This window comes from Manis pentadactyla, chromosome 5 (genome assembly GCF_030020395.1).
Source record: "Manis pentadactyla isolate mManPen7 chromosome 5, mManPen7.hap1, whole genome shotgun sequence".
In the NCBI taxonomy this organism is placed as follows: Eukaryota; Metazoa; Chordata; class Mammalia; order Pholidota; family Manidae; genus Manis; species Manis pentadactyla.
This window is the reverse complement of record NC_080023.1, coordinates 83925153-84029729: the sequence shown is the minus strand read 5'-3', so window position 1 is coordinate 84029729 and position 104577 is coordinate 83925153. Positions and strand designations below refer to the sequence as shown.

The following is a 104577-nucleotide window of genomic DNA, read 5'->3' as shown; positions in this document are numbered from 1 at the left end:
GTAAGTATGTTGGCAAAGTTTTTAGAGGTTTGCAACAATTTGAAAAATTTTTTTCTTTTCTGTAGCTTACTTTAGTGTAAGAATACAGTATGTAATACATATAACATACAAAATATGTGTTAATCGACTCTTTAGGTTATTGTTAAGTCTTCCAGTCAACAGTAGGCTACTTGTAGTTTAATTTTTAGGGAGTCTAAAGCTATACATACACCAATTTTCAACTGTGTGGGCAGGGAGTTGGTGCCCCTAAATTTTGTGTTGTTCAGAGATCAACTGTAATTATAATTATGATGAATGCTACAAAAAGTTACAAGGTGCAATTGGAGCATATATCTAGAAGACATAACCTACTCTGGGAAGGTCAGGGAGGATTTCTCTGAGAAAGTGAGCTTAAGTGAAACTCAGACCATGAGCTAAGTAGGAGTGAGGCAAAGGCTAGAGAAATATTTCAGGCAGGGTGTGCTAGGTTGATAAAGTCATAGAAACTTCACAGAAGTGAAAACAAACTTGTATGATTATGGCATAAGGAACCCAAGGTAAGTTAAAGAATTAAGATAGGGGCCAGATCCCATATTTACACCATGGTGATGATAGTTGGACTTTATCCTTAGTCAATAGAAAATCTTTCAGACTATTTAAGGAGTTACATGATTATATTTAGGTTTTTTAAATACCATTTTAGTTGCTGTGTGGAGAAGACTGGAAGGCAAAAATAAATGTAGGAAGGATAGAAAGTTATATTCAAAGAAATGATAATGGCTTGGACCAGAGTAGGAATAGATAAGTGAATGATTTCGAGAGATATTGAGGCAAAATTGAGAATTATTTGATTGATTTGGCTTGAGATAAACGGAGGCAGCAATAAAAAACTTTACAAAAATTTGACTATGGAAGGTTGTAGAGAAAAGGAATGGTAGCTGGAAAAGGATGTGGTTACTAAAGAAGGCTTGATTTTTCAATTATTTATTACGAGACCTTACTATTTATGTCATGAGAAGCCTTACTAATTTTTTTATTCTGATGGAAAGAGATGAGCAGAAAGTGAAAGAGCAAAGGTAGAGAAAAAGGGAGATAATAACATTAAGTACTTTACATGTCCAGAGGATATAGGATCCATAGCCAAGTTGGAATAATCACATTAGTAAGAGACACCACCAGCATTCTCTCAGAATGGAATGCACAGAGGATTGGTGCAAATGCAGGTAGATTTGTAGTGCTGGCAGCAAGATGTTAGGGCTTGCATTTTCTTGTTGAAATAGGTGGTTTATCTGTGTAAAGTTGGGGGTGGTGGAGAATGGTGGCAGAGGCTTAGAAAGACAATTTGAAGGAATCGTTTTCACTGAGTTAGCTGACTAAAGAAAAAGTAGGATTTCTGTGGATCCTAGGTTGGTAAAAGTATTTATAATCTACTTATTTGTGTGTATTTTCTCAAGCCTACCCAAAGAGTCTAGGCATCATGGAGACTACCGTGCATGTAACTCATCCAAATTTGGGGTTCTGTCAGGCAGGAATAACTGTAGGGGAGTTTAAGATGTTGAGAGAATGATTCCACTGATTGGTGATGGGATATAAACCAGAGGTTGGGGGAAGTAGTAGTTTCTGAGGGGACTGCCTAAGTCCAGAGTGTGGTGACAATGGGTAGGGAGTATAGAAGAGAAAGTTACTGCATTTGACCTTGTACAAGCAGACCTTGGAGATACTGCAGGTTCAGGTCCAGACCACTATAATAAAGTGAATATTGCAATAAAGCAGATCAAATAATTTTTCAGTTTCCCAGTGCATATAAAATAGCATTGTCTACAATGATGTACATACCTTAATTTAAAAAATGTATTGTTAAAAATGTTAACCATCATCTGAGCTTTCAGAGAGTCACTCTTTTTGCTGGTGGAGGGCTGCTGACTGATCAGGGTGGTGGTTGCAGAAGGTTGGGGAGGCTGTAGCAATTTCTTAAAATTAGACAGCAGTGAAGTTTGCCACATCAATTGACTCCTTCTTTCATGAACGATTTCTCTGTAGCATATAGTACTATTTGATAGCATTGTACCCACAGGAGAACTTCTTTAAAAATTGGGAGTCAGTCCTCTCAAACTGTGCCACTTGCTTTATCAACTAAGTTTATGTCATATTCTAAATCCTTTGTTTTATTTCAACAATCTTCATAGCATCTTCACCAGGAGTAAGTTCCATCCCGAGAAACTACTTTTTTGCTTATTTATAAGAAGCAACATAAAATGAGAAAGTTTGAAATAGTGTGAGAATTACCAAAGTGTAACACAGAGACACAAAGTGAGCAAAAGCTGTTGGGAAAATGATGCTGATAGACTTGATTGTATGCAGGGTTACCACAAACCTTTGATTTGTGAAAAGCACAATATCCACAAAGTGCAATAAAGGGATGTACAATAAAATAGGATATGCCTGTAATTGTACTCTCAGTGGGCCAAATCCCAAATCATAGCCAGAACCAAAATTAGCAAGACACTCCAATTTGGCCAGTTTAAGTGATAAATCTTTCATTTTTGTAAGTTACAAGACTCTCCTCCCCATATGCATTTGAATACCAACTAGAATTTTCACACATACAGTGTAACTAGCCTAAACCCAAATGATTGATTTTTTTAATAGAAAAGAATTCTTTAAAACTTGAGAGATCGCTGCTATATACAACAGCTAAGAAAAATTTAAGCTAAAGAGAAGCAGAAACAAAGGCTTTTGATACAACCAATAAAGTTAGAATTTTAACATATGCACATTTAACTGTGATATATTAGTATGGTGTATACTAGAAAACTTGAAGGATGAGATAAAATTTTGAGTATGTGTACAATTTCTACTAGTTTCTTCCTGAACTTCAGGGATCATCTGGCACACCCTGTTTTGGAGAACTGGTGTATAGTGCTGATAATCTTTTAGGCCAATAAATATTTCCCCTAGTCCTATACCAGCAGCAGTGGTATTAACTAGTAGATGCAAAAAAATCAATCTGAGTACATAAGGAACTCTTCCATGGACATACCATGGTTCAGAAACTACCACTTTTAGAAGCAGAGATCTTAGTTTTTTCAACATCAGGACATAGTGGTGGTTGGAGAGCTTGGAAAGCTATGCTTTCCCTTTTTGCCATTCCAGAAGAAAAAATCAATATTTTTCAATGGTTAACTACTGTTTTTTGAGGTGATTAAGATGGAGAATTTTGTTAAAATGAAAAGTAGCACTTCTAGAAATTCATATTTTTATTTGCCTCTAAACTTGGGGGCAAATGGTGAAGTGAGGGATTAAGAAGTTTTAGGGCCAGAATTAATGGTTTCTTTTAATCTTGTTGCATAAGCAAGAAACTTAGGCATTGTAAGAAACTGGGAAAAATCTAAAAGATGACCCAGCCTTCTAATCTTATGGCCTTGTTGGGGAAACAAACCAAAACTATGACACATAATTTGGTATAAATAACTAAAACATCATTTTTGGTAATAAATAGTAGCATTCAAGAGAATGTGATGGGTGAGAAGATGTTATAGGGAAACAAGATTTAAAGAAGTAGAGAGTGACGGGTTTCAGAGAAAGGCACTCTAAAATATGCCACTGTGGCATATATTTTGTGCTGAAGGCACTAAGAAACATAGATGAAGGACTCTCTGACTTCTTCCTGTTTATCTAGAGTAGGTCCTAAAATTTTCTGTGAGAAAGGTGTCCATCCTCTACCAGGAAGAAAACATTACAAGAGATGAGACTGATGCCCAAATAGGCTTGTACAAATAAACTACTAAAATAGCCCTTATATTCCTTTAATTTCCCCCATATATTTCATAGTTACTGTCCCACAATGTACTGCCCCTAGCCCCAAGCCCCTTTGTCTTGACAAATCTCCACAATCAATCATTCTTTGTGCGAAAAGATATATAAGCTTTTGAGCCTAATGCCTTCTTTGGATCTTCATTTTTGTTCTGAAGACTCCTATGTACATGTAAAAGCATTAAATAAATTTGTATGTTTTTCTGCTGTTAATCTTATGTCAGTTTAATTCTTAGACCCAGCCACAGAACCTAGGAGAGAAGGATGTAGTTCTTCCTCACCTATAAAAGAAATAAGCTTTTCAGATTAGAGGAGCCTCCAGAACCAGTGTAGGAAAATAAAAGGTTGTTGGAAAGTGAGATAGTTTATTTGGCTTGAGTATAGGATTCACATTAGAGTGCATTTAGAAATAAAATAGAATGATATGTTAGTGCCAGATTAAAGACTGTCAACTTTATCATTGTCCACAGTGGTACACCACTACAGGTGTTTTGAGCAGCAGTAATGTGCGTTGTTTTAGGAAGGTTTATCTGGCCATTATTAATGGGGCTTTTTATGTAGTCTTGCTGAATAGAATCATAGTTTGGAAATAGAAAAATACAGATGCAAAAAAAACATTATTAGGGAAGAAAAGACGACATTAGGAAGGGAAAGAGAGCAGTCAAACACAATGTCTGACTGGTAGAATCATGGAACCAGTGCAAATATACATCAGGAGAAACAAGTTTTATTGGAGAAGTTTATAAGAGCTTTTGAGTTCGTTTTTGTTCCGACAGTAAGACTATGAAGAAATATCCAACATCCAACAAACAGCTGAAAATGTGAACCTAGAACTCAGATGAAAGATGCAGATTTAGGACATGCATTCTCAGGATAGTGTGGAAAGAGAAAAATAGCCAAGAAACCAAAGACAAACTTTAAATGCCATCATCTAAAGAGGTAGGAGGCTAGAATGGGTTAGGACCTAAAATAAGTAGTGCAGTGTCCCAGAAAATAAAAAAGGGTTTATTAAGTAAGGAAAACCAAGTGATCTTCAGTGATATCAGTTGCTATGAACTGCCAAGTTCGCTTATAATGATCAGGTCAAATATAACATTTGGCAGTTTTGTAGTTCTTTTCATCCCCTCAAGGATGACTAGGAAATAAAATCCAACTCTTCACCACGTCTATGGCTTAATTAGAATTAATTCCTACTTTTAGTGATTGGAATTGAAGATCAGTCGTAAACAAGTTCCCATAGACTTCGTTTTCCTACCACGTACTGGAGGTTTTTATTAAATGTGCCAACAGCAAGGAACCAAATAATATGGTAAGTCCTAGCCTTATAAGAACCAGTGAAAGAAGGTTGTCCAGAATCAGCGTATGTTAAGGTGGTGTGAGAACTCCAGAAACCGATGGCTCCCCAATCCGATCTAAACAAGGACTTGAGTAAGAGCAAGGGGGTGGCACGCATGGAAAAGCCAAAAGAGACAAGGAAATTGGTGAGAAAGACCTGACTTCTAATTAATGGGAATCTGGTGCTTGTAACACCATCCCTTCAAAGTTTTTTATCTATAACACAAGGTTTTAAGATAACGGGCCCTGAAAAACTAATTAAATTTATGCACTCTGTCAAAAAAATGAAGACAAAAATGTTTTCTTGCATGTATTTTCTTGGGGATTTATGGGCCTGGCAGGTCCTACGCGTCCTCTCTCCAGCAGCACTGAGAGCCGACGTTTGCGCAGGCGCATGAGCAGCCCGCGGAGGGGCGGGGCTAGGCGGGGAGGAACACACCGTGAGACCGCGCCCTTCGTTTCCGCCGCGCCTCCCCGGAAATCTCGGGTCACCAGGCAGCCCGGGAGTGGGAAATGCTTCCTGGAGCGCAGAGGAGGACACGAGTCATGTGACGACGGCGTTGGAGGAACCTACCTGCGAAGCTGTGACTGAAGTGGCAGCCAAGAGAACCGGGCAGCCCAGAAACCCAAGTAACTGCCGCCACTCTGCCGGGCGGTCGGGGCTGGGCCTGGAGGTGGACGAGGAGGGACGCCTCTTCCCCTCGCCTTCGGGCCTAGGTCTTGGGGGTGGAGGGTGAGGTGGGCTGAGGGAAGGGCCCCCGGCTGCCCTCCGGGTATCTGCGAACTCCCATCCCCTGGGCTCCCGAGCCGCGGATTTGCCTGCCCTTGGGGAGAGCGGACCCTGTGATTGGGTGGGGGCGGGAGGGTGGGGCGGCCTTGAGGGGGGATCACCCGGTGTGTCTCTTCCAGGAGTGCAGACCCACCCTGCCGGAGAAAGGGCTCATCATGGCGGATGTGAGTCAACACCCCCCACTGGAGGAAGGAGAGGGTGGGGAGTTTCGAAGAGGGCACTGGACGGGAGAGGAAGTGCTTCCCAAGGAAAATTTGTTTCGTTTTGGGCACTCCCACCCCTGTTAATAATTTTCTGTGGGATCTGGAGTGAGTGACTAATACGAGTAGATTTGCAGGGGCCTGCGTTTCTGCCTGGAATCGGGGTGGAGGCAACTAAGGTTTCTTAAGTTGAAAATACTGTCTTCATACTCCCCAGACCTGCGGTCGTAAGAGCCTCCGAATATTTACTATTTGAATTTCTAAATAATGGTTTGCTGCTCCAAATCTTTTTTTCCAGTAAGTGGTCATGATGTCTCTCTATGTTCATTGTTGCAATATGAGATTAACTGATAACCTCTTTAGCGCAGCAGTTAAAAAAAAAAAACCAAATTCTAATTTAGGGAATTTAATTGTACTAGTTACTAGAAACAGCAAGGAATTAATACCGCTGCTAATGTTTGTTTTTTACATTTTGCTATTTTGTTTCCATACATGCCAGGTATTCTAAACATTGAGCACATAGTCATTTAATTCTTAAAACAACTTTAATGAGGGTAGGCACTGTTACTACCCTGTGTAATAGATGAGGTTCAGGCACAGAAAGATTAAATAACTTTTTCAGGTTACTCAGTAAATTGTGGAGTTAAAATACCAGCCCAGGCAGTCTGACTCCAAAGTGGATGCTCTTAACCACTACACTAAAAATGGACACACCACATTGGTGTGAATCCAGTTTTCCTTTTTAGGTTGCAAGATTATGTATTTCAACATTGAGCAACTTTTTATGCCTTTATCACTCCATTTTTGAGACATTGTTCTTTAGGCATAATCAAAACTACCTATTGAGCATCTGCCTTGCAAAGGTTGCTGTAATAAGGGCTGTGGGTGAAATATGATTAAGGTATAATTCCTCTCCTTAAGGGTTTTGAAAGTTAAAAAAAAAAGTTTAGTAGGCAAGTAATCATACAAATGTGATTATTATGTGAAAATCCAAAAGAGAGGGATTAGATCTGGTTTGTATTTTTTAAGAAAGCCTATTTGGAATACTTGGTGTCTTGAGATTAGCTCTAAATGATGAGTAGAAATTTTTTTAAAAGTAAAATTGAGGACAGTATTATTAGTAGGATGACTAGCATAAGCAAAGTTAGATAGGAAAGGCAAAGGTGTGTGTGGAGGAGCTGTGAGTTTAACTGGGGCTGAGGATATGTATGAGAGAGTGGTAGGAAGCAGGACTGTGAAATTAGTATTCTGGAAGGCTCAAATATCTGAAGAGTTTATACATAATTCAGCAAACAGCACAGAGCCATTTGAACCTTGGTTCTCAACCTTGGCTACACAGGGAATTATCTGGGGAGCACCTCCAACCCAGGCATCAGTGTTACTTCTACACTCCCCAAGTGTTTTCCATAACTAGTGTTGAGAACCACTGCAATTATGACTTCAGAGAGGAAGAAGAAGATTGTTATTGGCGCTGTGTAGAACCGTGCAGGATAGAAATGGGAGACCAGCATACCATTTGGGAGGCTAATGTAAGTCATAAATAATAAAATGGACATAAACTGTAATGTCAGTTGAAAAAATAGTTTAAAAACATTTGACCTGACAAGTGATGTAAAAATGACACCTGTGAGGTTAGGGATAAATATTACTTTGCTTTTCAAACCTGAATAACAGGATTGGTAGTGCCATTAGTGGAAACAAGAAGAGAGAGGAAGTTTGGATTTCTGATGAAGCATGAGTTGAGTTTTTTGTGTGTGTGTTTAAGATAAGAGCAAAGGTAAGCTGGTAGGGATAACATGACAACATGACATAAAATGAGCTTTCAGGTTTGGAGTATAGTAGAGATTCAAAAGAACAGTTATCTGGCTTACCTATGTGGGGCTCATAATTGATACCCGGATTGTTGGTGAAATTCCCCAGATGACAGAGTGGACAAAGTAAAGACAGTCTTTTATTTCTTTAGTCCTAATTATGTTCCATACTAATCGTTTGACACATTGTCACTTAATTTTTAGTCATATGAGGAAACTGAGTTTCAGATAAGTTAATTACCCATGATCATTAAAGTCACGTAAAAAGAAAGTCTGTCTTTGGGCATAGAAAGATGTTCATAATATATCCTCAAGTGAACAGAACAGTAGCAACAAGATGTGAAATAGTATGAAAAATACTTAATTTTGTAACATGTATTTATTTGCATGTCCCATTTCTGGATATGCTAATCACTTTGTATGCATTTTCTCTAACTTTAACAATTTTATGATGTACGTTCTATGATCGTTTATCAACAAGCAATGAAACAGGCTTAGAGAAAAGGTTAGTTAACTTTCTGCAAGTCACACAACTGCTAAGTATCAAAATCAGAGAAAGATAAAACACAAACAGGGAAGGTTATGAATGATGACTTGAGGTACTTGAAATGTACAAAGGACAGTATCTAGAGAATCAGTATAAGGCATGTTACTATAATAATTTTTTATAATCTCTTTCAGGACCTAAAGCGATTCCTGTATAAGAAATTACCAAGGTAAAAAATTACTGATTTGTTTTTCAGTAAACTCTGCATAACATATGCTAATTTTATGTAGTATTTTGTTTTCGTTTATTGTAGCCTAATACTATGTGTTTATAATACTATTAATTATCACTTTCAAATCCCTAACATAACCCTAGGTAGCACAAGAGATGCCCTCTGACTTTTCAGATAAGTAACATGAGGCCTGGAGAACAGCTAGTTAATGACAGAAAGCTAGAACTCAGATTTCTTGACACTTTAAAGTTCTTTCAAATACACTGTCATAGCACTTCACTGGATTATACTTTGTAGTAGTTAGAGTAACTTCAAAGGAAAAACTTAAGAACTTACCTTTATTTTCAGTGTTGCTTTTAAGAACTTCTTGCTGAGTCTGTATAATCCAAAAATGCTCGACTTCCACAGTTCATACTTAGAAAAATCACAAGGCTTTGTTTTGTCTGCACACAAGTCCATTTGATGCACTATTTTATAAATTAGGCTCTTGTGTTGAAGACAGCAGACTTTTAAATATTTTACTGATTCAGAGGACTTTGTCACTGTAGTTGAATTAATATTCACATTTAGTTTAATATAAAATGATAACTTAGAGTTAAGGTCATGAGAGAGGGAGGAATGTAACTTGAGACATCCATTTTCACATTCCAGAATAATTGAATAATTTTTAAGGTAATATAGGAGAATATGTGGTGAGATCCTTTTTTTATTTCTTCTTCTCCAAAGTTGTTTGAAGTTAAAGCAATTTTAGAGATTAGTTTATTTCTGTAGGGGTAGGCCAGAAAAACTTGTTTGGGTTTTTGCCTGAATTACTTAGTGTCGTTTGCTTATTGGCTTGTGCCTTTACTCTGATTATAGACCCCTAGAAATTAATGATGCTATCTTCTGGCTTTGCTTTCTCTGTATTTTTCTTCTATACTCAGAAAGAAAACATGATTAAAGAATAACTGTTACCATTAGTTTCATGTTAATGCTGTACTTAAATTCATTTTTACTCTCTTCAGTACTGACAGATTCTGGTCTCAACCTAATGATTAGCAATGAGGGCAGTCCTAGCTTTGCACAATAGTGTGAGGACAAAACCATGACCATACAAGCTAAAATTGTCCAAAGCAATTTTGATAATCCATGGGAAAAGTGACTGGTTTTTATGATCTTTCAAAACATTAAATCCTCTCTTACTGTTATATTTAGGGGAATGGAAACATACTAAAATTAATGTTTGTTTACTACCCTACAATTTAGAACAGTAGAAGCATTGAGAAATTAGAGTGCTTATTTCTTTGTAAAAATCTTGTCAAGAGTAGTTTGAACAGTGTTTGCCTATTTCCTTTCATATACCTTAAGATGTATGAAAGGTATCTCCTTGAAGTAAGGCGCACGCATCTTTGTGCCTTGGCAAATTGGCATACTCCTTTGTAAGTTTGAATCAGCTTCCAACATTTGTCCTTTGTACTTACGATGTTTTGAAATGTCTTTGAGAGTTCCTTTAATGTGAAGTTTTTTGCTAGTATCACTTCCTCTGGAATATCTTCATCCTTTTCATCATACTCACTTTCCTCATCTGTGTCAGTAAGTTCGTCTTCGCTAAGTTCCTCTGACTGCACATCTTGTGCACAACAGTGGTAGTCTCAGAATTCCCTCAACCAATCTTCTTTAACTCCTTTTTATGATTTGAATTTCTATTTGAATTTCACTTACAGCATTATTACATTTCATTTCTTTGCTATATTTCTTTGCTTTATTGGCCAGTTCACTATTTCAGTTATCTTTTTTTTTTTTAATGTCACATAGTTTGTCGCTGGAAGTCAAGGAAATAACAAAACTACATGCTTTGCTATCTCTGCATAAACTGAGTGACAGATGATCAGGGACCAACCACGAGCACACTGAAAGAGGGGTGTGACTGCTTACTGATCACAGAGTGCCTGTTATTTACATGGTAATTTGGAAACTGAAGAGTTGGAGAAGTTTGTTCTTTATGCAGTTATTCAGTTAATATACCATACTTAGTAGAATTTGACCTATGCTGGCATGGAGAGTTGTGCTGTTAGCTAAACTGTATCCATACTGGAACCATACCAAATAAAGGCTTTCTGTATTTATGTGTTTACCTTGTTGAAGATGTAGCACATTGAAAGGTGCTAAAATTGACCCAGAGTGATGAGAGTGGGGAGTGGAATACCACACTGGTGACAAAATCTAGGAGCAGAAACATAATTGATCTCTGTTAAAAAAAGGTTTATTTGGAAAAGCATAATGGAAGTCTTTACATAATGGAAGGGAAGGGATTAGTACCTTGTGGGGTTTTTTTTTCCTATAATGACCAAGCCCTTTCTGATTCTTAGTCATAATCATTTTTTAAAGTAGGCTTATTGCATCCCAAAACCTAGAAGAATGAAGAAGTAATAATACTGAACACTTAAAAAGAAAAGTAATAGATTATACACTTTGATTTGTTGCTAGATTTATGTAGAGTTAAGGAAGTTGCTAACTGTCCTTCTGTGCCTCTCAGCAGCCAGGTCAGACAGCTGCAGGTATTAGTGGAGTGTGTTTTTGTTCATTTTCTAATTCTCTGTTACAGTAAGTTCTTGGATTGGTATTTTAAAATCTAGTTGTGACCCAAAGCAGTCTCAGACTTTAAAACACACAACTTTATGTGTTTAAAATAACAAATGCCCCATTATATGAATAAAACTAAGTATAATGTCTTTGTTTACTAATGTAACATTTTTTGGAATAAAAATGTTTTAGTAAGCTTAGTGTTTACATGTCTGCAGAATATTTCATAAAATTGTATACTTTCTAAAAGTACAGTACTTATTAAAGCATCGTAGTTATTTTCAATTACTAGTAAATCTGTCCATTTTATTGTTTTTCAGTATGTGTAGAATTAAAAACACCTTATTATCTGTGACCTGGTTTCTCTAAATCGGCACTTTATGTGACTAATTTTTCTAGTGGATATTTATCTCTGTGAACTTGAAATCTATTAAAGCCTTTTTCCTTCTACTTATTCTTGTTGTATTAGTTGGCATTTTAATTAATTACCATGAAAGTAAGAAAAAAGAAACTACCTATGGTGACACAGATATTTCTAAGCATTTTTCTATTACTCTTCACCTCTTTTAATTTGCTTGTTTTTTGAGTAGGCAACACTTTCATAAAGCTCAAGATTCAAAAGTTAACTGAAGGTTATAGAGTAAGAAGCTTCCCATCCTGCCCTCCAGCCACACAATTCCCCTGTCAGAGGCACCTATTGTTACCTTCCGAGATATTTTATGCACCTGTAAGCAAACACATACGTAAGCACACATATTTATACATACACACGTATTTTTGAGTCAGTTCATCTGCTGTAACAAAGTATCATAGACTGGATTTCTTATGAACAACCAAAATTTATTTCTCACAGTTCTGGAGGCTGGCTGGAAGTTCAAGATCATGGTGCCACTGTTTTAGTGAAGGCCCTCTTCTGAGTTGCAGATTGTAGACTTCTCATATCCCCACATGGTGGTAGGAGGGCTAGCCAGCTCTCTAGCCTTTTGGCAGGGCTTATAATTCACTTATCTCTCTCGTTCATTAGTGTTAATTGCTTCCCAAAGATTCCATCTCCAGATAACATCACACTGGGATTAGGGTTTTAATTTATGTATTTCTGGGGGAGATGAAAGCATTTATTTAGTCCATTGCAACATATACTCACTCATACCTGCATATGTTATGTAAGTTGTTTTTTCTTACATATGCTGTTCAAAACTGTTTTTTCACTTAGTAATAAAGCTTGTAGATAAGACCTCAGTTTAAAAAGCACTACTTTATTTTTAATAGCTGCAGAATGTACTGTTATATATGTGTGTGTGTGTGTGTATGTATATATATGCATCTTAATTTATTTGACTTGTTCTTTGTGAACAGGTAGGTGTCCCGTCTTTTCCTATTTTAGGTGATGTTACTGGTAACTGACCAGAACAATCTGTAGGTATGCAAGTATCTGTAGGGTATATTTTTATATAACCTGGTTTTAACTTAGAAGAATATACTTGTTTTATGCATAAATCTTATGAAGCATGTTTTAATCCATAGATAATTTCAGGATTGAATGATACTGGAAAATAATACCAATAAATATGCATAGTTATTTCATCATTCTTAACATGAGGCAGATAAATGGTCTTGTTTGTATCATTTTCTCCTCAGATTTTAATAATATTTCTTGAAAGTGGGACTCTAAAAATTTAATTTCAGCATTCTAAGTTAACATGACTATTCTTCTTTCCTAAGTTAAAACATTAAGTTTAGCACAATAAGGAATGGGTAATTCTGGGTTATAGTAGGTACACGTTTCTGAGTTGTAATCTACAGTATTACAAGACAGTTACAAGGCTATACGAGTTCTTTAAATGTTGACAGTTTGAGAATGTTTCCCTATTAGACTTTTAATGATTTACTTTTGTACTTTAGGGATTCTCATTAATAATTTAGTGCTTAAACTGCAGTGTCATTGTTAGTGTGCCCAGATGACACCTGATGTTAATAACAATTAAAATTTTTGAATGTTATCACAATTGTCAGCCTTTAAATGCATTATTCTATTAAGTTTCACAGTAGGCAGATAAGCATAATTATCCCCATTTTCAGATTGTTAGGTGAGGCTTAAAGAGGTTTCATAATTGGCCGAAGGTAGCATAAGTAGCCAGTAGGAGGCTCTGAACTGGAACCCAGGTCTTTCTAACTTCAGAACTATAGTCTTGAACTGCTTACTGCTGCTTACATACACAGGACTGAAAGGATTTCTGCATGGCCTTCGTTCTTTCTTTCCTATCTGGTCAGCCTAGCCTGATCTTTCCATCACCTTCTCTTCATCAGTGCCATAACATTGAGCTGAGCTCTCACTTCCTCAGGGAAGCCTTCCCTGACCCATCTGTCTGAATAACCTCCTTCCTTTTATAGGCTCTCATGTCCCCATGGACCTCTTGATGGTACTTGCCACAATTGTAGTTACACATTTGTTTGTGTGAGATTTTTTATTGTTGCCCTCCTTTTAGATCCTAAGGTTTGTGAAGGGAATGATTGTATGTATTTGTGCTTATCATGACATCATATATCTTGTCACAAATACTGGGTACTTGATAGTGGAATGAAAGAGCGGAAAAAGGCTTTTGTCCCTATAACCATTGCTGATAACCTGTCACTTTTATAAGCCATGGAATAATTAAAATTTTAACGGAGAATCTATGTTTTAGCTCATCATCAATACACTACATAAATTTGTTAAGATTATAATTAGTAATAAACATTCATCCAACTTCGGGAAGGGTTTTGGCAAACATAAGAGTCTTCCATGTCAAAATTGAGTTTCCATGGTTTTTTAGAAATATGTATGAATATTACCATTGTGACTTTGAGATAACGTATTTTAGGAAAATGAAATGTTTTACAATATTTTAACTTTTTTTTTCTTTCTAGTGTTGAAGGGCTTCATGCTATTGTTGTGTCAGATAGAGATGGAGTACCTGTTATTAAAGGTAAAACTGAGTATTTACGTGCCAGTGTCATGTTTGCTTTTGAATAAAAAGGTATTTATATCTAAGCAACATAGAAAGCAAGCATATAAAACCCATTTCTATATATAAATTCAAGAGATGGTCTTAGTTTGGGAGGGAATATTTGCTTTTGTATGTTGAAGCAAAATTTATACTAAGACATGTAAATGTATCATGTTACCATCCAGTTTAAGCATGGATTTATCAAAGGCTTAATTTCCCATTAAAGACTTTTTATGGTATAATGTAAACCATTAGCAAATCTAAGTGATGAGAGTGGGCATGTATACAGCTACATATATTATCCTCACAGACTCCCCCCAATATACATTTTTTATCAATATTGCTAGTAGTTTTAGGAAAAACATCCATGTATTTTTGTTAACATGTATTACTTATGTTCAATCTTTCTAGTTTTTCTGCTGCTTTACTGGAAATAAATTTTTAACTTTAAACTTCATAATTATTTTAGTTAACCAGAATCTAGAAAAAATTTTTCTGTATAAAGAAGAGCTTGTTAACCTTAAAAAAAGGAATTTTTCACCTGCTTTTCAGGTTTTTTTTTTTTAAGTATGTGTGGTATAGAGTCATGTTAGTTTTTACCTCTGCCTTATGGTACCATCAGAATGGATGTTCATAGTCATATGGGTACACTAATTTTATCAAGGAATGATCAAATAATATTCTGTGCATTTTGTTTATAATTTTATTTTCCACATGTGGTCATATATGTCAGATAATTATAAGACTTTAAAGTTGATAAGACCTGGTTAATGATGTGATTTAAGATTGTGAAGCATAACCCTGTGCTCAGTATTTTTATAGATTTATATTAAAAACCAGAAAGGCACTGTAAATCATCTCCCTACCACATATGCATTGCATAATTTTTCTTTAAACTATTTGTATTTCCAGTGGCCAATGATAATGCTCCAGAGCATGCTTTGAGACCTGGTTTCTTATCTACATTTGCCCTTGCAACAGACCAAGGGAGCAAACTTGGACTTTCCAAAAATAAAAGCATCATCTGTTATTATAACACCTACCAGGTACATTCATAACTGCCAGATGGTTTGCTGATTGCAACTGTTCTTGTCATGTCTTCCATATAAAAAAGCTTGTGTTATAATTCTAAATTTTAGTTTTAAGGATGATGAAATTTTAAAATACTAGCTTTCTAATTGGTCATGTTAAACGTAGTAATTTTTTTATACCAGGAATTAGTTAATATGGAAAAGTAGTTTAAAAGATTTAATTCTAAAGTACATACTATGCTAAAAAGGGTAAGTCAGGTCACTGTTACCTCCAGTAGATGGTGCCCTTAGTTTAACTGTGTTTTCTCAAATGATAGAACTTTTTTGTTGTGACAGATAAAAAAATTTCCCTTGAAAGTCAAATGATAAGTTATTTAAATTTGTTATTGCTACTAATTCCCTCATTTGGGTTGTAAAAAAGAAATTATATATATATGAATGAATAAATAGATAAATAAATATGAGTTTATTTTTTATGGGAAAGAAATTAGTTAACTATATGCCTCTTAATCTTCAGCTGCAGTTTCTTCTTCAGAATAGATTTTAATAGCTTCTGTGTTAGAGCAGTGTTTCCCAGAGTATGATTCATGGATACTACTGCTGATACACAAGTGACATTTCATATTTTTAAAAGTTATGTATTTTAATGTATATTAGGCAAAAGAAAACCAAACCATAATTTCATCAGTAAGAATTAGATTGGAGTTAAGTTTTTTAAAAAGGCATTTGATTTAAAGTTAAATTACAGTGGTACACAGGAGGCAGAAAAATCATGAAGATACATCTACTTGAATGACTGAGAAATACCGACTAGCCATTTAATTACCAAATTTTATTGAGCCTCTACTATGTAACTGACACTCTGCTGGGCTTTTAGAGATACAGAGATGAAAAAATACATAGTCCCACCTTAAAAACTTTCCTGGCTAAGTGGTGTTAATGTGTCTAAGAGATAATCAATAGGTCTGTTTTATGGAAATACTCATTTTTAGTTCTTCATGATGTGATACCATGTGATAATAACCATCTGGTATCTTACACATTGACCATTTAAAATGTTTTTAAAGATTAAGATACTTCATTTGAATTATGCTACCTTTTCACAATGTGACCTATTAGATCTTACTTTCTTTTTAGGTGGTTCAATTCAATCGTTTACCTTTGGTGGTGAGTTTCATAGCCAGCAGTAATGCCAATACAGGTGTGTTTTAATTACCTTAAATACAGCTTCTAATTCTTTATAATACCGTATCTGAGCAGTCTAGTATGATAGGCATAGTAGATTTAGAGTCAGAATACCTGAGTCTGGCCTAGCTCTGCCTATTCCTTGGTATCCAGAAAAGTAACTTCTCTGAATTCTGTTTTTCATATCTGTATAGTGGAGCTCGTATCTGCTTTTTCCATCTTATGAGGTTATTTTCCAGTTCAAATGAGTGTATGGGCAAGTGATGCTTAGAGAAAGGGAAATTAAATGCAAGCCTCATCTCTTGATTGCTACATCTTGCTCACATTAAAACCGCTTAAGAAAATAAAGGGGAACCAGAGAAAATAACCGAACAAAACACATAAATCATCAAAGATGAGTTTAATACCATAATCTGTTAGAATCTTAAAAATCTTGAATAATAATGGGCAAGATAAGATGACTGTGATTGCTAAATTTAGGAGCATGAATAGGATGAACATATTTGTGTTCTTCCTAAGAGTTAAAGAATTCGAGAACAAACACTAGGAAGCTGTACTTTCTATAGAAAATAGTAAGATCCCATTATATCCAGTACCCTTCACTGTATATTCATGTGTAAAATAATGACTATTCAGTTGAACTGTTAATTTTTTTACTCCCTTTTGGATTAAGTGGGATTTTTTTTAAGGTCTGTCTCCTTCAGCTTTGACTCCTGTTCAGAACTGTTACACATTCTTTCTGTTTCTTTCTAAGCTGTTTGAGCAAGTTCTATTCCCAACTATCTTTACATTCTTCATCTTTAAAATGAAGGCCTTACATTTGATTATTATGGCTCTTCCATTTCTAAATGTTCTGAAGTTGTAAAATACTATATATAAAAACACTTTGTATATTATGTAGGATAGTAGTGCTATCAATATTTTAAGCATATGAAACCTCAATTGTGATAAATCACCATCACATTCTAAGTCATTAATTGTTACAAATTATGGTAATATACGGAATTATATTTTAGTACTTAGAAAATTTCCTTGAGAATCCCAGATGCTTTTAATATTTTGTGAGTCAGAGGAAAATCTTAATTTGTTTGAGCTTACAGTAAGCATCTAAGATACATATCCTTTCACTCTGGTAAACTAAGGAGAACCTAGATACGCTAATTTCTATACTGTTGTCTCCCGTATTCATTATTGAACTTCTATTTAAAAATGGAAGTGTATGTTTTATACTCCTATAGTTCATGTTTAAAATTATTTTTTTTCATTTAAAATACCCATTTATGCCTTAGCTTTTTTGAATTTATGAAGTAAATTTCTGATTATTCCTTTGGTCAAGATTGAAGCAGCCTATCTACCTGTCTTTTGATAAAGTCTATTAAAATTTGCTTAGGAAAAATGTATACCTTTTTTAGTAAAACTGTGTATTATTTCTGAATCAGTGCATATTTTGAAACTATAAGGTATAAAGTTTTCCTTTGAAAACTAATAAAATTATAGCACATGTAGTTCATTTTATATTTTCTTATACATATTTTTCCTTTATTTACTTTAACAATAGATGATGAACAAACTTTATAATAGATATGGGTTATTTGGTTACTTTATTTAGAATTATAATACTTTGGTTTAGTTGTGGAGAATAAACTATTGTCTAATTTATTTTATAGAAACTAAATTTTGACAAATTTTTCAGAAACATTTCTCTAATGTTCTAACTTTTAATCTTTTGGTTTTAGGACTAATTGTCAGCCTAGAAAAGGAACTTGCTCCATTATTTGAAGAATTGAGACAAGTTGTGGAAGTTTCTTAATCTGACAGTGGTTTCTATATATATCTTATATTCATTATAACAAACACAATACAGAGTATCAATCCAGAAATCTGTAGATCACAACAATACTTATATCAATGTATACATGAAAGGAGCCCCTTTCCACCTTATACTAAAGAAAGAGCCTATAGATATAACTAACGGATTTGATTGTCATCTTTTTTTGCGTAAGGTCTTTACTTAGTGATATCTGGAAATGCCACAAATATAGTTCAGTCTATCACAGCTCCCATGGAGTTAGTCCAGTCACCAAATATGCATGAGATTCTGTGTGGTGGGTCAGAATCAAAATGGTACTTTGAACCACTTGAGCCGTTAAGTGTTCCCTATTGTACAGTATGCCCAGGCCTTCAGAATGAAGCAGGCCTTTTTTTATTGTGAATAATAATAAGGACGTATTTTTTCTTCATACTGTTTTACTTCTTTGCATTGAGTGTGAGAAAGATAAAATGGCTTAGTAAAAGTAATAAAACCAATACAATCACTAACTTTCCTATGTATATATTATTTTGCAGTATAGATGAATATTATTAATTGACTTGATTCTTCTCAGAGGGTGCTGCTTTTTAATGAAAATGAAAATGATAGCTAATGGGTTTTTCTGCTTTATATAACCCATCAGTGTTTTAGTGTTGGTGTGTTCTTCATAAAATTAGATATGATTTGTTATCAAACTTTTGAATGTAAGTATGTATGTAAACGATAGTACAACCATTTTTTTCATACATGAGTATAAATAAAATAGTATTTTTAAAAGTATAGTTTGAGAACTAAAAAGGGTTTTTTCCCCGGACTTCTTTCAAAAGTTTAAGGACTATAATTAACTGAGTTATTTCATGAATAAGCAGAGGTTTCTTGTAGATACTGGTTTGGTGACTGTTCTACCAGCAGAAAGTGCCAGTAGGAAAGTAAACCTCATCCATGAGCCTGATTCAGTCCGCATGAAAGAAGCATCTCAGCTGTCCAGGCTGCCCTTTACATTGAAGAATGCAGCCCGTCGTCACTCCAGGTGTTTCCTCCTAGGTTCTCTGCAGTCATTTTGTCACTGGTATGGTGCAGTACTGTGCACCAAGCACTTGTGTGTACTGGTTATGGGTGGCCACATGGCAGAGTTCTAAGGAGTACAGTTCATGTTGTACTTCTGTGCTCCAGGGGTGCGTGTGCCTCTCACATGGAATGTGTGTGGATGCTCTCCCTAGGGGTGTGCAGTGAGGCAGGCAGCAGGTTCGCTCCCTCCCTCCTGTCTTCCTGTACAAATATGGGACTGAACTGGTACTTCCCTTTACAAAAGTTAAAGCTTGGTGAATAGCAGCACATGGGAAATGCTGTGATAAAGCTGTGCATAGGATGCTGTACAAACAATAGGAGCATTTAAATTGGGCAGGAACAACAGCCTTTACACAGAAATAGAGGCAAGAGAGTATGTTTTACCTGCAGGGAGCTATAAGTAGTTGTTAAAATCTAATAAAGCATTTAACATACTCAATAAAATGTAGAATTTTAATTCTTTGGATTATTGTTTATAGTGTCTAGGCAATTGTTACTAAGGTGGTGATGCATTAAAAAGATCTTTTATGAATGTGACCAAAATTTCATTTGCAGATAGTAATAATGTATTTAAAAATCCCAGGAAACTATAATAAATGGAGTTTTGCATGGCAAATACTGCTACTATTAAAATTTCTTTAAAGGGGTATATACATAAATTGCTCTACAGTTCATCTGGAAAAATAGGTGAAAATTGCTAAGGAATTTTGAAAAGAACATACAACTAGTATTTTTTTTTTTTTTGTAGATAATTATTTTTTATTGAAGGGTAGTTGACACACAGTATTACATTGCATTATACAACTAGTATTTTTAAAAGGCAACATAAACTAGTTTGAATGCACAGCTAGTCAGATCAGTGGGACAGATTAACCCAGAAGTAGACTTTAGTATATTATGTATGAAGACTTAAAACATAAAGATGTTATCATAATCAGTGGGAAAAGGATTATTCAATAAGTAGGGGAGGCATTTTTTGTGTCTTGCTGGTAGAAGTATAAATTGTTAATTTGGACAATTTGGCTATCTTTATCAAACTCAAATGCCCATAACCTTTGGCCCAACGTATTAGGATTCTCCAGAGAAACAGACCAATAGGAGATACATAGCTATTACATGTAAACATACATAGTCCATTTCATGTAAAAAAGATTTGTTATGAGGAATTGACTCACATTACTATGGATACTGAGAAGTACCCTAGTCTGCAAGCTGGAGAACCAGGGGAGCCAGTTGGTGTAAGTCTCACTGAGGGCAGAAGAGAAGATGTCCCTGTTCAACAACGATGCAGAAAAGGGATAGCACGTGCAACTTTATCATAAAGCGTATATCCTCTCCAAGTGAAGATGGTAACCAAGCCATATTTCAATATGATCCACTATGCTGCCTACAACTGTGCACGTTAACCCTCCCCCAGAAGAGGAAACAGACCTCTTGGGCGACGTTGCTCCCTGCAAGCATCGTTACTCGTCATGGCTGTACTCTGTGGGGTTACCCAGACCTTCATTACTGAGGAATCTGAGCCATTAGTTGTCCTTCCTGGATCCAGTGTTGTACATTTCCATTGACTTTATAGTCACCAGGCTGTAGTGCTGAGATCCCCTTGATCTGTATTTTGGATGTATTCTTCCATACCTCCATTGTGCAGTAGCAGCCCAACTTCCCATCAGGGTCAATCACCCCAGCCAGTACATCAATTCCCTTTGTTCAGAAATGTGAGGAACCCAGTGTAGCCTGGTAGCAGTCTTAATGTCCAGTTTAATAGAATCTTTTATGTCCTCTGGTGGAGGCATTCTTCCCTTGGAGCAAAAGTTGTGCCAGTAGGTTGCTAGAGATAATAGTGATGTCATGCACATTTCCACCCCTTGATTCCTGGACGCGTGAATCCTGGTTATGGAGAAATAGGACCATATATTGAATGCAGATTTGGAGTAGAGATAGCCTGGAGATCAGCGTTCCAGCCCTGTAAGGAATATTGCAACCTCGCTTGGGCTTTAACTGTTCAAAACGCCATTCACCATTCTGTTGGGTTAGCTGCTTCAAGATGATGGGGAATACGGTAAGACCAATAAATTCCATGAGCAATATGAGAACTATATTGCCTCCAGAATCCAAAGAGGCCCACTACTCTGCCTCACTTTTCGGTTGTGGGAGGTGCCAGCTATAGTAAGTTATCCTCTACCTTATGAAAGATATCTTTACACACACCTCTGGACCGCTATAATTTCGGTGAAGAGGAAGACCCTTGATTTTTTTGCTCGATTTCCCATGCTTGGGCAAATAAATGTCTTAACAATAAGTCTAGAGTAGTTCCTACTTTTTGTTAATTAAGGCCAAGTAGCATAATGTCAGCAATGCAATAGACCAGTGTGATGTCTTGTGGAAGGGAAATGTGATGAAGAAAAAAATATTCCAGGTCAATAGCTGCAAACCACGTATGAGGGAATGTTAATTTGCTCAAGCAGTAGAATCACATCCAGAGCAGTGGCTGCAGCTGGAGTCACCACATGGCTAAGTTTCTGATAATTGTCGTTCTCCAAGATCCATCTTTTTTCTGCACAGGCCGGTAGGTGATCCAAATGGGGATGTGGTCGGATCACCAACCCTGCATTCTTCAAGTCCTTGATGGCGGCACGAACCTGAAGTCCTTCCAGACATGTGGTATTTCTTTTGGTTTAGTATTTCCCTAGGCAGAGGCAGTTCCAATAGCTCACTTTTTTTTTTGTCTTTTCCCACCATCATAGCCCCTCACTCCATGGGTAAGAAAACCAATGTGAGTATTTTGCCAGGTGCCAGGTCTATACCAATTACACACTCGAGCTGGGACAGTAACCATAGGTTTAGGAATTTGCCGGACCCACTTCTGTAGTTCCATGTTTGCTTTTTTTTGTGAAAGATCCAGTCCCTCTGCAAATGCCTGCCAGCTTTTCTGGGAGTCCCCATTGAGCCCTTTATATGTACTCCTGAAACCAGTTTTTGCAGACACCACATGGTACCTGCCAATTAAATGTGCTGCCGATTAACATTCCTGTTCTCTGGGATGAGCTCTGCCCCCCAAGCTCAGGCTGCTGCTGCTGACTGCGTAGCTGGCATCTAGAGAAGGCTGAAAGGCTGAATAGTCCCAGCATCTGTCCCCTTGAGACCCTAGTGAAACAGCTCCTTTAGATTTTGCTGAGGGGTTGCTAACAGACAAGAATGTGCTCAGAATCACCCTCTCCGTATAGCAGATGTCCATAATCCATCAATAAAACATTTGCACTTCAGCCCTCTCTACCCTCCCTTCAGGTGAATTCTCTCTCAAGAAGGCTCTAGGTTCCTTTTACCTGCCAATCTGCTGGACCAGGATCACTTACAATGTGGTCCCAAAACTGCCTGCTCTCTCTGTTGGGAGTTCATGGCAAGATATGTACAGAAATGGAGAGTGTTTTTTAAAAAAAGCAACTAGACATACTAACTTTACCTATGTTTGATAATAAAAAATTGGGATATTTGCAGTTTTATTTCATTTTTCTAATAACTTATCTTTATTGGATTTTACAGAATCCCAGTCTGTGCTAGATCAGAAATTTCAAAAACAGAAAATCTGGTTCTTCGCTACAGATGAGTTAAGAAGTTCTGTCATGGCCAGGTGGCCTGAATCCGCAGTAAGCAGTGTGGGGTCAAGCCTGGAACTCAGCTAGATAGCTTATTTGCTTGGAAGAGTTTGGCAAAGATACAGGTTTGCTGCAGCCAACCTGCAAGAGTGGAGGGGAGGGGATTAATGTTCATTTTACATTAGCTCTTTTGCTCTCTGCCTGAAACAGGGCACTCTCTCCTGCATGTCCAGTGCAGGCTCTGGGGCACTGAGTGTTTTTCCAGCAGCTGTGGAATAGGGGCAGGTGGCCCTCAGAGGCAGTGATAGCCTTCCCCCTCAGGGGGCCTCCCCTGGTCCAGAGAGAGCAGTGCTTCTGTGGGGCAAATTTTCCTGGGGGCAGTTCTGAGAATAATTGCTAATACTTTAGCTGTGTCTTAAAAGGTACTGCTTCCTTTACGGTAAGCATATACCTGTTAGCAGACAGGTCCTGACACAGGCACCCCACTGCCTGTTCTCTCAGACAGCTCCACTCCCATATGCCACGAGCATGAAACATCCTCCCTCGTCTTGCACTTGGAGAAATAGTCAAGGGCCCTTCACAAGGCTCCTTTCCCAGGGTGAAATCATGACGACTTTTCTGGGCTGTTGAGAGCAGGTAAAGCATCTAGCACCGTCCTAGTTACATAGTGGGTTTGTGTTAACTCATATCGTCACTTCAAAATGCTCCGAAAAATGGCTTTGTCCCTGCTGATGCACACTCCCATCACATAGCTTGGGTACCTTACTTAACAGAATTGAACCTGCTTGCTTCTATACATTATCATAAATGTATTTCCTATCTTTTCCATATTCAACTAAGAACTTGAGGACTGGGACTATTTATTTATTCAGCCCTGAATTCTTTGTAGAACATAGTCTAACCAAAGTGGATTTTTCATTGCTACTTACGATATTATTCAGTTGTATTTCTTCTAAATTACAGATACTAAAAATATTTTTTAATTGCAAAATATTACAGGCACAGCGTTCTTTTATAATAAACATAACCAGAGTATAAATAAACATGACATATTTTACAAAAAGCAAAAACAATATTACCTACACAAGGAAACACCCAAGGTTCTAAGAAAACAAAACATAAAAACCGTACATCTCGGTGAAGATTCATTTGTGACTCTTTACTTTGCAGACTTGACATAATATACATTTTAACTTGACCTTTGCTTTATCCCATATGATACAAAATACATGAAAAATCTTGTTGAAATATACAAAAACAATGTAATTTCCAAGTCCTAGATGTTTAAATAACAGAAGAAACTTAATTTAACAAGTATGCCTTTGAACTGCAAGAGCAGTGTTACAGCTTTGCACCATCCTCTTTTTGTTTTGGGGTTCTTCCACTTTTATTCCCTTCCAACTTCTATCTTAAAAAGTAGTATTTTAAAATAAAGCTAATAGGAAGGGTTAGCATCTATTTATGATTTCTGGATGCATTTTCTCATCCCCCTAGTCTAGTTTGAAAATGCTGTGTAGCCCATCAGTATACATTTCATACGGTTTTAGTGTTGAGCCTTCAACTGGCAACAGAAGTTGCTCTTGAATAAGGTGCAGGGTGCTCAGCCTTCGCAGTGCATGCTCATTCTTACTTCTCTTGGGCCAACACCCACAGCTCTCTCTAGGGAAGGGAGAGGTATGACACTCCACATGAGAAGTCTTTTTCAGTCTGGAAAAATGTTGGATGAAGATAACTTAGTGCTCACAAGTGCTCTATTATTATTACAGTTGTAATAATAAAGACTACTACTATTGTTATTATTAAACTATAGGTTATCTACTACTCTGTTACTCTTCAATTTATATTTTCTCACTTTTTAAAACATCTCCCCCACAATGACTCAAGGAGATGTTTCTTAGATTGTACATTCCTTTATCTTTGTCATCCCACCTGGTCAAGCATAGGACATTTAGTTCTCATAGGTGTATCATTAGAAGGGAAGGAAGGACCCACCAGTTTTATGAGCCTTTTACAAACAGAAAACAAATACTGCAAACAATTCCCATTTTAGTTTTGGAAATTGTTCTGTTTTTCGTATTAAGAGGAGAAAAGCCTAGCAACCCTGCCCCCTGCCCCAAATCTTGGATGTCTGCATGCTTTCTGAGGAAGCAGTCTAAGCCCCAAAGTACATAGCTGCTTCCTTCCTGGTTCAGAGCACAACCTGCATGCCAGAGGAGCTGACTGTGACACAGAGCACAACTCTGGGCAGCTAACGTCAGCCAGCGAGGGGAAACAAAATCCCTTTATCATACATTGCATTCTCTAAGAGTGAGCACACCAGGGGGTGGTGTTGCCCTCTTGTCTCCCCCAGAACAATGAGGCGATGAGGCTTTGGTATTCTCAAGGACGTGCCAACATCTTGAAGGGTAGAAGTTTTCCATGAGTCAGCAAATGTGTGTCCTGAAAGGTCCAAATTTGCACCTGCTTTTGACTTGTTTCTAAAGAAAAATCCTTATCAGCTTTCATTGGCAGCCTGCTATGGATCACAGCATCAGGGATCATACAACCTAGCTCCTGGGTTGGGGCATCCCTTGCCAGGAAGGTCTATTTAAAGATGAACGACTGAGATCGGATTGTGCCTTCCCCTTGGTCAAGCTGTTTTCTTATTTGAGACTGTAAGAAAGCACATACACATGTATTCATTATTTATTATTTAGCATGACTTTTAACAAATATTAAAATATGCTGATTAGTAAGACAAACATGCAAGTATAAACTAACCATGTGCCACACTCAAGTTTTAATCTGTTTTTCTGCATTTTTCTCAGTAGAAATATTGTAAAGTGGTTACTAAAACATATAAGTTGGGAATTGTCCTAATACTTATAATAATCCATAAAATGCAATACTATTAGTCAATGAATCAAAATGAAGATACAGATCTAAATTTATTGACATGGAAAGTTGTTCTAATGTTAAGTGAAGTAAGCAGGCAAACAACACTAGAGAATGATTAGATTTTGTTTGTAAATATTTGCACAGGGATAAGACTGAAAGTATGTGTGCATCTCATGTATTTTTAACTTTATTTTTCTATAATTATGTGTTGCATAAATACAAAATAGAATAAAAATTTGATTCACATCTAAGCAAAGGTTTCATGTGGCAAAGTGTTTTCCTATTGAATGTCAAATACATTGGAACTTTTTCAAAATGAGTGTCACATTTATTTGCATTTCAAACTGAAAAGATACCCAAAAGCAAAAGTCTCAGTATATACTAAGGGTTATATAACAAGATGCTATATGTCAGCTAATTTCACTTAAAAAGAAATCAGGAAAAATCGTTTACAGTTGAAAATATCAAAGGTTTCAAGACAGAATTTAGAGAAAATGTTAAAAACTTGGACAAATTCTTGGCAAACAACTCACTAACTTGCCAACCCATCCAAAAAACTGTATGAGACTGGTAAGTTGTTATAAGCACTCTTGCTCCATCTCCCCCCTGGTAGGTACACAGAAAGCAGATAAAATAAACTACCTTTTGTAGACCTGCACAAAGTAACACATTGGAACCTGAGTTCCTCTGCAAGCTTCCCTCTCTGATGATTGAAGAGTACTGTCTTCTATGGAAGCATGTCCTCTGTCTGACCTTGTGGTCCCACATATCCTCCTCCAGGTAAAACTGGACTGGGCTGCACACTTAACAGAACACTGAAAGCCTCCAGGGTGTGAGGATGAGGCTCTGGCACTGAGGCCCCGGGCAGCTCCGCCCTTTCTCTTTTGCCCGTCCCCATCCCTTCCACGTTCTAGAAGGAATAGACTATTCCCAAAGCCTGCAAGCAGACATCCCATTGATTCTCAGGGATAGCCTGACTTTTTCAATAGAACTATATTTGAAATGATCAACATGCTGTTTCTGAGCATGAGGTTTTCCAGGAGGCTTGTGTAACTCACCAATTTCCAGCGTAATATCTTGATCCACTCATCAGCTTCTACTCCTGTCTTTGCACAGAGATAAAATGTCCTGAATGGAAATACTAAGCTGATAAAAGAAAGAATGTAAGACATCTGCAAGTGGTTGGTAGAATATATGTATTGTTTGAACACCAATTAGAGCATTCCAGGAGAAAACTGAAGTGACGGGGGTGTGGGTAAGCAACTTGAAGAATTGATAAATTTAGAGCTATACTTGCCAGCAAACCACAGAAATGTTGAAACAGTTGTAGTTTCATAATTTTTTTACAGAGAATTTTTTAATAAGAATTCAAAGGGAAAAACATGTCCAGGACAGCCCAGATGCTTTTGTTGTTCATGTTTTAGACTGAATACATGTGTGTTTATTCAGCTGATTTGTTAAATGACTCAGAACCTGTGCGACGAGTAAGCAAGACAATCCTAATATAAGTTGGTCACGAGGATGGTAGGGCAGCATGGAGAATATAACCGATGGTTCTGTACCGTCTTCCTGTGCTGGCAGCTGGTAACTGCACTAGTGGGGGTGAGGATTTAAGGATATGGGTAACTCTCGAACCACTCTGTTGTATACTTGAAACTAATATAAGACTGCATATCAATGATAATTCAATTAAAAAAAAAGGAATAAGCAAGACAGGTAAAAGAGTTTGCTGAAGGAGCTTATTTGTGTTAGCCTGCTTCAGAGGACAGTGCTTGCCCTCTGGGGATGAAGGCAGTTTTAACTCTGTGGAACAGGAAAAAGAGACAGTCAATCTCCCCAACTATTTATTTTGCCCACTTAATTTCAAGTAAATTTCTGCTGGAGGGAAAATAAGCTTTCCTACTGGAATGAGAAACTTATTCTAGGAATATGTAACTCTTCATTTGACTGTCGCTTGCATAAATACAAAATAGAACAAAAAATTGATTCCCATCTAAGCAAAGGTTTCTTATGGCAAAGTACATGGTCAAATTCATTTGACTGGTAAGGTCAGCCCTAACTTGTATCTTGCCCACACTTCCTGTCCTTACATTTGAGGTGCAAAACTAAAATATTTTCTTCCCTCTCAGAAAAAAAAAAAGCCTACACTGAAATTCAGAAGGATTTCTCTATTCTAAAGTCAAAACAGCATACCTTGTTTATACCAGTAATTAATGTTGATAGACAAGACATAAGTCCCTACGTATACCTTGATGTGAGATGTTGTTGGGTGATTAGTAGGTGGGAAGGAGTGATATTATGCACCCGCTGTACACAAACTGGTTTCTGGAATTGTCATTTGGTACTTACTGTGGGAGACATTATCAATTGCTTTTTAATACAGATAATTTTTCCTTTCTTCTTGCTAACAGAACCCCAGGCATAAATTACAATTAGTTGAAGCCAATTATGATCCTATTAGTCCCCTTTTCTAGTTTTCTCTGCTTCTAGTGATGACCGTGGGACCCAGTCTTGGCCAGTGAGATGAGGGGAAATCTGATTGCAGAGCTTTGGGGGAAATTGTCTGCTTTCCTGATAAAAGGGGATGGACATGACTGATGCCATACCCACATCTTTCTGCATGACTTACATAAAAACATGATGCCTGCAGTTGGAGTAGCTATTTTGAAACTTAAAGTAGCTAGGATGAGGCAAAGCCAAGAGAACTGTAGAGACAACGGGCCTGACCTTGTTGAGGTAGCTGCCTGCCTCCCAATTTTTTGTTATAAAAAATATAAACCCCTGCTAGCTCACATGGTAACCTGATAAATTTTAAAAAGATATCCATTAAAAAGATATCCAGGTGGGATTAATGTTAATTTTCTTAGGTGTGATAATGGCATTATAGTTCTGTAGGTGCTATTTTTTTTCTCAAGTATTTTTACTCAAGTATTTAGGAGTAAGCCATGATGTCTGCAACTTGGTTCAGGAAAAAAAATGAATAGATAGAGATAAAGCAAATATGGGAAAATATTCACAACTGATGCATCAAGGTGAAAGATATTTGGGTATCTTCTGTATGTTTGGAAAACTTTAAATAAAAAATTTAACACTCCTAAAAAAGACACTCCTAAACACATTTTACTTCTTCCAGATAGGAAATTGGCATGATATAATGCTTATGTTAGAATAAAAACACTTCTATGCCATCTGCAGGAATTGTCATAATAATACAAATCTTCCATCATTGAAGTCAACATTTATAATTAAAATTGAGTAAAAATTCCAAAGGAATAAAGCTGTCTAAGACATACATGGCTTCCTGTAATTTGTATCATACTTGTGCAGTGTACAACCTAAACAATCATATCCAGCAGACTTGCTTATTTATTTAAGCCACTTTAAATGAGGTTTTTATGTCACACTCAGCTGAAACTACTCCTAACATATATGCCCTATATGATGGTTAAATCTACATTTCTCAAATCAAAACATTTGTACACATAAAGACACACAGTTTTTTATTCTTCAACTAAAATCAGCATCTGGCAAGAAGACTTTTAAAAACATATTCTTTATGAAAAAAACTTACCAAAAACAGTTTACTCTTTCCTGTGAATAATCAAATTGTACCGCTGAACATTCTGTTAAGTCTAGGATCCGAATTGGCTCTGGTGACTTAAAAAGAAAAAAGCAATCTATATCATAATAAAAAGTCACACAAATCTGCTCATCACTTATTCAATCCCAGTAAAACTTACATTATGTGCAACTGTCAATTTTACTTTCACTAAGAGGCTAATCATAGAAAACCTCACTAAGGGAAGTCACACACCCTTGTTTGGGGATTGGCTTTTTGTGAAACTGTGCATGAGGAAGAGCTTGTCTTTATCAATTTTAATTTGATGGAGATGGATTTTAATACATAGAAGGGAGCCCTATTTTTCTTTCATGCTTTTAAACTTCTACTTTCTGGGAAATTTTGTGTAGGTAAAGTGAGAAGAAATTTTAAGATGGTTTAATGAAATGGGCATGAGAAATGGACATACTTTTAATAAAGGGGGAAATAGCTGCAAGAGGCAGTTAATTCACCGTGGCAAGAGAACAACTGCATTACCCTACACCAGGGAACGATATGCCCCGGGAGCTGGTTCATGCAGCCCAGGAGAGTGGTTCCTGGAGTACAAGCCTCGTCTTTGCAAAAGAACTCTCCTCACACCAGGAATCAAGAACTCACATCTCCAATCATTTATTGGATGTTTTAGGCACTCCTAAAGAAAATTTCAGGGATTTTATAGGTAGATGTTTCTTTCATCTAGAGAGCTGATTTTTTTTTTAGATAATTATTTTTTATTGAAGGGTAGTTGACACACAGTATTACATTAGTTTCAGGTGTACAACACAGTGATTCAACATTTATATACATGATAATTCTAGGTACCAGCTATCACCATACTAAGTTGTTACAATATTTTGACTATATTCCTTATGCTATACATTACATCCCGGTTACTTATTTATTTTACAATTGGAAGTGTGTGTATATATATATATATATATTTTTTGTGTGAGGGCATCTCTCATATTTATTGATCAAATGATTGTTAACAACAATAAAATTCTGTATAGGGGGGTCAATGCTCAATGCACAATCATTAATCCACCCCAAGCCTAATTTTCGTCAGTCTCCAATCATCTGAAGCATAACAAACAAGTTCTTACATGGAGAACAAATTCTTACATAGTGAATAAGTTACATGGTGAACATTACAAGGGCAGTCATCACAGAAGCTTTCGGTTTTGCTTATGCATTATGAACTATAAACAGTTCAAATATGAATACTCATTTGATTTTTATACTTGATTTATATGTGGATACCACATTTCTAGAGAGCTGATTTTTAAAAGGAAAATGTATTATCACATTTCTCACCATCTGGTCTTTGAAGTATTTCAGTTCATTCCTGTGCAAAGTGAACCATCTTGTTTTCCAGGTCTGAGAAAGAAAATAATTATCACATGTAGGTTTTGAAAATAGGAATGCAATATTTGAACCGATTTCCTTTATTTGAAAAGTATTTAAAAGCTTAGCTTCAAGAAAATATTCTTGTGGTATGTATCATTTCTGAGAGAAAATTTTCAAAATATACACAAAAATTAAAATGATTCTATGCATTAAGCTCATAATGAAGGTAGAGATATTAACATTTAAATAAAACAAAATACACTATCATAAATATTCAAGGTGATTTATAACAAACCCCTAATGTCTAGTTATAATAAGAAAAGAACTCATTTTTGAGCATCTACTATGAGCTACATATTATCCTAAGAGGTTTATATCAATTATAGCAAATCCTTATACAATGCCAAATATTGTTATTATTTTTGTTTCACAAATAAGCAAACTGAAGTTCAGGAATCTCAAGCTGCATGATATTCTAAACCTTGCCTAAGAATTCCATGGCATCAGTGGCAAAAACTTTTTCCCCAGGTTTCCTTCTCATATACTAATAGACCCCTAATGGTACCTGGGTGGCAGTGTGGGGATACACAAATAAATATTCCATGAATATAAATACCACCTGTGCTTGGGGAGCATTCCATGGAGAGTGTAGTAGGGATACAAGTAACTAAATATTTAGGTAGAGTTCAAGTAGGTCAGTATCCATGAGAGTTTAAGTGCCCTGACTTTTAAGATTGGAAGGAGTAGACATATTTCATGGAGGTCTTCTTAGCACATTAAAATAAAATAGAGTAACTTTAAAGGTACAGTAACATAAATGGAGGATTACTGGATACTCCAGCCTAGTTAAAGTTCTAAATTGTGTTTTCTTTGGGATTTTATAACAAATTACATTAATGCCAGTGATGTTTATGGCCTACTTCTAGGTAAATATTTTAGACAATTTTGATTTCTTCTGTGTTAAAAAAAAATGTTTTAGAAAAGAAATGTTCTAGAGTTAACTTGCTACTTTGATCCTCAATCGTTCCATTGAAAGATCATTTATGTTTTCCTGGGTGATAACGGTAGGCTACTCTCATACACTCAGCTTTGCAAAGAGAAGTCGAGTGAGTTTCCAGGATTTTGACTAATATTAGCTACAGAGATGAACTCTTGGAACAGGTAAATTTGTAACTGGGTCAAAATGAGTAGGCAATTATGCTTTTAAAAAATATCAAAATGAGAATTGAATCAACATGGTGTGTTCTCTTCCTTTGTGATAGGCACTAGCGAAAACATGCTTCTTACCTTGACCAGTCCCCCTTGTTTGGTGAGGTATCCTTCTTTGGTGCCCAGCTGAAAAAAAAGGGCACTGGGTGAAGCCCAGAACTATCACAACATGAAACCCAGATGCTTACAGTATTGTGGGGGTATAATGCACTCAAACACGGTCACACACACACAGACGTTGCATTTGGGAAACTCCGTATTAAGCAAAGTAGATGGATATCTTTCTTCCCAGAGTCTGTCTGTATTAAGCTAATATGCTTTATGAATTTTCAAGAGGGAAGATTATTTTACTTATTTTATTTTATCACCTAATCCTTCAAGAACCCTGCTTCTTTTCCACAGACCATCTCTTGGGACCTATATTCCATGGAGCAGGTTTTCAGGAGTGTAGATTTATTCACACTTCATTTATCCAAAAGGGATTTGAAGTGAGAATGAGTCACTTCTTAATTCACACAAATCAGTGATAACACTCTTAGCACCCATAAAATGCAAGGAACGGTGGGGAACTATGTAAATAAAATTAGCGTAAAACAAGGACCCTAAGATGAAGAAACATAATATCATAAATTTCTGAAGAAATTGAATTCCAGCTAAGATATTTTTGTTTAATACAATGTCATAATATACCTTATATTATTAAAAAATGAGTAAAAACTGGGAAATAACTTGGTTGCTGTCAAGGGGATTTTTTTTATGGGAGTTCCCAAGGTATTTTTTCCTGAGGTAAATTTTCCCTACCAAATAGAAAGAGGAACATCCACCACCACAGAAAAGTGAAAACAAGAATAATAAATGATCACTTCTTTTAAATTCTTACAACCTTAAAGTAAGGGTAAACTTCTCAGGTGTGCATTTAAATGATGTTAAACAATATTAATGAATTTGATATGACATGTGTTTGACTTACTTTGACATTAAAAGAAATTGAACTGACTGAACTGAGCTTAGGCATTACATTATGGAAATGGAAAAGATTGACATTTTAGGTTGTTACAGGTTAACATCTATAGAGGCAAAATAATTAAGGGCAAATTGTTATATAGAGACCCGGATAGGATTATTCATTGAAATCAAGCTAAAGGAATTATGTTACTGTGTCCATCTTACCTCCATCCAAACAATAGTCTAGTGGTTTGCTAAGGTTTTGATAGGTAACTGGAAGTCTGCAGAAGAAAACTGAGGACACGAGTTTTATTCATGGTCTCAGGAGGTGAGAAAGGAAATAATTATGTAACTAATTTACCTTTAAAAAGATATTTGTGATCTGTAATAAGAAGGATGTTTCTAAGAGCCCTAAATTGGAAACAACGTAAATATTTTTTAAAAAAATAAGGGATTAGCCTTCCAATTGTCCTTTCTGCCTGCTGCTTGACTGCCTTAAATTTAGTCAGAAACCATGGAATGGAGAGAAGCAAGGTATCAGATGAGTGTGTGCAGGGCATTCATGCACCTTAAAACAGCGTGGGTGCATAAGTGGAGAACAGAGAGCATCTGTGCAGGTGACAGCGGTGACAGCAGTTTGGTGCAAGGCACTGAGGCCCAGCAGGGTGAGGGGGCTTCAGCCCGGAGGTGTAGAGGTGGCAGGCAGGGTGCAGTGTCAGGGCAAGGTGGGCATCTGTGGTGGGGGTGGAAGTGGCAGTGGCCAGGCAGTGGTGTTCCTGGCAATTGGAAATCGCTTCATGTGATGGATCAACAAATAAATAAGTGTCCTGAAAATAGTGGCATCCATGTTCCTCACAAATAAGAAAAGTGAAAAAACTGGAATGTGCCTTGTTGTATTGGATTATGATTGGAAGAATCAGTGTGGACCCATGGATGAATGAGGTAGATAGATAGGTACAGAGATGAATGTAGACCTCAGTATACGAATGTGCACATGTGCATATACATACACATTTTCCCTAGCTCTGCTAGTGGGCTCTCCCAGTGGGCCGGGAGATACATTCTGATAACAATAAGCATGCAGCACCCAGATCTTCATTTCTAAGGTACCACTTTCCAGAAAAATGAACAGAATTTCTTGGAGAAACAGCTGATTCTAGGTCTGGATGCCAGAAAAGCCCCCAAAAAACCTGGGACATTTTGTTATACTAGAAAGTAAGAAAATTCTCAAAGGATCATCAGGCTATAGGGACACAGAAGTCACCTTGAACAGGCTCTAACTGGCCAAATCTAGAAACGTCTGAAGAATCTAAATAAATAACGATAGTCATGATTATAGCCCATTGATATAAAAATAAAAGATTGGATAAATTCAGAGAATTAAGAGCTTTTCGTCACAGTAGAATGACAACCAATAAATGTGAAAGGAATAATATACTCACAGAATCACCATCTGACAATCATGTAATAATTAAAACAATCAAGAAATATCAATAGATGCTAAAATTGGATAAAAATATATTGAGGAACAGGATATTTACTTAGTCTCAAAAATGTCCCCCCAAATATTTATTAATAACAAAGAGAATAAAGTGACTTCAGAGGGAAGAAACCTGGCAGACACCGATTAATCAAGTAATTAAACACAGCATACGGAGACAAATTGAAATCGTGTTCCTCCTGAAAGGATGCAGTGAGAAGCACAAAGCATCGTTTTGGTGCTATTTCTACCAAAATGCAAAATCTGAATCCAACCACAGTGCAATGTCAGGTAAACCAAGCTTGAGATCACAAAATAATTAGCCTTTAATTTTCAGAAGCAATCAAAGTCATGGAAACAAGGAAAAACTAAGGTAGTGTTCCAGAATAAAGAATACTCAGCAGATGGGACAAAAAGTGCAAGTTGGATTTATTAAATCCAAGGATTAGCTAAATAAATTATGATATATCCAAATACTAGCATATTAAGGAATTCATTTTAGTGATGTTTTAGACTATGTAATGAAATAGTTCATAAAATATAATTAATTAAACATTGTAATTCTATTTACAACAAAGAGCTCATTTTATATATATATGTATTTATTCAAGAAAGACTAGAAGAATACACACCAAATTTAACTTTTAGAGCTTCAAGGACAGAATAGTGGAAAAGGCCAACATATAAGGGAGGTGCCCAAGAAGAGGAACTACAAAATGTATTAAAGAAATAACAGAATAAAGAGAGAACCATGTTGCAGAAGCAGAGAGAACAGAAGTTTTAGCGGGCGGGAGGTGTTAAACATGTCAAATTCCACAAAAGGGAAGCTAAGGAAGCTAACGTTTTAGGTGGACCTATTCTGTGCCCGGCACTTGAAATGTATTATCTCAATCTCTACTAAAAGGACTCATTGTATTTCACATTTCTCAGGGCCAGAACAGACTCCGCTTGGCCGTGGCCCAAGCCCGTCCCTCTTGCTCTCTCAGCCACCTTAGAGGAGGGCAGGAGCACTCCCCCTGCAGCTCTGGCCTTCACATGCCACATTCACTCCGTTGGTAGGTCTTGTCTCTTCCACCTTCAGAACGCATCCTGAAGCTCTGAAGCTCACCGGTTCCTATGCCTCCCTCTTGTTCCAACGAGCAGTTCTCACCCCTCTCTCCAGTTTTACCATCTCTTAGCTGGACACTGTAACAGCCTCCTACCTGGTCTCCTTGCCCCCAATTTTGCCCCCACTCCATTTTCCACTTAGTAATGAGAATAATTTTTTTTAATTTAAAATCTTAAACCAATCTCCTCAAAACTCTCCTAACTTCTCATCAACATCTAGAACGAAATAAGTCCTTTACCTTGTCCTACAAGGCCTTGCTTGTTGTGTAAAGGAGGTATGCCTGACAGGACACCTCTTCTCTATGTGTCATAGCATTTTTAGCCACCATGAGTCCTGCCCATTGCTGGAAAATAATTCTCCAGGGTCTCTCCTGTTTCTGTAAGTCTCATGAGCAAGACACTAACAGCCCTTTGCTCCAGACCAATTTTTAAAGCATGTTTGTATAGCAAACAACCATAGAAGACAGAGTGTCGCCCTTCAGAGGAAAAGGCAGACAACCAGAATTTTTGTGTCATCTGTCAGCACCTGTGAAACCATGGCAGAAGTCAGCTCATAAGTGGGGTAACACCTCAGACTCTTCATGGTTCTTGACCCCCACTAATGCTGGCCATGCCCCAGAGCATTGTCAATCTCCAAACGCTGCCCTTTGAGAACTCCAGTGTTTTACATGACCAGACCTCCTACCACTTTTCCTCTAACTCCCTTCGTGCCTCTCTTGATCTTGCTGGTTTTTACAACACCTCAGTTTAGTTCCTACCTCAGGCGCTGGCTCTGTTCTCTCTGCCAGCAACACTCACATCCTGACGCGTGTGGTCCTGCCCTTCAGTGAAGTGTCTGCTTAAATGTCACCAACCCAGAAAGACCTCCCCTGCTCCCCTTTTCTCCCCTTACCTGGCCTTTTATTTTTATGATGTATTACTGTCTAGTTTCATAGCATCATACTGATTATGGTCTGCAGCACCCCACTGAAACATAAGCTCAAGGTGGGCAAAATCTTTGCCTAACTACCCAGCTTAACACAGTCCTGGGTATATTGTAGGCACTTAAAAAGACGTTTGCTAAATAAATGAACTCAACCCTATGTTGTTAAAATATATAAATACTAATTCCCCAAATGCAGTTGCCAAAGTATGGTAAACAGTTTCACACCAGCATCTTCATTTCTGAGCAATAGCACTTTTATTTTCATTTTTGCTTCAAGTAAGAAGTTGTTTCTCCTGTAAGTAGGCCTTAATTCTCTTCCTCCTCTGCCAGAGCTTGTATGAGAACTACACCCCAAGCAGAGAAGGCAAAAGCCTGGGAGCCCTCAGAGCTCTCAGGTTGGGGAGTACAGGGTCTGGTGGGCGAGGGGTCACCTGTGGAGGCTGAGGGCTTTTGTGCTCAGTAAGAGACAAGAGCACTCCAAGCGGATCAGCATCACTTCCCCGCTGGCTGATCTAGGTGACAGTCACTCCTTGGAGAGGCGAAATGAGACACCTGAGAATCCACTAGGAAACCTTTTTGGTTTTCTGTCTCTATCAATGCACAGCAAATTTTATGGACCTCACATTACATGGTCTGAGTGCAGCCATTCTCAACCAGTTGCTCCCCACTGTTCTAAAACCTCCATTGTACAGAACCTTCTGTGCACAGATATGTATAGATACTTAGTCAGGTGACTCCATCCCACTTACAAGCTGACTTCTGCCATGGTTTCACGGGTGTTGACAGACAACACAAGACTTCTTGTTGTCTGCCTTTTCCTCTGAACATAGACACTCTTTCTATCTTTTACAGTTGTTTGCTATACAAACATGCTTTAAAAATTGGTCTGGGAAAAAGGGTTGTTAGTGTCTTGCTCATGAGACATACAGAAGCAGGAGAGACCCTGGAGAATTGTTTTCGAGCAATGGGCAGTAAGTAATAAGGCTTGCAGAATTTGGTTTAAAGAGGTCTATTCCTACCTGCGTCTGCTAATTTCATGCTCACACCAACTCTGCAAATTAGGTCTTACCTGCATTTCACTGTTGATAAAGGACACACAGTAGAATAGGGTATGACTGACCTTGAGGGGAGAGTTCTGGGGAAGTGTAATAGAGTAGAATGCGAAGTGCAATTGAAAGGACAATTTAAGCAATGTAGAAGTGACCAGTGGTGGGGTCAGGATGGGCAAAGAAGAAAGACAGGAAGAAGCAGATAGACCAAAAAATGAAGATGTGGTAAGAAGGCAGGTCTTGGTTTATGTTTGGTCTGTCCTGGTCTGGGACTGGCTATTATCTTGCTTGCCCGAATTCCTCTAGTTCTGAGGACAGGTACTTCCTCCTCCAACTCTAACAAAACTAAAATATCTTCTCAACCAGTTTCCAGGATTTGTATTTTTGAGTAGATGAGGCATAAGAACAAAAATGGGCTATCCACCCTGTGAACCAGGCTGACTATAAAGCCACAAGACAACTACGATTCACGCCCTGAGGAGTGTCAGGCTGGCAGAGATCAGACGCCTAAGCAGGTCACCAGTATATGGTACCAGGATAAAGGCAAGCAGGGGTGCATGGAGCACAGAAGAGAGGCGTTTAAAGGAAGCTGGGAGGGGCCCAGGAAGGCTTCGTGGGAGACACTGATTCTTGAAGCAAGTCTTGGAAGATGAGGGAATAGAAGTGGCACTGGCAGCATTTCAGATGCCGGGAGGGAAGGAGCACATTCACAGAAATGCCTGTGTGAGTGAGGGAGTGGATAAGCTGAGGCCAGAGAGGCAAGCAGGGTCCAGGTGGGCTGAGAAGATGTGGGCAACCCCCTTGGGTTAAGGGAGGTCATGTGGTGAATTTGCCTGTTAAGAAAGCAGGGTATTAAAAGTACTACAGAGAGGGAAAGGGCAGGCATATTTTAATACCACATGTAGCTGAATATTTTCAAATGTAATGGCTGCTTTCTAGAATTAGAACTTAATACTTCATCTGTGTGTTGTTCCCTTTATCATCTGCACAAATCCAGACATCTTCTCCAGGAGTTAACTCAACAAATGAGGAGGAGAAAAAGAACAGGACAGCCTTGAACAGCATGAAGGCAAGGGGTCACAGTTCACAGAACAAACAGATATGGACTCAGATGAGCAATGATCCCAATGCACTGAAGCTGAGCATTGCTCACATTGAAAAGTGCAGACATTCTGGTCTGTACCCCTTGTGAAGGAAAAAAAGGATAGGAAAAATTAACCATCCAAAGTTTTATAGGAAGGAGAAAATTTCTCCCCCACAGACAGTTGGATAGCAAAAGAAATTTTTCTTCTTAATTTAAGAAACTTGAGGAAGCATAACACTTTAACCAACAAGGTGACATAAACATCTCTCACCCATTCTACCAAGAACTTGTCTGGCTTTAAGTAAGGACAGGGTTTTAAGTACCCATTTTAGAAGTATTTAAAATCCCATCATTATTGCATTGTATTTTTTACCATTTATCTTGGACCAGATGAACTGAATCATAAGCTACAGATTTTATGTTCCTTTCCAGGTTTTATATCCCCAGTTAGAATTTTTATGTGAACAAAAATATTTTAAAAACTATAACTCTTGCCAAAGGAACCTGGTTCAAAGTAAAATCAATATAACTCCTGAGAAAGATAACATGCACCTCATGACTTTTCCTGAAAGGGAGTCAAAATAAAAATCATTAACATGCTTATGGAGGTACAGAAAGATATTCAAGAAGTCAGGAATGAATTCCGGGCAGAGATCCAATCATTGAAGAGCACAATGGAGGGTATTAAAAGCAGACTACACGTGGTGGAGGAGATGGTAAATGGAATACAAACTACAGAAGAGTAATACAAAGAAGCTGAGGCACAGAAAGAAAAAAGGATATCTAAGAATGAAAGAATATTGAGAGAATTGTATGACCAATCCAAATGGAACAATATTCACATTATAGGGGTACCAGAAGAAGAAGAGAGAGAAATAAATAGAAAGTGTTTTTGAGGAGGTAATTGCTGAAAACTTCCCCAATTTGGGGAAGGAGATAGTCTCTCAGGCCACGGAGATGCACAGATCTCCCAACACAAGGGACCCAATGAAGACAACACCAAGACATACAGTAATTAAAATGGCAAAGATCAAGGATAAGGGAAGACTTTTAAAGCAGCTAGAGACAGAAAAAAGATCATATACAAAGGAAAACCCATCAGGTTATCATCAGACTTCACAGCAGAAACCTTACAGGCCAGAAGGGAGTGGCATGATGTATTTAATGCCATGAAGCAGAAGGACCTCCAATCAAGATTACTTTATCTGGCAAGATTATCATTTAAATTTGAAGGAGGGATTAAACAATTTCCAGATAAGCAAAAGCTGAGAGAATTTACCTCCAACAAACCATCTCTACACTGTATTTTGGAGGGACTGCTACAGATGGAAGTGTTCCTAAGGTTTAATAGGTGACACCAGAGGTAATAAAACCACAGTAAAGAAACTTGAACAGTTAATTACTAGGCAAATGCAAAATTAAATTAACTATCCCCAAAGGCAATCAAGGGATAGACAACAAGTATAGAATATGACACCTAATATAGAAAGAATGGAGGAGGAGGGAAAAGGTGGAGAAAATAAAAAAGAACCTTTAGATTGTCTTTGTAAAAGCATATTATGTGAGTTAAGTTAGACTCTTAGATAGTAAGGAACTTAACCTTGAACCTTTGGTAATGATGAATCTAAAGGCTGCAATGGCAATAAGAACATACCTATCGATAATCATCCTAAATGTAAATGGACGGAATACACCAATCAAAACATGTACAGTCACTGAATGGATAAAAAATAAGACCCATCTATATGCTGCCTACAACAGACTCACTTTAAACCCAAAGACATACACAGACTAAAAGTGAAGGGATGGAAAAAGATATTTCATGCAACTAATAGGGAGAAAAAAGCAGGAGCTGCAGTACTTGTATCAGACAAAACAAACTTCAAAACAAAGAAAGTCACAAGAGACAAGGAAGGACATTACATAATGATAAAAGGGTCAATCCAACAAGAAGACATAACCATTATAAATATCTGTGCACCCAACACAGGAGCACCTACATATGTGAAACAAATACTAACTGAATTGAAAGGGGAAATATAATGCAATGCATTCATTCTAGGAGACTTCACCACTCCACTCACTCTGAAGGACAGATCAACCACACAGAAAATAAGTAAGGACACTGAGACACTGAACAACACATTAGAACACATGGACCTAAGAGACATCTACAGAACTCTACAACCAAAAGCAGCAGAATACACATTCTTCTCAAGTGCACATGGAACATTTTCAAGAATAGATCATATACTAAGACACAAAAAGAGCCTCAGTAAATTAAAAAAGATTGAAATTGTGCCAACCAGTTTCTCAGACCACAAACGTATGAAACTAGAAATAAATTAAGCAAAGAAAGTGAAAAATACCACAAACACATGGAGGCTTCACAACATGCTCCTAAATAACCAATGTATCAATGACCAAATAAAAAAAAGATCAAGCAATATATGGAGACAAATGACAACAGTAATTCAACACCACATAAATCTATGGGACACAGCCAAGGCCATGCTAAGAGGAAAGTATATTGCAATACAGGTCTACCTCAGGAAAGAAGAACAATCCCATATAAGCAGTCTAAATTCACAATTAATGAAACTAGAAAAAGATGAACAAATGAGACCCAAAGTTAGTAGAAGGAGGGACATAATACAGATTAGAGCAGAAATAAATAAAATCAAGAAGAATAAAACAACAGAAAGAATCAATGAAAGCAAGAGCTGCTTCTTCAAGAAAATATACAAAATAGATAAACCCCTAGCCAGACTTATCAATAAAAAAAGAAAGTCTACACACATAAACAGAATCAGAAATGAGAAAGGAAAAATCACTATGGACACCACAGAAATACAAAAATTATTAGAGAATACTATGAAAAATTATTTACTAACAAACTGGATAACCTAGAAGAAATGGACAACTTTCTGGAAAAATACAACCTTCCAAGGCTGACTCAGGAAGAAACAGAAAATCTGACAAAACCCCTGTACCAGATGGCTTCACCACTGAATTTTATCAAACCTTTAGTCAAGACATAGTACTCATCCTTCTTAAAGTTTTCCAAAGAGTAGAAGAAGAGGAAATACTTCCAAACTCATTCTATGAGGCCAGTATCACTCTAAAACCCAAACCAGGCAAAGATACCACAAAGAAAGAAAATTAAACACCAATATCCCTCATGAATATAGATGCAAAAATATTCAACAAAATATTAGCAAACCGAATTCAAAAATACATCAAAAAGTTCATCCATCATGATCAAGTAGGATTTATTCCAGAGATGCAGGGATGGTACAACATTCAAAAATCCATCAACATCATCCACCACATCAACAAAAAGAAGGACAAAAACCACATGATCATCTCCATAGATGCTGAAAAAGAATTTGACAGAATTCAACATCAATTCATGATAAAAACTCTCAATAAAATGGATATAGAGAGCAAGTACCTCAACATAATAAAGGCCATATATGACAAACCCATAGCCAACACCATACTTAACAGCGAGAAGCTGAAAGCTTTTCCTTTAAGATCAGGAACAAGACAAGGATGCCCACCATCCCCACTGTTATTCACCATAGTACTGGAGGTCCTAGCCACAGCAATCAGACAACACAAAGAAATACAAGGCATTCAGATTGGTAAAGAAGAAGTTAAACTGTCCCTGTTTGCAGATGACATGATATTGTACATAAAAAAACCCTAAAGAATCCACTTCTAAACTACTAGATCTAATATCTGAATTCAGCAAAGTTGCAGGATACAAAATCAATACACAGAAATCAGTGGCATTCCTATACACTAACAATGAACTAGCAGAAAGAGAAATCAGGAAAACAATTCCATTCACAATTGAATCAAAAAAAAAAATACCTAGGAATAAACCTAACCAAGGAAGTGAAAGGCCTGTACTCTGAAAACTACAAGACACTCATGAGAGAAATTAAAGAAGATACCAATAAATGGAAACACATTCCATGCTCATGGATAGGAAGAATTAATATTGTCAAAATGGCTATCCTGCCTAAAGCAATATACAGATTCAATGCAATTCTTATCAAAATACCAACAGCATTTTTCAATGAACTAGAGAAAATCGTTCTAAAATTCATTTGGAACCACAAAAGACCCCGAATAGCCAAAGCAATTCTGAGAAGGAAGAATAAAGCTGGGGGGATTATGCTCCCCAACTTCAAGCTCTACTACAAAGCCACAGTAATCAAGACAATTTGGTACTGGCACAAGAACAGAGCCATAGACCAATGGAACAGACTAGAGAGCCCTGATATAAGCCACCATATATGGTTAATTATTAATATATGATAAGGGAGCCATGGACATACAATGGGGAAATGACAGCCTCTTCAACAACTGGTGTTGGCAAACTGGACAGCTACATGCAAGAGAATGAAACTGGATAATTGTTTAAACCCATACACAAAAGTAAATTTGAAATGGATCAAAGACTTGAATGTAAGTCATGAAACCGTAAAACTCTTAGAAGAAAACATAGGCAAAAATCTCCTGAATATAAGCATGAGCAACTTCTTCCTGAACGCATCTCTTCGAGCAAGGGAAACAAAAGCAAAAATGAACTCATGTGATTACGTCTAACTAAAAAGTTTCTGTACGGCAAAGGACACCATCAACAGAACAAAAAGGCATCCTACAGTATGGGAGAATATATTTGTAAATGACATGTCCGACAAGGGGTTAACATCCAAAATATATAAAGAACTTACACACATCAACACCCAAAAAGCAAATAACCTGATTAACAAATGGGCAGAGGATATGAAGAGACAGTTCCCCAAAGAAGAAATTCAGATGGCCAACAGACACATGAAAAGACGCTCCACATCACTAATCATCAGGGAAATGCAAATTAAAACCACACTGAGATATCACCTCACACCAGTTAGGATGGCCAGAATCGAAAAGACTAAGAACAACAAATGCTGGCAAGGATGCGGAGAAAGGGGAACCCTCCTACACTTCTGGTGGGAATGTAAGTTAGTTCAACCATTGTGGAAAGCAATATGGAGGTTCCTCAAAAAACTAAAAATAAAAATACCATTTGACCCTGGAATCCCACTCCTTGGAATTTACCCAAGGAATACAACTTCTCAGATTCAAAAAGACATATGCACCCATATGTTTATCGCAGCACTTTTTACAATAGCCAAGAAATGGAAGCAACCTAAGTGTCCATCAGTAGATGAATGAATAAAGAAGATGTGGTACATATACACAATGGAATACTATTCAGCCATAAGAAAGAAACAAATCCTACTATTTACAACAACATGAATGGAGCTGGAGGACATCATGCTTAGTGAAATAAGCCAGGCAGAGAAAGACAAGTGCCAAATGATATCCCTCATTTGTGGAGTGTAACAATGAAACAAAACTGAAGGAACAAAATAGCAGCAGACTCAGAGACTGCAAGAATGGACTAGTGATTACCAAAGGGGAGGGGTGTGGGAGGGCAGGTGGGGAGGGAGAGAGAAGGGGATTGAGGGGTATTATGTTTAGTACACATGGTGTGGGGGATCACGGGGAGAACAGTGTAGCACAGAGAAGGCACATAGTGGATATGTGGCATCTTGCTACACTGATGGATAGTGACTGCATTAGGGTATGAGTGGGGAGTTGATAATATGGGTAAATGTAGTAACCACATTGTTTTTTCATGTGAAACCTTCATAAGAGTGTATATCAATAATATCTTAATAAAAATTTTTTTAAAAAGTATAACTCTTATTGCATATTAAGCTTTTCAACAGTGAGAGGTGTGGTCAATGGATTGCCACTTACAGAAGGCGCAGTGGGAACCAGGTCATCTTCTGTTTTTCCTGTCTGCATTGCTGTATGAACCCGAACGGATTCATAAATAGAGGGTTCTTCCACTTTTCTTGGGTAGGGATGTTTCAGAACAATCAGAGTGCCTACATGAAGACAAAGAAGCATAATCAAACAGCATCCCCAGAAAGAAGGACCAAATGCTAACAATCAGATAACCGTGGCTGGACTCTGCAGTCTCTTGTTTTTTCATGTATTCATTTATTCATTTTCCCAACACTTACCAAGCACCAACTATGTGCTTAAGCTGGGCAGTGGAGAGATAAAGCACAATGAGATGATTCTCGGCCTTCCAGTGCTCAGAAAGAAGTAACAGTAGACATCGTTTAACAAGTAGTCACCAAATGAACAGGGTAGTGAGACCACTATCATGGATGTGAGCGGTGTGGGGGCCCCTCTGACAGCACACTGTAGGAAAGCTTTCGTGGAGGAGGTGACATTGATCTAGACGTTAAGCAATAACTGGAAGTTTACCAGGCAGACTTGGTAAAGTCCAGGAAAACAAAACCCACCAAATGCCCCAGAGTAGAGAATTTGTTCCATTTCCCATGTTTCTTTCTAGTCTCAGAACAAATATGTAACCAATCAGTAGATCTCAACAAAGTGGACTCACAGCTTTCTCCCTGCTGCCTCCCATCACCTAATTAACAAAATAAACTAAATGAAGCCTTTGCTTTCTTAAGTGAAGATGACATGTATAGGCTCGTTTGGCTGCCTTCACTGCCATCTAGACGAGGGGGTCCAGGCAGTAAAAGGGCTCCCCCCAGGGGCCAAGCTTTGGGGCTTGGGCACGTGGTTCAGAAGGCTGACAGCAGTTCTGACTCAACACTCCAACATCTCCCCATTCTGCATCTTTCCCTTCCCCCTTAGTTAGTCAATCAGAAACTAGATTCTTTGACTACAAAGAGTAAGTTTTAAAAATTTAAAAAAGAAGAAGTTAAGGTTTTTTTTCCACCCTTGCAATGGCTTTTTGCTCTTTATTTCACTAGGGTCTTTCATAGGCAGGCATGAGGTTGTACCAGACACTGGTGGAGGTGTCAAAAATTCGGTAGTTCATTCGACCGATAGTTACTGAGCTCTATTTACTATGTGCCAGGTACTCGTCCAGGGAGAATACAATCGCAAACCAAGGCAATCAGCAGCTGCTTTCATGGTGCAGGATCAGCAAACGAGACTGATAAAAGGTATGGTACTCTGCCAGGGGAGAGGGGTTACGAAAGCCCCGATAGGGGGAGGGCAAGGCTGGTGGGGCACAGGCCGCTGGGAGCCAGGCTGCTACAGGGTGGTTGGAAAGATGTGTTTGAAAGGGTAATTTGAAAGATGATAGAAAGTATGGACCTCGTATTGGAGTAAGGAAGAGACAAGGAGGTAAGAAAAACACTTCATCTGCAGTATTTTCAAATAAACCTACATACACAGCAAAACCATCCTACGGTGTTTGAATCTGTGCAGTATTCTGGCTGCAAAGATGGACTGTGGCTTCTGACACTGGGCCCACAGAGCGCGCCACTGCGAAGTGAAAAGGAGCAGTGAGAAAAACCAGGGATGGTCTCTGATCTTGGCCCCAGGGAAGAATGAGACTGCAGCCTCCTCCTCCTCCTCCTGCGTGCAGTTCAGGTCGGTAGCATGGAGATCACAATGAGAAATGGCTTTCACAGTATCAGCAGCCCCCGTCCTGCTCTTGCACTTCCTCTGTGCCTGCTTTTGTCAGTGCAAACCTTTCATGAGAGCAGAGCCAGTCCTATAAGGACCAGGGCCCCGTGAAGCTTTTCAGTCATAATGAAAGTGACACCTAAATCCAGCCAACCTAAATTCTGCAGGCTCAGGGGCAGTGGGGGCCCAGAAGGCACATGGTGGATGTGTGGCAAATTCGGGGCTGGCTCCTAGTGACCCACCCCAGAGATGCACCTCCAGGCCTGGAGCAGCATCTGTTGACCTTGGATGACCATTCTAGCTTCTGTTTCCTCCCCCTCATGAAAATAATTAGCCTTTCTTCGCAAGGCTGTTTTGGGCACCAAATAAAAGGATTATAAAAATATTACATGTTATTATGCTTTGATACAGAGTATTTTTAAACCCTTAAGTATAAGTCCAGTGACCACATCTTTGGGAACATGAATTTTTTTAATGTTTACTTAAAGAAGAACTCTGTGCAACACCCTGCTAAGAACGAAAATGGCAGTAGTCTAGTAGTCACTGACTACGGCTCCAAGATGCACTGATGTCTCCTAAATGCTTCCATCTGACAGTGGAGAAGAGGGGCCTGCAGCCCAGGGCTCAAAGAAGCTCTCAGATCAGAAAAAAATGTGAAATTTTGTGCTTTATCTTCAAAGTTCATGCCAAATTTTCATCCTATTCTATATACTTAATATGAAAAAAAAATTTTTAATGATGTTTTAGAGAGATGCACCTAGTTAATCCTCTTTTTGCATATAACCAGGGGTGACTGTGAGTCCCTTCAGAGCACATACAGTGCCAAATTTATCTTTATATCTCCACCTCCTGACAGAGTTTCTGACATACTGAAGGCTTGATAGGTGAGTGAATGAATGAATGGATGCCAGTCAAACAGTAATTCAGGTTTAAGTTGTGGAAGAGCCTGGGATGAACCAGCCTCCCATCCATAATTACCCTGGACTTGGGCAAGGGCAGGATAGCTTCAAGGGTGGCTGTCCAAATCTCCATTGGGGGAACCCAAGCTCTATTTCATAAGCCTCCTCTGAAGTTTAACGAACAAACGTTAAACTGAGGGAAATTATATCAAGTCAACAGGTAAGTAGAACTGACTATAGTTTGATTTTTCACTAGTAAGACCACAAATGAGGCTAGACTGAGTGATGGAATGAAGGAAATGATAAACTACCTAGAAAATGATAACTTCCACTTAAAAAATCTAACCTCCAAAAAGACAGGTCTCCTTAGCTGACCGTTCTGCCCAAAGAATCATGGCACGGCTGCGACGCTTACAGCGAGGTCCCCTTCTGTGGCAACTCTCATCCTCGTCCACAGGGGCAGATCCCGCCCATCCGGGCCCTCCCCAACCCCTCAGCTGGGCCACGCTCATGGACCCACGTCCCTGGATATACGTAGGTCCTTCTCTGGAAAGAAGGTCCGCTAGCTTCAGTTTCTGAACTGCATTAAAGAGACTGTTGTTTCCTGCCTTTGACATGAAACCTGGTTTCAGGAACAATGCAGGTCCTTTCTGAGGCGATCAGAGCAGGAGTGAAGCAGGCTTCTGAATTTGCTGAGAGCTTCAGTGTTGTGGTGACCATGAGACTGCTTCCTCATGACTGCTTGTTGCTCAGCTTGCCCTTACGTTCTGGGAGGGAATACTAATATTCTTCCCCCAAAATTCTACCTCTCTCCTTGTTCCCCTCTTTTTTAAAAAATTCAACTAACCATGGGTGATTTCCATCATTTGCGATGAAAAGAAACTTATGTAATGTGGCACCTCAGACTCATTATATTTCCACCCAAGGTGCAAGAGTGTGCCTGGGCTCCCTGGGAGAGGAGCTCTGGGTTAGTAACACTCGGGCCAAATTAATTCCAGGGCTTGGTTGGGAGATGCAGATAGAAGGCAACAGGAGGCAGGGGCTGGCAGAGGGAGAAAAAAGGAAGAAGATCTGCAAGTACAGGTCTTGGAAACCTGGCTGCATGTTTCACTTCAGGTTCTAAATTACATGAAGGAGACTGTTGTTTCTGCCTTTGACATGAAACCTGGTTTCATAAATGCCTGGTGGAGGTGCCTCTTGGAGGTGATCAGTGCAGGACTGAGGCAGGCTTTCAACTTGCTTTGGCTGAACTGTAACTTACAGGACACTCACACTCTGTGTGCAACACTATGAGAGTGTGTCAGAGCATTCCTGAGCTGGCATTCCAGCAGGCGGTCAGGGATAGAGTGAGAACAGTCTCAAGCCTGTTGATGGCTGTCTGAAACAGAGTGGAGTGTAAGAGCACACATAGCTCCTGAGAGGGAAGCTTTTGTCTAGAATATTTCTTCTATGTGCTAAAGCCAGTGCCCTTCCATCTGTTCCCCAACTAGACTGTAAGATGTTTGAGGGTGAAGATGATCGGATTCATCACTACATTTTCAGTGGCTAACAGTGCCCAGCTCATAGTTGGCACTCAATACATATTTGTTAAAGTAAAATATGATCATGTCCATCCATGTTTCATTATCGCCTCAGGTTCAGGAAACAGGCTTTGCAGGTGGCTTATGCATGGCGGTTCCTCTGTCTCCTCCTGCCAATGGGAAGTGGCTTTCTAGTGGGGTTTACAGGAATATTCCAGAGCTTTTGCCTTTCTTCCTTGCAACCTGCTCTGCAAACGGACTTCAACCCATCATAAAATGGTGCTAGTAAAACCATGTGCCTTACATAAGAAGGGGCTTTAACATTCCATTTCCAGTCTCACAGGGAGAAATACAGTGAGGTAGGAGAAGCAGGCCAGTTAGTAAGTGCAAGAGAAGCTTCTGTTAAAATATCCAAGTCAAGTCACGTCACTGTTTTTGAGAAGATATTTGATTCTACCTTTCATATGAATCCACTATGAAACCAGCTTAAAATTGGAAGAAGACATCATATACATTTGATAAATACAAATTTAATTGTCCCTAAGTAACTCTTCATGATATACCAAAAGATGTATAGTTCTCATGTATAATATGATGGAATGAATCACCACAAAAGGGCTTCCTTAAATAACAATGATAATGATTGAATATTTATGTCATTCTAAGAAGGATTCTAAATGTCATGCATGCCTAATCTCATTAAATCTTCATAGCAAGTCACGAAGTATTAAAATATGAACTATTAGACAATCAGCACACTTTGATAATGATGAAATTGAAGCTCAGGGAGGTTATGTAGCTTGCCTGAGGAGACACACAGCTGCTGCATGGCAGAAACTGGAGTTGAACTGGGAGGAATCCATATGTTTACTCATTACACCAAATATTATTCTCAGCCTTGGTGTGGCCACCTCGTGGAAAATATCTACAGCATATGAAATGTTGTATCTATCATGGGCAAAAGAGCATATGTATGAATCAAAATTTCAAGAAACAGATAGGAGGAAGCCTGAGGAAAGATGTGAGTTTGTGTCTCAACATTTCTCACCAGGCCTTAGTTTCCTCATTTTAAAGGAGAAATTACATGATCTCTGAGCCCCCTTCCCATTCTAACATTCTGTAAGTCTAGTTGAACACACAGGCCCTAACGAGGTGCAAGAAACATTAGGACACTTTGTAACCAAATGTGTGTCCTGTCTCTGGTAAATGTACAATATTCATTTGAAATAGTTTACTCCTGATGTCATTTTATCTTTGCCTCTCATTTTCCTTTTCCTCCACACATTTTATGTTTTAAGATTCCCTCTAGTTTAATTTCTCAAGTGGCAATTCATGAAAATAAAATGAGAATAGCAATAAACAAAAAGATAACTCCTTAGATTGATTCACGTTCTTCAGAACAATGCCTTTACCTCATATACCAAAAATATTATTATAGACTTTACAGAAGTGACTGAGGGATGGGACAGAAACACGGGCTGTAGCCCTGCCACACCCTGCACTCACACGCTCTTATCTCCTCGGGGCAGGAGTTCTGTGAGGCAGTGGTGAGAATGGACTTCAGAGTCACTGAGGCCAGTTCCAGGGGTCAGCAAGGTGAATGGAAGTGCCTGTACTTTAGACCCAGGTTGGCCTGGATTCCAGTCAGCCCCTGGGCAAATAATGTAGAATCTCTGAGTTCTAATTTCTTCATCTGAAAGTGGAACCACCTTGTGCATTACTGGGGGTGGTTCAGAAGATTGAATGAGTTGATATAGGTGAAAACACCTAATAGAATGCTCGGAGCGTAGTAAGCACGCCACAGATTTTGGTTTCATTCCCTTCCTTGCCTGCTTTTCCCTTTTGTAAACACACCTCATTACAAACTAAGAAAATGTCTACTTTTGACAACCATAAACAAAAGAAGTGATGCCTGGTTGTAGTGTGGCACAATTCCAAGTTGTCACCAATTACTGTTAACAATATCACACAATGCTCAAATTATAATTCATTTTAACTTAATTATTTAAAAATACTACCTGGATAAAATGGCTGATGTCACAAAATTAAATAATAATAACTTTAGCAGTTATCAAGAGGTTGGGAATCCCCACAACAACAACAAAAAAAGAGAAGTGGAACTTTGACATTTAAGAAAGAACCAGATACTATCTTCAAAACTGAGAACCAGTTACGATAAAGGATAAATACAAACACAGGGAGGGGCGGAAGATGGCGGCGTGAGTAGAGCAGCGGAAATCTCCTCCCAAAACCACATATATCTATGAAAATATAACAAAGACAACCCTTCCTAGAATAAAGACCAGAGGACACAGGACAATATCCAGACCACATCCGCACCTGAGAGAACCCAGCGCCTCACGAAGGGGGTAAGATACAAGCCCCGGCCCCGCGGGAGCCGAGCGCCCATCCCCCCAGCTCCCGGAGGGAGAAGAATAGGCAGAGCGGGAGGGAGACGGAGCCCAGGACTGCCGAACACCCAGCCCCAGCCATCCGGGCCAGAGTGCAGGGCGCTCGATACTAGGAAAACAGGGCAGCAAGAACAGTGAGCGGGCACTGGAGGCCGGGCGCCGGAGGAATAAGAAAAGCATGCGCCCAATTTTTTTTTTTTCTGCTTTGTTTTGGCGAGCGCTTTTTGAAAGTCTTAAAGGGATAGGGACCCCAATACTAGGGAAACAGGGAAGCAAGAACAGTGAGCGGGCACCGGTGGCCTGGCGCTGGAGGACACCAGAAAAGCAAGCGTCCATTTTTTTTTTTTTTTGCTGTTTTGTTTTGGTGAGCGCTTTTTGGAACTCTTAAAGGGATAGGGACCCCAATACTAGGGAAACAGGGCAGGAAGACCGGTGAGCAGAGGCTAGAGGCAGGCGCCGGAGAATAAAGAAAAACAAGCGGCCACTTTTTTTTTTTTTTTTTTAATAAAAAATTTTTTTTTTTTGGTGGTCGTTTTGTTTTGGTGGGTGCTTTTTGGAAGTCTTAAAGGGGCAGGGTGGGACACTTAATCCACAGGTAGGGAATCCGGGGATCTCTGGGCACCCTAACCCCTGGGCTGCAGGGTGCAGGGAGGCCCCTTGCAGAGATAAATAGCCTCCCAGCCGCTCCCGCTCCAATGCGACTCCACCACTTTGGAGTAGCTGCCCGAGCCAGGCCACGCCCACAGCAACAGCGGAGATTAACTCCATAGCAGCCGGGCAGGAGGCAGAAACCCTGTCTGAGCGCAGCTGCACAGCACAAGCCACTAGAGGTCGCTGTTCTCCCAGGAGAGGAGGGCCACAAACCATCAAGAATGGAAGTCCTTCCAGCCGTCACTCGTCCCAGCTCTGCAAACTATTCCTATCACCATGAAAAGGCAAAGCTACAGGCAGACAAAGATCACAGAGACAACACCAGGGAAGGAGACAGACCTAACCAGTCTTCCTGAAAAAGAATTCAAAATAAGAATCATAAACATGCTGACAGAGATGCAGAGAAATACGCAAGAGAAATGGGATGAAGTCCGGAGGGAGATCACAGATGCCAGAAAGGAGATCACAGAAATGAAAAAAACTCTGGAAGGGTTTATAAGCAGAATGGATAGGATGCAAGAGGCCATTGATGGAATTGAAATCAGAGAACAGGAACGCATAGAAGCTGACATAGAGAGAGACAAAAGGATCTCCAGGAATGAAACAATATTAAGAGAACTGTGTGACCAATTCCAAAGGAACAATATCTGTATTATAGGGGTTCCAGAAGAAGAAGAGAGAGGAAAAGATGGAAAGTATGTTACAAGAAATAATTGCTGAAAACTTCCCCAAACTGGGGGAGGAAATAATCGAACAGACCACGGAAATACACAGAACACCCAACAGAAAGGATCCAAGGAGGACAACACCAAGACACATAATAATTAAAATGGCAAAGATCAAGGACAAGGAAAGAGTTTTAAAGGCAGCTAGAGAGAAAAAGGTCACCTATAAAGGAAAACCCATCAGGCTAACATCAGACTTCTCAGCAGAAACCCTACAGGCCAGAAGAGAATGGCATGATATATTTAATACAATGAAACAGAAGGGCCTTGAACCAAGGATACTGTATCCAGCACGACTATCATTCAAATATGATGGCGGGATTAAACAATTCACGGACAAACAAAAGCTGAGGGAATTTGCTTCACACAAACAACCTCTACAGAACATCTTACAGGAACTGCTCTAGATGGGAGCACTCCTAGAAAGAGCACAGCACAAAACACCCAACATATGAAGAATCGAGGAGGAGGAATAAGAAGGGAGAGAAGAAAAGAATCTCCAGACACTGTTATAACAGCTCAATAAGCGAGCTAAGTTAGGCAGTAAGATACTAAAGAGGCTAACCTTGAACCTTTGGTAACCACGAATTTAAAGCCTGCAATGGCAATAAGTACATATCTTTCAATAGTCACCCTAAATGTTAATGGGCTGAATGCGCCAATCAAAAGACACAGGGTAATAGAATGGATAAAAAAGCAAGACCCATCCATATGCTGCTTACAAGAAACTCACCTCAAACCCAAAGACATGTACAGACTAAAAGTCAAGGGATGGAAAAACATTTCAAGCAAACAACAGCGAGAAGAAAGCAGGGGTTACAGTACTAATATCAGACAAAATAGATTTCAAAACAAAGAAAGTAACAAGAGATAAAGAAGGACACTACATAATGATAAAGGGCTCAGTCAAACAAGAGGATATAACCATTCTAAATATATATGCACCCAACACAGGAGCACCAGCGTATGTGAAACAAATACTAACAGAACTAAAGGGGGATATAGATTGCAATGCATTCATTCTAGGGGACTTCAACACACCACTCACCCCAAAGGATAGATCCACCGGGCAGAAAATAAGTAAGGACACGGAAGCACTGAAAAACACAGTAGAGCAGATGGACCTAATAGACATCTATAGAACTCTACATCCAAAAGCAACAGGATATACATTCTTCTCAAGTGCACATGGAACATTCTCCAGAATAGACCACATACTAGACCACAGAAAGAGCCTCAGAAAATTCCAAAAGATTGAAATCCTACCAACCAACTTTTCAGAGCACAAAGGCATAAAACTAGAAATAAACTGTACAAAGAAAGCAAAGAGGCTCACAAACACATGGAGGCTTAACAACACGCTCCTAAATAATCAATGGATCAATGACCAAATCAAAATGGAGATCCAGCAATATATGGAAACAAATGACAACAACAACACTAAGCCCCAACTTCTGTGGGACACAGCAAAAGCAGTCTTAAGAGGAAAGTATATAGCAATCCAAGCATATTTAAAAAAGGAAGAGCAATCCCAAATGAATGGTCCAATGTCACAATTATCGAAATTGGAAACAGAAGAAAAGATGAGGCCTAAGGTCAGCAGAATGAGGGACATAATAAAGATCAGAGAAGAAATAAATAAAATTGAGAAGAATAAAACAATAGCAAAAATCAATGAAACCAAGAGCTGGTTCTTGGAGAAAATAAACAAAATAGATAAGCCTCTAGCCAGATATATTAACAGGAAAAGAGAGTCAACACAAATCAACATATCAGAAACGAGAAAGGAAAAATCATGACGGACCCCACAGAAATACAAAGAATTATTAGAGAATACTATGAAAACCTATATGCTAACAAGCTGGGAAACCTAGGAGAAATGGACAACTTCCTAGAAAAATACAACCTTCCAAGACTGACCCAGAAAGAAACAGAAAATCTAAACAGACCAATTACCAGCAACGAAATTGAAGCAGTAATCAAAAAACTACCAAAGAACAAAACCCCCGGGCCAGATGGATTTACCTCGGAATTTTATCAGACATACAGGGAAGACATAATACCCATTCTCCTTAAAGTTTTCCAAAATATAGAGGTGGAGTGGATACTCCCAAACTCATTGTATGAAGCTAACATCACCCTAATACCAAAACCAGGCAAAGACCCCACCAAAAAAGAAAACTACAGACCAATATCCCTGATGAACGTAGATGCAAAAATACTCAACAAAATATTAGCAAACCGAATTCAAAAATACATCAAAAGGATCATACACCATGACCAAGTGGGATTCATCCCAGGGATGCAAGGATGGTACAACATTCGAAAGTCCATCAACATCATCCACCACATCAACAAAAAGAAAGACAAAAACCACATGCTCATCTCCATAGATGCTGAAAAAGCATTTGACAAAGTTCAACATCCATTCATGATAAAAACTCTCAGCAAAATGGGAATAGAGGGCAAGTACCTCAACATAATAAAGGCCATCTATGAGAAACCCACAGCCAACATTATATTGAACAGCGAGAAGCTGAAAGCATTTCCTCTGAGATCGGGAACTAGACAGGGATGCCCACTCTCTCCACTGTTATTTAACATAGTACTGGAGGTCCTAGCCACGGTAGTCATACAAAACAAAAACATACAAGGAATCCAGATTGGTAAAGAAGAAGTTAAACTGTCACTATTTGCAGATGACATGATACTGTACATAAAAAACCCTAAAGACTCCACCCCAAAACTACTAGAACTGATATCGGAATACAGCAAAGTTGCAGGATACAAAATCAATACGCAGAAATCTGTGGCTTTCCTATACACTAACAATGAACCAACAGAAAGAGAAATCAGGAAAACAACTCCATTCACAATTGCATCAAAAAAAAAAAATACCTAGGAATAAACCTAACCAAAGAAGTGAAAGGCTTATACCCTGAAAACTACAAGTCACTCTTAAGAGAAATTAAAGGGAAACTAACAGATGGAAACTCATCCCATGCTCGTGGCTAGGAAGAATTAATATCGTCAAAATGGCCATCCTGCCCAAAGCAATATACAGATTTGATGCAATCCCTATGAAACTACCAGCAACATTCTTCAATGAACTGGAACAAATAATTCAAAAATTCATATGGAACCACCAAAGACCCCGAATAGCCAAAGCAATCCTGAGAAAGAAGAATAAAGTAGGGGGGATCTCACTCCCCAACTTCAAGCTCTACTATAAAGCCATAGTAATCAAGACAATTTGGTACTGGCACAAGAGCAGAGCCACAGACCAATGGAACAGACTAGAGAATCCAGACATTAACCCAAACATATATGGTCAATTAATATTTGATAAAGGAGTCATGGACATACAATGGCAAAATGACAGTCTCTTCAACAGATGGTGCTGGCAAAACTGGACAGCTACATGTAGGAGAATGAAACTGGACCATTGTCTAACCCCATATACAAAAGTAAACTCAAAATGGATCAAAGACCTGAATGTAAGTCATGAAACCATTAAACTCTTGGAAGAAAACATAGGCAAAAACCTCTTAGACATAAACATGAGTGACCTCTTCTTGAATATATCTCCCCAGGCAAGGAAAACAACAGCAAAAATGAGTAATTGGGACTATATTAAGCTGAAAAGCTTCTGTACAGCAAAAGACACCATCAATAGAACAAAAAGGATCCCTACAGTATGGGAGAATATATTTGAAAATGACACATCCGATAAAGTCTTTACGTCCAGAATATATAAAGAGCTCACAAGCCTCAACAAACAAAAAACAAATAACCCAATTAAAAAATGGGCAGACGAACTGAACAGACAGTTCTCCAAAAAAGAAATACAGATGGCCAACAGACACATGAAAAGATGCTCCACATCGCTAATTATCAGAGAAATGCAAATTAAAACTACAATGAAGTATCACCTCACACCAGTAAGGATGGCTGCCATCCAAAAGACAAACAACAACAAATGTTGGCGAGGCTGTGGAGAAAGGGGAACCCTCCTACACTGCTGGTGGGAATGTAAGTTAGTTCAACCATTGTGGAAAGCAGTATGTAGGTACATCAAAATGCTCAAAACAGACTTACCATTTGACCCAGGAATTGCACTCCTAGGAATTTACCCTAAGAATGCAGCAATCAAGTATGAGAAAGATCAGTGCACCCCTATGTTTATCGCAGCACTATTTACAATAGCCAAGAATTGGAAGCAACCTAAATGTCCATCGATAGATGAATGGATAAAGAAGATGTGGTACATATACACAATGGAATACTACTCAGCCATAAGAAAAGGGCAAATCCAACCATTTGCAGCAACATGGATGGAGCTGGAGGGTATTATGCTCAGTGAAACAAGCCAAGCGGAGAAAGAGAAATACCAAATGATTTCACTTATCTGTGGAATATAAGAACAAAGGAAAAACTGAAGGAACAAAACAGCAGCAGAAGCACAGAACTCAATAATGGACAACAGGTACCAAAGGGAAAGGGACTGGGTAGGATGGATGGGTAGGGAGGGATAAGTGGTGGGGGAGAACTAGGGGGGTATTAAGATTAACATGCATGGGGGGGTAGGAGAAAAGGGAGGGCTGTACAACACAGAGAAGGCAAGAAGTGATTCTACAACATTTTGTTATGCTGATGGACAGTGACTGTAAAGGGGTTTATAGGGGAGACCTGGTATAGGGGAAAGCCTAGTAAACATAATATGGGTCATGTAAGTGTAGATTAGTGATACCAAAAACAAACAAACAAACAAACAAAAAACCAACAACAACAACAACAACAAAAAAAGGGCAGTTCCTGTGTGGTAACCTCCAATGAGTTCTACACAAGGGTATAAAGGGCATATAAAAGTGTAGGCAAAGGGTCTGTTTGTGTTTATACAGAGGATCAAAGCCTAATTGGGCTACCCCGAAAATGAACTAAGATACGATATGAAAAAGAACTTCCAACATCAGCACTCTCTGGAAGACTCATGCCAGAAGATGATCATCAAAAAACCCAACAAAGATCCACACACTGCTACAGCTGTAGATGCCCTCATCCCACCAACTCCTGGACTTGCCATGCGAATGAAGGAGATATCTAAGCTGGCCTGTGCATACCATGAAACAACAAATTTGAATGGATCTATACTGTTGGAACTCAACCAAGAAGTAGGAGAAGTGCAAATTGTAGCGCTCCAAAATCTTACAACTACAGACTATTTACTGTTAAAAGAACATAAGGGATGTGAACATTCCCCAGGAATGGGTTGTTTTAATTTGTCTGATTTCTCTCAGACTGTTCAAGTTCAGTTGGACAATATCCACCATATCATAGATAAGTTTTCACAAATGCCTAAGGTGCCTAACTGCTTTTCTTGGTTTCACTGGAGATGGCTGGTAATTACAGATATGCTTTGATTATGTAACTATACTCCTATTATGTTAATGTGTGTGCACAATTTACGTAGTAGCTTAAAACCTATACATGCTGAAGTTACTCTACAAGAAGATATGTCAAAGAAATAATCAATGTTCCCATGTTTTCTTCCGCCTGCTACTTCTATAGCTTTTCTTCTTCCTTCCTCATTAGAACCCTTAAATAGAATTCGTGCCTCATATCAAATTTACCGAGTATCATAATTCTTCCAAGTGGTAACGATACCTCAAGACAAATGCTGGGCATAGAAGCTACAGGGCATAAATATGCAAAGAAATAAAAAGCTAACCATTTCAAACAATAAGGCTTCTCTCTCACTTACCAACTTTACATTTCCCTGTATGGCCCCGGAAGATGACTGGTTAGCCAGAGACGGGTAAGATTCCTCAAGGGAGGAACACCCTAAGACAGGCACAGTCGCAGGGGGGCCACCAGGAGAGAAATTGGGGACCAACAGAGGGGAGGCTTAGAACCTCACCCCCCCTGTTCTGAGAGAAATCTGCATCCATGGATGTTTTATTGCCCTTGTCTAGCTTGGATTAACACATAATCTACAGGGACACACCTGATCATCTACATTTGCTCCCTTACAACACTAAGCTATGTTTTCTACCTTTATCTTGTATCTACCTACCACTTCAGCATTTTATTAAAAATAATAATAATAAAGAGAGAAATGTGTTATCCACATATAAATCAAGTATAAAAATCAAATGAGTATTCATATTTGAACTGACTGTTTATAGTTCATAATGCATGAGCAAAACGAAAAGTTTCTGTGATGACTGCCCATGTACTGTTCACTATGTAACTTATTCACCATGTATGAACTTGTTTGTTATGCCTCAGAAGATTGGAGACTGACGAAAATTAGGCTTGGGGTGGATTAATGATTGTGCATTGAGCATTGACTCCCCTATACAGAATTTTATTGTTGTTAACAACCATTTCATCAATAAATATGAGAGATGCCCTCACACACACACACAAAAAAAGTACACACTTCCAATGGAAAAATAAATAAGTAACCGGGATGTAATGTATAACATAAGGAATATAGTCAAGATATTGTAACAGCTTGGTAGGGTGATAGCTGGTACCTAGAATTGTCATGTATATAAATGTTGAATCACTATGTTGTACACCTGAAACTAATGTAATGTAATACTGTGTGTCAACTTCCCTTCAATAAAAAATAATTATCTAAAAAAAAAAAATACAAACACAGCACTTGCCTTATCATTTTTCATGCTGGTTCAGTGATTAAGGTCACAATACAGTAATTCCTATAATAAATTGTATAGGACAGTTTCACATACAAAAGTATTATAGTATAAATGAAAGGTAATGGGACAAGTAATTTTTGTTCTAATAATAGTTGGACAGTTCATCATAAAGATAAATGCCATCTCTATTTTCAAGACTACATATATGAATCTTAGCTAATTCTAAAAGGACACAGTAAAAATTAATAATGGACTAAAGATATCCAAAATAATTTTTAAAAGTCTCAAATTTCCAAATCTATTTAAGTTGAACTAGGAAGACATATACAAATAGGAAGAGAAATTTTATGTAACATCTTATTGTTAGAGATGAAAGGAAAATTCTGAATTTAATCATTACTGAGCCTACATACAACACAAAACATCACTTCAACTTACGCTTTCTATAAACTTTGGAAGTAAAAATTAATTGTCAGAAGTTGGTAATGGGACACCCAACATGAAATGTTATGGATAATTATCAGCATTTATTCTTTTCAGGTACTAGGGCATGGTACAACTATGGCAAAAATCCCTCTTCTCATAGAGTTTAAATATTAGTGCAAAGATTTATTTTTAAGTGAATTATATAATATGTTAGAAGATAAAAGGACCATTGAGGAAAGTAAAGCAAGAGAGTACATAGCATATCTCTATGATATACTTGGGAAATGATTGGATTTTGAGAATTAGGAATATCTGAAGAGTGTTTTTGGGTATTAATAAGGAGAAATTAGGATGAACAGAAACTTTAATGGAGATTAGAGAGGTTAAATGCAGATTATGGCAGGGGAAAGGGGAAATTACAATAATCGAATCTCAAGGTTGTCCGAAGGCTTAGATTGTGTTTAGGAAATCTTCACTCTTCAGATTAGGACACAGAAATCCTGAGAGTTCAAAGAATATAGAAAAGGAATCAAATAGGAATAAAGATATCTTAAAATAGTATTCATCCCTTTTGATTAACACTTTTACCTATGCTAAGTATAAATATTTTTATGACCTAGAACCAAGTGTCTACTGAAGACAGTGCTTCTGTCAGGAAGAGTGTAAGACTGTTGGCTATGTGGAGGTCTTCCCTGTTGCCATCAGACATAAAGCCATCCCTGCTAGTGGATGAGTGTGAGAAAGTCTCTGTTACACAAACTCACTCTGCATGCACTGCAGCAGGGTCTGGGCTGAGAGGAGTGGCCTGAAATACCAATTCTAGTTCTTCCAATTCTGGCGGTCAGGAGGTGAGTGCCCTGGCAGGGCTTCATCCATTGTGCAGGCAAATGCTTTCCCTGGTGATGTTTAATAGAACAAAAACTTTAAGGAGAATTTGTACTTCATCTGATGGTGAACAGGAATCATCAGCCTAGAGGTCTGACCACTGGGAGCCAACACCAGGAGTCAATTCTTAAATGAACAAGAAGAGACCGTTTTTTAGAAGGTGGCAACCCAGTTTCCATTCACTGTTCTTCATAGGTCACAGTGTGGACTCCGTGGCTTCTAAGGACATTCTGGGCTTAAAAGTCACCATGACTTCAGCATATTACCTAGTTTCCTGAGGCCTATGACTCCTGGAGGAAGAAAACTGAAACACTCATCTGTGATGGGTTCTTCCCCTTGCGCCCACCCTTGGTGCCCTTCCTCTGGCTGGGACAGATAAGAGGACTCTTTCATAGAGTTAGTGGAATCTACCTCAAGGGCTGAAAGCCTCTAAGTCAGGTACATATCCTTCAACACTAGTAACAGGGGTTCAAATAGCAGCAAATTTCCTGTTGGATAATAAGTAGAACAGTAGAGATGCAATATAGCGGGTAAAAATCTTAGTTTCCTGGGTTTTGTTGCAATAAATAAAATAATTATAGTAGTGATAATGATACAGTACACTTTAGCTTCGGAAAAACTAAAATTGACATCAGGATTACAAATTGTTATAATTTCTAATGCATTAATCATAATCCTTTTTTAGTTAGATTAATGTATTTACAGGGAAGCATGATATTGTCCCAAATTTAATGCCAAGGAAACTTTACAGCACCAAAAATGTTCAACCAGAAAGCAGTGCATTCGTTTTGATCGTAAGGTGATTTGACACCTCTCAGCAGGCAGATTTGCTGTTGTGCATTTTCCCTAACTTGGAGAAAGTCCAGAAAGGAACACAGAAAATGATCGAAGGGGTTGGAAACAGAGTCTAGGAGGAGAGTTTAAAAGGTTGCTGACTTTGGTTGGAGAAAGATGAGAAGTCTGGAAGTTAACAATTATAATGGCTGTGAAGGTTACAAAGAGTTCCTACTCATAGTCATCCATCCATTCATTTGTTCATTTATCCGAAGTGCCATGCACTGTACCAGGAACCGGGGAACACAGAGAAGGACAAAAGAAAGGAAGACAAAACAAAGTCCTTGGCTTCAAAATTCCCTTCTTCATTGCCAGTGATTACAAACTGAATAATATTGAGTGTAGGGTTGGACACAAGTCAAGTAGGAAATAAGAATGAAGTGAAGGGATTTGAAAAATTGAAATGCTTGCAAAAGCCAAAGTAGCAATTAAAATAAATACTTACCTGCCATTTATTTTTTAAAATAAGAACTATGGCTGTTCAAATGGTGAAGTACTTTTAATTGCTGGTTGGGAGAATTTCCATCAGAAAAGAAATTATAGCTTCAATTTTGTAGTTTGGAATATTCTATTATAGGCCTTGCATGGTCAGTATAAAGTAAGGCAAATATTTTGTGGTTTCCATTCTGCTTTTCATGTACGCTGTATGATTCATATCAGGTTCTATCCAGGCCACAGAAGTGGCAGAAAAGGAAAAACCAATGGTGGCATCTCTTCCCACCACAGTGAAGTTAACAAAAAACTGACTGGCCATGTTTACCAAGAAAATGAATATGTGCAATTTCACAGTGACCAGCTATGTTAAGTCTTGAGTTCCTCTTACGCCACGGTTTCTTGGAATTGCCCAACTTCCAAGAACTTCCAAAACTGAGAATTATTATCATTTAGGACATATAAAATTGTGATTCTACATCACAGATACAGTGGTTGTTTTTTACTTACTTTATTTAAGTAAAGACAAACTAGTGTCTAGACAAATAATAAGCAAACAAGACTAACAAGCGAGTATAGACAAGATGATCCAAATACCAAGATAATGTATTCGTTCTTTGTTTCAATTGTTGTTTAACTTGAATTTCTCGTTTGGACTCTAACTTAAATTTTCTGATTGGACTCTAACTACTCAGACAGAAAGTTAGAATTTTCCAGCCATACTTAAGTCCAGTTGAAAAAAGTTATAAGAAACCAAGACAAGAGAAACAAAATTTTATGATGAAATGTAAGAATTTCTCAGGAGAGTAATTTCCAGTCAATATTTTCAATATTCAGTGACCTTGGTAGAAATTTAGGTATGAATTTTATTAATACTGAAAATGATCTTTTATGGGTCTCCCCAGTATGCAAACTGCCTATACCTAAAATTATGAGGAATCAAAGGTTGTTCTTACCTTTGTTCTTTACTGTATATATTATAAAATGAGTAGACCATTTTAAAGAAATTGTGTACTTTTAATCAATCCATTAAATAACATTTTGAGAAAACTACTTTGTACAAAGTAAATTGTTTTCTCTTGAATACTGAATTATGTATTTTATTGTTATATATTATATATTTTTATTATATATATAATTTATTAATGTAGCATATGGACAGTAATTAGAAATATTTGTTTCTAGACATATCCAATTGCATATCATAAGCACATAATTCAAGAGAAGTGACAACTATTTAATTGTCCCTCCTCCTTCCTGACTTCTCATAAGTCAAGTACCTATCTATTCATAACTTACCTGTTTCGCTTCCAATCAAAGGCTGATTTGCAAAATGCTTGACAAAATCCTTCAAAGATGAGAATTCATTAAAGCCAAATTTAAATGAATATCCTGTATATTCAACATGGAAGTGTTTGACAGAGTCTTTGGCTCTGAAAGGAAAAAAAAAGTTTAATATTATTTAACAAATGAATATCTGTTTAGAAGGGAAATATAACCCTAGATATTAGCATCACCATTAACCCTTCTAAAAACTGGAAAGTATGACACAGTCATTGAAACCACTGGGATTTCTTAAATACTCATTTCTTTTGGTAGAATGTGCTCTTCCCAATTTTTTACTCTCATGGAAGACAAGCGACAATTCTCTCTGTGCATTGTCTGACTTCCCAAAAGAGTCCTTGAACATAACCCCCTTGAGGGGCATGAGTTTAAGAAGGGCAGGGAATAAGTAGATAATGGAAATGGCAGGTCACACTCATCCCAAATTCTCCTCTGTCCTTGGCCCTCCTTCCTTCCTTGCTGGGACTCAGCGCAAACTCTGCTTAATTGGTTACATGACCCCAGCCTTTACCTCCCATGCCCGTTCCACTGCCTACTGATTAAAATATCAAATTTCCTGTCTTCTCATTTTCCACCTCATTCTTGGAAAGGGGCAGAACATTAAATAAATCATATATATATATATATATATATACATACACACACACACTTATATATACATAAATGTATATATAAACTTTATATGTCTAAATATATATATATTAGATATACAATGTTATGTATATACATGTTTTTAAAATTTGAATCCCACTATTCCTCTCTTCTTTATGCAAGGCAAGAGCTAACTTTAACATGCATCAGAAATCAGAATCATCTGGAAGACTTGTTAAAATCCAGATTTCTCTGGACCCTACCCCCTGAATTCCTGATTCCATAGGTCCAGGGTGTGACCCAAGAATGTGCCTTCCTCACATGTTCTCAGGCACTGCTACTGGCCGGGGGAACACACCGTGGGAACTGCTGCTCTCCTCAAGTCCGACCAGACCTGCAGTTCTCCTAGGTGTTTCCCCTTTGTCCCTCAGCTCATACAGTTCCCTTCACCTGCCACATCTTCCCCTTTGTTTCTGATCAAGTGTTGGTGCAAATACCACCTACTCTGTGAAGTGTTGCATGTTACATACAGCTCGAGTTACTTGTTTTTTCCCTTCTCAGCAGCCCAAGTATTTATCATACTTTCTTTCATATCATTTACTGAACTCTCCTTTGTAGTGAGGTATTTGTATATCTCGTGTTGCCCCTGTGAGGCTATACTTGCTGAAGGCAAGGTCTTGGAATCTTCTGCCCTTATCAAACTGGTTGGCATAGAGTGGATGCTCTTAAGTATTTATTATTAAGGGAATGAATGAATGAATGAATGAATAAAAACAGTCATTCTCTTTAACTGGTGTGTGGTTCCTGTTACCTCTGCTGGTGGTTGTTCTTTTAAAAAGCATTTCCAAGTGCTTGTAATGGAAGTTAATACCTTATATGTAAATTTTTATATAGACATAATATATATATACCATCTATTTGTAAGGAGCTCTGATCTGCTTGTTCAGATGACACACACATAGGCGAAAAGTTAACATTCTTTGATCCAATAATACTATGGGTTTGTTTGAGATTTTGGGAGACCCATGCAATAAAGAATCTACAGCCTAACCACTTGATAAGCCTTTAATATTTGCTGTCAGTCAGAGAAAGCACAATTCCTGCTTCCAGCCAAACAGAATTCCATTTTTTATTAAATTTCTCCAAAATGGAAAAGCAAATGCCAAATGATTTCCCTCATTTGTGGAGTATAACAATGAAGCAAAACTGAAGGAACAAAATGGCAGCAGACTCAGAGACTCCAAGAATGAACTATTGGTTACCAAAAAGGAGGGGTGTGGGAGGGTGGTTGGGGAGGGAGGGAAAAGGGGATTGAGGGGTCTTATGTTTAGAACACATGGTGTGGGGAATCACACAGAGAACAGTGTAGCACAGAGAAGGCACATAGTGGATCTGTGGACAGTGACTGCATTGGAGTATGGGTAGGGACTTGATAATATGGTAAATGTAGTAACCACATTGTTTTTCATGTGAAACCTTCATAAGAGTGTATATCAATCATGCCTTAATAAAAATAAGTAAAAGATAATAATAAATTTCTCCAAAATGTTACTTAGAAAATTTGTAAATAAAATACAGCAGAGTAACATTTGAAAAATGTTAATGAATATTTTTCTTCTCTGTGACCCTCTTATTTACTCCATTTCCTATTCCCTTTAAAGAAGGCCCGTAGGTTTGCACTATCACACTAGCACCACAGACTTGTATAGGAATGGAAGGTGTGGTAAGGAAGCCTTCCAACACAGCCCCGAGATTCTCAGCCCCCGGAGCCTGTACACCTTTTCCCAAATATTCAGAAAAATGCTGATGTAGATGCTGCTGTGAAGTATTTTGCAGGTAATAAAGGCCCCAAATCAGTTTACCTTAAAATAGGGAGAAGACTAGGCTAGGCCTAACCTAATCATGTGAGAGTTTGGGTAAAAGCAGAGCTTTTTCTGGCTGGTGGCAGGAGATCAGAGAGACATGCTCTGGCTGGCTTAGAAGAAAGCAAACCTCCACTTTGTGAACTGTTCTATGGGCGGGGGGCAGAGGGGGACACCCAGTAAGGGACTGCAGGTGGCCCTTAGGAGCTGGGAGTGGTCCCTGGCCAATAGCTATATGGAAAATGGGGAGCTCAGTCCTACACCAGCAAGGAATTGACTGAAAAGGAATGAAAAGGAAAGGAGAGCACGAAGGACAAGGACACAGCCCTCGAGAAGCCACAGCCTTGGCCAGCACCTTTATTTCAGCATGTAGGAGCCCTACCAGAGAATCCAGCCACATCGAGCCTAGACTTCTGACATACGGAAACTGTGAGATAGTCAATTTATGTTGTATTAAGCCACTAAGTTTTGAGGTAATTTTGTTATACAGCAGAGAAAATACAGATGGTCCCCAAGACCAAAGAGAAGATAAGAGAATTTATTAATTCTTGGCTTTTGAGCTCATAGAAGCCTGCCATCAACTGTTTAGGGAAACAATTTTGTAGCCAATTTTTCCCCTTATCAGAGAAAAAGGAGCTTTAAAAACAAAACAACAAAAACCCCTGTTGCTAAGCTGATGGAAAAGAGGATTTAGGGAGATGGGAGTGTAGCTGTTGCAGCTGAGTTAGTGATGAGGAGGCCTGTACCACATGAAGCAGGAAAGAAAAGAGAGAGGTTCTTGTGCCAGGTCATTGCGAAGGACTGCGACTTGAAGGGAACCTGCACCGTCAGAACAGACATAAAACAGTAATGGTTTGAGGTTAATGGGTGGGTGGCCCAGGCAATTTCAGGGAGTCCTCACATTCCAGTCTAAGCCAAGGGTAAGTCCCCAAGAAGCCAAAAAGACTTGCTACATGCCCGCGGAAGCCTGGGTGACAGATGCTGGCCGAGACCCACCAGCTATCCCTGACTTTCATATGGCTGGTCAACTTCTCTGAGAGAGAGGTCAGCCAGGAGGAAGGTGGACAGTCAATGTTCAGAGCTGCGTGTACCTCGTAGGGACTAGATTAATTTTCTTAACATTCAGGGGAAATGGAGCCTTTGGAAAGAACATCAGTCCATTTATATAACAAAATTAAAACTTGTATTATTGTCTGCTTGAGTTTGTGATTATAAAAGTTGCACAGCCACCAATCATTCTGATTTTCCCAAGGAAGCAAGGCATATTAAAAGGGCGCTGGGCTAAGTTTCAGGGGCTTGGACTGTGGCACCGCTTCTATCAGTGATTTATTGCATACAAGAAACTTGACCACTTCAAGTTTCAGTTTCTTCATCAGTCAAGCAAGAGGTTTGGATTAAACAATGCACAAAGTCTCTTTAGGCTCTGACATTGTTTCCTTGCTTGGAAAATGAAGGAGCAACAATGCTTTTTACAGTCTCACCATTCCGAGCTTGGAATCCTTGGACCTGCTGTTCTAACAGGAGTCAAAAGAATTTTATTACCTGGCAATTTGAGTGTGATGATGAAGTAAGTGCCTTTGAAAGTAAGAGATGGGATCATGTTGAATTCAGAGTTCTTAAGCATCTTACCTGACAGAGAGAGAGTACAGCCCGGTCTTTTCATTGCTGTCCCTCAGAAGGTAGCTGCCGTCACATCCATTTGAGAGGAGAAGGGCCTCGGCCGCGTGGCGTGTGAGGTCGCCGTGATACCACCTGGGGAGGAGAGAGCCGCGCTTTCGCTCAGGACAAACCGCAGGGGGGCTCTTCCTTCCCTGGGTTTTCCTCTCAGAGATTACCTCAGCAACAGTCTCCATCATGGATAGCCCAGAGACCAAGCTCTCCGCCAAAACATTAGAACAAGGAAATGGGGGCCATGGCTGGAGGGGACAGCAGAGAGTCTTGGCTAATAGCAGAGTGTTAGGGGTTGAATTGTGTCCTGAAAATTCATGTTGAAGTCCTAACCCCCCGTACCTGAGAATGTGACCTTGTTTGGAGTCACGTTAGCAAGTGATAATGAGGTCATTAGAATGGGCCCTAATCCAATATGACTGGTGTCCTCTTGTAAAACGGGGACCTTTGGAGAGAGATTTGCAAACAGGGAGAACGCCATGTGAAGGTGAAGGCAGACGTCTACAGGTCAGAGAGGGTGGGGAAAAGATCCCCCTACCCCAGCCCCAACCCTGAGAGGAACCAACCCCAAAGACACCTTGATTGCAGGCTTCTGTCCTCCAGGACTGCTGTGTAGCCACTTATTCTGTGGTCCATTGTCAGGGCAGGCCCTAGCGAGCCAGCATGCAATATTACTTTGCAAAGCTTTTAAAACTCCAAGTCAAAAATAACTAGTAAGTATAGACTTTGGCCAAGTGTTTCTTTCTTTTGGTCTCTCTCCTTCTTTCACTGTCTTTTCCAAGTGTGATCTCACCTTTTGCGTGTGGGAAACCCCTGAGTTATTATGCCAGAGCTCATTGCCACGAGTGAAGTGAAGCTGAACACAAGGAGCACAGAGCATCTCACCCTGAGATGCAAGCCCCATAGAATATTGTTTCAGCAGGACAAATATTTGAAGAGCTGGGGAGGTCCCAAGGAGATACAAATTGATCTGTGTGCTGCTAAATAAAGTTTGTTTTAGAAAAGATAACATATATCTGCGGTACAAGAAAAAACATATAAATTGTTCCAAAGAAGTCGCCTCCATAGAAGTGAAAATAAAGCTTTTTCTCACCCTTATTCCTTAGTCCTCCTGTTCCCTTCCCAAGAGAACACCGGTGTTAACCATTTTCCTGTGTTTCCTCCTGAGAGATATCCTACGAATCTAGAGCCATTTGGGTGTGTCTCGCCCTTTCTTAATTCTGAGGAAATAAGACCATTCTAGGCACACTGCTGTTTCCCTTAATGGCAGATTTGTCACATTCTTTTTGGTGACTTGGCAGAGGTACCTCAGGGTGGTCATTCAGACGGAGGTCCCTACAGTCAGTTTGTCTGGGTCCCTGTCCAGGGGCTTTCTCTTACTAGCTGTTCAACCTTGGACAAGTTGCATTACCAACTGGACCCTCAGTTTTCTCAGCTCTAAAATGGGGTTTATAATAGCTGTACCCTGTGGGCCAGTTGTGAGTACCATTCACATTAACACACCTGAAATGATTCAAACAGGCCTGGCAAACAGCAGAACTTAGTACACATTAGTTATTATGAAGCTATTGAGATCCACAAAGCCATACTATGTGATGTTTCTTCTGTGGTCTGATTTTCTTGTTGCTCAAATATAATTTTATATTAGTTTCCATTTATTGCAGATAACAGCTGTATTTCTTTTCAATGAGATCTGAAGTCTGTGTTTAAAGCATTTATAGAATTCTTCTGATAATTATAGTTTGATGGCAGTTTTCACTAGGAACTTTTTATGGTAATCTTTTATAAACTATATTTAATTAACCAATAATGAATGCTTCAGTATAAAGCAAGAAGAACCATACTGTGCTCCAGTTGGAACATCTCAGTCAGTGTTAATTCGAGATGGCAGCTAGGGTGAGTCAACATTGCTCTCTCTTGGGTTTGATGGGGTCCTGGGCCTGGACAAACCTAAGACAGAGCCTGCCAGGCAGCCGGCCACACTTGGTGATGTTTGTGGAACAATAAAGATCCTCATTCCCCAAACAGCTGTACCACAAATACTTGAACTTCCTTTTTTAATTGAGTTAAGCATTTCTTTTCTAGAAAACTTTGGTGAGCATATCTTCCAGAGAAGTAACTGCAGGTCCAAATAACCCAATATAGCCTTTGCAGGAATATGCCCACCTTCATTAAGGATGGTTCAAGATTGTGTTCATAAAGAGCTAATGGTTGAAAATATAGTGAAGTCAGTGATTTTTCCATAATCAACCTTCTTTACTGCTGATCATTCAGCTTCATAAACCTTTATTTATTAAGCTTCAAATCTGCCAGAGCATTGTGTAAGCAGTGTACAAGGCAGGTCAAAGGGAACACACATGGAAAAGCCCCAGGCTGCACTTTCAGAAACCATTCAGGAGAATAAGACAAGTGTTTTGCAAACTATACACAGGAGAGTGAAGTATGCAAACAAGGTTCCAGGAAGAAAGCTCAACACCGCTCCTACAGAGGCCAACACCTAAGGAGGCCTAGAAGGACACGGACATTATATTTAAAGTGTGTTATTTTTTCTGATTCTAAAGCATATATACCGAAAATTAAAGTATATATGCATACAAAAGAGAAAGTTAAAGTCTTTCACATAAGAGGAAACATGTATTTAGTCTCACCACCAATAATATAGTATCACTGCCAATAAGAAAAATGAAAATCAAAACAACAATATGATATGTTCTTTATCCACCAGAATGGCTAATACTGAAGAGTTAAGCAGTATTAAGCATTGGAGAATACAGTTTTTTCATATTTGGGGGCAATAAATATTGTCACCCTCTGTTAATAGGGGTGTACGTTGGAGGGGAATTTAGCACACTTGATGTAACTGAGCATGCACATGTGACCAGCAATTCCACTTCTTGTGTCTGCCTAGTGAAACACACAGAAACAGAAAGAAATGTGAACAAAGGTGTTTACTACAGACTTATTGTGAGGGTAAAAATTTGGAGGCATCCTAAATAGCCACCAATAGAGACATAGTAAATTGAGTGCTCATAGGATGAGATTATGTAAAAACTGGACCAAAAGTATTTGAAAAGGTGTGAGAGCATTCTTAATTCCCTAATGATAAGGACAGGATGTTGGGTGCTACCAGCATTTAAGGAGGGGTGCCAGGAATGCTTAACATCTGACAAGAGGGATGCAATCCTGAACAGCTGAGAACTGCCCGCTCAGTCAATCGCACCCCCACCAAGAAACCCTGAGGATGTTTGTGTACACCACATCAAAGTTGATAGATCCCAAAACAGACTGTTAAGTCGGAGGAACTAGTGGCAGGTACAGCATGATATCACTTAGTTTTAAAAAATGTTGCCCTCCCTCCAAACAGCACACACATTTACATATGAAGCTATGTAAAAGCATAAAATGAAAGTCTGAAAAAAATATAGCCCAAATTCATAAGCATAAGTATGGTTTCCTTAAGGAAAGGAATCAGGATTGAAGGTGTTAAGACTTTAGCTAGATCAGATTTTCCTAATTAGCTTGTTCTTATGAAAAAATAATAGATTCTTATATGAACTGGGTAACTAAAATTTGAAAAATACAAAAGAGCTACTTTCCTCCTTAATGTGCCCTCCAGAGATAACCCTTTCACTTATTTCAAATCTTCTCTTTCACTTATTCAGCTACTGTTTATTGAACACTGCAACTGACCTAGACCTAGCATTGGGTGGACAGAGAGAGACAGAGAGAGATAGACAGGGAGGGAGGAGGCTTTTTCTCTGTTAAGTCTGGTGGGGTTTAGAGGGGCAAGCTTTCAGGGAGGTAGTCCTTGGGAGGGAATGACAGGAGTGAAGGCAGAGAAGCAAGAGAATGGCAGGTGTCTGTAGGGTTAGAGCACTGCACATGGCGTGAGTTATTCAGGGTGACTGGGAGGGTGAAGCTGGGGAAGATCAGGGCTGCGTTTTTTACAGAACTGGATATGACAGTTCCTTGGCTGATGGCTCTTCTTACAGCTTAATGTGCATATGCAGTAGCTCATTACAGAGTCCCAATCACATGGGCCTAAAGGTCCTGTGACTGGAACTGTCTTGTAAAATTTTTTCATTTTGTTACTCTGATTATTAGGAGAAAGTCAGATTTTAAGGGGACCTGCAGCTTGCAAAATTTGGAAGTCTCTTTAAGAAAATTAATATAAACTTACAAAAAGTAAGAAAAGAATAACTATTTAGAATGTGAAATCACAAAAAATTACAAATTGAAAAAGCTAACAGATATCACATCACAAAACTGAGAAAAATATTTTCACTAATTACAGGGTGATCATAAATATTCTGTGGGTTGATGACATTTATTACCTACATGGTGATTATAAAAGACATATGCTTTTATTTTTTTTTAATTAAACAATTATTAATGTTTGACTTAGTAAAAACAAAGCCACATATAATCCCCCAACACAACCATCAGCTTGGTTTAGAATTCTTTAATTTTTTACAGTGGGAGAATGAAGTCTAAACCCGAACAGGACTCCTCTCCACTCTTTGCCTGCATATTGCTAATGACGGGGAACTCACTACTTTGTAGGCGAGCTCATTCCGTACTTCCATGACTGATGGACAGAAAACTGTAACCTTTCTGCTGTACAGCTCTCAACAGTTGGTCCCAGCGCTACTTCTTGGAGTTATATAGATGATACTTCAAGCAAATAATTAAAAGCATTTAAAAAGTACTCTTTCTTCTCTCCATCATCTTCAACTTCTCCTTTATGACAGGCTCTTGGCTCCTTTACCACCCAGGGAACTTATGGCCTCTGAGTACCTTCCAAAATGTTTAAATCTTTCTTAAAGATAAGATCTGACATGTGAAATAAAACTGCCCAGGATCCCCCTCGTTCTGGCTCCTGGGTGCACATGAAGGCCACCCAAGGTTGTGTTAGGTTCTGACAGTTACATCACCTGCTGAGTCACATGAACCTGCTGTTGAGTCAAACTCCCAATAAGTCATTTTCCTCTGCTGCTCTGTCACTCTCTCACAGCTGCATTAGGAGGGCAATGTTTTTAGAATTTCGAGTAATAAGAAATCTGTTTATTTCCGGGAAATGCCAAGAGAAAATAAATGCTAATAAGCAGCTCACTTTGTTCACAAACACCTATGTCACGTCAGTGAGAATTCGGTGCAGAGAGACTCTGCCTCTCTCTCCGGCCATTTCCCTGGCTAGCCCACCTGCTCCTACTGCTCACTTCTTTGCTGTGTGACCCCACACAACTTGCTACCTCAGTTCTCTTGTCTGTCAGTGTGGCTAATAATACTACCTAGTGAGAAAACCCTCTTATTTTCACATGGAGGAACACTGCCCTCTTTTAACTTTTTATATGATTCATTAACTCTTGCAGAACAGAACAAGATACCAGATTTGCTAATTATACAACATAGTATGAATACGCCAACATATTATGTGGGAATACTTTGGAATAAGGTTCATTTTCCTGTAACTAAAAAAAAGACACTTTTGTTCTCATTTTTCCTGAAGAAGTAAAAAGGAGTAAGGAACTCCCATTTATAACAGTACATTCAAAGCAATGTTACATTCTTTTTTCCCCTCAAGGCCCAGACATCACCATAATTATGCCTAAAAGCTAATAGAGAAACCAGAGTAGAGACTTCAAGTTTCAAAAGAGTATTTATACTGAGTTATGAGATTACCAAAAACAGCAGTTGACCTTGAAGGAAACAGTGGTGTTATCCCTTCCATGATACAGTAACAAATTCAGAAACACCCACTCACTGAAGAATTTTCAGAGTTGCCTTCTCAGTAAGGTACAGGAAATAAGTGCAACCCACAGAGAAAGCTGACAAGCTAGATCCAGAAAGCTGGTCCTCAGTTCAGCCTCTTCTCTCACTCCAGTGCCTTTATGTGCTAGAACCTTCTGCAGAATTGCCCCAGCATACTGGGGCCTTCATAATTTCTTATCTCATTGAGTTTTATTGTCATAATTTGCTGATATAAGCTTATATCTCATTTTTCCCTGTCCTTTAAAGGAGAGGCTTTCAAACTTTTGAATTGGCCGTAAAATACATTTTGTATTCCCTCCTTATCCTTATATATACATATATATCCTAAACATACAAAAAAGCCAAAACTTCATTGCCAATAAAGCTGAACAATAAATAATTATAGGAAACCACACTATTCTTTCATCTGTTATTTACTATTTTATTTTCTCTTCTATTTCTTTTTAACAAATGTTTATTGTGACCCACTAACTTGACTTTAAGAACACTAGTGGGTTATACCTGGTGTCTGAAAGATAAGGCAAAGCCTTGCTATTCAGTGCCCTGGGATCTTGTTAGAAATGCACATTCTCAGGCCCCCCTCCACCTGTTGAGTTACAATTTGTATTTATCAAGAGATCAACATGAATGATACACAGTTTAGAGTTTGAGAAGCACAGAGGTAAAGGACTCATGATCCTAAAACATTCATTCATTTCAATAACCTTGACGGCATGAGTTCACAGTGTTTGGTATCTGAAGAGGAGGGCAAAGAGGGCGAAGAAAGTACTAAGTGGCTTTAAAGTATAATGGGGAGGAAAAAAGAAGGATTTGCAGGCTTGCATCATCAGGAAAATTCCCCAGTAGCTGCCATCTTAGTGATATAGAATTATATCCATTAAATTATATAGCAAGGGGAGCTCCTGGGGGTGTAAGGTGGGCTGGAATGATCAGGAACAGCTTCATGAAAGAGGAAGATCATGAGCTGGAGCCTGAAGAATAAATAGGTTTCATTAGGTTGTGAGAGAAAAGGGCGTTCCCACAGGAGCATTGGCATGAGCCGGGCACTGAGGCTGCATGTGCATGGCATACACAGGAGACAGGGTGCCTGGCTGGAACGGAGGGTTCACATTAAGAAGTAATAAAAATATAATGCTGGAAGAACAAGCAGACACAGAAAGCAATCTTGCATGTTAAAACATGAGCCACGCATTCATTTAGATTATATATCTCCTGGAGGGAAATTTCTTAGTAACCCATGTCTGTAAATTATTCATACATTTAATGATATATTCTTCCCCTTCTAGCAAATAGAAGTGGCACAGAACCTAGATTCTGTCTCATCAGTTATAAAAGAGGACATATATTTCAACCCAAAGCAAGAACAGAAACTCCCCCTGATTGTATGAAAGCAGCTAAGAGACCCTGGAGTTGAACAGCCAACAAAGATCTCTTCTTTAGAGAACTTTTTCTTTTTTCTTCATTTTCAAAATTACTTTCACTTTTGAATGACACTGACACACTCCCTGAACTCTCTAGACCAAGGATGGCAGATGTGTGAAGGAGAATGCCACTCCTATTTTTTAAGGCCATGGATGGCATAGCTGATTCATCTGTCTTTTTTCTTGTTCAGCCAATACCTGGCATCAGAATCCTTCTGAACACAATGGTGAGGAAATGTAAGATGAATCTACTGTGCAATCCCATTGTAAGCAATCTTAGCTTGAGTTAATCAGTCCTTAGCATTTGAGTTATTCTGTAGGATTGCTTGGCTATTGATTTCCTTTGTATTCACTGGAGCAGAGGGTTCATGCTAGATACTCTGATTTTGTGAAAAGTAAAGCTCTTAGTCTCTATGCTATCTGAAATCATGGGTGTAGGAAAAGGAAATGCTTCATTAGCTCAAGAGCTATCAGTGCTGCAATTTGTAGTACAGTCGGGCTGTGAAAATATCTAAGACAAGATGGTGCTGTCTATATCAGCATGTTAGGTCCCATATCCACAAATGTGAGCTTATTTTCCCATTGATCATAGTGATGGACTCTATCCAAGTAGAAAGAACCAAGCAGAGGCTTTGCAAAGATTGCGAATTCTAATGAGGCCTCAGAAAGGCGTAGCATGATGCACAGGGGAGGCTAAGGAAAGGCTCATAGGAAAGGTTCACCACAGCCTTTCCAATGAGATGCTTTCTGTGATGGAATCAGCTTGTGTGGCTTCCCATATTGCCATTTTAAATGCCCACAGCTAAATGGCGAGGCCAGCTGCCCCAGGCTTTAGGAAACATCCCTGAGACCCTAATGATGAACGAGGCAGAGTATGTGAGTTTCTGGTCAAACAATGAACTAGAAGTGAGCTCCACGGTTTTTTTGGTAGGAGTCAAGGCTCAGCTAAAGGAAAAGAGGGCTGAAAGGAAAAAAGAGAATTCTGTGGGATTTGGAGACCAGGATAAATCTATTCTTGAAGGAGTCTGAGGAATGAGGCAAGAACTTCTGAGAGAGAGAAACACAGAGAGACAGAGACTCATATTTTAGAGACATACACCAGCACCAAGAGTCAGAGACGTGAAAGGTAAGTGCAGTAGACAGAGAGAAAGGAAGAGGGAGATGTAAAACTTGGAGAGAGAGAAAGACACATGGCTCACACAGGCAGAAGCTCAGAAGCACATGGTGACTTAGGGAACACAGACGCAGGCTGTCAAGGAGATTCAGGATAGAGGGCAGAGAGACCAAAGAGAGGGGAAGACGCAGACCCTCAGAGCCTGACTCAGACAGATCAACACACCCAGGGAGGTTAAAGGCTCGGAGAGACCAGAAGGGCAGAACCACTGGCTGGGGGACGGGGTCGCAGAAGCAGAGGTCCTCTGTCCAGTCCCTGGTCAGGCAGCGGGAATGGCTGCAAGACCGAAAGGGCATCACTGCTCCCCAGAGGCTGAGGCTCAGGGGATGTTTGATTTGGGCTGGGAGCCAAAGCTCAGAGACGACTAGTAAAACTATTTCATGGGTAAGAACAGAACAGCCTTCTCAAGAGGCTCATCTCTGACTGGAAGGAAGCTCGGCTCTACCCTCATTGCTCTTGCAGCAGATACCTCATGAAGTGCTGCTTCCAGGAATTGTCTAGGGACTGTAGTTGCCTTTGTGGGCTGGCACAGGAGATGCAGAGGACCACTTTTGGCAAGCTACATTTATAGGGAAGAGCCCCAAACTTTGGGGGATGAAATAAATACAGACAGATTTTGTTTCATTAGCTATCTCCTCCCTGTTCCAGGATTCAGATGATGCCTCTAACCAATGTCGATTTGTCCCACCAGCAAAAACTTTTGGGTGCAAAACTTTTGAGTGAGTCTGGGGGTACTACATGAAAATCCATCATCAGTGTTGGTCTGAGGGAGGCTGAACACAGGGACCTTGACTTCCAGTCTTGGTTTTGACTGAACTGGGGGCAAGTCAAACATTGGGATATTTGCTCTTTGCCGAGTGGTGGGTTAGGATGGAGCAGACAAAGATGGATAACCCACAGCCCTGCTCCTAAGAAGCTCACTGTCAGCAGGCGTTCACTGTGCTCAGCCAAAGGCAGGTAGCTAAACCTCTTAGTGCCTTAGGCTTGACATCTACAAAATGGTTCTGTTAACTGGGAAATCAAACCAAAATATAGACTCTCTACTGGTGGTGAAGTCCAAACCTGGCAAGGAATAACATGAAACACAAGCAACTTTAGAAACGCATAGTGATAAAGCCAACTAAAACAAATTGGAAGACATTTGTGACATTACAGTTTTCAAACTTTCTTTGATACCATTTGAAAAACTACACAAAAGCAGTAGAATGCATTCTTATTTGGATGTGACTGTGCTTAGCTAATTGGAATTGCTGGCTTCTGTCCCTGAGAGGCAGAGACCCAAACCAACTGAATGAACACTCATTAACTGCTGGGACCTGGGGACTTGGAGGGTCAGAGTCTGGGGGGCTTTTTATTTTCTGAATTCTCATGTGTTTTGCCACTTTTACTCCTTTACTCAAGACACTAGAAAATGTCTTCTGACCTTGACTGACAAAAATCTTATCAGTTTCACGTCCAGTGTTCTCCATGTCCAGTAAACACCTTCCTTCCTGCCATCTGCTTTATCTGGACACTCTTCTGGCCCTCAGCCCTCTCTCCCCTGCATCCTAACTGTATGTGCATGTGCATTCTCTGTCCTTTGCCCAGAACACTCTTCGAGGGGACAACCTTCTTCTTAACTTCAGTATCCACCCCCCAACTGCCTTGCATAATGACATTCAACAGATGGATCTATGAATGAATGGAAAAGTGAATGAGTGAAACAAAGTGGCCCCACTCAATGGAGCACTTGTGTGGACAGATTTCCACAAGTCGAAGGAAGTCACCATCACCCGCAGATGAGCAGAAAACACAACGGAAAAAGGAATTTCACTTGAGTCAAGAAGAGATCAAACTGTATACTAATTGCACACTCTCATACAGCCACAAGAAAATCACCTTCCGTTTTTTCGAATCCAAGATTACAGAATTGGGCCCAGAAGAGGAACAAGCTTTATTGCTCCACTTGGTATCACAGTGCTGTAAACAAGCTCTTTACAGCTTTGACTTTACTACACTTTCCTTATCCTATTCAACTTGTCTAGCCCCCCCCCCAAATGGAATCTACACCAAATTCAATGAAGTTCTGACTAATTAGGATATTGGCCTGGCTCTGTGTTCATGTGCATGTGTATTATGTGAAGAATGTGAAAGAATAATCTCTTATAGTAGTAAAATGCATCAGTCATAGTATCACAAAGCTTTCTTTCTCTTTCTTAGTTTACACTAACATTAATAAATAGTGTTAATATAATAATAAAAGAGAGGTTTGATGGAAATTAGGAAGCTGTATCAGTAGTGGACAAGCATGTGGGAGCAAACCTCCTGGATTTGAAGGTTTATGAGCATGGACCTTAGGCATGGGCTCTGCCCTTCACTTTTCTCATTTGTAAAGGGGGATCAGTTCATGATAGTGTCTACCTCACAATGATTTGTGAAGTTTAGTAAGTCAGATATGCAAAGGGCTTAAAATAGTGCCTGGTATGTGGTGAACACACCATAATTGCCAATTACGATTATTCTAATGTATACTTTCTTTGATCAACTTTGGAGTAAACTGCTAAGCACGTCTCCTGGCTGTACCACTATGAGCTAAACTTAGGATGTTTGTGACTGGGACAGTTAATTTATTTGAAGTCACCCTCATATCTGTGAAACGAGTATAATCATACCATATTGAAAGTGTTATTGTGAAGGCTTCATGATGTAATGATGTAAACAGCAGGGTGCTGGCACTTAACAGGTAGTCAGTGAATGACTTTCACAACAGGAAAGCAACCTGGTTCAGTGGAATGAGCATGGGCTTTGGACCCAGATTCTCTGGGGCATCAGACAACCTGATTTCCCTGCTAATGAGCCTCCTCGTAGGTAAAATTGGAATGACGATAACTTTTGAAGACCAGAGCTAACACATACAAAATGCCTGCCTCATATAAGAACTCATTTTGTTTATTAACATTTATTCCCTGGGTCAGCAAATCACCACCTGAGGGACAATTTTTTGCCAGGGTACATATTTTTGTATGGACTGAGAGCCAAGGATGGATTTACATTGTTAAATGGTTGGGGGGAAAAAAAGAATATTTTATGAAAATTATGAAATTCAAGTTTCATTGTCCCAAAACAACATTTTGTTCAAACATCATCACGGTCATTTGTTTCTGGGTTATCTGTGGCTGTTTTCCCATGACAATGTAGTTACAGCAGAAATCATAAGGCCTGAAAAGCCTAAATATTTATTACCTGGCTCTTTACAAAAAAACCTTGCTGATTCCTTACCTAGTCCAACCTTCTCTTATATGTGAAGGGGTAGAGTTATTAGTGAGGCTTATTTATTTACTTATTTAAATATCCAGAATTTAGAATCTAGTTTGACTCTGGCTTTAGAAATTTAGTTGACTCTAGCCAACGCAGCCAACACTGACACTTTATTATAAAATTTAAGATTTGGGAGAATATATTGGAAAAAAGGAATATTTAATATGTTTCTCACTTGAAGGAATTTGTCCGACTAGCATGTATGACTCTGAATATTTAATTTAGAAATACCTTAAAATATTTTTAGTTTATAGTATCCTTTTTGCATCAATAGTTATTTAGTTGTTGAAAGTATAAACCTTTATACACTTTATACCTTTAGCAACTATACAATTATACTGTTCCTATATTGTCTTGTTAAGACCTTTTGTTATAATCTAAAAAATTGCTGGAATTTTAAATTATTAATTGACTAGCAATTCTATACTAGTTTGTTACTTATGTGATGTCTCCATATCCATTACTTGTTTCATTTCCCCATTGCTTCATTTTGGAAGCGACACCAACAGCCTGACTGTCCTTAGCCCACCTCCTGCTTCTCACCCACCCACCGTTCTCATTCTCCACACCCATCCTCCCTCACCGCCAGCCCCCTCCCCCAGTCCCATGCACCCAAGTAGAATCAAAGCTGAGCACTGATTGCAGATGGGTTTATTTCTCCTTTGCTTTGGACAGATTAATACATTTAGGATGAGAGAAAAATATTTTTATACTGATACTCTATAAATGACACACAGAAATATATCTGAGTTGCTTGATTTAGGCACTTTGGAAAAGAATAAACCTGTGCTCTCAGCAAGTCATGTGTGTCCCTGAAAGGCAAGTTATGGATTTAATAACTTGGGTCAGCGTTTAATTTTCAGAGCTTACATATTCCAGAGCCTGAAGAAAACTAAGGACTAAAGAACAAAGACGGATAGGGTCTGTCTAATTTAACCACCACATTATGTTTTTGTATCTATCAAAAATAAAAAACATAAGAATCTACCTAACTAGTCAAATAACATATTAAAAATAACTAAAAAATTAAGCCACTAAAATTAGTCACCTTTTATCTATAAACTACATTAAATCATTTTGTTTTTATGGTGCTTTTTAAAACTGAATTAATTAGAAGTTTTGGTACAGATCATATGCAACCAGTGACATAGAGTTTCATTTATATTTAAAATTATTCCAGGAGCCATAGGTCATTTTCAAGTTTTCTCAGATATTATGACCTTTCTTAGACATTATTTTATACATATATATATATATATATATATATATATAAGGTATATCAGTGATGTCCTGGAGGAACAAGTACTGGCTCAAGTTCATTATGAAATTTTCAGGAATTTTCCAAGCTGGTTAAACCTTTGGCAGCTTGAAATTGCCTGTGGTAGGACTGTCCACAGCAGTGAAATAGGCAGACTATAGAAGTCAGGGCTGCCTCTCACCCAGGAGGTTTATCAGCACACCACCAAGGATATTTAATAAACCACGCTCCTGAGGGTTCTTATCCAGGGCATGAAAATGTTCTGAGGTTGATTTATGGTGATGATTGTACCACTCTTCAAAGTCACTAAAAATTACTGAACTGTATATTTGAAAATGGTGAGTTTTACAATGTGCAAAATAGACCTCAATAAACCTGTGAAACACAAGGCTTTGAAACCAACAAACAAACATCCACATTTATTAGAAGCTTTAAGACTCAAGTATGTATGCCCAACAAATGAAAAATAAAACCACATTTATTCAGCTCTTCTGATGGATTTGTATTCTGGGCAGTGACTGTTAACCAGGACCTCACTCTGGAATCACTTAGACAGTTTAAAAAGGGAGTGCTCACCCCCTAAGATCCTAAGGTTATTGTCTGGCATAGGGCCTGGGAGGGGATTTCTTAAAACTCCTTGGGTGATTCTAGGGCACAGCCAAGTTTGAGAACCACAACTACATAGAGCAATTTGCCCAGATAAATGCAGCCTGCCTGTCATTACAGAAACCATCTTCAAATGTTTAATACATTTCTAGACCTGAAATAGAGAAGTCTGGACATTAAACATACCACGCAGGGGTGTTTCTAGTTGTTTGCACACGGAGGGAAGACACAGTGGTGCTCTCTTGGCGGGTTGTGAGTGTCCCTCCCTGCCCTGGACTGTGGTGGGGAGAAGGCACCTCTAGCTCAGCCGGTCGGTCCAGCAAGCACCAACACAGTGCAGCCTTAGGGTTATTTAATGAAAGGACCAGAGTTGAACTGCTCCTTTGCCATTTCCCTTCTTTGGGGCTTCTTACCAACAGTGGACTAGGAATATTGATAAGCATATAAAGAATTTTAGTTCAATAATTTAATAAGGCTCAAAGTGAGAGCCCAAGGGTTCAGCAGTAGTGCCTGGGCTTTGTGACACCCATTCTGGATGCTCAGGGGCATTTCACCTTTTCCCTCTGGGGATTCAATCTAGAAGTGATACCCTGAAACTGAATTCCTGATAAAGGAGTTTACTTTATAGAAAATTATAGCTGTTGTATCTGATTTACCTTATGAGGTAGAATTCAATTCTGAGGCCTCAATTTTAAAATCTAAAGACTGGACTTACTGAGAACTTTTACCGTAATAGGACACAAAAAAATACAATCTCTGCAGTCTTAATGCAGAGAGCTTCATCCCTATTTCAGTTTTTCTCTGGTTAAAAACATGGGCTTTGGTGGATTGTGATCCCAGCTTTCCCATTTCCTGATGTGTGACTTAGGCAGGTTATTCAACCCTTCGGTATTTATTTTCTTCCTTTGAAAGATGGAGATGATACCAGTTCCTCTGTCACTGGGTCATAGTGAAGGTTTGTGCTGGTTATTCAGACGGAAGATGCAGGTCCTGCCTGTGGTGAGGCACAGATGTTGAAACCAGCCTCATTGGGATATTCTGGGTGGTTTAGGGCAGAGGTTCAGTTTCTCTAGGAAATCCCCCACTCCCTCCCTCCTTTCATTGAGTCTCCTGATGAGTTGTCCTGTCTGGTCCCTTCTTAAAGACTCCACTTACCTAAACTTATACCCTGTTTGAGGCAGAAATTTTATCCTCTTCCTGACTTGTTAATATTTAAAAGGCTCAAACTTGTCCCTGCATACGTGCATACCTACAAGAGCTCACACAGGCAGTTTCAGGAGAAAGAAATACATACGGACATTACTGCAAGGCACTTCCTCATTTTTTTCTCTTTTGAAAAAGTTCCTCTTCCATACAATAGAGTAGTGTTTCTGTTTGTCTTACCAGCAGTGCTGCTTTCTTACTGTCAGTAGCTTAGGGCTCAAAAAAGCAACACAACTCATATATCCTATTTCTTCCCTTAATCTCAAAGAATGTCCAGCATTTGATTTGTGTCCTATTTTCTCCACCTACCTGTTTTCACATCTGGAAAAATAATATATGCTTGTACAATGCAGTTGGCCCCAAGCAGGAAGATAACTAACAGACATAATGAGTAAAGTGGAAAGGATAGCAGATCGAGGTGGCAGAGGACTAAAGATAAATCACTCGGCAGAGTGAGCATTGGGGTGGCGCGGGGAGCTGATGTTTACCCAACAAGCACTTTGAAAAGGGTATCGGCTCTCTTACCCCAAATCCTGGAGTGGTTCAGCTTCTCCGTCTGATCTGCTCCACAGATCTGAAGGATCTTGGGCTCTCATCTTCCCTTCTACAGATTCTGCTCTGCCCATTCGCGCTCCTCACGTCTGCTAAGCCCCTGCCAGGTGCTATGGGGAGGAGGCAGAGAGAAAAAGGCTTCCTGCTCCTCACACTCTCCTCTGAGAGAGAAGCCAGCTGTGGCTGTGAGTCTTCAACCAGCAAGGAAGTGAAACCTGGTGACCCCTCCCACTGACACTCACCACCCTGGCCCTCAGGCACTGGCTGGAGTGTGTGTCAGCCATGAAACATGCACACGTAGGGAGCTACCTCCCAGGTCATCCACACTGCATCACAATTTCTATCAAAGGAGATAAAGATGAAACCACTCCAACTGGGATTGGACTATTAATTCAAACTCTGCTCGTGGGGCTATAGTTTCGCCTTAGCGCCTCCACTTTGTATAGGAGGGTGCAAGCACCCCACCTTCTGTCTCACCCACCCACATAAGGATCTCCGAGGAAGCTTCTCTATCAGGAACATCTTCACAGTGGGTAAAGAAATCAGAATCAAACCACAAGCTTCCATCTTGAAGTCTGGTGTTTGGCACTTTCTCAATATTTCTGCTTCAACTACCCAAGCTTGCCAACATGCCCTTGTTATTCAGGCTGGCACAATTCAGAGACAGTTATTGTTTCCTCCATGGAGGGAAGGATTAGGTTAGAAGAAAGGCAGAAGCAGCTGTATGGGGCCAGCATGGCGCCCAGCTAATGGGGTATGTCAGACCTCCTGGGGTCTTGGAGCTCCACATCCCTCACTAGGCTCACTCACAGCTGGTGTCTCTTAGTGTCCACATTCCTGTGAGAATTCCACCTGTCTGAATGTCCTCAAGGGAAACTGCCATAACTGAATCTTTAGGAATCAACGTTAACAGTAATAAGTGAACAAAGAAAGTAGGTTGCTTCCTGCCTTTTCTCCGTGTGTGCTTGCAAGAGAGGACATGTTTCTGGGCTCTCTCTGTCCTGCCCTGACTCACCCAGGGTTCACCTGGGTGCTCTCTAGCTTCCATCCCAGTCTGAGGACCAGCAGCCCTGGCACCTAGAGACTTGTCACAGTGCAGAATTTCTGTTTCCTCCCAGCCCTTCTGAATCTGCATCTGTACTTGCACAAAATCCCCAAGGGGACTCCCGTGCCTGTTCCGGTTGGAGGAGACCACCTCAGAGAACACCAAGACAGAGGTGTCCACCCAGGAGAACTCTTCAGAGGACCCCGAGACAGAGAGCTGTCCTCCCAGGAGACTGCCTCAGAGGACACCAAGACATAGAGCTGTCCTCCCAGGAGAGCACCTCACAAGACACCGAGACAGAGAGCTGTCCTCCCAGGAGAGCATCTGCACCTGGTATCTTTTCATCTTTCTTTAAGGTTCTTGCTGATTGCCTTGGTTTGTCAGTGATCTATGCCACCCTGGCTTACTCTGATTGCCAGGGAGAAATTCGTGAGTGTCTAGGAACAGCCCAGGGGAGAATAAACTTGGATAACATACAAGAAACTGATTGTACATGAATATTTAAGATTCTTCTGGCTACAGTTTGCTCAGAAGGGAGTGCAGGGTCCACTTAGTACAGAGAGGCCAGGCTTGGTAGGGAGCTTCCCCATTCCCTTTCTATAGCCCTTTGTTTGGTGGTTCAGTATCTATTTCATCCCTTTTTAGCCAATTCTAATTTTTCTTTCCCCAGTAAAGTAACAAAATTCACTGAGATGGCTCCTTTTTTCAATCTTCCTGTCCCTCTCTACTATTTTGCTACCCCATCTGCTGCCCTTTCCTTGATGTCATTCTTTCTTTTTGACACTTAATCCACTTTTCTCAAAATCTTTCCCTCTCTTACTCTCGCCCTGCTCCACAGATATACTTTCAGTGTTGTAGTGGCAACTGCTGCTGCAGCACCATAGATGGTCTCGATAAAATGCTGGACAATCATTAAAATATCTGGTAATATAGTTTGCATTAGATTATTCAAATATTGTATGTGTGTGTGTGTGTGTGTGTGTATTTAAAGAAACTGAAACTTTTGCTTCCAAACACCTTCCAAATTAAGTGCAAGGGGTATTTTTTAAAACCATAAAATTCATTTCTTACTTATTTCAGTAATCTCTTTTCAGTGAGGCTTATTCATAGTACTGGATTCTTTCATTTTTGGTTTTGGAAATTGACATGGACATAATCAAGCTTCTTTTTTTTTTTTTTTTTTAATTTAATTTAATTTTTTTTTTTGTGAGGGCATCTCTCATATTTATTGATCAAATGGTTGTTAACGACAATAAAATTCTGTATAGGGGAGTCAATGCTCAATGCACAATCATTAATCCACCCCAAGCCGAATTTTCGTCAGTCTCCAATCTTCTGAGGCATAACAAACAAGTTCTTACATGGAGAACAAATTCTTACATAATGAATAAGTTACATAGTGAACAGTACAAGGGCAGTCATCACAGAAACTTTCGGTTTTGCTCATGCATTATGAACTATAAACAGTCAGTTCAAATATGAATACTCATTTGGTTTTTATACTTGATTTATATGTGGATACCACATTTCTCTCTTTATTATTATTATTTTTAATAAAATGCTGAAGTGGTAGGTAGATACAAGATAAAGGTAGAAAACATAGTTTAGTGTTGTAAGAGAGCAAATGTAGATGATCAGGTGTGTGCCTGTAGACTATGTGTTAATCCAAGCTAGACAAGGGCAATAAAACATCCACGTATGCAGAAGATTTCTCTCAGAACGGGGGGGTGAGGTTCTAAGCCTCACCTCTGTTGATCCCCAATTTCTCACCTGATGGCCCCCCTGCGACTGTGCCTGTCTTAGGTTGTTCCTCCCTTGAGGAATCTTACCCGTCTCTGGCTAACCAGTCATCTTCCGGGGCCATACAGGGAAATGTTAAGTTGGTAAGTGAGAGAGAAGCCTTATTGTTTGAAATGGTTAGCTTTTTATTTCCTTGCATACTTATGCCCTGTAGCTTCTATGCCCAGCATTTGTCTTGAGGTATCTTTACCACTTGGAAGAATTATGATACTTGGTAAATTTGATGTGAGGCACGAATTCTATTTAAGGGTTGTAGTTAGGAAGGAAGAAGAAAAGCTATAGAAGTAGCAGGCGGAAGAAAACATGGGAAGATTGATTATTTCTTTGACATATCTTCTTGTAGAGTAACTTCAGCATGTATAGGTTTTAAGCTACTACTTAAATTGTGCACACACGTTAACATAATAGGAGTATAGTTACATAACCAAAGCATATCTGTAATTACCAGCCATCTCCAGTGAAACCAAGAAAAGCAGTTAGGCACCTTAGGCATTTGTGAAAACTTATCTATGATATGGTGGATATTGTCCAACTGAACTTGAACAGTCTGAGAGAAATCAGACAAATTAAAACAACCCATTCCTGGGGAATGTTCACATCCCTTATGTTCTTTTAACAGTAAATAGTCTGTAGTTGTAAGATTTTGGAGCGCTACAATTTGCACTTCTCCTAATTCTTGGTTGAGTTCCAGCAGTATAGATCCAGTCAAATTTGTTGTTTTACTGTATGCACAGGCCAGCTTAGATATCTCCTTCCTCATTCCCATGGCAAGTCCAGGAACTGGTGGGATGAGTGCATCTACAGCTGTAGCAGTGCGTGGATCTTTGTTGGGTTTTTTGATGATCATCTTCTGGCATGAGTCTTCCAGAGAGTGCTGATGTTGGAAGTTCTCTTTCATATCGTGTCTTAGTTCATTTTTGGGGTAGCCCAATTAGGCTTTGATCTTCTGTATAAATGCAAACAGACCCTTTGCCTACACTTTTATATGCCCTTTATACCCTTGTGTAGAACTCATTGGAGGTTACCACACAGGAACTGCCCTTTTTTTTGTTTTGTTTTGTTTTGTTTTGTTTTGTTTTTGGTATCACTAATCTACACTTACATGATGAATATTATGTTTACTAGGCTCTCCCCTATACCAGGTCTCCCCTATAAGCCCCTTTACAGTCACTGTCCATCAGCATAGCAAAATGTTGTAGAATCACTACTTGCCTTCTCTGTGTTGTACAGACCTCCCTTTCTCCCACCCCCCCATGCATGTTAATCTTAATACCCCCCTACTTCTCCCCCCCTTATCCCTCCCTACCCACCCATCCTCCCCAGTCCCTTTCCCTTTGGTACCTGTTAGTCCATTCTTGAGTTCTGTGATTCTGCTGCTGTTTTGTTCCTTCAGTTTTTCCTTTGTTCTTATATTCCACAGATAAGTGAAATCATTTGGTATTACTCTTTCTCCGCTTGGCTTGTTTCACTGAGCATAATACCCTCCAGCTCCATCCATGTTGCTGCAAATGATTGGATTTGCCCTTTTCTTATAGCTGAGTAGTATTCCATTGTGTATATGTACCACATCTTCTTTATCCATTCATCTATCGATGGACATTTAGGTTGCTTCCAATTCTTGGCTATTGTAAATAGTGCTGCGATAAACATAGGGGTGCACTGATCTTTCTCATACTTGAGTGCTGCATTCTTAGGGTAAATTCCTAGGAGTGCAATTCCTGGGTCAAATGGTAAGTCTGTTTTGAGCATTTTGATGTACCGCCATACTGCTTTCCACAATGGTTGAACTAACTTACATTCCCACCAGCAGTGTAGGAGGGTTCCCCTTTCTCCACAGCCTCGCCAACATTTGTTGTTGTTTGTCTTTTGGATGGCAGCCATCCTTACTGGTGTGAGGTGATACCTCATTGTAGTTTTAATTTGCATTTCTCTGATAATTAGTGATGTGGAGCATCTTTTCATGTGTCTGTTGGCCATCTGTATTTCTTTTTTGGAGAACTGTCTGTTCAGTTCCTCTGCCCATTTTTTAATAGGGTTATTTGTTTTTTGTTTGTTGAGGCGTGTGAGCTCTTTATATATTCTGGACGTCAAGCCTTTATCGGATGTGTCATTTTCAAATATATTCTCCCATACTGTAGGGATCCTTTTTGTTCTATTGATGGTGTCTTTTGCTGTACAGAAGCTTTTCAGCTTAATATAGTCCCACTTACTCATTTTTGCTGTTGTTTTCCTTGCCCGGGGAGATATGTTCAAGAAGAGGTCACTCATGTTTATGTCTAAGAGGTTTTTGCCTATGTTTTCTTCCAAGAGTTTAATGGTTTCATGGCTTACATTCAGGTCTTTGATCCATTTTGAGTTTACTTTTGTATATGGGGTTAGACAATGGTCCAGTTTTGCCAGCACCACCTGTTGAAGAGACTGTCATTTCCCCATTGTATGTCCATGGCTCCTTTATCAAATATTAATTGACCATATATGTCTGGGTTAATGTCTGGATTCTCTAGTCTGTTCCATTGGTCTGTGGCTCTGCTCTTGGGCCAGTACCAAATTGTCTTGATTACTGTGGCTTTATAGTAGAGCTTGAAGTTGGGAAGTGAGATCCCACCTACTTTATTACTTTATTCCTCTTTCTCAGGATTGCTTTGGCTACTCAGGGTCTTTGGTGTTTCCATATGAATTTTTGAATTATTTGTTCCAGTTCATTGAAGAATGTTGCTGGTAGTTTCATAGGGATTGCATCAAATCTGTATTTTGCTTTGGGCAGGATGGCCATTTTGACGACATTAATTCTTCCTAGCCATGAGCATGGGATGAGTTTCCATCTGTTAGTGTCCCCTTTAATTTCTCTTAAGAGTGACTTGTAGTTTTCAGAGTATAAGTCTTTCACTTCTTTGGTTAGGTTTATTCCTAGGTATTTTATTTTTTTTGATGCAATTGTGAATGGAGTTGTTTTCCTGATTTCTCTTTCTGTTGGTTCATTGTTAGTATATAGGAAAGCCACAGATTTCTGTGTGTTGATTTTGTATCTTGCAACTTTGCTGTATTCCGATATCAGTTCTAGTAGTTTTGGGGTGGAGTCTTTAGGGTTTTTTATGTACAGTATCATGTCATCTGCAAATAGTGACAGTTTAACTTCTTCTTTACCAATCTGGATTCCTTGTATTTCTTTGTTTTGTCTGATTGCCATGGCTAGGACCTCCAGTACTATGTTAAATAACAGTGGAGAGAGTGGGCATCCCTGTCTAGTTCCCGATCTCAGAGGAAATGCTTTCAGCTTCTCGCTGTTCAATATAATGTTGGCTGTGGGTTTATCATAGATGGCCTTTATTATGTTGAGGTACTTGCCCTCTATTCCCATTTTGCTGAGAGTTTTTATCATGAATGGATGTTGAACTTTGTCAAATGCTTTTTCAGCATCTATGGAGATGATCATGTGGTTTTTGTCTTTCTTTTTGTTGATGTGGTGGATGATGTTGATGGACTTTCGAATATTGTACCATCCTTGCATCCCTGGGATGAATCCCACTTGGTCATGGTGTATGATCCTTCTGATGTATTTTTGAATTCGGTTTGCTAATATTTTGTTGAGTATTTTTGCATCTACGTTCATCAGGGATATTGGTCTGTAGTTTTCTTTTTTGGTGGGGTCTTTGCCTGGTTTTGGTATTAGGGTGATGTTAGCTTCATAGAATGAGTTTGGGAGTATCCCCTCCTCCTCTATTTTTTCGAAAACTTTAAGGAGAATGGGTATTATGTCTTCCCTGTATGTCTGATAAAATTCCGAGGTAAATCCATCTGGCCCGGGGGTTTTGTTCTTTGGTAGTTTTTTGATTACCGCTTCAATTTCGTTGGTGGTAATTGGTCTGTTTAGATTTTCTGTTTCTTTCTGGGTCAATCTTGGAAGGTTGTATTTTTCTAGGAAGTTGTCCATTTCTCCTAGGTTTCCCAGCTTGTTAGCATATAGGTTTTCATAGTATTCTCTAATAATTCTTTGTATTTCTGTGGGGTCCGTCGTGATTTTTCCTTTCTCGTTTCTGATAGTGTTGATTTGTGTTGACTCTCTTTTCTTCTTAATAAGTCTGGCTAGAGGCTTATCTATTTTGTTTATTTTCTCGAAGAATCAGCTCTTGGTTTCATTGATTTTTGCTATTGTTTTATTCTTCTCAATTTTATTTATTTCTTCTCTGATCTTTATTATGTCCCTCCTTCTGCTGACCTTAGGCCTCATCTGTTCTTCTTTTTCCAATTTCGATAATTGTGACATTAGACCATTCATTTGGGATTGCTCTTTCTTTTTTAAATATGCTTGGATTGCTATATACTTTCCTCTTAAGACTGCTTTTGCTGTGTCCCACAGAAGTTGGGGCTTAGTGTTGTTGTTGTCATTTGTTTCCTATATTGCTGGATCTCCGTTTTGATTTGGTCATTGATCCATTGATTATTTAGGAGCGTGTTGTTAAGCCTCCATGTGTTTGTGAGCCTCTTTGCTTTCTTTGTACAATTTATTTCTAGTTTTATGCCTTTGTGGTCTGAAAAGTTGGTTGGTAGGATTTCAATCTTTTGGAATTTTCTGAGGCTCTTTTTGTGGCCTAGTATGTGGTCTATTCTGGAGAATGTTCTATGTGCACTTGAGAAGAATGTATATCCTGTTGCTTTTGGATGTAGAGTTCTATAGATGTCTATTAGGTCCATCTGTTCTACTGTGTTGTTCAGTGCTTCCGTGTCCTTACTTATTTTCTGCCCAGTGGATCTATCCTTTGGGGTGAGTGCTGTGTTGAAGTCTCCTAGAATGAATGCATTGCAGTCTATTTCCCCCTTTAGTTCTGTTAGTATTTGTTTCACATATGCTGGGGCTCCTGTGTTGGGTGTATATATATTTAGAATGGTTATATCCTCTTGTTTGACTGAGCCCTTTATCATTATGTAGTGTCCTTCTTTATCTCTTGTTACTTTCTTTGTTTTGAAGTCTATTTTGTCTGATATTAGTACTGCAACCCCTGCTTTCTTCTCACTGTTGTTTGCTTGAAATATGTTTTTCCATCCCTTGACTTTTAGTCTGTACATGTCTTTGGGTTTGAGGTGAGTTTCTTGTAAGCAGCCTATAGATGTGTCTAGCTTTTTTATCCTTTCTGTTTCTCTGTGTCTTTTGATTGGTGCATTCAACCCATTAACATTTAGGGTGACTATTGAAAGATATGTACTTATTGCCATTGCAGGCTTTAAATTCGTGGTTACCAAAGGTTCAAGGTTAGCCTCTTTAGTATCTTACTGCCTAACTTAGCTCGCTTATTGAGCTGTTATATACACTGTCTGGAGATTCTTTTCTTCTCTCCCTTCTTGTTCCTCCTCCTCGATTCTTCATATGTTGGGTGTTTTGTGCTGTGCTCTTTCTAGGAGTGCTCCCATCTAGAGCAGTCCCTGTAAGATGTTCTGTAGAGGTGGTTTGTGGAAAGCAAATTCCCTCAGCTTTTGATTGTCTCGGAATTGTTTAATCCCACCGTCATATTTGAATGATAGTCGTGCTGGATACAGTATCCTTGGTTCAAGGCCCTTCTGTTTCATTGTATTAAATATATCATGCCATTCTCTTCTGGCCTGTAGGGTTTCTGTTGAGAAATCTGATGTTAGCCTGATGGGTTCCCCTTTATAGGTGACCTTTTTCTCTCTAGCTGCCTTTAAAACTTTTTCCTTGTCCTTGATCTTTGCCATTTTAATTATTATGTGTCTTGGTGTTGTCCTCCTTGGATCCTTTCTGTTGGGGGTTCTGTGTATTTCCGTGGTCTTTTCGATTATTTCCTCCCCCAGTTTGGGGAAGTTTTCAGCAATTATTTCTTGTAAGATACTTTCCATCTTTTCCTCTCTCTTCTTCTTCTGGGACCCCTATAATACGGATATTGTTCCTTTTGAATTGGTCACACAGTTCTCTTAATATTGTTTCATTCCTGGAGATCCTTTTGTCTCTCTCTATGTCAGCTTCTATGCGTTCCTGTTCTCTGATTTCAATTCCATCAATGGCCTCTTGCATCCTATCCATTCTGCTTATAAACCCTTCCAGAGTTTGTTTCATTTCTGCGATCTCCTTTCTGGCATCTGTGATCTCCCTCCGGACTTCATCCCATTTCTCTTGCGTATTTCTCTGCATCTCTGTCAGCATGTTTATGATTCTTATTTTGAATTCTTTTTCAGGAAGACTGGTTAGGTCTGTCTCCTTCTCTGGTGTTGTCTCTGTGATCTTTGTCTGCCTGTAGCTTTGCTTTTTCATGGTGATAGGAATAGTTTGCAGAGCTGGGACGAGTGATGGTTGGAAGGACTTCCTTTCTTGTTGGTTTGTAGCGCTCCTCTCCTGGGAGAACAGCGACCTCTAGTGGCTTGTGCTGTGCAGCTGCGTGCAGACAGGGTTTCTGCTTCCTGCCCGGCTGCTATGGAGTTAATCTCCGCTGTTGCTGTGGGCGTGGCCTGGCTCTGGCAGCTACTCCAAAATGGTGGAGTCGCGTTGGAGGGGGAGCGGCCGGGAGGCTATTTATCTCCTTAAGGGACCTCCCTGCTCCCTGCAGCCCAGGGGTTAGGGTGCCCAGAGATCCCTGGATTCCCTACCTCTGGATTAAGTTTCCCGCCCTGCCCCTTTAAGACTTCCAAAAAGCACCTGCCAAAACAAAACAATGACCCCCCCAAAAAAAAAAAAAAATTTTTTTTAATTAAAAAAAAACTTGGTCGCTGGTTTTTCTTTATTCTCCAGTGCCAGCCTCAGGCCTCTGCTCACCGGTCTTGCTGCCCTTTTTCCCTAGTATTGGGGGCCCTATCCCTTTAAGACTTCCAAAAAGCACTCGCCAAAACAAAATAGCAAAAAAGCAAAAAAAAAAAAAAATGGTCCGTGCTTTTCTTATGTCCTCCGACACCCAGCCTCCAGTGCCCGCTCACTGTTCTTGCTGCCCTGTTTTCCTAGTATCCAGGGCCCTGCATTCTGGCCCAGATGGCTGGGGCTGGGCGTTCGGCAGTCCTGGGCTCCGTCTCCCTCCCGCTCTGCCTATTCTTCTCCCTCCGGGAGCTGGGGGGAGGGGCGCTCGGCTCCCACTGGGCCGGGGCTTGTATCTTACCCCCTTCGCGAGGCGCTGGGTTCTCTCAGGTGCGGATGTGGTCTGGATATTGTCCTGTGTCTTCTGGTCTTTATTCTAGGAAGGGTTGTCTTTGTTATATTTTCATAGATATATGTTGTTTTGGGAGGAGATTTCCGCTGCTCTACTCACGCCGCCATCTTCCGCCCCCCCCCCCAAGCTTCTTTTAACAATTTTGGAACATCTTATTTTTTGTTAGAAAAATATTTTATTTATCTAGAAAGGTAGACCTTTATCTAAATGACTACCACACTCAAATCATTAATTTTCACATAAAGAGATTTCATAGAGAGCTCTTTTGTCCAGATTTGAATTTCTTTATTAGAAGAATGATCTCTTAAACACTTGGGACTCCTCTAAGGAGAACTTTTTAAAAGAAACAGCTCCATATAGTTGAAGACCCTTTTTGATCTTTTCCTAAGTTATTTATCTCTACAGGAAGCTCAAATACCACAGTATCCCCTCTTCACTTGGTTACCTGGCCATGGCAGTTCTGCTCATGCTCTCCACAGAGGGTACGGTCCGTGAGCTCCCTTGGTTAACTGTTTGCTGTTAACCAAGCGTGATCTCTTCCTCTCCGTCATTTATGTTGGTGGGAAATAACAGATACATTTTGGAAAGTGAAACCATAGCTTAGGATTAACACAGACCGGAGTTATCATAGCTTGGGGTTGAGGCACCCTTACTTTGTTCCCACTGTTCTCCCTACCCGTGAAAAGAAGAAATCATTTCATACTAAACTGAAACACAGGAACAGCAGAAAAAGAAAGAGCCGACCATTGTTTCTCAGCTGCCAGCCATCTCTCCCCTTAATTCAATGGTAAGATCAGACTTACTGTATTGCTTTTTTAAAAATTCAGTAGGCGTTTTTGTACTTTAAGCAACCACCTCTGTCCTCTGCCCCGATTATGTGATCACTTACACAGTATCAAAGGCTAAGGGAATTGATTGTCTTAAATTAACTGGGATCCTTTTTCATTTTCTTCTTTTGTCTATATAAACAGTCCTAGATCCTTTGCTGAATAAGGCTGTCCGGATATGGCTATAACTCACCAACTTCAAGGTGCAAAATTCATCCTAACTCCTTTCTCCCTTGGGAAAGCATGAAATTGGAAACAGAAATAAAAAGAATTTCCACAGAAGGGGAAAGGAAAGATATGAACACTTTTAATTTTACTTTCCCAACACATTCCTAATAAAACATGGTTTCCCGGATGATTTAAAATTCTGAAAAAATAAGTCCAGGAAACCCATGGTGGGAACCCCCAGGTGCCCAGGAAATATTTTATAAAGGCCAAACTTAGTCACTGAGAAATGCAAGACACCAAATGGAGATGTCAGCTAAGCAGATGGGTAAGCAAGCGATGGTGAGAAGGAAGCCCTGGTCTCCCTCCGTGCGCCCCTGTGCGTCAGGACTGGTCACATCCAGTCAGGCCTCTGCCGATCCCTGCCGCCCCGCTGCTCTGGGTGCCATTCTCACCGTTCCTCTTGGGGATCATTCTGCTCACCTTTGGCCAATTTTTCTTCCTCTAACCCACTTAGGCCATGTAGTGAGCTGACGGAAGCTTGGTCTCTACGCTCTTCTCTGCTGCTGCATGTGGAACCCCGTCACCATTGGCTTCCGGATGCTTCCATCGGCCGGGCCTGCACGGACCAGCTGCCATGGTCCGTGTCTTGCTACGTGGGGATTGCTCCTTCCAGAACTCCCAAGTTCTTGGGTTAGCTGCTGAGTCTGCCAGGAACAGACCTTTTGTTGCTCCAGATCTCTCTCTCTACATTGCTCGCTCTTCCTGGAGGGTGGGGGGTGAGGAGACTGACATTGTTCCAAAGTTGCCCTGGCTGGACATGACCCGTTTCTTTACACTGGTGGATTTTCGCCTTATCTAGACAGCCTTAGCAGAGGCTCCTGCAGGGAGCTGGATTAGGCTAGGTTTGGGAATTCTCCCATATTCTATGCAGAACCACTTCGCAAGCCCCACTGTTAAGTAATATTGATCATATCAGATTTCTTCCTTACTTAGAAATTTTCCCTTCACTGGTGATTTTAAGCAAACTTTTTGCTGTGGATTCCTCAGACCATCGGTCATATCTGTGTGTGTCTAAATCCCAACTCTAGACAGTCTCCAAAATCCCATGCAAAACAAGGAACGAGTCTAAGTGGGCAAAGATTGAAGAGTGGAGGAGGTTCAGGAAAACCACATTGTATCCTCAGCTCCAGCACAACTCAGAGCCCACTTCTGAGAAGCTCTTTGTCCATGTTATCTCCTTTCTTCTTCCCTAGGGTGGAAGACACTCAAGGTCCACTTAATTTTAGCCCTGTAAAGAATATATATGCCTTTGTACATACCTTCCTACTGTTTGGATGCCCTTCCCTGTTCTCTGTCTAACCACCTCCTTTCCATTCACAAGTCTCAGTGCGTGTTTTACCTTTTCTTGCGGTGGTCCTCGGGTTTGCTCCTTGCACACAGTGCTAGGAGCCTTCCCGCTGCTAAGCATGTGTACTTCCATGATGAACTTCACATATCTCAGGGATAACACTTTTGCCATTATATTGAAATTAAAGTGTTTCTTTTCTCTGATTTATTCCTCAAGACAAAATTCTATTCACTGGTGTAAGAGAGCACATGGGGAGAGTTTATGTCTTCTTAATTTTACACCCCTCCCACTCAGCACAGTACCTGGCAATGAGTAACAGTAATGGCTTGGCAATTCTTGCTGTTTTAAAGCATGTTCTGAAGATTTTGATTGAAAGCCAAGAATTGGTAATTTTTTTTGGTGGGGAGGGCACTATTAGTTTGGGTTTCTGGAAAGTAGATGCCAAGTTGGAATTAAAAGTACAGGGATTGTCTTACATGGAAATGCCTGCGGTGGGTAGAGGAGAGGTGAGCGGAGGACCAGGAGAGCCTCAGAGCACAGGGTAGAGCTGCATGTTAGCTTCTGGGGCTGCCGGAACAAAGTACCGTAACTAGGTGGCTACAAACAATAGAAATCTATCCTCTCACAGTTGCGGAGGTCAGAGTCTGAAGTCAAGGTGTCGGCAGGTTCCTCCTGGAGGCCGGAGGGATGAGCTGCTCCAGGCCTCTTTCTCGGCCCTGCTGGCTGTTCATCCTTACTCTCTTGGCTGGTAGGGGCACCATTCTAATCTTTGCTTCTGTATTCATACCACCTTCTTCTCTCAAGGTCCTCTAATGGCCTTCTTTCAAGGACATAGTCAATGATACAGGGCTCAGCCTAATCCAGTATGACTTCATCTTAACTAATTACATCCGTGCAGTCTTTTTCCTTTCAAGGTCACATTCTGAGTTTCTAGGTGGACATGAATTTGAGGGACACTATTCAATCCAGGGCACACTGATGCTGTGAAAGGACAGAAAGAGGAAGAAAGGAAATTGGGTGTAAAGAGCCTCAGACTGCAATTCTAACAAAGCCAGGCCCACATCAACAGGGAGCCCAGAGCAAAGACCACCCATGAGAGGAGTCTGTGCTGGGCAGCAACAGCCCAGCTCTAGCTTCCCCCTGCACTCAACTCAGTGCCCGGCTGGGAGCAGCAGGGCCTTGGCTGTGAGCACGAGTCTGGGGGCTGGGGGAGGGGGGGAGGTTGGTGGGGAAAGGGGGTGGCTGGGGTTGGGTGTTGCAGGGAGCAGGAGCACCCTGCATACTTTGCACAGGTTCTCTCCTGAAAAGAGTCTGAACCATGGACTCCTGGGCTGCCACAGGCAGGCTTAACCACACAAATTTTGTTCCCTCTCTTTCATCAAATAATTACAACAAAAGCCAGGGTCTTCTAGCTCTGCAGCAGCTGAAGGATGGCAGTGAGCATTTCCCAGTGCCCAGGCCTGCTCTGGGAGGAACTCGGTGGAATCAGAGATCAGTCGCGGCTTTCCTGAGCCTCAGCTCCCAAGGGCTGGGAGCTACAGTTGATCAGCTCCATCGCAGACACACGAGACATCTGCACAGACACCCCCAGCAGAAATCTCCCTGACGTCTCACCTTGCCTCTTTCTTATTTCTCTTCTCCGTTGTCACTCTACTTTGCATTTTCAGTGCTGTCTTGAACTCTATTCTCAGCATTGTTTATCTAATGTGAAATATTTATTCTGTCCACTAAGCCAGTGACTTTAATGCCTTCATAACATCAAGTATTTGGAGCATCCTCAGAAGTAGTACAGCTGTGTTGTTCACAAAACCTACTTCATGGAAGGTGGAAAATCAAGTCTCCTTCAGTAGGGGGGGAATCCTTGTATTGCATTGAGGTTCCCTAGGACTCCTACAGTGGTCTGTCACCTAGGAGAGCTCCATTTCCTCGGAATGTCCCAAGGATCCTATGTGGCCCTCACCCCTAGTGTGTCCATAGGAGGGCAGTAAAGGTCACATGCTCCATCAGGGCTACAGGAATGGAAGGTCAAGGATCAAGTTCATGGCTTCTGTGCACTTTATCTCATTCCTACCAGCATTTGCAGCTGCTTTGTTATTGAAGTAGGGATGCATATCTCCTACATTATAAAAAATACATGCTTGCACTCTCATTCTCTTTAATCCAGCCATTCCTTCCTCCTTGCTACTCCTTGAACTTAGCTCATATTTGCCTTAGATCTCTGAAATTGTTTTTCTTGTTTGCTGGCTCTGTCTTACTCCAAATCTCATGTGGTTCCTTCTTTCATTTCATTCAGATATGTAGTTCAAGGTCACCTTCTCAGAAAGAGCGCCCCCTAGTCATCACAGCTAAAGTGCTCCGCCCCCTGCCCAGCCATCACAGCCAGCCCCTCACCCTGCCTTATTGCTTTTCACAGCTCTCAGTGTTGGTTTATAAGACACTAAAATATGTCCATACAAATTCATAAACAGCCACTGCCCTGAACCTGACTGTCCCCCAGGCATCTTGGCCACCCCATCCCCTGGTCACCTGGGATCTTCCACCACCCGGTGAGTTAAGGGGGCCTCCAGGGCCCTCTCCCAGCACTGGGGCCAGCATATGTGTCTGCTCCAATTCCGTAGTGCCTGTGATGTGCTACTTGCATATTTAACAGGTGTATTGAGGTCTAATTTACAAAGCTTAATATTCATTTCCCTTAAATGTACAATTCAATGATTTTCAATACATTTACAGAGTTTGACCACCATCCTCAAAATCCAGTTTTAGAATGTTTTCATCACCCCTTGTAAGTGTTTGTACTCTAAGTATTTTGGATACCATTTCTATTTAGCTCTATCTAAATTAATTACATTGGATATTTGTTTACTTGTGGAAAATAAATTATATAAAATATATAATCATATGTTATCTATATTATCTATCTTTCTACCTACCTACCTACCTATCTACTTACCTTCTGTGTGTCCATCAGTCTTCTGCAATGTGACCTTGTCACATCCCCATCAAGAGGTAGGACCTAATTTTGCTCCTTTGAATCTGGCCTGGCCTTGGTGATTCACTTGTGACCAACAGAAGGTGGTGGAGATGACGCTGCCTGACTTCTGAGGTGAGGTCATAGCACCCCTGGAGCTCTGCAGTTCTGCCTGCACCTGGAACACTCACTCTGCAGACACTCCCCTAGGGCGCTCCCTCTAGAACCCTGCTGTCTGCCAAGAGAAACCCAAGTCACATGGTGTGTTTCATGTGTGTGCTCCACTTGACAGTCCCAGATGAGCTCAGCTCAAGTCATCTCAGCCCAGGTTCCAGACACATGACCAAAGAAGCCTCCAGGTGATTCCAGCCTCCAACCGTTTAAGTCGCCCCTAGTGGTGTGAGTCTTGCCAATGAGAGCCCAGACACTGAAGAGTGGACAAGCCATCTCACCTATGCCCTGTTTGAATTTTGGATCTAAAGAATACATGCACTTAATGAAACGGTTGCTGTTTTATGCCACAGGTTTGGGATGGTTTGTCACCTGGTGATAGAAAGCCAGAACACTTGTTTGTCATCTGGGTCACTGCATGGAAAGTGAGCTCCAGGGAAGTAATTTTAGGTGTCTTGATAGCTATATATCTGTGACGGTTAATTTACCTGTTAGCTTGACTGGGCCATGAAGTGCCCAGATATTTGGCCCAACATATTTTGGGGGTGTCAGTGAGGGTGTTTTTTGAATCAGATTAACATTTAAATTCAGATTTAAATGTGGATTTCGAGTAAAACGAATTGTTCTTCATAACTAGGGGAGCTTCGTCCAGTCTGTTGAAGGTCTGAATAGAACAAAGAAGACCAGGCTCCCCTGAGTAGGCGGATTCTCCAGCAGACAGCTTTCAGGCCTCACCGCTAACGCTGCTCTTCCTGATTCTCCAGCAGCAGCCTTAGGACCCAGCTGCCACATCAGCTCTCCTGGGGCTCCAGCTCTCCAGCCCACCCTACAGATTTTGTATTTATTAGCTGGCCCCCATAATCACACAGGCCAAATCTTTATTTTAAAAATCTCTTTATACACACACACACACACACACACACACACACACACACACACACACACACATTGGTTCTCTTTCTCTGGAAAATCCTAACACAGTATTCAAATACCCTAAAACAATGGTTCTCAACTGGGAGCAATTTTGCCCCTCCAGGGGGCATTTAGCAAAATCTGCAGGCATTTTAGGTTTCACAACTTGGGTTGCCTACTGGCCTCTAGTGCACTGGGCTGCTGAACATCCTGTAGTACACAGGACACCACCCACAAAGTATTGTCTATACCAAAACATCAAAAGAGCCAGGCTGGTCTATATCAAGCACAGTTTTTTCTCACTCCAGCATCAAAGAAAGGATAACACTATAAATCCACTAAGGGTAGCTATGCAAAGTCACCTATCTAAGGACAGAGCTGAATCAAAAGCCAGTTCTTCCCATTTGCTTCTACTTTACTAAACTTCTCCCAAAGATCCAGTGTGGCCCAGGGAATGGGGGCATGCTGTGGGAGTGGATGGAGCCTGCACACTGTAGAAAGTGATCTCAGGGAGGACATGGTTAAAGGGCCTTCGCAAGACTCTTGGCGCAAAGGGTAGAGCAAGCAAACAGGAGGCGACTTCGTCTGCAGCACATTTGAGGCAATGATTCTGGGAACTCTCAGAGATAACTGGGGAGGATGTGAAGGATAAAGGGCTGGGAATTTCTGTCTCTTCTAAGAGGGTCCTGAGTATAAGTGTGTGCAAGTCAAGGAACATTAACCTGGGATATTGAGGTCCCTCCTCCTCTGTTTCCACCACGTCTCCCGTGTCCAAGCCCATTGGTGGCATTCCATCAGCTCGGCATGGTCACAGGTGCCAGGCTGATGTGTTCACCGGTGACACCTGCCTACACACAGTGTTGAAACAACTGAAGCTTTGCCCTTGAATAAGAAATACAATCGCCCTTAGTGGTTATAAAAGAGCAGCTCTCCCTGTTGGTGGCAAGTTGTATTAGTCTTTTTCAGAGGAAGAAATCGCTGATATTTTTAACAGGATCAATATTTAGAAATATTCAAGAGGCTCCTGTGTTCTAGAAAAAGAAAAATGTGATCAACAAGAGGAAACATAAATATATATATATAATAATGTATAAATTATAATGAGTTTCCATAGCCACTTTCATTGGGATATCATGACCTTTATGTTATTAGGCAGAGTAGGTTTCATTATTCTTGTTCTGCTTTAAAAGTTTAGAAAATTGGGGCTCAGAAATGTTGAGGCACTTGTTAGTACCTGACAACACTGGAAAGGGAATTTGTGTGTGTTAGTCAATGTCCAGATCAGAAAAGAGAAACGATTCTAGATATTTGACCCAGAGAGGATGCAATGCAGGGAACTGGCTGGAACAACAAGCAGAGTGAGAAGGAGGTCATGAACCTGTAACCAGGCTACAGAAGTTCACAGTCCTGATGAACTGAGGCCGACAGGGCCCTGCCCAGAATCCACCGGTGCTGCTGAAAACCGGCGCTACTGCTTCCGGAGCTCAGCGCTGCCACCTTTGCTCCTGGACGCTTCCAGAAGAACGTCGTCCTCTCCCTAGTCTCAAATTGGCAATTTCTTTCTGCATGACAAGCGAATCAATAAAATGTAGTTTGTAGGCTTCCAGGCCTCTGTGCTTTAAGGAGAGAAAGAAGACCAAGAATGGAGTTGAGTGTCAACAGATGAATAACTGGTGCATAATATTTCCATTCTCGGTTCTTTCTGTTATACCTTATTTTCTCCTGTGTTAGTCAGGATGTGTTAAATTCAGATAGACCCAACGCTTAATACTTCAACACGGAGGAAGCTTAATTCTTATTCACAGAACTGTCCAGTGCGGACACCCCAGTCCGTGGGGGCAGCCCTCCACCTCACAGTCACCTACAGCCCAGGCTGACAGTGGGATGCCATTTTGAGCACATGGATTTCAAAGTTGCTCTCAGTTTCATAAATCTCATCGGCATGAAGGAGCAGGTAAGGGAGGTTTTTTGTGGACTGGGCCAATAGGAGATACACATAACCACAGCAATAGAGCCTAGAAATGTAACCTCTCTGTGTGCCCAGAGGAGAGACAAATGGATTTTTTATATTGCTAGTGGGTCTGTACACATTACATGAAGGTAAAGATCTGCTTTTAGTGTCTTCAAATCAATCCTTCAGCACAGAATAAAGAGACCTAGCATGAGGAGAGTCACAAGAAAGAGTTAGGGGTTTGGGTAGCTTTCTTACTCACTGTGGAACATCCATGAGATTGTATAACAAAACAAGAAAGAGAAAGAATTGGGGACACTTTTATGTCACCAATATTAATGGAACTCAAAGTCCTGCCCCATCATCCTGGTGACATCAGAGGTTGACTTTTGTGTCTTCTGTCCATCACTCACTCCAGTTAGCTCCAACAAACTAAAATGTGTCCAGCTACGATGGGGGAACACTTGGTAAATCTGGGAAGAAAACCCATAGATGGGACTGTGAGAGTGTCGCTAAGGGTCTGAAGTTCTGTGTAAAGGAAAGCGTGCTTAGTGTGTGGCCCCAGAAGGCAAGACTTGGTCATCTGGGTTGAGGTTATATGACAGCACAGACAGCTTTTCAGTATGAGACCTGCCCAGGGTGTGACCCTATAAAAATTAGTATTCATTCATGTGTTTATCATGAAAAAAGTTCAAAGTGGTGACTATATGGGCAAAGGACTTGAAGAAAAATTCATAAATGAGAAAGTACAAATGTAAAATTCCACTGGTAACCAAAGAAACATAAATTATATTAGCAATGGGATTTTTTTTGCTTATCAAATTAGCAAAAATGAAAATGAACAAACAACCCTCTCTCCCTCCCACCCCCAAAACCGAGCCACCTTATAATGCTCATGTCAGGGAGGTCTGGTGTCATCAGTGCTGTCAGACACTACTCTGGGCATGCAAATTGGCCATTCAGGAGCATAATTTCTCAGGTTTTTGTCAGAAGTGCTTTGGCCCAGTATTTTCATTTCTAGGAATTTTAACCAAAATCATTAAACAAATACAATAATAATGGAGTAATCTTCATCATTAGATTTTCTTCTAAAAGTGATAGCCTGGAAACAGCCAAAATGCACAACTTTAACAGAGTAGTTCTGGAGTGTGTGGCACAGCCATAGAGTAGATTATTATGTAGCCTTCGAAAATGTGACTTATTAAGGATCTTTAGTATAAATATACAAATATGTCTCAGTCATGTGGAGAAAAACTTGATAGAAGAAAAAAATCCAGAAAATATGCCAAAAGGTAGACTGGAAGCAGCTTTGAATAGAGAAATTATGAACAACTTTTTAAATGCTCCTTTATATTGTTTTGATATCTTCTAAATTATGAAATATCACTTTGATATCTAAGAGATATGAAATAGAAAACCTATTTTATTTTTAAATAGAAAGGATGCCTCTTAGTTGTGTAATACTGAACCAGAAGCCAGATACTGTAAGAGGCAGGGGAGTGGGGTGGGAGAGGGAGGGGTTCTGCTCCAGCCCAGACGAGTGTTTTATCACCGACATTGTCTAAATTGCTGGTGTCTGGTGATAATAAAAGCAGACTGACTTCTCACTGGGTTTATTCTTATTTCTCAATTCTTACTGGCTATCCTTGCATTAGACTGCCCCCAACCCTTCCCTTACCCACCTTTGTAGCTACTAGTAAAATGATTCATGTATTAGGTGGAAATCACTTTTAAGAGCCCCTTTAACTGTGGGATATTGTGACGTTTTGGAAACAATCATGCAAGGCTGGTGAAGCTATCTGCACAGCACAGTACACATTATGTTCCTTTTGAAGCTGGGGACCATCCACACTTAGCAAATGCACGTACATCAACTACATCAACACATACATATTTCCTAAAATAGCTCTAGAAGCTACAAGCTTGTTTATCACAGCAAATGGACATGACTTCAGACAGAGCAGTGTTTGTATGTTACTGTGATAATTTTAAGAAAGTACATGTACGTGTGGTTAAGAACAGTGCTGTTTTACATGACCCCTAATTTCCTAGAACTGCCGTATGGCTTTCTTATCAATAATGCAAACTGTTAAAGTGATATTATGCCCCCTTCTGCAAAATCTTTACTTTAGCACTCACTTTATCATTTTAAGACACAGTGTCTTAAAAATATGCAAACATCTGCATTTGAGTGTTATTGTGACAGGTGCTGCTTGCCCTGGTGAAGGGAGGCACCATCTGCGTGGAAGGTCATGCTCAATTGTCTTGGCACCGATTCCTGAACAATGAAAGCACAGACTGAAATGAAACCCCAAACACACCAGCTCTTGTTTTTAAGTCTGCAAAAGAAACTGCTGACTCAACAAAATGGAACTATGTCAGATCACACACTTTTGGCTCCCGTGGGCCTTATTCAAATCTTTGTTGTCTTCTTGGTCTGACTTCATTTGAAAAATTGCTGTAGTTACAAATAGGTGCAAATGACAAAGAGCAAAGATTATTAGACTGAATGGCCAGCTGAGATATTTTCAAGATACTCTAGCTTCCCAGGAGGCTCCAGGGTAGATTCAGATTATGAAAATGGGTCAGCCTTGAAATCACCCATAAAAATGTGGGCGTGGGGACCATGCAGAGCAACTGGATTGGCTTAGCTAGAACTTCAAAATGTTTTGGTCCCCTTTAGGGTAGAAATTAAGAAACAGGAGAGGTCTTAGAACTTTTCATAGCGAGCCTTTTAGCATCTATCTCAACTTCTCTGTTTAACAGGTTGGGTAAATGGGTTGGAAAATAATAAAGTACTTGCCTATGGCCCTGCAGCTGGGCATGGTGGGGCTGAGTGAATCCGACTCAGCCCACTCTTCCTTCTTTATTGAGTCCAGCACACTTTAGTGTTTCCCATTTTTTAATCACAAAGTATTTCCTGGGATAGAATTAAGTTCATAAGAAACCTAAAACTCAGATATGTGTTATTTGTCCTGCATGAAATAAAGATTGAACTCCCTAGAAATGAAAGCCGCAGTTCACATGTCCTGATTCAACTCGATGACACTGCATCAACACGTACATATTTCCTAAAATAGCTCTAGAAGCTACAAAAGTTGATATGATAGAAAATATAACTTCAGTCACCCGTGGTTTTGGTTTGGGGATTAGCCCTGCAGGCTGGACGTTGGCTGCACCCCACCTCCTGTCCTGCCACAAGGCGGGACTCCTGCGATGAGGATATGCTGCCACTAGGTGGCAGTCATCCCGCATTGCTTAGGAGGCTCTGACCGGTTTATCTGGAGTGAAGATTAGATTCATTGCTTTTCCCCCCAGCTATCTATAAAAGTACAGCTCTTTATTAAAGAAGCTGAGTTTACACATTATTACCTAACTCCATATTTATAGAATACACATTAAAAACCAAACTATTAAATGACTCAGGTATAATTCAATACCTGTCTCACCAAGTTTTAAATGGTTCCATTCTTCATCCTGCTCTTTCTCTTTAAAGCTTTGGGACTGCAACCAAAATTATTGGAATGGGTAAAAAGTGATTCTAATGTAAGATTTCAATTTTATACCTAAAAGAAAATGATTATTTTTGTTCCTGCAACAGCATTATATTTTAAGCACTCCCCCTCTCATTTAGTAAATATAAATCTTCAAAGCCTTTCACTTTTTATTTGAAATATGAAATACAATTGACTATTCAACTGCTAAAGTAGAATCCTTTCTTCATAATGGTCACAGGAATAGTGAGAACATCTTTAGGTTTCTCAGTTTCAGAATGAAACCGGTTTGAGAACAGCCCCCTGTTTACGGGTAGTATGATTTGGCCATAGCAACCATTTTGAAGAAGATTAAGTTTGTCATGGCTCCTTCCTGGGCCCTGGGCCTGATGTTTCTCTGTCAATCATATAAACATGGGGTCTTTGGTATTTTAAATATGTTAATGATAGTAAAGAGAAATTTCCCTGAAAATGTAAATTTGTTTTGTATGGGTCTGAATAAAGGGGACTATTGCAAAGGTGAATTT

At 39.6% G+C, this 104577-nt stretch overlaps 2 protein-coding genes across 8 annotated transcripts; one reads left to right on the top strand and one right to left on the bottom strand.

Annotated features, from left to right (window-relative positions):
- Nucleotides 1-5601: 5601 nt before the first annotated feature.
- LAMTOR3 (late endosomal/lysosomal adaptor, MAPK and MTOR activator 3) lies at nucleotides 5602-19004 on the top strand. Of its 4 annotated transcripts, none has more exons than XM_057502471.1 (8): nucleotides 5605-5757; nucleotides 6037-6081; nucleotides 7457-7646; nucleotides 8610-8644; nucleotides 14117-14175; nucleotides 15109-15242; nucleotides 16365-16428; nucleotides 18149-19004. In XM_057502471.1, coding segments are annotated over exons 2-8 (558 nt in total). In that variant the 5' UTR covers nucleotides 5605-5757; nucleotides 6037-6079; the 3' UTR covers nucleotides 18223-19004. The 4 variants fall into 4 exon arrangements, with proteins under 4 accessions (XP_057358455.1, XP_057358454.1, XP_057358456.1 ...); XM_057502473.1 differs by lacking the exon at nucleotides 7457-7646 and adding an exon at nucleotides 6335-6414 and having other exon boundaries at nucleotides 5608-5757; XM_057502472.1 differs by lacking the exon at nucleotides 16365-16428 and having other exon boundaries at nucleotides 5602-5757.
- A 5595-nt stretch (nucleotides 19005-24599) lies between these two features.
- On the bottom strand, nucleotides 24600-82411 carry DAPP1 (dual adaptor of phosphotyrosine and 3-phosphoinositides 1). Of its 4 annotated transcripts, XM_036914044.2 has the most exons (9): nucleotides 82195-82411; nucleotides 66900-67022; nucleotides 62773-62906; nucleotides 44328-44458; nucleotides 31993-32040; nucleotides 30673-30735; nucleotides 29332-29417; nucleotides 26819-26906; nucleotides 24600-25535 (listed from the first exon to the last, which is right to left on the bottom strand). In XM_036914044.2, the coding sequence occupies exons 1-9, from the start codon at nucleotides 82293-82295 to the stop codon at nucleotides 25467-25469; spliced, it is 843 nt and encodes a 280-aa protein (XP_036769939.1). In that variant the 5' UTR covers nucleotides 82296-82411; the 3' UTR covers nucleotides 24600-25466. The 4 variants fall into 4 exon arrangements, with proteins under 4 accessions (XP_036769939.1, XP_057358453.1, XP_036769940.1 ...); XM_057502470.1 differs by lacking the exon at nucleotides 26819-26906; XM_036914045.2 differs by lacking the exon at nucleotides 66900-67022.
- Nucleotides 82412-104577: the final 22166 nt, after the last annotated feature.

What these genes read in the sequence shown, in the direction of transcription:
- LAMTOR3 (XM_057502471.1), top strand. An exon ending in TGGAGTACCTGTTATTAAAG is followed by an intron (nt 14,176 to 15,108) that starts GTAAAACTGAGT and finishes TTGTATTTCCAG; the next exon opens with TGGCCAATGATAATGCTCCA. An exon ending in GTTATTATAACACCTACCAG is followed by an intron (nt 15,243 to 16,364) that starts GTACATTCATAA and finishes CTTTCTTTTTAG; the next exon opens with GTGGTTCAATTCAATCGTTT.
- DAPP1 (XM_036914044.2), bottom strand. Translation starts at nt 82,295, where the DNA reads ATGGGCAGAGCAGAATCTGTAGAAGGGAAGATGAGAGCCCAAGATCCT. An exon ending in GAACCACTCCAGGATTTGGG is followed by an intron (nt 67,023 to 82,194) that starts GTAAGAGAGCCG and finishes TCTCCTCCCCAG; the next exon opens with GTGGTATCACGGCGACCTCA. An exon ending in CTGTACTCTCTCTCTGTCAG is followed by an intron (nt 62,907 to 66,899) that starts GTAAGATGCTTA and finishes TTTTCCTTTCAG; the next exon opens with AGCCAAAGACTCTGTCAAAC.